The sequence below is a fragment of the Camelus dromedarius genome, chromosome 14 (assembly GCF_036321535.1).
Source record: "Camelus dromedarius isolate mCamDro1 chromosome 14, mCamDro1.pat, whole genome shotgun sequence".
NCBI lineage: Eukaryota > Metazoa > Chordata > Mammalia > Artiodactyla > Camelidae > Camelus > Camelus dromedarius.
Window position 1 is genome coordinate 64,378,700 of NC_087449.1, and position 139,988 is coordinate 64,518,687.

The 139,988-nt window shown below is 40.3% G+C and overlaps 1 protein-coding gene and 3 pseudogenes across 2 annotated transcripts; 2 read left to right on the forward strand and 2 right to left on the reverse strand.

Moving 5' to 3' along the window:
• The first annotated feature begins 271 nt into the window (after nt 1-271).
• Nucleotides 272-1,622, forward strand: LOC105107094 (vacuolar fusion protein CCZ1 homolog; annotated as a pseudogene).
• Nucleotides 1,623-11,420: 9,798 nt separating this feature from the next.
• Nucleotides 11,421-119,925, reverse strand: UBE4B (ubiquitination factor E4B). 2 transcript variants are annotated; one of them, XM_011000811.3, is made up of 29 exons: nt 119,217-119,925; nt 87,960-88,146; nt 73,970-74,105; nt 67,379-67,466; nt 66,139-66,283; nt 64,199-64,427; nt 63,322-63,732; nt 62,434-62,586; nt 55,878-56,019; nt 54,767-54,867; nt 53,650-53,764; nt 50,326-50,409; nt 47,673-47,729; nt 46,987-47,103; nt 46,797-46,895; nt 46,304-46,417; nt 45,430-45,628; nt 42,771-42,909; nt 36,515-36,614; nt 35,184-35,311; nt 34,233-34,331; nt 33,251-33,486; nt 26,605-26,731; nt 24,764-24,908; nt 20,422-20,556; nt 18,542-18,733; nt 13,225-13,399; nt 12,485-12,631; nt 11,421-12,160 (listed from the first exon to the last, which is right to left on the reverse strand). In XM_011000811.3, the coding sequence occupies exons 1-29, from the start codon at nt 119,238-119,240 to the stop codon at nt 12,099-12,101; spliced, it is 4,086 nt and encodes a 1,361-aa protein (XP_010999113.2). In that variant the 5' UTR covers nt 119,241-119,925; the 3' UTR covers nt 11,421-12,098. The 2 variants fall into 2 exon arrangements, with proteins under 2 accessions (XP_010999113.2, XP_010999114.1); XM_011000812.3 differs by lacking the exons at nt 62,434-62,586; nt 63,322-63,732 and having other exon boundaries at nt 119,217-119,921.
• LOC135322848 (uncharacterized) lies at nt 103,455-107,559 on the forward strand (annotated as a pseudogene).
• Nucleotides 119,926-135,112: 15,187 nt separating the features above from the next.
• Nucleotides 135,113-135,613, reverse strand: LOC105107093 (small ribosomal subunit protein eS24-like; annotated as a pseudogene).
• Between the last annotated feature and the right edge of the window lie 4,375 nt (nt 135,614-139,988).

Sequence of the window (139,988 nt, forward strand, 5' to 3'; positions counted from 1 at the left end):
ATCCAGGTAACTTATGGTACCCAGTGGAATGTGAGCTCATGAGAAAATAACCACACAGCTAAGGAGCAAAACAGCTATAAGATAAATCAAAGGGAATAAACTGAACTGCTCATATCAGAAGAAGCAGAATGAACGGATTAGCCACGACGAAAATTTCAAATAAGCATCATAAATATCTTCAAACTTCAAAGAGATAGGCTATTGGTAATAAGTAATGGAATAAGCAGTTATCTTAAAAAAGCTAATTGGAGAGGCAGGGAGCTGGGCTGGGATGGTGGCAGCAGTGGTGACCAGGGCCGGAGCAGGAGCTGGGACAGCCCAGGAGAAGTGGTTTCCACTGATGCTGCTGAACTTCATCTACAACCCGAGCTTCGGGCCGCGCAAGGGAGAGGACCTTTTAGTCCATCAAAACCTGAAAAACCTTTACATACACAGAACAGACCGGTCCTCAGTGAAGCAGAAGAAAATTTCTGGATGGTCATGTTTATTAAACTTTGTAAGGTGTTTGGAACTCTGTAATTGAAAAGAAAGATGGAAAACAAGTTGTAGAATACCAAGAGGAGGAGTTGCTGGACGAGTTTCATAGCTCAGTGCTCCAACAGTCCTACAGCACGTTCAAGCTTTTTAATGGCACGTTTCTGAGAGCCACGGAAGCTCGTGGTGTCAAGCTCCTAAAACAAGGATGAGGGAAAGTCTTCCGTCGGTATTTGCAAGTGTCGCGATCTACTTGACATTTTTTGGTGCAATCAGCTTCCTCTCATTGGATAAAATGACTTACTTGAAAACCCAGTCCTTTATTAACAGAATAGAAGAAAGTCTGAGTATAGCCAAGTACACAGCTTTTCCCTATAACGATCAACTCACCTGGAGTGGATTAGAAAAAGACAACGTGAGAATTTTATACATGTACCTCACCATATCCCTACTTCCAAGGCATGGTGAACCTGAGCTGGCGGGAAGGGATTCTCCAATTAGGGCAGAAATGCTGGGAATTTTATCAGATTCTTGAATCTTATCGATCCAGAAAAATGCAGATTCCTCCAAATTTTGTAAATACAGACCACACTTTTGAAGCACCGCATTGAACTGTTTATAAGGCCAAGAGTGCAGCTGTGTGCTTTATGACTGATGCCTCCATACAGCCTATGCTGGAATTTTGCCAAAGCCTGGACAGCATTGTTGGGCTCCAGCTCACAGTGCTGGCATCTGACATTTGTGAGCAATTTAACATCAACGAAAGAATATCTGGGTCTGAGAAAGAAGCCCAGTTTTTGTACTTCAACCATGTGAATTTAGCAGAAGGAAAGTACAATTCATACAAGGAAAAACACCCAGTGTGTCACTTAATGTCTGTTCATCTGGATTAAATGAAGATTCTAGGTGATAGCAACAGTGATTTCACTAGAGGGGATGAAGATAAAGAAATCACCGTGAAAGCCATGAGTGTTATTGAGTGGTTGGGAAAAATTCTGGTCAGCAGGAGGTGTATTTTATTCTGAATAAAAAATGCAAGCCTAATTGAAGTAAATGAAGAGGTCAAGAAACTTTGTCCAAAGCAGTTCAATAATATATTCTTCTTGGATTGACTGATAATGGCTTGCTGAAACATCCTGTAAAAAACAACTCTGCAAGCATTTTGTTTACCATTGGAGATTATTGGTCATATTATTGACTGGACTTTAATGACAATAGTAAAGCAATATTTGCTTTGAATAATCAAATTTCTACTCAGTCTGATGATCCCCTGAGGCTTTTAGATTTTAAATATTTATGTGGAATAAATCAAGGTAGTCAGCTACATCGCTATCATTTCATTCTTTGGACATTATGTGAATATTTTACTGAAAAGTAAGACTAATAAACTGTTAAAATTTTGCAAAATTAAAAAAAAATTGGAAATATAGGGTTCAATAGGAAAATGCATACCAAGAAGGAATTAATGAATTAAGAAGATCAGACTGAGAAACTCCACCAAAAGATACCAAGAAGGGACTAGGAGGGGAAACATTAAAAAAGTATGTGTGTGTGTGTGTGTGTGCGTGTATGGGGAGAGAGAGAGACAGATAGAATTATAGGTTATAATGCTGAATTATTGAATTATGCAACATAGTCATTTTGAAAATTGGCATCTCAAATGCAGAGAAAAAGAAAGAGGGGAAGTTACTACAACCAGAAAAAGATGTCAGCAAGAAAAGAAAAACTATAAACCAATGTCCCTTATGATGAAAATATTAGATATAGAGAGATGTAAAAATTTTTAACAGAATTTTGGCAAACTGAGTCAAACAATATATAAAAAGAATAATACATGATGTCCTAGTAGGATTTCTCCCAGGATTGCAAGATTTGTTTAACATTCAAAATTAGTCAGTGTAATTCACCATATTAACAGCCTAAAATAAAAAACTATATTAACATCTCAATAGAGGCAGAAAATGCATTTGACAAAAATCCAAGATCCAAAATCCAACATCAAATGTACCCTGAAACATATTCAAGAATGTTCATAGCCACAATATTTGTAATAGTTCCAAACTGGTAACAACCCAAGCGTCCAACTGCAGTAAAATGGATAAAAAAAAATCTTGGTATATTTATACAATGAAATATTTATAGCACTGAAAACGAGTGAATCATAGGTAATGCAGAAACACTGCCTACACATTCTTCTGATGTAATGTTGATCAAGAAAAGTCAGATTTAAATATAAATATGTTAATATAAAATTTCAAAACAGATAAAATTAAACTATAGTGTTCAGGGATTTGTACCTAGGTGACAAAACCATAAAGAAAAGAAAGGAAGTGATTATCATACAAATCATGGTAACGCTTACCTTTGGACGGGGGTTGGGAGTATTGTGATTGGGAACAAGCACTAAATAGGCTTCTAGGACATTGGATGTGGTCTGTTTCTTTGAGTGGTAGTTACACAAGTATAAACATTATAATAATTCATTAAGTTGTACATCTATGTTTTATGTATTTTCTGAGTGGGTGTAGTATTTCATAATAAAAAAGTAGGGAGGAAAAACAAGGAAAAAGAAAGACGTCCTAGGCAAACTTATCAACCAAAAGAACATTGTATTAGCAGTTTTAATATTAGATAAGATAGAAATTAATCGGAAAAACTTCACAAGAGACAAAAAGATGGCAAAAGGAAAGATAATCAAGAAAATCTAATAATGAGTATCTCTTCCTTACAACATAACCTCAAAAGATATAAAGCAATTACTGATAAAACCACAGAGAGAAATAGGTAGGTCAACAATTGGAAACAGATTTTATCATACAGTTTCAGAAATAAATAGATCCACCAGGAACTAGACAAAAAGGTAAATAAAAATAGAGAAAATAAAAATAACACAATTAATAAGCTGGGGTTAATAAATGCATATAGAATTTCACACCTGATAAACAGGGAATACACACTGAAACACATGGAAGTTACAAAACTTAATCGTATACAAGGCCTCAGGGAAGCGTTGATAGACTCCCAAGAATCAGCATCATTCTGACAATTGTTTTCAGAGCCCAATGTAATCAAATGAGACATGAATTTTAAATGGATTTAAATGTAACTATGGATATGTATCTAGAAGTTTTAAAAATACTACTAAATCACACTTAAATATAAAATCACAAAAGGGATCATAAAAGAAAGGAACAATATAAACACTCCATGTCCAAACTGGCAGAATACAGGTAAAACAGTCCTGTTGGAAAATGTAAAACTTTAAATACTTTTAACAGAAAATAAGACAGAAAATATAAACAAAACTAAACCCAAAGAAAGAGAGGGAATAAAAAGGTTAAGAACAAAGAATACAGTAAACAAAATTAACCAAATCAAAAGTTAGTTTTTGTCAGTATGGTGGTTACTGTCAGGGTCTTCGGAGAGAACAGTACCTGGAAGAGAGCAGGAGGGGGTCTGGGGTCCCGGTGATGCTCATTCGTGATCAGGTGCAGAGTGCGTGGCGGTGTCCATGAAAGGTCATGAGCCGTACGATGACTTAGGCTATGTGCACTTTTCTATATGTATATCATGCTTCAAAAAGAAACACAATAGCTGGTTCTTTGAAAAAAATTAATAAACTAGAGAAACATCTGGCATGAATCATAAAGAAAAACAGAAAAGAGATAAATGAATATAATTCATAATAAAAAAGGGGAAGTAACTCAACATAAATATAACAAAAGGGAATATTATGTTCAATTCTCTGTCTACAATAAAACAAAAAAAGAAACTGAAATGTTCCTGAGATCGCTCCACTGGCCCTATTTCCCATAACAAAAAAGCGCCAGGTTTAGATTGTTTTAGGAGGGTTCCAGCAGTCTTTCAGAGTATCCATGATCCCTATCATCTAAGTTTGTTCCAGAAAATCAAAAAAGGGGAAAGATCAAATATCATCTTCTTAGTGGTCTTTCCTGTCTACCCTAAATAAAACTGAAATCCACTCACCTTCCTCTTCCCTATTTCACTTTTCTCTTTGGCATTTACTACCATCCATCATACTATATACTTTACTTACTTATCTTGATTATTTTCTGTCTGCTCTTACTGGAACATAAATTCCATGACAAAAGGATTTTTGTTTTCCAGCATCTGGAACAGTATTTGTCACATAAAGATACTCTGAAATATCTTCAAAATATTTACCCAATGAGTAAAATATCCTCAACTAACTTTTGAAGCAGGTAAATTCTTTAATTCCAAAACTGGATGAGAATGAAATGTAGAAAAGAAAAGCATGGGTTCATGTCATCTTTGCTAATGAGAGCAAAAATCCTAAATAAAATATTAATTAGCTGAAACTAATCATGCAGGAATGCAAGACTGGTTTAAGGTAAGAATGTTTAAAGGTGTAATTCTCAGCAATAATAGTCTAGGGATGAAAAAAATCACATGAATTGAAAAAGAAAATCCTTGGTAACTTTCAACATCAATTTAACATAGAAATTTTCTTAAAATAAAAAAAAAAAAATAGAAGGAAACTGCTAACTTAATAAAGGCTATCTCCCCAAAACCTACAATGGTCACATGACTAAAAAATCTTTATAATTGATGCGATATTGTAAACTGACTATACATCAATTAAAATAATAATAATAAAAAAATCTTTATATGCTTTCCCATTTAGCTCTGGAAAAAAGCAAAGATGGCTAGTATGACTTTTTCTGTTCAACAGAGTACTGAAAGCCCTTGCCAACATAATAGGAAAAATAAGTAGTACAAAAATTAGAGGAAAAGGCAAAACTGTCTTTATTTGCAGATACATTTATCTATATAGGATATCCCATCAGAATCCCACAATTAATAGAAATAATAAGATTGCTGGATAAAAGATAAATTTCAAAAAAACATATCTGCCCACCAATAATATCCAACTAGACAATATAATAGAAAAGGTAGCCTTTCCATTATAAAACTATGTGAACACTAAAGTAATTAGGAAATAACCTAATGAATGCACAAAACCATTACTGAGAAAAATTTAAACATTTAAATTTAATAAAAAATTAAAATCTTTATAGTGGAATACTTAAAACAAAATAAAAGATACTTACTAAGCTCATAGATAAAGACAATCTAGCATTTGCAAAGTATAGGAATGATTCCCAAATTCACGTCTCTAATCTGGACCTCTGCCGTGAACTCTAGGCTCAAATATCCAGTTATGTGTTTGACATAACCCTTTGCATGACTAAAGTCATCTTCAATTTAAAATGAACAGGGGGGAGGGTGGTAGAGCGCATGCATGAGATCCTGGGTTCAGTCCCCGGTACCTCCATTAACCAAAATAATAAAATAAAATAAAATGAACAAAATGAAGCAACTGAATTCTCCTATCTACAGATTGCTCTTTTATTGTCTTCACCTTGTCAGTAACCAGCAACTCTTATCTCTCAGGTTGTTTAAGGCAAACATTTAGGGCCAAATTTAACCTCCTCTTTCTCTCATTATCACATCTAGTCCATCGACAACTCCTTTTGACTCTATCTTCAAAATATTTCCCAAATCTCCACACTGTACACCTCTGTTGCCATTGCCCTGGTCTAAGTTTCCATCACTCATCACTCTTTCCTGAATTGCTGCAGTGGCCTTCCACATGGTCCCCTCATTTCCGTGTTTTTACTTCTGGCCATCCCCTCTCAAGCTGTTTCCCATAGTGAAATGAATGTTGGGTAATGTCACTCTTCTGCTCACACCTTCCAAGAGCAACCCGTCTCACTCAAGGTACAAGCACAGCTTTTACAACAGTCTGTCACATGTAGCCATTATCTTTCCACACCACTCAGTTTCCCTGACCGCATCTCCCACTACCCACAGCCTTGCTCCCTTCCCTCCAGCACACTGGCCTCCTGGCTAGTCCTTAAACATACCACGAGAACTCCAGCAGTAGCTTCTGCATTTGCTTGTTTCCACTGCCTGGACCACTCTTCCCACAGATCTTTGCAGGCCTCTCTCCATTACTTTCAAGATTTTTAAAGGATACTTTTTCAGAGGTACCTTCCCTGACCATCCCTCAGAAGATTTTCTCAAACATACTGGTGAGAATGTGAATGGCACCTCCCCAGTGGAGGACAGTTTGACAATATACAGCAAAATTAAAACTGTATAAACTCCTTGACCCTCCAATTTCATTGCTAGGAATACATCTTAACATATGTTTGCACACGTACAAGATGACTTATTTACAAAGTTGCTCACTGTAGCACTGTTTGAGGTAACCCAGACTGCAGTCAGCACAGGTGCTATCAATAGATGTCTAGGTAATAATAGAGTATTTGTGCTGTTGAAAGAAAACAAAATGGATTCCAAGGTATATTTTGTGGGAAAAAAAAGCAAGAAGCAGACAATGTAGAAATACCATTCCTGTAGAAAACTGGTAACAGGGGTGGGACCTTGGGAGGCTGGAGGACTCGGGTAGGAAGGAGGCAGTCCTTTCTCTCAAAATGCTTTGGTATTTCTTGCATTTTGAACTGTCTGCACATATTTTCTATTCAAAAGATTAAATTTTAAAAATGTAAAGCTCTGAAATCACATTTATGGTTTTGAAACTTGAGAAAGCTGGTCATTGCTCAACACTGTGAACACACTAAGTACCACTGAATTGTACATGTTAAGATGGTTAGTTGTATGTTATGTGAATTTAACCTCCAGAAACCCATAAATAAAAATATAGGTAGATGTAACAATACTAAAATTCAGAACTTCCATTCAAATAAAGGAGATAGTAACAAAACTGTCAGAGAGATAATAGATTGGGAGAAGACAGTCCCAATGTCTAAAACTGACTAGGGAGTAAGTTCTAGAACATACAAAAGAATGCCTACAAGACAGCCAGAAAAGGGGCAAGAAAACAGAGATCAGGACTGACATTTTATGAAAGGGAGAAAACTGCGTGGATGATTGCATTTTCTAAGATGGCTGCAATGAGGTCTTCCATCCACATGCTATTCTTAAAATGTGATACTGAAATTCCTCCCATTGAGAGGTGGGCTCCTCTTGAACCTGAGCAGGCCTGTGACTGCAGCAGAAGTGACAGTATATGACTTCTGAGGGCGCTAGGTCATAAAAGACCAGCCTCTGCCTGGTCCTCTTGGAGTGTTAGCTCTTAGAACCTCGTATGTGAAGCCAAAAACCCCAGAGAGGCCAAGTGTAGGTGTTTCAGCCAACAGCCCGGTGGGAATGAGGAAGCCTTTACAATGACTCCACCCTCAGCCACCATGACTGCAATGGCCATGAGTCCCTGAGTGAGAACTGCCTTGCTGAGCTCAGCCCACCCCAGAACCATGATAGATGGTAGTTAAATCTGTTGGGATGAAGCAAAAGGAACTTCATTTGTATACGTTAATCCCAAGGGCCTTTTAGTCATCTGAGGTGTCCAGTGTCTGCAGTACGGAAGAGAGGTCTGGGCTGGAGATACAAATTTGGGGGTCAACAGAGAGCGGCTGGTAATGAAATCTGTGCAACTTAAGTTACTTAACCATTTAATACGAGGGTTGATTACAATAGCCAAGACATGAAAACATCCCAAATGTCCATCAACAGAAGCCTGGACAAAGAAGATGTGGTATATGTATATATACACAATGGAATACTACTCAGCCATAAGAACAAACAAAATAATGCCATTTGCAGCAACATGGATGGACCTGGAGATCATCATTCTAAGGGAAGTGGGCCGGAAAGAGAAAGAAAAACGCCGTATAACATGTGGAATCTAAAAAAACGGGGATACAAATGACCTAATTATTTATAACTTAAGATGATTTATTTCTTGAATATAAATAAGCATATTTGACTGTCTTTTATGATTAGATTACTGTGTTCTGTTGCTTCTTATTTTGTGGCTGGCTTTATTCCTTTGACAACTATGTAAGTTTAAAAGCTAAAGCTCTAAACTGTTCTTAGAAACACTGAACAGTACATATATGTAAATTTAAAAAATACGTTCAGTATATTGTATATATGTATTTACATGCAATATATTGTACATGTGCAGTCAAATTGTAATAGTTCTACCTAATAAAACTGAAAACTGAAAAATAAAATAAAAAAATACAATACAATAAAACGAGGGCTGAGTCTAGCGCTGACCCCAAGGCCAAAGCCCCTTCTGGAATGCTGTGCTGCTTCTCCTTATCTCCTTGGCCATTCTGGAAGACAGTTGGCCCTCTGCATACGTGGGTTCTGTATCCACATATTCTACCAACCATGGTTCAAAAATATTAAATAATCAAAAATCCAGCAAGTTCCAAAAAGCAAAATTTGACTTTGTCACATGCCATCAACTATTTCCATTGTATTTACAACTATTTACATAGCATTTACATTGTATTAGGGATGATTTAAAGTATATGGGAAGGTTCTATGCAAACACTACATCATTTTATTTAAGGAATATGAGCAACTGCAGATTTTGGTATCTGCGGGGGTCCTGCAACCAACCCCCTGCGGATACTGAGGTGCCATTACGCTGCCACACAGCAGGAGTGGTGAAAGGATCAGACTCTGAAGCCCAGATGGCCTGGACTGTATGCCAGTTCCACATCCCCTTCACGGAGTTGTTGAGAGAATTAAACAAATTAATATATGAAAGAGTGCCTTGTACACATAACATACTCATGAAATGCACATTACTAATCAACCAAGGATGGCTTCCTTCTGCCCAACGCCAGCTGATCCAACATGTCAAGCTCATACAATGGATGTGTTCTTCAATCAAAAACTTACCTGGTCACAGGGGAGGGTGTAGCTCAGTGGTAGGGTGTATGCTTAGCATACGCAAAGTCCTAGGTTCAATCTCAGAACCCCCATCAAAAAACAAACAAAAACCAAAACAAAACCTCGCCCAAACAAACAAAACACTTACCTGGTCAGATAGGGCCTATTTATGTCCTCTTGGCACCCCAACAAAACACTGTGAAATTCACTATTTTATGTATCAAACCCAAAGGTTACAAAATGTGAACAAAATAATGTGCTCAGCTATTTTTTCGATATTCCATCAACTCCTTTTAAAAACCCACACAATAGTGAGTCACAAAACGTGTAACAAGTTATTTTAATCATCTTTCTTTTAAGGATCATTTCTGTTTTGCTCATCTCAATCTCAGATCCTCCTTCCTATTTGACCATCTTCCTTGTAGCCAAGACCTACTTTTAAAATATCTTGGGATTTATTTTAATATCCATAATTACAGAAGAAAGGCGATCACAAGTTTCTATAAAATAGCAACACTTCAACTATAAAAACAGAAACCCCAAACATCTTCCCCCTGGAGACAGTACAGGTAGGAGACATGCCCTACCCGGCAGAAGGTCCTTGAAACCTCCAAATTCTGAATATTCAAAATGATGAGTACATCTGGAGACAAAGCAGCATCCTATTACATTCATGAGGAACGAACCGGGCATGCAAGTAATATGACAGAACCTGAGCCTCTGAAGAGTTTGCAATCTGGATAGAGAGGAGACAAACAACATACACTGATGAGATGGATAAACAAAATTAGGCACAGAAGCCAATAAACATCAAAACAAATGTATATAAAATTGGTAAAAAGAAAATAATTACCTGCATGGTGGGATTATGGGTGATTTTCATTTTTTCTACATTGCCTAAAATTTTTGTTAACATGAATAGATTCTACTTTTGGGGGGAAAAACGTTGATTTAGTCCAAATGTGCTCAAGATAAGTCGTGGTTCAGGGCATGGGCTCTGGAGTTTGGACATCAGCTCTTTCATTTCATGAGCTGGCCAGGTGACCATGAGCAAGTTACCTAACCTCTCCACATCCCACACTCCGACCTGATGAAGAAAACCCAAAGATAATAGTGTCGTCTTCTTAGAAAATGAAACTGTAACCGTAAAGGCCTTTGCATAGCTCGGCACACAGTAAATGCTGTAAAAACACTGCTATTATTCCATGAGCTGCTAGGTAAGGTTTAGTAAACAGCAGTGCCTAAGAGAACGTTAAGGAGATGGGTTGAACTTGAGTAAGAATTTTAAATGCGAGAAAAGATATTTGTAACAGGGTAGTAACCTGAGAACCAAAGAGACCGAACGTGACAGAGCTCAGCCCCCTGGAACAAGCAAATAGTGACACGGGAACCAAATGGAGCATCAAGACTGACATGAATGCAAAAAGTTTATTTTAAAAATAGCAACTCCTAATTGACTCCAGCAAAGGTAATACGCCACACGCAAACCGTCTGGCTCTTGGTCTTTACCCACCCCTTTGTTTTCCACAAAAAGAAGAGACTCAAAGAAGATTCCTTCTGAATGTGTATCATCATTTATTGTAGTTTGCGTTAGGAATTGAACAGAGGACACTGTCTGTGGAGGGGGAAAAAAGGAAAAGAAAAAAGAAATGTTTCTGTAGACTCAATTTCTTCAAAACACTTTATGGTTTCAAATCCTTTTTTACCCCAAAGGAAATTCAAGAATTCAAGTATGGTAAGGAGGGAGCAGTAATACAAAAAGTCTTGTGTTTATGTGCGTGTGCGTGGGTGGGTGTGTTTGTCTCTGTGTGTGTGTTTTACAAGCAGACGTACTTCCACATTTCTTGCACCCCTTTTTTGCTTTGGTAAGGCCAGCCCCAAAGGACACATCATACAAATGACCCCTGCCTCGAACTCACAGACTTAAGAGTTGAGGAATTTATTTACCCTCGTAGGATAACTGTAAAGGTTTCAAACTATCACATAGCATTAAAAACACCATTTCCCCCTGGAAACCATAAGTCACGAAATTCTGATGTATTTAAACGCTTCCTTTGCTGCAGCTGTTTCTTAAGATTCCTAACAGTGGGCTTATTAAAAGGACCAGAGCAACAGGATCCTCTTCATTTTGTTTAGAATTAAAAAATTTTAAAGGGACATTTCAAAAGAAAAAAAAATAAAAACTGAAATTCAAATTCTGAAAATATCTTGCCTTTTTTATTAATCATGTCATCTAACACCAATTAAAAAAACAAATATGTGAATATGATATAAAAATACGATCCCAGGGTTAACACTTTGTTGCAGGCACAGTTATCTCACAGAATATATGTTTGGAGGGCCAGGGAAAGGAATTTATTTTTGTTTTGCTTCTCTTAAAAAAAATCCACAGCAGTGCAAGTAGGATCAGGAAGGGGCAGGGGGGCGAGGGGAGATTCTTTAGCAGCAAAATGTCCAAGGTTCTCTAATCACAATCAAAATCAACGGATATTGGGTTTAGGGGGGAAAAAAAAGATGAAGGAGATGCTGCCCAGACCCATTTGTCATCAATCACTAAAAGACTTCGCTGTAAAAGCCCCGCATTGTGACATATGAAGGACACGCTCTGTGACACAAGCAATCATAAAATGTGTCCCTCAAGCTTGTGACCATGTTTGTCACTTAAATATATATACAGCAATTGGGCTCCTCTTCCTACTCATGTCCTTTCACATCTCCACCGTTCGGTCACTCTGGGTGGGCTCTGGGTGTATTTTGCCACTTCTGGGCCTCCAACACTTGAACAGCATTTGCACCTCTGATGCTGCTGCTTCTGCTTGCTCTCCGGCCTTGGCTGCTTCCAGCAGAGGGTGGGCAAGGGGGACGGTTTAATGATCACTGTTCTGTTTCTCTCTCATCCAGGCGTGAATCTGTTCTTTCAGTTCTGGCACTGAGAAAAGAAAAGAAAAGGATTAATGTCCCAGATGGGAGGGCTCTTCCTGAGAGGTGCTGCTGGTAGTTCTGCATAAATGGAAAGAAAGGGCCATTCATTCCCTCACTGAACTGAAGACTGAAGAAGAAACAGGACATGAAAAGTAAGGACTGGAATTCTACAGTAAAACAGAGCAAAGAATGTTTTGTGTCTTTTCCACTAAGTATCAAAAACTATGTAGTGTCCAGATTTGATACATTTCCCCCTTTTGACTACTCCCTGATACATGATTTTGGCTCCCCTGCTTGGTGCAGGCGTAGGACCCACAGTGCCCTCCTCTACCTGGTTCCAGCATGCTCTCGGTCAGCGTCTGTCGGTTGAAGGGGTCCGTGGGGGAGTTCAGCAAGTGCCGCAGGATGATGGAGCGGTCCATGATGGTGCCAGAGGGCAGCCGCACGGGGTCAGTCATCAGGGTGTCCATCAGAGGGTCTACAGAGACAAAGTAGGCAAACTAATCTAACAATAGGGCCTACAACTGAAAAAGAAAACAAAACAAAGCCCCTCCTATTGGTGAAAAATATAACCACAGGAACAGCAACCAAATGGCCCCTACCAGGCCCCTGAGCTTAGAAGGAAATCAGCGTTAGATAAAGACATATACATCGCCTTTTGTAGAGGGGACAGTCCCCTTCTTTCAGCTACTGCTGGGAGGAAAGAACAGAGGAAAAAGACCGCGGGACAGACACAGTGGTGGGCCCTGCTGGGCTCTGTGGCGCACGTGGCAGGCTAGAATCAATCCTTCCTCCTAGGCCTTCTCAGAATTCTTTGAAGATGTGAATCCCCACTTGCAAAGGCAAGGCTGACCTTAGAATCTTCAGGGTTGTTACCTGGTTTGAAATCAGGCTAGGACTTTTTTTTTCCCCTTGCAATTTGCAATATGAACTAAAAGTAGGCAAATGTAATTTCAATTCAGACCAAGGTCTCAAAAAGCAACTACAGCACAGAATGCCCTCTTCTAATGTTACCTGTTTCAAGTTAACTCAAATCAAAAAAATTCAGCATGAAAAAGTGGGCCTACTCGCCTCTGAACTCATCTGGGGCGTCACTGTAGTCGATTTCTGCACGTGCATTCTTGGCCACTATCTCCTCCACCTTCTCGGCCAGGAGTTTAAACTTCTCTATCGCTATTGTGGATTTGATCCCTGCCTTCCGCATCTTTGAAATTACTTCTTCAAACAGCTCTTTGCTGTAGGATCTCTGCAAATGAGGGAAGACAATGTGAGACATAAATATATTTTCAGTGGAAAAAAGCAAGCTGCAGAAAATACCCAAAGTATGATCTGTTTTTCTAAAAAAAAGAAAAAAAAAAGCCCTAAAATTATGATGTGTGTATGTATATACAGAAATACTCTGACATGGCTATAAATACGTAAAGACTAGAATAACACACACCAAACCGTACAAGGTCATTACCTCTGGAAAGGGCTTCAGGACTGAGGCAAATGAGGGGAATCTTTAAATTTCTGAATTCTTTTTACAGTAAACATGCATTTCTCTTAAAATTTATATATTAAAAAAGAGGAGGAAATCTAGTCTATTTCAGTCCTTGCCGAGGCACTGTGCCTCAGCAGCATGTGAGAGGAGGTGGAAATCTCAGTTCTTTTTCCTAAAGGTAAACATGGTGAAATCACCCCAATACAGTTCATCATCAGTAGGTGCTTTCTACCGCTCACCGTTGATCTTTCTTTAAGATCTCTTAGCTCAACACTATTAAACGTCAGGAGAAGACAAGACACATGCCTATGAGAGAGTAGGAAGGATGGTCTGAAGGGCAAGTGCCCACCACAGACCCAGATGAACCTGGACTTCAATTCTGGCTGCACGGTCTTAGGCAAATCTCTAGTTCTCCTGAGCCCCAGTTTCCTTGGGTGTAAAATGGGGGAAGTAACATTTACCCCCCAGACTCCTAATTCATATAGATCATTGCCATTCCAAAATATCAAAGTATATCACATTTTGCATTTAAGGTAAGAACACTGGCCAGTTGTCAATTTAGTGACACTGATGTAAACAGAGGAGGGGAATGGTTAAACCTGAGACTCTGAAAGAAAGGACCATAACCTGTGACTTGTTATTTCTAAATGAGGATTCACACGGGATGAATCCATCTCAATACTTGTGTTCTCTCAGAATGCTGGGCTGAAGTCCTGTCTTTCTTCTTTCCTTTTTTAACTTCAGTTTCTAAACAAGTGCACATGCTCTCTTTCTCTCTCCACACACACCCACGCCCCTTATTAAATCCACGCAACTCAGGGAGGGGAAAAGAGAGGAAAAGACAACATGTCAGCAGGACACTTGGGCCTAGAATGTCCTAAAAGCTATCTTTTACAAGCCTGAAAAGCTCAGAGAGCCTCAATAGTTTTCTGAAACTAAATTACAACATTAATTCAACAAATTATTTTACCCAGTGCCTACTTATTATGAGCCAGGGACGCTGCAGTCCTGTCCTTTTGGGAAGAGGCACAGGGAATAAACGGCCAAAAGATTATAGTAAGATGTTGTAAGGGCAAAAACGCACAGGGAATGACAGAAGCTCGGGGTGGGTGCTGCTCTACACACTCCTGAGATGATTTACCTTAAACCTGTCTTTGTAACGAGCAGCTGTTCTTAGCCCATTTGCTCTTATCTAAAAATACCACCCACTCTATTTTTCAAAAAGATGATTGAATTTTAACCAACTGACTTGTTCTTGCTATTAAGTCAACTTCTAACACAAAGCAGTGGGGTGAGTATTATCTGAAATTAAAGGGTAGTCATGATAAGGGGACATGGCATTCAGTTTCAAAGAGCAGGGCATCACTGAATCGACCAAATACATGTTACTGAGCTGCCTCTTCAAGTTTCCTGTGGGTGGGGTCAGAGAGGAAGCAAAGATGTTGTTCTTGACCTCAAGGATCTTACAGAACGGTTACAAAATTAAACATAAAAATATCTTCAAAATGTGTAACTGATAAAGGTCTAGGATCAAGGAGATATAAAGAACTCACACAGAATACATAAAGAACAAAATAAAAAGTATCCAATTTAAAAAATGGATGAAGGACTTGAACAGACAGTTCTCCAAAAAAGACAGATAAACGGCTGACAAGCACAGGAAAAGATGCTCAATGTTTCCCATCAGGGAAATGCAAACCAAAACCACAGTGAAATTCCACTTCACTCCCAGTTGGGCGGCTATTAAAAAAAAACAAGCCAACCAGAAAATAGCGAGTGTTGGCCAGGTTGTGGAGAAATGAGAACCCTTGTATAGGGCTGGTGGGAATGTTAAACACAGAATTACCATATGACTCAGAAATCCTACTCCTAAGTATATACCCAAAAGAACTGAAAACAGGTATTCAAACAAATAGTTTGACATGAATGTTCATAGGGTACAATTTACAATAGCCAAAAGGTGCAAACGTGGATATAATCCAAATGTCCATCAATAGATGAATAAATAAACAAATCATCACATATCCATATAATTAAACATTCAGCCATAAAAAGGAATTAAGGACTGGTACACGCTGTAACATGGACGAACCTGGAGAACACTATGCAATGTGAAAGAAGCCAGACACAAAAGGTTATACACTGCGTGATTCCGTTTATATGAAATATCCAGAATAGGCAAATAGGTAAATGTAAGAATAGGTTAAATAAAGACAGAAAGTAGTTAGTGGTTGCCAGGGGCTGGGCTCAGACAAGGACTACCTAATGGGTATGGGATTTCCTTTTGGGGGTGATAAAATGTTTTGGAACTAGGTGATGGTTGTACAACACTGTGAATAAACTAAACCACTGAATTATACACTTCAACATGGTTCGTTTTATGTTATGTGAATTTACCCTGAATTTAAAAAAAAAAGGGGGGAGACTGCATGGGAGAAGTGAGATTTCAGACGGACTATTTATTTTTTACTGGGACATGATGTTAAGTGACAGTGTTCTACCAACATCAGATCTGCTGTCCATCCACAGAACTGGAGTCTATCCGTAAAGTACAGTCAGACGTGGCCGTCAACTGAGTCACCCTAAGGCCCCACTATCCGGGGCTCTCAGCTCCAGGGACGACGGTTCTGTTCCGTTCCACTCCTCCTCTGATGCGAGGCTCCCTCCTCAGACCTGTGAGTGTAAAGCTCAGGGCTCTCTGTGCTGGTGCCTTCGGTCACCTCTCTGGACACCTGCCTTCCGCTCGCTCTCAGTATACGGGGAGAGAAGTGTCTCAGCTCCTTTCCCTGCATAGCTGCTACTTTCTTCCTCGTCCTCCCAGGAAAACAGGATGTACCAGACCAAACCAAAGCAAACCAAGAGCACTGATTCCAAAGGGGAAAAGAAAATCCCACCACCTTTCCTCTAGAGCTCTCGAGCCTTCCATCCTTCTGTCCCCAGCCCCACAAAACCCTCTTCCAAAACAATCAAGTAGGCAGGCCCCTCATCAACTTATAGCCAATGTAAATGGAAGACGTCCAACAATCAAGACAAACCCCACACTGTAAAAGGAAGCAAAAAAATCCACTTAAAAAGAGCTTTCTTCTCTGTTGTGTTGCTGGCACTCGTGTGTCTGCTTCAGGGTTCTAGAAGAACGGCTATTTAGACATTTGAGAAGACCCATGTAGCACTGGGCAGAAACCAGTCTGGTCTATGACTCAAGCCATGTGCCACCACAGGCCGCCACCACAACCCACAAGCATCACCAGGCAGGGTAGACATTTTGTTGGTCACCAAGGAAAGGCAGCGGGGAGCACTTGGAAGCACTCCTTGGTCACCCGCTCGGTTTTCACTGTCTCACTGGGTGAGCCGCGTTCACGCACACTGCAAACTTTGTGCTACGTTAACCGCTTGCGACGTGGCGGCCACATTAAGACCTACCAGAAGAGGGAGCAGACTAAGCGACCCTTCCAAGTCTCTTACAGTAGAAATGGAAGAGCTCCTGGGGACTTTTCACACCCCGACCTCTGGCTGCGCTAGGGAAGCCCGGCTCCAGTCGGCCTGCTACCCCAGGCAGACAACCTGACCTCACCTGGGGAGCGTTTCCACTCCCTTTCCTTCATCAGACCACCACTTCTCTTCCAGTTCTCGCAGTGCTCAGTGCTCCGTAGTCACAGGCTAGAGAGACATTTCGGCATCTTCCCAAAATAACTGCAAACACCTAACCCACTCTTTTGTCACTACTTTTTAATGGAAAAACTGCTTTATACATATGTGGTTTTTCTCCACTGCAGGCACTTTGTCAAGACTGCCTCTCTTGCTTACATCCAAAAGTACCTATGTTTGTGAATTATGTCTCAATTAAAGCTGTTATTGAAAAAAAAAAAAAAAAAGTACCTACAATTCCCCCATTTTGACCTTTGGGTGAGATATGGGTGAAGAACCTTCCGGAATGCCTACTGATGGTTAACCTGAAATGTGAGTAATATCTGGATAACTAGTGTAAACAAAGATGGAGGGACTAAAACAAATACGGGACTCCTGGGGCATTTTAAGTGGAGAGCAGAGAGGTTGGAAATACGGGCTCGGGGGTCTGAATCCCACCTCACCCCACGCTAACCCTGGGCAGGCTGTTTAACCTCTGTGTGCCTCACTGTAAGGTGAGGCATCTAACTGAACCTATGTCACAGGATTTTGTGAGGACTACAAGTGAAACCAGGAAAAGTGGTTAAACTCGATGTGCGGTTAATAGACATGAGCTATTCTGATGCTGAAGATGATGCAGGACGGAAGAACGTGGGAGGGGAAGCCCTTTATGAGATGCTGGAAGATCAAACACCAAGGCCGGGCAGGGGGAGCCTGGACTAAGCTGGTAGCCCGGGAAACGAAAACCACAGAATGGGTTTGATTATGCTCACAGGGGGGACAAGGAAGACTGTAAGGACAGCACACAAGGCTGGGACCCTGGAGCCACAGAAATCATGGCAGCAAGGCAGTCGTTATTAAATCTTGGGGAAGAAGGTTTAGATTCCCTGAGAAAACCAGGCCCTTTCTGGGAATGTAACACGCTTGTCGAGTAAGGCCCTTAGCAAGATGAGTTAAGAACTCAGCTGGACCAAAATGAGAGCCAGACACAAATCTCCTCTTTACACCCAAAGGAAAATAACCAACTCATCTCCATTTACACCAGACAAGTTCCCCTCACCACTGGTCACTATGCCTATTTATATACTGCCAACTTCTCAAACCACATTCTTGAAAAGTGTCACCTTCCTTGATTTCAAGTGGGGAAAGTCCAGGAACAGATGGATATGTAATCGCACAGGGTCTGCCAGGATATCCACAGAGAAGCAAACTCAAGGCGCCCAGTTCAGGAGCCCGAACCCCAGACCCCCTTTGAAACGGCCTGCTCCCCTGGGCACTGACCTGGTCGTCAGCAATGGCTTTAGCGAACCGGGCACAGTCCAGCTGCAAGTAAATGTCTGTCAGTTGGTCCAACAGCTTCTTTGGTTCAAAGCCATATTTCTCAGGGTTTTCAACTTTCAGGTCACGGCACTTAGGACCACAGAGTTGCTGAAGATTAAAGTTCAGCATCGCAGCCAGTCGGGGTCCAAGTTCCTAGGAAATCACAGGATAATAGGACTGCTGTTGAGACAAGCGAGAAGGACCAAAAACTCCCACTTCAGGGGAGGAGTAGGGATTGGCAGGATTAATCTTTCAGGAATCCCTTATGTGTGCTTTATCGTAAGCTGAAGAAGGACATTTCATTCAGTAATTAACAGAATGTTGCAGGCTGATGGCATATTTATAAATACCAAAAAGGCAACCTTTTCTTTAAGTTCATGCTTTTAATCATAAAAACAAGGATTACTCCAAATTTGTTGAAACAGGTAAAAGAGGGAAAATTATTCATAATTCCATCATCGTAACACAAGCCACATTTTCTGAGTATGTTCTTTCAGCCATCATCTTATGCATTATTTTTCTATTAATTTCAAGAGTCTCTGCCAGTTCAGGTGGTATGCACCATTCTTAATTATTTATCAGATGCAAAGAGTAGAGAAATACAAAAGAGGTAGAAGATAAAATTTATGTCTTGAATAGTTTTAAACCTAGCCAGTGAGACAAAACAAGCTTAAATGAAACAAGTAGGAAATAATAATGAAACAATATGCTATAACCCCAGAAGATGACACACTACCTACCATGGGTGGGTGTACACTGCTTTAAGCAAACCTGAAATAAGGAAAATCTGGCTTAGAGAGTATTAGAGTGAATGCTGGCCATAAAAAAGGCATTGTGAAAGGTTCTCTTTAAGTAACAAGGTTTTCATTCAATTTAATGATTGGATTTGTACAGATTCAACTTAAAATTCAGCTTTTCAAGAACCTGCTTTTGCACAAAGTAAAGTACTCCTGTATTTAATTGTTGAGAAATTGTGAAGTAAAGGAGTGGTAAGAATAGGATAGAATTTTTAAAAATTACAACAACAAAAAGAATAGGATAGAACTGGCAATTTTTTGTGTGTGAAGGAGTTTCGTGTTAACCACCAAAGAGGTGAAAACAGTGCAGCAAAGGAAAAGGAAGGGGCAAAGACTGGAGGGAGGAGGGCAGAAGACGGGCAAAGAGAGAGAGAGAGAGAGAGAGAGAGAGAGAGAGAGAGAGAGAGAGAGAGAGAGGGAGGGGGAGAGAGAGAGAGAGAAAGTGCGTGCGTGCGTGCGTGTGGTGGAGGGTAAGGAGGGGAAGTGGGGGGGGGGGAGTTGAAGCAAATCAGAGATCTGCATTTACACTGCTAAGTTTTGATTTTAGAAACAGGATCCAGGTCTTATCAATCATGTCAAGGCCAAATATTTGGCCTACCTTTGATCTATCCTAAATCCTAATTATAGCCCTCATTAACCTTTTGGCTTCCTGAGGGTAACAAAGCTACACCGAACAGAATCAAAGATCTTAACACACTATCAATTATTTCTACTTAATACACTCTAATTTTCAATTGATGTTACCTTATACTTTTCCTATAAATAAAATAAAGGAGTCAATAATGATAAAAATATGCCACAGCTTCAACATTAATAACCCAATGTGCTGTCTCAGGAGAAAGTGAATTAAGTTAGCTTGGACGTGACAGCTTGCAGACTTCAGTGTATGAACAGTGTTGTGTGTATCAGTCAGCATAAGTGGGAACAAAATCAGTAACAGTTTCACCCATCAGTGGCTGTGATGCTGAAACACCCAGAATCTCAACATTTAGTTCTAAGAGACAGAATCTGAAGATGGAATCCGACAGACAAGTCTCTACTCACCGGTCTGAGGAACGGCTTCTGGACCTGCTTCGTGAGGATATGGAACATGTCCACAGTTTCCGTCGCCAGGGCGAGATATGAGCGCGAAACACGCTCGTCCTGAGCGAGCTGAGACTGGCGGGCCTGCTGCTGATCCTGGGAAACAGTGAACACAGGCCAGGCACTAGTCAGCCGCTCACCAAGCACCAAGTGTCAAGAACAACAGAGTCAGCCCACAACTGGGAAAGCGCGTGATAAAGCCAACACTCTTAGGGAATGACAGTACACCCCCGACAGCGAACTCTCCAGATTTATTACGAAGTTTATTCCTCTTGGCATCAGTTATCTTTAGAACTTTGAATACGGTGACCTTGGCACAGGATTTAACTTACATGAGACTCAGCATCTTCAAAGATAAAAGAAGTTGCCATCAACTTCCACGCAGGATCAAAGAAGTGAATCTTACGTCGTGCCTGATACACGCTGGTGCTAGTCAAGGATATTCACTGTCCTTAAGAACAACTTTCACTCGTCGTTATTTGAAAAACATGTCAGTGCTATGCTCTTACACTGAGGTCTACAGGTTCTGCCACAACACCGAGTGCCTGTGGATTGCTAAACTCTTGGATTTTGCCTTCCCACACCAGCTAGGCTGCCAACTTTTACAACTGCAGGCATGCTTGCCTCTGGCACCGTCCTCCTCCTCCAGTTCCTCCACAGGCTGGGAAACAAGGTAATAACGTGTATTTGACTCACGGGTGAAATAAGGTGGAGCCCTGAAGGCTCTGAGACGGATAAAATACAGAAGCACCAGTAAGGGCTTAAATTCTTACATCTGCTCCGGGGCCAGTTTACTTCGTGTTGGGGGAAGGGAAACAGCTAGAAGAGCCAGTGTTGCCACACGAGCGCCCCTGGGTAAGGGCTCTCTGAGTAAGTGCCCAGCGGAGACCCAGCACCAGCACTGGGTGACCACCCACCACCCACCACCCTCTGGTCAGGAATGAAAGGCTGAATCAGGGAAGACAGAGGAACAGAAAGGTGAGAACCACCTCCATGCGTGTCTGGGGGTCACAATAAATGTGATTCAGCTCCTTCCACAGGCCAGGCCTCCTTTAGGCCCTGGAGACAGAGCACAGAACATGGCCAAGAAGACTCCCTACCTCCTGGAGCTTAGACTCCAATTAGGGAGACAAGCAATATACAAACACCCACCCAAACAGATACAAAATAAGCCTGATAATGGTAAAAAATACATATAAAGCAGGGAAGGGGAGGGAAAGAGTGTGTTGGGGTTGGGGGTGCTATTCTGGAAAGGGTGCTCAGGGAAGGCTTCTCTGGGGAGGTGACATTTAAGTGGATATCTGAAGGAAGTGAGTCAGCAAAAATCAGGGGGAAGAGTGCTCCAGGGAGAGGCATGAGCAAGTGCAAAGGCCCCGCTGGTCAGGGGAGGAGCAGGAGGCGGGTGTGACTGGGGTGGAGTGAGAAGGGGAAGGTGCTGGGCCGGGCCGACACTGCAGCGCCCTCTAGGCCACTCTGACTCGGCATGTGGCTCTGAAGAATTCGGGAAGTCCAGAAGGGCTCTGAGCAGAGTGGTGATAAGGAGCCGACTGAGATCTTAACGCCATCCCTTTGGAAAGGACAAGAGCAAGGGTGGAGGCTGAGAGACCAGATGAGGGGCTACTACAGTAATCCCAGTCAGAGACAGTAGTGGAGGTAGGGGGGAAGGGGTCAGATAACGAATGTACTTGAACATAGAGCCTGGGGTGTGTGCTGGGGGGTGGGGGTGGAATCAAGGAAGACTGCACACAGTGTTGAGCCAGAGCAATCAGCAGGAGGCAGTCGTCACTTTCCAAGGCGGGGGACTCAGAGGAGATCTGGAGGACAACATCAAGGGTTCCGCTTTGGACAAGGTAAGTCTGAGATCCCATCAGACCACCGGGCAGAGGCAGGTCCACAGCTGGTTATGTAAGTATAGAGTCAGGAGAGAGCTGAGCTGGGGGGGCACATTCTGGAGTCTTCAGAATATCGACAGTTGAAGCCTTGGAACAGATGAGATCAGCTAGCAGAGATTTTCAAGTAGGGGCATCCAGCCACGGGTGGGAGTGTTTCTGGTTGCCTGATGACTCGGGGCATTAAATGGAAATAAACCAGAGATGCCAAAGGTCCTGCAGTGTATGGGACTGTCTCTCATAATAAAGAATTATTCTTTTTTTTTTTTTAGGGGAGGAGGTAATTAGGTTTATTTATTTACTTATTAAAAATTTTAATGGAGGTGCTGTGGATTGAACCCAGGACCCTGTGCATGCTAGGCAGGCACTCTACCACTGAGCTATCCCTTCCCCAAGAATTATTCTTATATCAAAACTCCAGTACGCTCACTGAGAAGCACGTGACCTAGGGAGCAAGGGTGGAAAGGCAGGAGAAGCCTGAGGGCTGAGCACCTGGGAGGAGCAGGCGGGAGGCAGGAAGTGGCTCCAAAGTCAAATAGAACTGATTTCTGAAATAGCATTTGTTAGGGATTATTGACGCCCTTCCCATCCATTAACATAGAAAAATCAATAGTCTCTGCTCAGTCGCCTCATGGACAAATGCTACCACGAGCACGGACCCCGGGGGCGACGATGTGCTACACACCCGCGTCCCAGCATTGGCAGTGCAGCCGGTCCAGCAACAGCACGGCGCGTGGCGTAAAGTGGGCGTCACACAAGTGGAGAGGAAGGTGAGACTCTGCAGCTACACTGCTGGGGCAAGGCCAACCACGAGGGAGTATTTGGACAAGACCTTACTCAAAGAATGGGTAGGATTTTCATACGTAAGAGTGGAAAGCAGAGCATTTTGGACAGAGGGAGGGTCTCAAGGCAAATAACACAATAGGAGCTACACATCCCGAACACCTTCTCTGGGCCGTAAGGTGTTCTTGGCCATCTCCCGTCTTTCCTTACAGCTTTCCTGCAAGACAGGAATTCTCTCTGATTTACAGGCAAGGAAACAGAGATAAAAGAACCTTTAACGTGTGGCAGTGTCAGCTCTGAAATCCAGGATCCCCGAGCCCCAAAGCTGGGGATCTTTCAACTAGGGTTCATCTGTTGCAGAACGTTCTGCAAGGGCCCAGGGACTGGCCTGGATCTGAACCAACAGACTGCAACATGGGGTAAGCTTGGAAGGATGTCTCAGAGCTGCCCTGGGGAGGCATGGAGCCCCGGGCCCGGGGCTGACTGTGCCCTGTGGAAAGGGAGAACTACCGGAAGAAGGTTTTGGAGGCACAGCAGCAGAACAGCTCAAAGTGTGTTTAGAAGTGAAAATGCGGGTAGTGGATGGGATGAACTCTTATCTACACGGTGCCAGGACAGTGCTGAAGGAAAACAAAGAGGACGGCTTCATTATCTCAAGAATACAATTAGAGGGGAAGAAGGACTGTGGTAGTGTAGACACAGGAGAAATCCAACATTCACGGATTCTAGGCAAAGCTCCTCCAAATATTTACGTTTGTAGTGTAAGCATGTTGGCTAGAGTAAGGTGTAAAATTCTCATCAAAGCTGCAGGGATACTTGGAATGAAAACTTCCCCTAAATGGGCTTCAATATTTTACATTTTAGATACTTTTGACCCCAAAGTTTTAGAAACTCAGCAATATTTTCATTTCAAGAATGCCACTGCAGGTAAAGAAAAAGTAGTTCTTCCCACTTCCTGGAAAGCAGTTTTGATTCTGAGTCTAACAAAACCAGGAGCAAAACTAACCAATATACGAAGTCACCAGTAGCTGTCAAGGGCCCGTAACTGACCAGGGACCCATCTAACTAGCTGCAATAAATGTCAGGAGAGAGGGCAGAATGCTGTCACTGGCACAGTATGAATTTCTCGTGGAACCTGGCAAAGCAGGTCTTTTTTCTATTAATGACTAAATATAAAAACCAAGATCAACTGAAAGGAAAAAAACTCCATTAGCAATCTCCTGAATTATTCACATATTTGTCAAAGAAAACCATATGAACAAGTCAGACTCTTATCTAGCAGACAGAATTCTAGAGATTGATTTTCCTAGTTACTTTCCTAAACCTTAATCAACATATGCAAACAATAAAAGCTCTTCTCCAAAATAAGTGCTTTAAACTTAAAAAGGCAGAGAAAGTTTTCAGGATACATTCTGAATTCATTTCTTAGCTTTAGATCAAGTGTTTAAGTGTTACCCCAAACCTGGGCTCTTAACTTCCCAGGAGCCGGCAGGTGGGAGATAACAAGTACTGACAGGTCAGTCAGACCTAAGTCTTCAGACCCACAGATGCAGCCCCCAGAACAGAGCTCTGCCCGCGGCCAAAGGCTGCTTCCCTGCGAAGTAGCCCCAGCACCAGGACCGCATCCTCACCCTGGGCAGCTGGTCCCACTGTTCCTTGTTCTTCATCTCTTCTTGGACTTCATGGATCCGCTTCAGAGACTCCAGACTTTCATCGAGCAAAAACGTCGTGTCATTTATCAGCATGTTTATGTAGCGAACAAACTGCTTTCCAGAACTAAAAAGGCAATTACACAGTACACAATCATACATTTCCCTCAAGCAAACGCTGCAGCAGATCCCGGAGAAAATGGGCCACCCAAAGCACCACCCATCTCGCCCCACAGGACCGCCTGCCTGGGCACAGCTCAAGTGCTGTGACCGCCACAGCTCTCCTTACATTCTATTATTCTTTTATATTAATTGTGATACACTGATTCCGGTGATGTGCTGGAGCCACCCTGCATGGCTTACGAGAGCCAATTGCTAATATTCTAGGATTTTGTGAGCAGATTCCCTTGGCAACTTAAATCTGGCAACCGCGGAAGTATTTACACCCCGGAAAACCAGCAACTGTTGATTTTTTTTTCTCCAAAGAGTGGGTTTACCAGCACGTTCCTGGCTCATTCCCTTGATAATTTTAAGTAAAGAAAGCATTCTTCCAGATGAGAAAAGAAAACATGCCAAAATTCACCAAGATATAAGGAAAGCAGAAATAACTACTCACATATAAGAGACAAGAGAAATACTGATACTATTATTCTTTATCATAAGGAAAGACATATTGAAGAAAAATTGGAAGCTGCAATGCTGATAAAGTAGGATATTAATGTACTTTATAGAAACAGAAGCTTCCAGTCTCTGGAACTGTCCTGCACGTCCCACTAGAACGGAGGCACCTGCTGGTGAACTGAGACGGCTCACCCACCTGCTAGATTCCATCTATAACTGTCAGATTAGTGGAGAAAGGAGGAGCTACAGTTCAGGATCTACGGCTGGGTAATCAGAGGGCAGTAAGCCTATGCCTGGGGAAGGGATGCTCCTGTGAACAGGGCAGGATACGTACTCCTCATCAGCTCCATGCAGATCAAGCTCTGGGCCTGCCTGGTCTCCTAAGCTTCTGTCAAGCTTTAGTTGGAATGTAATTCTGACTGTGGGAGCAGTTCATGGAAATAAAGAAGCAACTTAGACTTGACTTGGTGGAAAGATCTCTAATCTAGCAAATGGCTACTCCACGGGTAATACTTATATTGTTGACCAGTAACTAAGTTAACAAGGGACAGCCAGACTTGATCAAAGAGGGAACACGGGCTGCAGAAGATCCAAGGAAATGGGATAAAATTTCTTCTGAAGAGTAATTCAAGAGTTCAACATTTTCATCTACCTCTCTTTTTAAAGCAGCTTGCTTTCTTAAGTAACTTAGATGGAATTATTAATGTCCAGGTTTAAGCAGTCAGTGAAATTTCAGGTAGGTAATGAAAAGTCCTTAATCAAGGTCTAGGGCCTCACTACAAAAAAACGTCACTTCAAATGACAGCCTTACCCTAGCTGCTTCTGAATCCTAACATTTCTAACTCTAAAGCTTGATATCATGTTCAAGAGCACTATAAAATCTTACGTCAGTCATTCTGAAAATTGATTTAATACTGTAATCAAGAAACACCAAAAAACACATCATCTCAGAATATTTATAGATTCTTTCTTGTGTATATCATGCCGAAGTATCTTGATAAATCTAATGTTCAGCAATATCTGGCAAGAACAGGTTATTTAGACAACCCTGCTCACATTAAGCAGTACCATCTGGAAAACTTCAAGGAGGCTGAGACCAAGCAAACAGTCAACAAGAACCCAGCTGTGAAAGCATTTAAGCAGCCACTCCACCTGAGATTTGCAGGAGAGCAGGCTGTGACATTAGGGGCCCAAATACTCACTTGAACTCCTCCATAAAGGTGCCATGGTGAGCTATGTTTTGCCAAAGGCTTTTAAAAATGGTGCTAATGTGATAGCGAATGGTGAACTTGTCATAGAACTCGCTGGTGGCTCCGGTGTGCTCGACATCTAAAGAAGAAAGACAAGAAACTGAAGAAGCTGTACTTTCTTACCTTTCTAAAAGCAGTTTCTGCTGCTGCAGTGTTACTGAGTGAATCATACAAATCTGCAAAATCCGAGAAGTGATCAAGTTTCATCTGTATCTCACATGTAAGGCAGGAGAAGAACTATGAGGTGGTTTTGAAGACAAAAGTTTCACCATGAGGGTCTGGCAGTGACATAATAACAAAATGAACCGGACTGGAAAAATCTCTTGGCATCACTGGGATAGCGACACCAATGACCAGAAGCTGAATTATCACACCTCCCCCAATTCTGTTCCTGATTTATAGAAATTCCACAGCACTTTATTATTTTATTTCATTTTAATATTTTTTCCCACAGCAGTTTAAATGAGTATCCCTGAGTAGGAAAAAAAAAAGGGTTAAATTTTATGAAGGGCCACATACCTATTAAATGTGACTATTATTTTAACTATTTTTATATAACTGGCATTTTAAAACATGTACCAAAGTAGAGAAAAACACAGTAAATCTCTATGTACTCATCACTTGTTTACCAATTACCAATATCCATGTATCCACTATAATGGAACAAAGATCAAACAAACTTAGCTATCCAAAAGACAAGTATCTTTAGCAAGAGAAATCCCTGAACTCATGACAAATTTTACAAAGAAGGAAGACTGTTAGGTAAAGACTCAAGGAAAAGATAAAAAGATATATTAAAATAAGATACCATTTTCCACTTATCAACTTGACAGATATTACGAAAATGACAATACGGAGTGTAGGGGAGGACTGGGGAAACAGGCCCACTATAAACGCTGGTGGGAATGAACAGTGAGGCAACCTCTTCAAGACAATTTGACAAAATGTTTCACAAGCCATCAATATGCCCATCTCTGTGACTCACCAATTCTACTCAACAAAACACATATTCAAAGACTGATGATCTCCAAGGACACTCATTTAATTACTATTCATATTAAAGGAAAACATAAATAATCTGAATGCCCAACAGAGAACACACAAAAAATTTGTGATATGTTAAGTGAAAACCACAGGCAACCAAATAAAATACACAATTTGAGTCCAACCATATTAAACAAACACACAGCATACACACACACACTCACGCACGCTACACAACTGGAAAGCTATGGAGCAAAATGTTAATGTTAGAGATTCTCTCTGAGTGCAGAGATTATCGATGATTTTTATTTTCCTCTTGGTATTTTCTATATTCCCCAATGGGACTGAAAAAGAAAATAGTTAATTAAAGATAAGAGAAATAAGATTACACCTATGGTACAAAGATCCGAAAGCACTTATGCAAATTCATTAAGTCAACCTTTCTTTAAGCTGAATTACGAGTCATTTTATTAATTGTATAAAAGTGCGAACTAAAGCGTGGAGAGATGGTTTAGCAGAGTCTACAGGAGAAAGATGCAGGAGGCTGACACAACCTCTTCTGTGCTCCAAACTGCCCATAACACCTGTACTGTATCCTGAACACTCAGAGGCTAAGGCATGACTGTTAACTTACTACTCATTAACATGTGTCTCTCCCAACATCAAAATTAATTGGTAACTTTCCCTCAAAACGTGTCAGCCCAACAGAAACAATCTAAATGTTCATCGACAGATGACTGGATAATGAAGTTGTGGTGTATTTATACAATGGAATACTATTCAGCCATAAAAAGAATAAAATAATGACATCTGCAGCAACATGGATGGACTTGGAGGTTGCCATTCTAAGTGAAATAAGCCAGAAAGAGAAAGAAAAACACCATATGATATCACTCATATGTGGAATCTTAAAAAAGAAAAAAGACAAATGAACTTATTTGCAAAACAGAAACAGACTCTCAGAGGACAAACTTGTGGTACCAGGACAGGAGGGGGATGGGAGGGGATAAATTGAGAGTTAGAGATTTGCAGATACTAACTGATCTATATAGAATAGATAAACAAGTTCATGCTGTATAGTGCAGGGAACTATATTCAATATCTTATAGTAACTTACGGTGAAAAAGAATATGAAAATGAATATACGTATGTTCATGTATGACTGAAGCACTGTGCTGTACACCAGAAATTGACACATTGTAAACTGACTATACTTCAATAAAAACATATATATTAAAAAAAAATATATATATATATACACCAAAAAATTCCCCCAAACAAACAGAAGTGTCAGCCCAAGTTCTAATTCCCAAGTCTCAGTTCTAAGAGGCCTGAAATGAACTAGCTCCCTGTTGGTCACTCCCCCTCGCTCACCATGCTCCCACCTCACAAGTTTTCTTGCTTGATATCCTGCCTGGGCCCCAGGGCCTTTACACTTGCTGTCCTCACTGCCTGTCATACACTGGCCAAGATCTTCTTATGGTCCACTCTTCTGTCTCATTTTCCACATTACTCCAAAGTCACCTCCTCAGAGACTTTCCCTGACTACTCTTCTTAAAGCAGCACCATGCCCTCCTCCCACACTCACTATCTGGAATTATCTTATTTATCTGTGTCTGTCTCCCACCTAGGATGCCTGACTGATGATGGCAGGGATTTTGACATCCTCACCACCAGGCCCTAGCAGCAAAACCAGGGCTGACACATAGTAGGAGTTCCATAAATATTTGCTGCATTAGTGATCAGACTATTTGGGCGAATGCCAGCTTTACCGATTCAGATCAGCTTGGGGAAGAGAAATTTCTTGAAGGAAGTCTTGGTTATCAGTGTTCTCCCAGGTTCTGAGTAGCCAAGTTTTTAGAGCTGGTCCTTAAGACACTGACTGCTGTGGTACAAATAAAGGACTCTTACTTTGAAACTCAGTTTTATTTTTGGAACAAAAATTCGATCTTAAGTGTTTTCTAAGCTTAGAATATCCTCTCTGCGGTGTAAAAGAGGAGCCTGTTCCAGAGATCAATCTCTAATTCACGTCTGAGAGTCAGCGGGACTTAACGTGGATTTGGCAGACACGCTGGGGAGAGTCCGCGATGCCCGCTGCAGGGCTCTCTCGGCGCCAGGCCTGCGGTAACTGCTGGAGGACCAGCGCAGCAGTCAGGAGCACCTGTCCAACTGCTGAGGCTGCTGCCCCTCGCTAGCTGTTGACCTTCAGCAAGCTTCTTAACCTTTCTAAGCTTTGGTTTCCTCATTTGTAAAATGAAGATATTTATAGCACCCATCTGAGGACTGCTGTGTGGATTAAGTGAAAGGATTAGTAAATATTCAATAAGCAGTGGCTATTATTAGCATGGGATCATCTATCCAGAAGTGGTCCAGGGCCAGAGGGCACCCTGCTTGGTGGCAAAGGGGAGAGGAGAAACAATACCCACCACCCACCAGCTCCTGGAGTCTTGCTGGTGGGGCCCCCCAGCCCCAGCACTGGTCTCACAGGGAAGAGGCCCAGCCCCATCCTTTATCCTGAAGACAAAGGGACAGGCCCAGGGCACTGAATACAAAATACATTTAAATCAATATTTTTTCTGTTTTTATTACTAACAATACATGTTTACTGTAGAATAATTAAGATGTTGAGATAAATTTTTTAAAAAGAAAAAAAAAAACTACCCACAATTCTACCATTCAAAAATAACTCACTGTTAATATTTTGGCATATGTTCTATATTTTTTTCTGTAATATATATGTGTACCAAAATGTGGTCATACTTTACATACTGTTTCATCACATGGCATTTTATTTAGCTTTTATTACTTAACCACTTAATGTAAATAACACATTATTTTTCAAGGCTCATATGGATCCACTGTATGGATAAATTATCATTTACTTAACTGATCCACAATTGGCAGGAATTTAGGTTGTTTTTAATACATACTACACCACATTACAAACACTAATACAGCAAATGTTGTTATAAACATTAACATACATTTATAATTATTCCCACAGGACAGATTACTAGAATGAAGTTTACGTGTAAGAGGGTGTGCTGGTTATTGAGCTGCTGTCTCTCAGCCCCAGATCCACCCTATGTGGGCTTTGTGATGCTGGGACTGGGACTCTCTAAGTTCCCCTTTGCCAGGGGTCCTCTGTTAGGTTGGCCAACAGGGGGTGCTGCAGGGGAACTGGAAAACCTGACAGCAATGACTCCATAGCAGCAGTAGCAGCGGGCTCCAGTTACCAGTTTTGATTCATTCTCAGAGGACCAGCAACCTTGCACGCCCTCAGAGACACCAGCACCAGCTGGCCAATGTCCTTCCTCAGGCCTGGGTCCCCGTTCTGTCCAAGTCCTCATTTTAGTTACTAGAATCCAACAGCCCCAGCCTTTCCCCTTGGTTCCCCCACCCCCTAGGGACAGACCATGGCTGCTTCCTTCTCTGATCACGTGTGTTATCCCGATGTTCCTTGTTTGCCTTTTCTGTCTTCCAAAACCTATTTGACCAGTTTCTTATATTAAATTCTCTCTATTAAAATAACTGTTTCTGTTTTCCTGACTGGACCTTGAGTGATAGAGAAGACATAAACATTTTTAAGGCTTTGGGTATGGACTGCCAATTTGCATTCAAGAAAGGCTTTACCAACTTACATTCTCAGAGAGTCTCACGGCACTAATTCTCCACACTAGCTAGAGAGGAGATGAAATAGGCTTTTGCAGGTTAGTTTATTTCCCTATGACTGTATTAGCACTAGGTATTCTCACCTAAAAAATAAATTTGATAGGTGAAAAGAGGTACCTCATCGTTATTTTAAGAAATGCAGAATTATCTCTAATTCAGCTAAGCCTGACAGGTGCAAGGTCCCATACAAGGTCCATCCTATACATGAGTGATGCATCACCTGTACCTGAATAGCCCACAGTCCTCTCTTGCCAGGGCCAAGAGATAGGAGGAGGATGGGAAAGCTGAGGGGGGAACTTGTACCCAGGAGTGTTCCCTGTTGTTGCCAAGTGAGAATGTTAACAATACTTTGAAGGGCCTGTGTACTTGCTTTAGGTTTAAGAGGATATAGGTAGGCTCAGGGAAGGAAACTCCTAGTAGACGACACAAAATAATAGGGACAAAAGGGAAAGGAGGCAGACAGATTCTTGAGCCCTCAGAAGCAAAGAGAGAGATGTCAGCACCAGCCCAAAATGAACAAGAGCAGGTCTTGGTTGACCAAGAGGGGTGACTGGCACTGAACACAGGGGAACCCTACAACTGCTGTTGCCATTGTAAACAGCAAGCAACTGGGCTCCGGGAGGCCAGTGTTTCTTCCAAGAATGTGGTGAGTACATGCCAAAGACACTGAATGCCCAGAACGTGCTAGGTTCAACAGAAGAAACAGATAAGGCACTTTCTTTCCTGAGAAATATACAAACTGGAGGGAAAATGTTGTTAGTACAATCTTGTGCCTTTGGTAGAGGACAGGTGAATGGGTCCTATAGGTAACTGGCTTTTTGAAAACACATTTGCAGTTCAAAAGACAAACTAAAAATGAAAATTTGGTAGGCAAGACATGGAAACAACCTAAATGTCTGAAGACAGATGACTGGATAAAGAAGTTGTGGCATATTTATACAATGAAATACTACTCAGCCATTAAAAAGAATAAAACAATGCCATTTGCAACAACATGGATGGACCTGGAGAATGTCATTCTAAGTGAAGTAAGCCAGAAAGAGAAAGAAAAATACCATGTGATATCACTCATATATGGAATCTAAAAAAAAAAAAAAAAAAAAAAAAAAAAGACAAATGAACTTATTTACAAAACTGAAATAGACTTACAGACATGGAAAACAAACTCAGGTTTACAGGGTAGGGGAAAGGGATAAATTGGGAATTTGAGATTTGCAGATACTAACTACTATATATAAAATAGATAAACAACAAGTTTATACTGTACAGCACAGGGAACTATATTCAATACCTTGTAGTAACCTATAACAAGATATGAAAATCAATATATGTATGTATATGTATGACTGAACTATTATGCTGTACACCAGAAATTCACACAACATTGTAAACTGACTATATTTCAATTAAAAAAAACAAAAATGAAAATTTGGAATATTATTCTCAGTCTTGTTCACTGGTGTCAACTAGCACCTAGAACAGTGACTGGCAAACAGTAGGCATTTGATAAATGTACAGAATTAGTGAGTGAGTGAAAACTCTCAAGAGATCCTGACTCCACTGGTTTGAGTGGGATCCCCAAGAATAAGCATGTTTAACGAGCTGTTTTACCCAGTTTTGAAACTGTGGATTATAGGACCATGTTGCAAAACTAACAATGTAAGTTAAAAGCTAAAATGTATCAGGCAATTTCAGATAAAAATACCAACTTGATCTCATTGTTACCCATTTGATTTTCAGTGGATCCTGCTGAATCATTAGGGGCTAGTAGGTAGAATGGTCAGCATAATATTTCCACAACTCAGGGGAAAAACAACCAACGGTTTATGTGCTGCTGGAAGGGGGTTAGTAGGATAATACTTAGGAGTGATGTCAGATATTAGGTAACAGGTTTAGAGTAACTGCATCCACAGGTGCGTACCTGTATACATCAGGAACCCACCTGTATAAAACTTCATCAGGGAAGGGACCAACAACTTGGTGGAGAGAGGATGGTTCTCAATCATTTCAAAAAACTTCTGGGTTCGTGGCTGAACAGCAGGGTTGGTCATAAACATGACTTCTACCAGTTTGGCCACCAGATACGGATTTCGGATGTAGTTCTGGTTGCACAACATCACAACGAGGAACATCACAATATCCTGAGTACAGGGCTCATAAAGCACCTGAGGAGAGTATCTGAAGACAGGTGAGAAGAGCAAGGAGTAAAGCTCTGAGAAACTCAACTCGGGTGGATGGATGCTGGTGTCATCAGGGGAGAAAGGGGACGAGTAAGTCTAGGAGCCAGGATACTGAATTCCCTTTCACTGGCTGAGTTTAAAGGGACTATTTACATTATAACTAGATTGATTTAAAACCCACTGCATCTACTGGCCGCAGCATTTAACTTACTATGTTTTAGAAAATAAACCAAAGCTATGATTAAATCATAACATGAGCTGCACAGAGATCTGCACGACCTAAAACACTTTAAAAAACATTTTGATGGAGTTGTTTTCATTTTTTAAAATTTCAAACATTGTTTATAAACTTGGCCCATTTCTTTGCAAGCCTTCTCCAATTCTCCAATTGAGAAAAGTTTGGGTACAAAATGTAGATGTGGATATTTCTGGGTTTTGAATGTTCACTCAGATATTTATAAACTGTTTTTTTCCTTCTGTTTCTCAGAAACACACACTCAATTATTAAAAATTCAACGCAGTTTTCACAGAGTACATTATTACCAGCATTGTTAATCCTCCTTCTGTCTTGAGATACTATTGAAATTGGCTTAGTGCCACAGCTGGATTTATTTTTCCAGTCTCCAGGCAGCATTCAGTTAGAGCAGTGGCATAAAATGGAGGTTCGCAATATAGTTCACAATATAATGCCTGCACTAAATATAAAAACATATTAGAACTGTGTAATATGTGAATGGGACTTACTGTACAATAAAAAATAAAAATTCAGCAACATCTTCTACATAAAACTCAGGCAATGCTGCAAATACCTTGGGGACATCTGAATTTAAAGGCAGTGTTACACTGTCAAAGAGAAAAAAGTACTGGTTACAAAATGAAATGCACATCAAACTGTAAGGAATATTACACTACCACGACAAGTAAGTATTTTACTTGGAAAAAGCTCTCATTCTATACTACAACTATGTGAAAAGTACACTGGCAACGAAACCACCACCAGAAATGAACAGGGGATGATGAAGACGGGGATATGCTAGGGTGGGCGTGAAAGGTTTTCCCTTTTCTTGATTTCCTGTTAAGGCTAATGCAATAAATAAAATGTGAAGGAAGTAAAAGGCTCATGTTTGGTCATTTCATGCGACTCGTACTGTCGGAGACAACAGAGCTATACATGTACTTCAGTACTTTCCACTCTTCAGAGGGCTTGGGCCAACTTCACCAAAACTGGTGATCCAGAGATTTCACAGTAACAATAAACTAATAATAAATAAAATAAAAATCACTGCCGAGAGGCGATGTCCAGTTGATCAACGATGTTCTCAGCTCATTCTCTGAACTGGGTACAGATTTGCCGGGACCCAGTGCTTAGGGAATATCCTGTATCCTAATATCCTGTTAATGCCAGCTTTCAGCTTCCCAGTGTATAGATTCCCTTTTCTATCGATCAAGATTTTACAGCCAATTTTTAAAAAGCACTATATCAAAATTAATATAATAGGTACTGACAGTCCCTTATTTAAACTGTAACTAATTACAGCAAAAATACTGATTAATATTACAACTTTCATGGTCTATATAAGCACAATCTGGAAACTGAAAAAAGAATTCTTGATAACGTAAGGGTGCTGGTTTTAGGTATCGACTCAGAAGAGCAAGAAAGAGTAGAGAAGAGGAAGGAGGAAAGAGCACACTCACTCGGGGTAGGCAGGGTCCAGGATGCGGAGCAGCAGCTGAATGAGAAGGCCGTAAAAATTCAGACATCTTCTCAGGAAGCTCTCGTCAAGTAAACCAGCGTCAGCACAGGCCTTGCATCGTACCAGTTTCTGTGGAAGCAGGGACGGTCCCACCCACAGGTTAGTTGGTAGCTGAGAACCCACAGTGCGACTGGGCGGGGAATGGGCCAGGGGATGAAACCTAGGTGCCAGGGCTTCGAGAGTTTCATCACTAACTCACTATAAGATGCTGGTTGTGGCTCCAGAGCTTTCTCTGCTCTAAGAAAAAGAAAAGGTGTGCCAGGTGAACCACCAGGCACAAAACATAACGCAGAGTTAGTGCTGAAAAAGGTAGGTCATCACTGTCATATTCAAATAGCTTGACGGGGGAGGCCCTTTGGAAGTCAGGGATGGTTACTGGGAAGGAGCCAGACAAATCTGCATCTAAATTTCAGAGGATCAGAAGACCGCTGTGAGTTTAAACAAACACGTGTGCACACGTTGACATGTAAATGTAAACAATTTGTAGACCTCTTGAAATGCATCTCTGGAGTGTTTGGTGGGGGGGAGTCTACAGACCCCAGAAAAGAGCCCCTGGTTAATTTTGCTTCTCAGAAAGGTCTACTTATCAGTGAATCAAAATGAAATCTTAACTTGTACCAGAAATCTAAGTCAGGTAAAATTTCACCGTATCATCCTACTAATCAACAGAAAACATGACCAGGTAACATTCAGCTTCATAATTTGAACATAAACATATGAAAAATGCGTAAACTCGCTATTTGTGCTTCCTGTGTACAACTTAAGTTAGCATTTATTGTTAGCTACATCTCATAAGCAGAAACCTTCCACCTATAGTAAGGTTCTGTGCTATGCATCATTTTCAATTAAATGAAGAATGAGGGGCAAAGAGAAGAGGTCTTGCCGCTACCACAAATCCACTCTGCCAAACGTCATGAAAAGGTGTGGCTGGACATACTGGAGTGTGTGGGTTTTAGGTCAGCGGTTAGCAGATGGGGAGCTCTTGCACAAGGTAAGGACAGGGAGGTGATATTCAGCCGACGATAATAAAACCCATTAAGAATTCATATTGTCATTGGCATAAGCATATGCATTTTCTGTCCTGAGATTTAAATATTATACATAGATACACAGAAACCATCAACAAGTTTTTAAATGCACCATTTTATCTTGGGGGAAAAGAATAATGAAGAAAAAATAAGGACATTAAACTGCTCATTCAAGGCACATGTTCTGGTGGGGAAATTACTATTATGAGGCTGGTCTATAATTATTCCAATTAACTATACAAACCTTAAGCTGAGTTTTGCAGCGCTTCAGCATTTCCCGGTGTCTAGTTGCCAGTGGGGAATCTTTCCATTGACTTTCATTATTTTTCAAATCTTCCACAGTTCTGAAATTAAAGACTAACAGTCAAATGAAAGAAAACATACAGATCCATCATCCATTTTATCTATTCATTTCCACCATTTCATTGACTCTTGGACACACATTCCCACATCCCTCCCCCATCCCAATGGCAAGTTATGGTTAAATCGGCAGCCATTTTTCTTTCTTACTGGTTCAAACGTAATGAAGTCTTAAACTTGATGGCATTTCAGATTTGATGAAATACAGTAACCATTACTTTTGGAATGAAATGCATTGTTCCCTGTTTTTCTGGGACAGAAAATTCAAGGTTACTATTTCTTTTCTTTCACAATCGTTCCCTGCTCTCTGAGATTACTTTTGCGACTTGCTCCTTCACTCCCTTCAGGCATCCCCTCAAATACCAAGTCAGTGAGGGAATGCCTTTCTTGATCATGTAATATGCTCTGTATTTCAAAAGCTGGCTCATTTAACACTATTTCAACCCTTTCTATCAAAACATTGTGTAGAAAACCAGAGGTTGAACAAGTTTTAAGAACTACATTTCCCAGACTCCCTTGCTGCCAGCATTTCTGTAGGAGACTTGGCTTCCACCAAGAGGTGAACCTCACAGAAGCAGAAGTGACAGCCGCATGGCTCTTTGAGAAGCACCGTGTGGAGAGATTTTGCCTGAAGCAGCTTCCTGCCAGGCCAGATTCAAAGGAGAGCTCTGGGAGTCCTCTTTTCCAGGCATTCCAATGATTCAATAAACCGAACAGTGACCTTTAATAATCCTTTCTGCTTATTCCAGATAAATTGGATTCTGTGGTCTACAACTAGAACATGAGTACGGTACACAGACTAATGCTCCGCCCCTCTGCCTCCACCCCGAGAAGATGTCACAGCTTCATTCCCAGAACCTGTGAACACGTGTTACTTTACAAAAGGAACCTTGCAGAGGTGATTAAGGGTATGGCCTTTGAGATGGGGAGACTATCCTGGATTGTCTGCATGGGCCCAATGTCATCACAGGGTCCTTCTGAGAGAAAGAGGGAGTCAGAGTAAGAGAAAATGTGACAAGTGAAACAGAGGTCAGAGAGAGGGAGCTGAAGATGCTGTGCTGTTGAGTTTGAAAAAGGAGGAAGGGTAGCCATAAACCAAGGAATGTAGGGGGGTCTCTAGCAGGTGGAAAAGGCCAAGAAAGAGATTCTTTCCTAGACCTTCCAGAAGGAATGCAGCCTTGAGTTTAGGACTTCTAACCTCCAGAACTCTAAGACAATCATTGATGTTATTTTAAGTCATGAAGGTCATGGTAATCTGTTGCAGCAGCAAAAGGAAACTAAAATAATGACCTAATGTTTGTTGGCAAGAGGTTACAGGTAATAGGCCCTCAAGAAAAATGGGCCTCTGGGATGAGCTCTCTGGGCTGGTTTGTAAGTGGTGACGATTCAGTTAGCATGTGAGGGCATAACACTGGTAGCCCAAGGCTCTCAGTGAAAAAACAGCTGCAGAAATAATCACCAGCGATCTCCTGGAATGAAGGGAATCCTGGAGTGGCTACTTCTAACTATGCTGAGAGCTTACAGAATAAAATTACAGGCTCAAGATTTTAAAATCTCGCCTCAAGGAAAAGTCAATGAATCAGGGAGTTTCTAAAGATGACCACTGAGAAGCAGTCTGGCCCTACAAATCACCAAATGAAAATATAGACTGAATCCATAACCTCACTGGAACTCTTATCTGAATGTCAGAGCAATGACTGGGACTCTAAGAATTCAAAGGGAGGACCTTGGGAGAATTTAGGTACTCCAAGTACCCAAGTCCCTAAATCCCCCGAGCCTCACTTGACAGCAGAAGCAGCTCCGGCAGTGACTGTACACACTGCAGGTAGTCACACTGCAGGTCGATGCCAATTTCCCTTCAGTTTCAACCCATCATACTTTATTGCTTCCTGAACCGCAACTGGAGTGAGATCAATGACTGTCCTTATGGGCCAATGACAAAAGTCACATGCAGGAAAAGCCACATTTGAAGGGGAAAAAAAAAAGCAAGATTTGCTAATATACTATATTAGCTTCCTACTGCTGCTGTCACAAATTATCACAAACTTTAGTGGCTTAATACAACACAATTATATTCTTAGAGTTCCAGAGGTCAGAAATCTAAAATGCGTCAGCAGGGATATATTCTTCCTGGAGGCTCTAGGGGAGAGTGTTTCCAGCTTTCAAAGGCAGAAGCACTCCTTGGCTTGTGAACCCACATCACTCTGACGTCTGCTTCCGTCATCACATTTCCTTCTCTCACTCTGACCCTCCTGCCTCCTTCTAAAAAGGACCCTTCTGATATACTGGGTCCACTCAGATAACCCAGGAAAATCTTCCCACCGCAAAGTCCTGAAATTAATCACATCTGCAAAGTCTCTTTTGCCATGTAAGCTAAGACATTCACAGGTTCTGGGGACAGGGATGTGAATATCTTTGGGACACCACTGTTTCACCTACAGTATTACATTACTCCATTCCACAGTAGCGTCGAAGGGCTTCTGAAAATGCTAGATCAGCAAGACAGGAACATACTAGCATTCTTCTAAGTATGGATGAATCTACTGACATGAACATAACTACCAGAGAGTCTGGACTTGACCTTATCCTGGATAGCTGGGAGGGCCTCTAACTGTGTGCCCAGCTGGTTGACTGAAACTTGGAATTGACAGTGGCCTATGCTAAATGAAGTTGAGTTGTCAGGAATTCCTTAATATAATTCACAGGAAGGAACCCAAAGTGTAAGAAGCTGGGAATATTAATGTAGATTTACCATATATGACTAGGTCAGATAATTGTCCTCTCAAAACACACACATACTCCAACTATGTCCTGGAAGATATTTCTTGTATCACAGCACTGAAAACTACAGAGGTGAGGGGACACCAGCAACTCTGAGGAGCACCAACTCTCACTGTAGGCTGGGAGTGGAGGTGGCAGGTGGTGCCACTGAAGTGTATCCTCCAGAGTCAGTGGGAGTGATGAGATCCCAGGATGGCATCCATTCCAGGATGGAGGAGCAGACAGATCATAGTCTGACGTCTGTATATGCCTCTCTCAATAACTGATACTATAAGCTGATAAAATCAGCAAACGTTAAGAAAAATTCAAATAAAAAATGAACTTGACTTAATTGACATGTATGAAATGCTGCAATAAACAACAGAGAAAGCACATTCTTCCCAGGCCTCTATGGAATACTTACTAATGTAAACGTTGGCTACAAAGCAAATCTCAATAAAGTTTAAAGAAGACAAATCAGAATGCACAAATCAGAATTCTGATCACAAGGGAATTTAGCTAAGAACTGGTAACAAAAGATAAATGAACAAATCCCCCAAGAATCTGGAATTTAAACAATGTATCTTTATATGACCCACAAATCAAGTAAGAAGTAATAAAAATTAGAAAATATTTTGAACAATAAAATATGACATACCAACAGGTGCTCAACATCACTGATTATCAGGGAAATGCAAATCAAAACCACACTGAGATATCACCTCACACTTGTTAGACTACCAAAGAGATCCGAAATAAGTGATGTTGCGAATGTAGAGAAAAGAGAACCCTCCTACACTGTTGGTGGGAATGCAAACTGGTGCAGCCACTATGGAAAAAGATCAGAAATAAGTATTGTCAAGAATGTAGAGAAAAGAGAACCCTCCTACACTGTTGGTGGGAATGCAAATTGGTGTAGCCACTATGGAAAACAGTATGAAGTTTCCTCAAAAAATTAAAAATAGAACTACCACATGATCCAGCAATTCCACTTCTGGGTATATATATATGAAGGAAATGAAATCACAATCTCAAATGTTCACTGAAGCATTACTTAAAATAGCCTAGATAAGGAAATAAGCTAAGTGTCCACCAACAGATGAATGAATAAAGAAATGTGATACACACACACACACACACACAAAAACACAGAGGAGTATTACTCAGCCATAAAAAATAATGAAATCTTGCCATTTGTATCAACATGGATGGACCTTGAGGGCATTATGTTAAGTGAAATAGACAGAGAAAAGACAAATACTGCATAACCTCACTTATATGTGGAATCTTTAAAAAAACACAAAAAACCAAGCTCATAGATACAAAGATACAGAGAACAAGACTGGTGGCTGCCTGTCAGGAGGAGTAGGATGGACAAATTGGGTGAAGGGGGTCAAAAGGTACAAATCACTAGTTATAAACTAAGTAAGTCATGAGTATGTACTTATACAGCATGGTGACTATAGTTAATCATACTGTATTGCATATGTGAAAGTTGCTGAGAGTAGATTTTAAAAGTTCTCATCGCAAGAAAAAAAATCTGTAACTATGTATGGTGATAGATGTTAACGAGACTTGCTGTGGTGATCGTTTTGCAATATATACAAACATCAAACCATTACATTGTACACCTGCAACTAATATAATATGTCAGTTATACCTCAATTTAAAAAAATGACATGATAAAAATGAGGATGCAGCCAAGGCATGCTTAGAAGGAAATTCAACACATATGAAAGGGCTGAAAATGAATGATTTAAGTATCAACCTCAAGAAGCAATAGAAACATCAACAAAAAGCAAATTAAACTAAAAGACAGGAGGAGGAAGTAATAAAGATCCTATAGACATAAAAATGATAAAAAGATATTATGAACAATTTTGTACCTAAAAGTTTTAAAACTTTAAGTATCATGGGGAAAACTGACACAAGATGAAATAAAAATCTAAATAGTTCTACTTCTATTAACAATAAAACACATAATTTAAAAAACTTCCCACATAGAAGCCCAGACAGCTTCATTGATGTTTCCAAACATTTAAGAAAGAAATAAAATAATTCTTACACAATAAACTCTTCCCAAAAATATAAAAAGAGGGAACACTCCCCAACTCATACCATGTGGCAAGCATCATGCTGATAACAAAATTTGAGAAGGCCTTAAAAAGAAATAAAAATTATGGTCAATCTTTCTTTTGAATATAGACTAAAAAATCCTAAACAGAATATTAGCAAATAGAATATCCAATGAGATCTAAAAGTGATAATATATAAGCTGAGCTTATTCCAAGAATTTAAGATTAGCTTGATGTCAGAAAGCAAAGTGATGTTATTTCAACCCTATTAATAGAATAAAGGGAAAAAAATCTGATCTCCTCAACAGAGATGGAAAAACAATTTAATAAAATTGAACTCCTGTTAAAAATTAAAAAAACTTTAGAAAATCAGAAACAAAAGGGAATTTCCTTAATCTTAGAGGATATTCAAAAGGCTTTCCCCGATTAATTGGGATGAGAGAGAAATTTCAAGAAGGTTATTTCTACTCCAGATTGTAGTAAAAATTATAGCCAGGGCATGAAGTCATGGAAAAGAAAATTATGAGAAAGAAAACTGTCATCATTTACAGACAACATTATTATGTGCAGAAAAAAAATATTAAGAAATCTACTGGGTAACTATTAGAATTAATAAGTGATTAATTCTATTTTAAATCAAGGCAGATATTGGTATGACATACTTTCTCAGTATGACATACATTATACTCAGACTATCCCAGTCCTGGAACAAACTGTGGAAATGGCTACTCCATTTTTATTCCAGATGACCTGTTCAAAAAAAATATCTGCCTCCTATTCCTTTGACTTTTGTTTGTTTGGAGGTGCTGGTACTTGGGGAGTAATGTTTAGATTAAGAAAAACAACAACGGTGCTAATGACTAGGATAATGACTGGCCACTTTGGACTTCTTATGTCACGGGACAACATGCAAAAAACTGAATTACATGTTGTCAGGAGTTAATGATCTTGTTTATTAAGGGAAACCAGAGTTACTGTTTCATAGTCCAAGGAGAAAGGATGACTGGAACCCAAGAGATCCTTTAAAAAGTGCCTCCTGATAATCCGGTGCCCAGTGGAAAAAGTTAATGGAAGTCTATGGTAACCACATACCAAGGGTAGAGAACTGTAAGAAATCAAAGTTTGGGTCACATCACCATGTAAAGGACTCTGGCCAACAAAGAAACATGGATGTGGTAGCAGAGGCAGATAATGTACTGTAACACAGGTACCCTCACATTCATGTTTACTGGTCACAATGGAACTGCCTGCTTCTGAGAACAAGTAGTGAATCAAGCAGCTCAGGACATGGCATCACGCACGTACCTATTCAGCTCCCGGATGGCCCGGAGTCTACGGATATAGCGACGGCAACTCGGCAGAATAGAGAGGTGGTGGGCGTGCAGGGTAAGAAAGAAGCATTCCGTAGGGAACTTCGGCTCAGAAAACGGAGGCTGATCTCCATCTACGAAAAAGAACATCATCCCCTAAATAAAACTTATTGTGTGACTATTCAGAAGAAAAGCACAATTAAGAAGACAAAATTAACTTGCATTTTCAAGAAGTTTAAGGACACTTTTAAAAAATTACAGACTTTAGTAGTGTTATAAAAAAAACAGGTTTCCTGTGACTCGGTTTAATGATCAGATATTCTGCCTCATCTGATTAAATGTTTACATATTTTACCAGCAAACTTTTGTGATGTCTTCCTGATGTATTTTATATAACCACTTGTATTATTTAAACATCCTTATTAAACCTCAAAATGGTATTAGATTATGTTTATAAGCTGTAGATTCCATAGCCATTTCCCTACTGTTAGGACATATTTGTTTTTTCTAATTATTCCCTATTAGAAATAGTGCTGGCAAACAGATGGAAAGATATGCCATGTTTTTGGATTGGAAAAGTCAATACTGCTAAAATGACCTTACTACCTAAGGCAATCTATAGATTCAATGCAATCCCTATCAAATTACCAACGGCATTTTTCACAGAACTGAAACAAAAATTTTTTTAATAAGCATGGAAACACAAAGACCCCCAAAGAGAAAAAAACAACACTGAGAAAGAAGAATGGAGCTGGAGGAATCATGCTCCCCGGCTTCAAACTATACTACAAAGCTACAGTAATCAAAACAGTATGGTACTGGCACAAACACAAACACATAGATCAACAGAACAGGATAGAAAGCCCAGAAATAAACCCACCCACTTATGGTCAATTAATCTATGACAAAGGAGGCAAGAATATACAATGGAGAAAAGAAAGTCTCTTCAATAAGTGGTACTGGGAAATCTGGACAACTACATGTAAAAGAATGAAATTTGAACATTCTCTAACAACATACACAAAAATATCTTATCTGTCACAGGCATCCATAACTTCTCTTTGCCTGTGTCTTTCCTTCTCTTGTCTACTCTGTCTCTACTTCTCTGCATTCTCTCCCTCTGTCCCCCTGGACCTCTCTGGGTTACGACTGCATTTAGTCAGGAAAACAGTTGTGGTCAATCAGGGAAGGTTCTCTTCTTTCTTCCCCTTTCACAGAAAGGGTCTTCCTTGGCTCCAGCCTTCCTCTGGGCAGCCAGATCTCTAGAGAACCCCCTTTGATCTTCTCCACAATCCTGACTTCCCTGGCCCTGACCCAGGAGCCCAGATCCTAATTCTGGAGTTTGCTTGGCTTATTGGAATCAAGTCTTCTGAATCAAACAGAAATTTCTTACAGAATTAGACTGCTTCCCTCGCTATTAACAAGTATGAGAAACTGCAACCGAACTAAACATCCCGAAGGATGAACTCAGGTCAGGGCGTGTGGCAGAGTAGAGCCCTGGACTCCGCTCAGCAGACCTGAGCAGTAGCTGCGACTTGCTGAATGACAAGCTGGGTGAGCTTGGCACCTTCTGGAGCCTTGGTCTCCTCATATTTAACTAGAAGACAGCAGAGCTGCTATTAAGATATTTATTAAAGTTCTTTTCCTGATAATCCCATAAGCCTACAAATAGGAACCTTCCTGTAGTATGTAAGGGAAGGGCAAATGGAAGGCACACTAAAATCTTTATAGATTACATTGCTGCGTTATGTTTTGTTTCAAATGTACCATGACTCAGAAACAGCTTTGTACTGGCCAGTAAAGTCTGGCCATGAAAAAGTTACGACTTTCAGACAGAGAAAGATAAATGCTGTAAGATACCACTTACATGTGGAATCAAAAAAAATACAACAAACTAGAGAATATAACAGAAAAGAAATAGAATCACAGAGTAGAGACGTAATTAGTGGTTACCAGTGGGGAGAGGGAAGGGAGGAGGGCAAGATGGAGACAGAGGATTCAGAGGTACAAACCATGACGTATAGAAGAAGCTACAAGGATATGTTGTACAACATGGGGAATATAGCCAATATCTTTTAATAACCATAAATGGAGTATAACCTTTAAAAACTGTGAATTGCTGTATTGTATACCTGTAACATACAATACTGCACATCAACTATATTTCAATTTTAAAAATATGTAAAATAAATACATAAAGTTAAAAAAAACTAATGACTTTACACCAGAAACTAACACAACATTGTAAATCAACATTTCAACTAAAAAAAAGTGATGACTTGTATATAACAGTAATGTTAACTCCCAGAACAAGACAAGCAATCAAGACCTTACACACACTCCGTCCACCACCACAGCCCTTAGAGGGAACCCGAAAAATGTAAGGAAACTCTGATATAGCAGCTTTAGGGGAAGAGGAGTCAGTGAACACAGGCAGTGATGACTGAGGACAGCAGCAAGGGCAAGAGAGAGCTGGGGGCAGCGAGGTGACAGACAGGGACGCTGCAGCTGGTGTCAAACTGTGCCAGGACGCTCTGAGTTCACCTGGACCTTCTGATACAGGATGTGTATCTATTCTACCGTTTTACTTTAAAAAACAAAACAAAACCAGAAGGGCAGTGTTTTAACGACCTAATGATGGACATGTGACTCACAAAGTTCAGTCAGCCAGTCGTTCACATCCTCCATCGTCGCGTTCACTCTGGTCTCATCGTTGGGAAGAGTGATCCGACACCTCGGGTGGAATATATATGTGGGATCCACCGTCTCTAACTTGATCTTGGTGCTGAGCTGCTGCAGCACCCAAAGGAAATTCAGCATAAATCCGTCTGTAGATACCAACCTATCATCAGTCTGGGAGATATAAAAGTATTCAAAATCATAATCTGAGTAGAAATTTTGGCACAACTTTACCTTAGCCCACCTTAGCCAATCCTTAGCCACCTTAGCCCACACTCCACCCAGCACATTTGGTGATTTCCTTCCTGAAAACCCTCCCGTGGCTCCCATCACAGTTCTTACCATGTCCGCCCTGCCTGATGGAGATTCTGCCCACTCCTCCAGCCCATGACCTGCCTGTTTCTCTGCTGTTCACCATCCTCCAACCACAAAAGCCTGCACGTGGGGCTTGTGCCAAAACTCCTTCATTCCCACCTCTGGCCTTATACGTATCTAGAAGGCTCTTTTCTCAGCCTTGCTATGACCGGCTCTTTCTTATCAGTCAGGTCTCTGATCAAACATCTCCACCTTGGACACTGCCTTGCCTTCCTTCTGGTACCTCCATGGTTACTTTCAAGTCCTCAGCCTCGCTTTATTTGCTTCATAGATTCTATGACTGTCTGAAATAATATATTTACACATCTACTCATTTACCCTACAGAACATAATAAGCCCCACAAATGTAGGAAGTTTGTCTATCTTGTTCAACAATGTATCTCCATTTCCTAGAACAAGATCTGGTAGGCACTGAACATGAGTTGGATAAATGACTTTAGCAAACAAATAACAGCAGTTCTTGGGGAAACCTACTTGCATCTGTGCCTTCTTCATGTTGGCATTGACAACAGCTGCCATGTAACCAAGGGCAGCCTCCCGGGTTTCACCATTTAACAAAATACTATGCAGGATCTTGAAAAGCTCTTGCTGAAATTTATTTCATAAGGAAAGGGAAAAAAAAAAAAAGAAAACTTTGTTTTAAAAATGATTCCTTTTGACTTCAAGAAAAGCTAAACTCCTTCCCACTTTTTCTCCTCTTCCACATCCACTCATCTTAGAAGAGCCTGACTACAGGAGAAGAAGAGTCCACATTTAACTGTGTCAAGATAATCGGCATGAAAGCAGAATGTGGGCTGGAGCACGGAAGCAGTTACAGGTTTAATAAAATAGACTGAGCTATTGACTTCCTTTCCAGGGTAAGACCAGACTACCTTCATTATGCTATAATTAGCCTATAATTTTGCTGCTTTTAACTTTCAGAACTGAAGACATATTCATCCTTTGGATTCATTTTCTGAACACCTACCCTTCCCAGCTCCAAGTAATGCTGTAGTGACTGGCTAACCACGCGAGTGTTTTCCAGGGTAATGGCGGGCCCTGAGAAATACTTCTCAGCCACTTTAGCCTGGAAGGAGAAAGCAGAAATTCCATCAACACATAATGTGCATTTGGGGAGGAATCTGAACATAAGGGCAGCAAGGTGCAAATGTACTTACATCATCTTCTGCAAAGACTGAGAAGCTAAAGAAAGCCCCCAGATAAGAGAGCCTCTGCAGCTCCCGCCCAGAGCCAGGGCTTAAGGATTTGGGCAACCACAACGGCAAAGCAGCAACCTGGGCCAAAAAAGCAGAAGAGGCAAACGAAGCTGCTCAGTCAGCAAGGGAGGTAAAAATGAGACAGTGTTCGCAGAAGCCTACCTGGTCGGTTGGCCCTTAGCCACCAGCACAACGGCTGACACTTCACATCCAAAAACACGAGGGTCACAAATGTGTTAGGATCTCTGTCAGTGTTTCCTCATTTTAGATGAAGGAAAACCCTCCAATTCCTCTTTATTTTTACAAGATATCCTTTTAATTTTTATATTTCAAGATACTCTTTGATACAGCTGAAATGGACTATTCCTATCCTCAAAGGACTCGAGGAATTGTTTCCTGTAGGACCTGTTATTCTAGCTGTACTATACTTGTCCCCCCGAATCACAAAAGAGAGTGAGTAACGTCAGCCCAGGAAATGATGAATACGAAATGATGAATACGACAACAACGTAACATTTGAGAGGTACCCACATGTGTTAGTCGTATCTCCATCTAAATGTCCTCCAAGGAGTGTTTTCCAGATAATGTTACTTAAAAATATCTTCTGTGTTATACATTCACTGAATGTGCAGGCCCATTGCACTTACCAAATTGCACACAGGGTGTGTCTTTCCAAACTTGGTTTCACAGAGCTCACCTAAAGCCTAGAAACAAGATCAGAAAGTGTCATTCAAATGTATTTCATTCTAAATTGACTGCCATGTGTCATATCAAGACAGAGCTTTAATGTTGCTACAAACACATCTGCATTCCCAACAAAATGCTAATCACTCCACTGCTTTTCTGGTGAATAAAACATGCACATTGCAAAAAACTTCAGATGAAACAGAAATATAAAATGAAACTAAAAACCACTCATAAACTTTACTCTCAGAGATAACCTGTTTTGATATTTGGGCCAACAGCTTTCCAGACATATTTTTGTACATATACACACAGAGATAAATAAGCATATTTTTATAGTAAACGACTTTTTCATTTAACATCTTTCTATATCAAAAAGCTATGCTTCTGTGAGGAGGGGAGGATACAGCTCAGTAGTAGAGCACATGCTTAGCATGCATGAGATCCTGGGTTTAATCTCCATTCCTTCCATTAAAAAAAAAAAAAGATATGCTTCATAAACTTCAGATGGCTAGTCTTGCCAGCATTAAACAGGATTATAAATAATTAAAACTTAATAAGCTACCAAATTCAGAATATATTTAAAAGTACTACTTGGTTTCAAGATCCCTGGTTTTGTGAGAACTCCAACATTTTTCTTTGGAGTTCCAATTGTTCTGTTATTAGAGAATCAGGAAAAATATCTTTTAGGCATATAAACACAGTTTAACATAGCCATGGTAGTACAAAGAAATACTACTTTAATAGTAATTTTCTCTGTGATCTGGACATTGCTATAAAAGCCTCTAAACCAGCTGGTGGAAGCTTTTGAGTTGATGCACGTGGGCACTGACATGTCTCTGAGAAGCCACTGAGAAGGGAAGGTTCTCACTGCCCAGCACCTGGGTCCCAAACTTGGCTGCGCATTAGCAGAACCTGGGAAGCCTCTGAAATGCCCAATGCCAAGCCACACCCTTGCCACACCCCCAACGAATTAAATCACAGCGTTGGAGAGCCAGGCATAGGTGTTTTTTTAAAGATCCCCAAGTGACTCCAAGGTATGGCAAAGTTGGGACCTACTGATCTAGAGGATAACACAATTCTTTCTGATTTCAGCTCCAATGGTCTCCCTCTTCCTGCCTCAAAGTACTGTCCTTTCTCTCACAGCACTCATCGCTGTACAAGCATCACTAATGGTACAAAACAAGCTATTGTCTGTCATAAGGGAGGCCTTTGTCTTCTGCCCAGGAAGAACATTTTGTTGATATCTGACACTAAAAGCTCCTTACTGAAACATCAAGCTAATTCAAACCATTATAGAAAAGCCAACAATTCCATGAGGGAATATTTACATAATACAGTCATAATTAATGTGCACTAAAATAATTCATCACTGAACTCAAAACAATCAGATTACTTCACTTCCTTTTATGTGCCACAAGACAGAACAATGCGTAAGGATTAACAGAATTTCATTAGGAACCTGAGTAACACTTCTACTGGGAAGAACCCTGACATAACATCTATTGAAAATTATTTTTAAAAGTCAGACTTCCCACTTCACCTTCTAACTTCCCAGCTTTGTGACATTTAGCCTTTTAGCTTACCTTTGACTTTCTGAAATAGATAAATGCCCCCTTTGTGTATACCTCGGTATTAGCACTGATCATGGTGCCATTATCTGACTGTGTGGCTGCGGTCTTGATTTTTGCAGTAGATTATGAGCACCGTGCAGAAAGGCACCTTGTCTCGTTAGTTCCTGTGTCCCCGGTGTGTGACACTGTAGAGGTCCTTGGGAAGCAGTGAATTAACTGCAGCAAACATACCAGTTTAACTCAAGCCTCCCTTTACACAAGGTTGTATTTATACAGAGTTAACTGATTTCGTGTTTTGATATTTTTCCTTGTAATCCTAGAATGAAAAATACTCAGTAACACCTCAAAGGATTTGTCTCCCAAGTTTAAAGCAGCAAATTCAGAAGAGAAAAGAGCCTCTTTTTTTCTTTCTGGTTCCAGTGTCTTCACAACAGGCAAGACCCTTGATGAGAAGCCAGCTGAAAGTCCTGTTCACAGTTCACGCTTGCTCTAAGTGTCTGGGGGAACTAAGCAGATTTCTGTTCTCCAAGTAAAGCCTGAAGTGAAGTGTACAGCCTCAGGAAAGAGGAACGATGAACAAGAGAATCACTCTGTGATTTTCTGCAGAAAGTTACTACAGAAAGATAAAATTGTGTTCCTTTTCTTGCTATAACTCTACCTTTTAATTTGCACTTGTAATAGTTTTCTTTTTAAATAACAAAATTTCATCCCAAATACAGTATGCTCGTTTGTAGGAGAATCAGAAGGACACCACCAATATTTATCGTTTTCATATGCTATAGAGTAAGGCGAAGTACATTTTAATGACTGCACCCCTGACTCCTGTCTAGGACTCGGATGGGTGGACTAGGCACCGTGCTGCTAACTGTCTTCTCCGATGCATCGCACTGCACACCAAACACTCTGCATGGCCAACACAGTGATTTCATGTTTTAAATCTGAAAACAAGGCTGATCACGGACCTGAAAGAAGAGTGTATGTTAAAATAATCTGGAAGAAAAGCATTTACTGAATGGGTGACAAGAAAAAGAATAAGTTTTACCATGAGGGGGTACTTAAAGTAGTCACTGTCAAGCGAGCACTCTTTGGCAGCGAGAGCCAGGCCTTGTAAAATGGGGATAAAGATCTACAATAAAAAAAAAAATCAGAAATATAAGTTTAAGAGAACTGAAGAACGGAGGCATATCAAGTCAAGTGCTGAATCTGAAAGTCCTGGCATACCTCCCCCCAAGAAAAGGCTATTTTTGTTTGTTTATTTGTTTGTTTAATTGAAGTATAGTCAGTTACACTGTGTCGATTTCTGGTGTACAGCACAGTGTCCAGTCATGCATATACATACATATATTCGTTTTCATATTCTTAAGAAAAGGCTGTTTTGCAATAAAGGAGCCTAGACTCCAGCCACAGAGTATTGTTCTGTCCTTTCACAGGCTAACCGCAAAGTAGCAGAGCTGAGTTCTTCAGAAGTAATGGGACTCAGTGAACCCTGAAACTCTGACAAGACTCCCCATGATTCAAGAGAACCTCACAAATGTGGAGCCAGCTGTAGGACCCTCCAGGGCTCTTTGTGCTGATCAACTAAATTCTGCACATCTCAGCAAAGCGTGTGTTTCTGATTACCAAGCACCTATAATCTGTAAAGAAACTGGACTAAATGTTCCAATATTTTTTCAACTCTATCAACATTTTAAGAAATTTTGTGTTGCCACCCCCACACCTATATCTAATTCTTTCCATCTTTCCTTGTTTATTTTGAAGAGAACAAGAAAAACAAACCAATAATGAGTATTATTATTATTACATTAACTTAAATTATGTGGAACAAAGAGACAGCCGACAAATGTTGAAACTGAAAAAGAAAACCTTATTAGAATGCCTTACCCCCATATATGGTGTGATGAATACAATAACCTGATTTTGGAGCTTACGGGCACTCAAATTTACTTTTACAAGTTCACCATTAATACCAGGAACACTCTGCAAAATGTGCTCAGCACAGCTCATCTTTAAATTTCACAATGCATTCACTGAGCAGCACATTCAGGGAGTTGGCTGGGATTCAAGGCTAATAACATGAAGGAGAAAATGTTGTAAACAACAGCTGACAGTCTGCATGCCAAGTTGAAAAAAGGAGTGTTCTCTAAAGCCACTAGAAAACCTGAAAAATTCCCTTTCCTAATTTCATACAACTGTATGGAGCACCTTTGTCATTTGAGGAGCACTGTATAAAAAAAAAGGTGCCTTGAATTACAAAGTGCCTTGAGATATCAACACAGCTCTGGATGAAATCATTCCAGTTCTCGCCACTCAATCAGGGCAGAAATAATGTGCTTTCGTAAGCTAGCTAAAAATGGAGAGGTGATGCTTAGGTGTGGGGATGGGAAAGGCCAAAACCACCATCAAGGTGAAAAACAAACAGTAGTTCCAGAACCACCAAAAACACATTTCATAATTGATCATTTAGAAACATCTCTAAGCATTTTCTTCAAGGATGCTATAAAGTAAAACTTCTTTATCTTTCTAGTAGAGTTTTCCTCTTTTGCAAGTAGGGTTTAATTTATAATAAGCAGACAAAATATTACTAAGCATAGTATTTTTCAAATAGTCAAGCATTATACAATTTGCCTGACTTACATATTTTAAATAATTTCATTTTCAAATAAATATTTCCCAGCACTGATTAAAAAAAGCTCCAAATGTTCCTCTCCTAAATCCTAAATTCTAGCTGCTATTTATTTCTGCTTATTTATCTATGAACATCTGAAACATTAAAGGGAGACTGCAATTTCAGTCAAAAGATTTAATAATTCAAATCCGCCACACTCTTAAGACAAAAACGTAAAATGCTGTTTTTCAGTTCAGCAACTGCCTTTTACTCATCATTTCTCTCTAGGAAAGACACATGCTGATATATAACAAAGGAGAGTTCAAGACTGAGTGGCAGAATTCTGTAATTAAAAGTAAACTGGTCTGCAGTGGTTGCACAATATTGTGAATGTACTAAATGCCACTGATTTGGATACTTCAAAATGATTTACTTTATACTATGTGAATTTCACCTCAATTTTTAAAAAAACAAAGAGGTCATTTCACAGCTTCTATATAAGTTTCTTTATGAATAAAATAGGCATAACATACCTCTTTTAGCTCATCACTGAGCTTTTATACAGTTAAATCTACTCTGTGTTCCTCAAATGATGTCTTTTTAATAAAGTATTCTAGCTCATGCATATTACACATATAATACAGTGCATCACTTAAATCCCCCGAGACATTTATTTCCATTAGAGCTGACATAACTTTCTAAGGAAGAAAAGCTCACTATGATGCCTGAAATACTCCTATAAGTCAACAAGACCATGATTCAAGATGAGCAGTTGATAAATTCCAAATACAGAGTCCACAACACTAAATGGGATTTTTACTCCTGGATTCTTCTTTTACTGATATCTTGAAAACTACCGAAAACATACTTTCTGAGATTTCAAAGTCCTTAATATGAATAGTTGCAAAAAATGTTTGGTATAAAAATAGATTAAAAGGAATCATATCATTTATAGCTATCACCTCTGTTACACTTTCTGGAACCAAAAAAGGAAATCATCATATAACAACTTGTTAGAAAATGTCATAAAAATCCTTTTATCAAGGGAAACAGCTGTGTGATAGTTGCTGTGGCAAAGTGCTTACTTTACAACACAGGTTATAAAACAGTAATCAAAATTAATGCCAAAGTTTCACCTTGGAAGAAACCTTCAAGACTAAGTTTATTAGTTATTACTATTATTAAGCTTTCTTATTAAATGTTGCATATCTGCATTTTCACTTGACTTTACACAATGGGATATCAACAATGTATGAATATTTAATGAATGAAGTGATCAGTAAGGTATGAGACACCATTCCCAGCTTAGTGGTGAGAAGACAATGATTTTATGAGACGTGCAGACTGCTGCTGAGCTAATTTGGTCTTTAATTTATTAATCTCCTTTTTGTAAACTCAGAGAACTGCTTTTCAACACTACTTTTCTGGCAAATGCACATCATGTCTTATGTATTGTGCTAAAAGCTTCTTGAAATCAGACAGGGTCTTATATTTCTAACCTCCCAAAGCACTTAGCACAGACCAAGTTTAAAATACTTGATGTTTGACTTACTAGCTGAAATGGGCACTTGATTTGAACAATGTAGCTGTCAGTCTGATTTCCTCAAGACAGGAACCTCAGGTAGCTTTCTCTGGGCAAATAACACATGCATATTCAAATTCAGGAACCGATGTTTTCAAAGTATGGTATATTTAGAAGTCTGCCTTTGCAGAGAAGCCTCCTAAGTGAAAAGTTTCAGTAGCAAGCTCACAAAACTTTACCTGCTTGAACACTTCTTCATCCTGGTGAGTGGTTCTCACCAGTTCTTGAATGAAGCCGTAGGGGAGATTCCTACACAGCATGTACGGCACCAGGAAGGACGGCTGTTGCATGGACCTGCAGACCCACCAAAGTCAAGGGCTGTGATGAGTCAGCTCGTTACCATGTAACATACAGAAGGTCACGTCAGCAGTAACTGTCCAATCACAGCTCCACATCTCCCAAACAGTCTACGCAACTGTCAATAGTTTTAGGCAAAAGATCACCCTTCTTAATGTTAAGACAATCACTTTTTGGGCTTTTCAAGAAGAAACTATAGAAAGTTTCAAAGAATCCATCTTTTCCTCCATACAGCCCTTTACAAATAAAGCATTAAAAAACCTGGAGTATTATATGCCTCTTTTACTTATTTATTGATGCCTCATTCAATGGGGAAAAAAATGATTAGCAGTGGCTGAGGACTTTTTAAAACTCTTACTAATTTTAACCATGGAACACATAAAGTTTTAGTACATGTGTATCATTTTACTTTTTTTTTTTTGGACAAGTTTCCAAAATGGTTACCGTACAGAAAATAATGTAAGATCATCAAGAATGAATAAACTTTGTAACTGACATTTTTCCTTTAGATATTTTTCATAAGAGAAATGAAATCTAGAAATGATTTTTTTTAAATTTGAAACCTTTCTGGGACTCTCTGAACAAAAATTAATAATGTAGTACACTTTGGGTGATTCCCAAATTACCTATTCTATCACTGTAAGTTATTACTGAACAAAAGAAATTAACTGAATGATACATGGAAAGTGATGATCTGCACATTTTTTTCAAGTATCTCCACTGATTTCAAGCAGCTGCTTTTAAACTCAATTACTAATTTCACGCCCTGATGTCAATATATTTCAACAACAGTCTATCTCAATAGAATACACAGAGAGTGTTTTAATTTCATAGTGTTGTACAGAAAGAAAGGGACCTCAGAGGCCATCGAGTCAGCCACTCATTTCACAGGTGAGGAAGTAAGTTATCCAATGTGGTGCAAAATGGCTGGCAGCCTATGTCCACTGATGGAGAGGGTCCTCTCCCTGCTAACATCAAGCACACGTTGGTTCTTCATACCTTGGTTGCGTGAGGGAACCCTGTAGTACTAATGCAGTATGGGATATGCACTGTGAGCGGATGTTGCTCAGAAGCTGGCTGACGGCTGGCTGGCTGCACATCTGAAAAGAGAGATGGAGGTTAGGACTACAAGACAAACAAAATAATCCCACACAGCTGAAAACTGATGAGAGTCAGAAGAAACTGATCTCCAGGAAATGGCATCCTTTTCTCTCCCTTTACTGATAATGAAAAAACTAGACTAACTGTTTCATCCAAATATACTGACTCCACTGAAACCTAAGGTTAGAGAAGAAAGCAGCAGAAGCTTGAGGTGACCACGTGGGGATTTTAGAGATATGCCCACTCTCTACGCTTCAAAAGATTAAGTGCCACAAACTTCAAGAGGCCCTTCACAAATATGAAACTAACAGGTAGACAACCAGACTCATTTCTAATGGAAAATCAGAACTAGAAAATGAAACAGGAATGAAATGAGATAATAACTGAGCATGAAATAGCAGAAAAAGTGTAGCTTGCTGAGTTTAAACACAGCTTGCAATTTATTACTTATGTGAGCCTGGACAATTACAGGTATCCCCTGCTTTTTGAAAGTTCACTTTACTCCACTTCCCTTTTAGGAAAGACCTACATAGGAGATGTACTTAATCTCTTTGAAGTTCACTTGCTTATTAATACAATGGGAAAAGTAATACACTACACTGGATTACACCGGACTAACTGAACAACTGTGAGAATTTGAGCTCATGTAGATCTAGCAAAGTGCTCAGCAGTCTACAGGCACTCCAAAAATGTTGGTTATTATGGCTATGACAGGCTATGAGAAATTATCAAGTCCATGTGAGTCACTGGTGACAATGGCAATCGGCTCTGTCACTTTTTCCTTCCTCTAGGATGTGAGTTTCGTGAGGGCTAGGATCTTGGTCTGCTTTGTTCACTGATACACCCCAAGCTTCTGGTACAGTCTGACCTACAGCAGCCCAATAACCACTTTACTGATTGAATAAATGAATAAATGCTCCTTAGGGGGTTAAAAAATGATTTGTTTTCAAATAAATAACCAGGTTTTTCTGTTTTGTTTTGTTTTTTTAATGAATCTATTTCATATTACCTTTGGTGCTTTTTTTTCCTCTATTCCAACTCGGTCAAAACACTCGATGAGGTAGTTCAGCATATCTGTCTCCTTGCACGTCTCAATGGTGAAATGGTCACTGTAGGAATCCCAAGTACTTGCCCCACCAGAGGCTCCCAAACTTTGGAGAAAAGAAAACAGATTATTTTTATCTCTTCTCAACAACTTATGTTTGATAGAGTTTGCATTTCTGCAGCAGAAAGCCTGTTAGGGTCCCCGCACCCAGAACAAAGCACAGACACCCATGCAGCCACGGCCAGAACTGACTGCTTGTTTCACTTGCTCCAAGTCCAACAACAGCAATGTTTAGTAAATATTTTATTGACCTAAGAAGGCAGTCTGACCAGAAACCCAACATCTCATCTTCTTGGGAACGGCACCTTACAAAACCAGGAGGACCAAGAACTGCTGCCGAGCGCCAGGCACTTGAAGGGATGTCACACACATGTAAATCAAACCGGCCCAGCCAAACCAAACTCGGGCAGGCCTGGAGGTCAAAGCCAGCCTCTACTATTGCTAGAACTGAAGTCTTTAGGAGTCAAGTTATAAGGGACTAACACAGTAACCTTCCTTCTAACTTCTAGCACAGATCTCAAAGACCTTCATCCAGCATTTGGCAATAGGACCAGAGCTTAGGAAAACTGTCCAGTTAGAAGGTGACATAAAAATAGCTGTTATCAACAAAAAACGCTTAGCAAAAGGATAAAGTAGATAGTGAAAACAATACAAACAAAAATCTTGCACGAGGAATATCCAAACTAGCGATCTATGCCCAGCCCTCCTGCTTGTTACCTGAACCCAGAACTTCATCTCATCTGCTGTGGGGGTTCAATGAAGTCATGTGGGGGTGCTTTGTAAAACAGAAGCAGGACACAACGTGAGGCACTGTTATTATTAGTAATAACTATTCTCTGAGACTAAAGCGAAACATTATCACAAGGGGTAGGTGCGAGGAAATTAAAGTTTAGATCATCCATCAATAGGCCATATACCAAAGTAGATGTAGAAACTCACAAAGTGATTGGATAAACATGAAAGATACAAAAAGAGGAATCATGGCATAGGAGGAGGCCAGGAATTTTGAAATGAAGAGGAATGCAAAAAACATAAACTTTGCAAAAAGAAGTACATGTGAAAGATGGTAAAGGATAGGAGGAGTATAAGGAACTCGAGAACCCGCCCCTACTTCAGCCTGGGGAAGACAAAGGCTAGAAACTAAAAGAACTGAGATACTAATGATACGTTACGTGGATAGCTACACAGATATACACACAACGAATTATGGAACATAAACGTAACTGACCTTAGAATTTTAGGAAAATCATCAACCTTGAAATCAAAGTATGATATTAGAGTATTTCAATAAAAAAGTTGAAAATGATGTCACAGCTTTAAATCTAAGGCTCTCAGCCCAGAGTCTAGTAAACCTCTGAATTCTTACAACTTAATACATAGGTCTGATAGAAGGGAAAGGAAGAGACAAGACTGAGAAGCAGTGAAAAGCACAAGGCAGCCAATGCCCTCCTCACTGGGTAGATAATCCAGCCACCCACAGAGTGCCCTACCAGAGGCAAAGATGGGCAGGCAGGTGAGAAAACTGAAAAACCCCAAAACAACTAATTCTTGTGTCTTCAATCAGTTAAATTTTGGGGTACACATCACGAATCAATGGTAAAGATCGTATATCTGTTCATTGGCCTGGCAACCAAAAGATGAGTATCATAATAAAGCAAATGGAAAAAAATATAAGAACAAGACAGAAAAACCCACCATAAATATCAGAAGTGTGGTAAACCCTCAAAAGGAGAAAGGGGAAAAAGATATTTGTCTTTCTCTGCAGTAATCTCGGATGCAAGCTATCTGCTCTCCCTCCCTCTTCCATTTGACCTTGGTGACTCAGTGACCACACTCACTGCACTTCCTGAGATGAACTTTGCTCAAACAGGCTTATAACTACACACAGGTACAGTTAATTTTCCTTTGAGAAGCTCTCACAGGTGACAATGAAAATAGATCTTCCTCATGTTTCAAATGAAAAATGTAAACTACGTATTTCCTTGGTAAGAAGCCCCATATTTCTCACATTTTTACATTTCTGCAGTGAAAGTATCTTATATTTGATGTCATTGGGTCCTTGCCAGTTACTAGGAGTCAGTCTGCTGCCATGCCCAAAGCCAGCATGTGGACATTTGTGGGACGTCAGCACGCTTAGATGGTGGCTGCTCATGCACTGAAACGGGGTTCCATTCTTAGCCAACACAACCTGGTTCATTTGAACTTGGATTTAAACACCTTAACTTCAACTGAAACACCTTCACAAACATTTCACGAAGACATGAAAAGTGGCAATGTGTGTAGAAGACTGCCAGGCAATGTAGTGAAAGACATTCAATGTATTAAGAGAATTTTCACAGCTAAAAGAGGTTGATGTGTGTTGGTGATCATCTGTCAGGCACCAAACAACACTTCAGGTGACTTTCAAGAGAAGAGAAAGAAGTAAAAAAAAAGTTTAACCAAATAGAGAACGTAGAGTAAACCCCAGTACTCACCAATATATTTCAGAGCTGTAAGATCAGTCCTAACAGTGGAGTGGATCATGATCACAAGTGTGAAAAGTGGCCAGTCTCATCAATGCTATGAATAATTGTCAGTGGCAAAAACTGGTTTACAAGGATCTTTAGATTAGAACTCAAATATCAAATGTGATACTGAAGGAGAAAGGGGTGTATAGTTTCTATGCATTAAATCTATGCCATCAATAGATATTTTTAAATGTTTTAAAATAGTATTTCATTTTTTTCCTAAAAAAAGTTGTTATAAAATTCATGATGCTTTTACAACTGTGACATATGGAATATGACATTGGAAATATGTCATATTTAAGTCCTAAGAGTATCTAAAAAATTATACCTCTCTCTGGGAGAACATGTGAATCATTTCCTGATAACTACATCAACAGTCCAATTTAATAATGTAATTACTTCACATAATGGAAATATAGCTGAATCCTTCTGAAAACACAATGAAAATATTCCTGGGGTTTTATAGATGTCAGATCTGTGCAAACTGAGTCCCATTTTAAATGTACCAAGAAAATTCATTTCTTTTCTTTCTTTTTTTTTTTTTTTTGGCAGGGGGGAGGAGGTAATTAACTTCATTTATTTATATTTTAGAGGAGGTACTGGGGATCGAACCCAGGACCTTGTGCGTGCTCACCATGTGCTCTACCACTTGAGCTATACCCTCCCCCGAAAATTTGTTTCTTAAAAGGATTCTGTTGCAGTTTCTTGTCTTCTTTGTTGAGAATAATCACCCTCCTATTTTCTTATTTTTTTTAGATGCAAACTTTGGAACACTGTGTTTTCTCAATGCAAGGCAAAGTTAGAGCTGTGCAAGGTTAAGCAGTACAAATTCCCTGAACAAATGATCACAGCGTGTCTTCTGTACTCCAGGCACTGCTGAAGGTCCTTGGGGCAGCACACTGAATCGAACAGATCAATTGAGACCTCGCTCATATGGCAATTACATGATAGAGGAGAGAAGATTAAAAATAATTAATATAGAAGTGCTGTGACGAAAAAGAGGAGCAGAATATGGGTGACAGAGAGGGGCAAGAAGTGTGGGGGTCACTGGGGGGTGTTTAATACAACAGGGGCAGGGAACATCCTCTCATAAGGTGGTATTTACACATAGACCTGCGGGCATCAGGGAGCCACACAGCCTACCCGGGGCCAGCTGTCCAAAGAGAGGAAACAAGTGCCTAGGGCAGGAGGGAAGATGCTGAGTGAGTCCAAGAACAGGATCCAGTGTATGAGCAAGAGGATGTAGGCCAGTGGAGGAAGGTAAGGTTAGAGGTGGAGCGTGTGTGTGTGTGTGTGTGTGTGTACGTGAGATGCAGGTTATAGGCCATCAGACGTAGGGTGAGAGGCTTTGGGTTTTACTCTGCGTAGGAAGGGACGTCACTGGAGGGTTTTGGGGACAGACATGGTGGAAAGAGTTCTTTTCCACTACTGCCATGTTTTATCTCCAAGGAGTGATGACCAGCAGAAATAAGAGAGTAAATGTAAATTTTTTCACTCCTTGCTGATTTTCTTTTTCTTTATTCACACAGGCTCATAGCTTTCAAGATCTGATCTCCTTCACTGAAATATCTAAGTAGAAGAAAAACAAAAACAAAACCCTGAATAAACAAAAGAAAAATTTCCTTCTAGTCATCAACTTCCTAAGAAACAAATGGAAAGTTTCCTCAGAATAATTCCTCGGCTCCCTTTATTACAAGGTAATTCTCACTTTACTCATTTTCATTCCGGCAGGAAGTAGTTCCTTATAATTCACATAGCTTTTTTCATAGAGGACTACAAAACATGATAGAAGGAATGCTTTTACCTTTCTTAAATTCATCCTTATCATCACCACTATAAATAAGTAACATATGAATGTAGGTCCCAACTACCTCCCAAAAGATGCACAACCCAACAACTCCACTGGGCGGGCAGAAAGGGAGACAAGCCCTTGATTGCTTCTTTTATGACATTGATCTCACCAGGCAAGAAATGAGTGTTAAAATTGCTTACTTCAAACTAAATAAAATTCTGAGAAGATCGATTAGACGAGGGGAAAGAAAACAATTATTTGCTGATAGCTCAAATTAACAAGGTTGTTTTGCTCCCCCATCCTGGTTCCGACCCTGTGTGCTTTTGCAAGCTCCTCTCTCTCTCTCTGTGAACAGTTCCATTTGAATATTCCCTGTCCTTCTACATTCTCTTTGCTGTCTATTCCAAATCTGTAATCTGCCAAAATCTGGACAGATCAGATTTCACTTTAACAGCCAGCACAGGACCTGCCAACTGACTGGAATGGGATTTTGTGATTAGGGAGAAAAATGCTGGCACTTCCTTGCCAAAGAACAGAGTAGATGCAGAAACTCTGGGCAGCGAAGTAACTAGCTAAGGAATGAGAACCACACAAGTCCTCTTGGGCAAAAATGGAGAAGCCGGAGGCAGCACGTCTGGTGGGAGGTCCATGAGTCCTGGGCTTGGGCTCCGCCACGTACTAGTTATGCGACTAACCTCCCTGTACCCCGTCGCCTTGCAGTAACCAGGAGCACTGCTGTGGGGAGTAAAGGGTAATGTGTGCTGAGGGCTGACAGTACCTGGAGCGTGATGCTCAGTCAGCATTTGCACTTATTAGGACACAATCAGTAAGTTTTATCTCTCCCTGTAGGTACAGAATCTATATCTGAGACATGGTTGGGATGTTAGAAGTCTAGACAGGAGTTAGTAAAAGTCTCACACAATCTGCTATCTTTGTTAGAGAAAGTCAGAACTAAACAGGCCAGGGAGAAGGAGCATTTCTTCCACAATTTACAGTAAAACAGATAATAAAGTGCTTTTATCATGTATAGAAACTGATTCCTAACAAGGATACTGGCTGTATTACTATAATTGTGGAATAGGATTTTATCTACACGGAAAAGACACTTCCACCTTTGGGAAATTTACTTAAGAAATAGTGATCCAACATTCAACCTACTACAAATATCAACCTGCCTGAATCAATATTCAACGTTGCACCAACATTCCTCTCTCTACATATATACTCACTAATGACTCTTCTGAACACTGTCAAGTTTAATGAAGTGTACCTAACTCCTACTGCTGTCTCTATTTATAGCTGGAGTTATTTCTGAATAGTGCTGGGCACAAATACCAACTCAGTCCAGAGGAAACTTCAATTTAAGAGCAAAATCGTAAGACAATGAGTCAGAGGGTTAGAAAGAAGGTGCTGTTGTATTTTCTTGCTCAAAGTCACCTAGAAAACCAAAGCTGTCTTTTTTACTCAGTTTCTAGCAGTGAACGTTCAGCCACATTAGGAACTATATTTTCACCTCTGCTATCAATCCCCAGGCTGTCTAAACAAATAGGGTTCAGCTTCACCGGGGCCAAGGAGGTGATCAGCAAAATTTAGGATTAGAAGCGAAAGCAGAATGACAGTTACACTGGACAATATGACCCCACGTGCTCTTCAGTGGACTGCCCAGACTAGCTGGAGAGGGACACACACTCACAAAAGCCCCAGCCCTTTTGCCATTCCCAAATAGCAGCAATCCATGCAACTGTATGTGAGAAAACCTGCCTCTCACAGAGAACACGCTGTTCACATCTGGCAGCTCCCAAGAACACTCTGGCGATAGATAAACGAAGGGTCTCTCAGTCTAAGTCTTAGATCAGGTGAGCTGAATGATGATTGATCTGCTGTGCAATCTGTTGTTCATGTTTCTGACAAACAATTATACACAGGTGTTCCTCCAAACTTACTGGGCAACAATGATGAAAGTATTTCTAGGTGCCACTTCACCCCATGAGAAGGTCCTAATGCTTTAGGACATGCAAGTTTCTAACACCTGGACTCTCCAGGCCACCTCACTTGACCCTACCCCTGTTTGGATTAAGGACACACCTCCAATTCAGGCTTATAAAAGTTAGTTCCTAAGCACCTATGCACATGCAGGGGTAAGACTCCATTCCTCTGATACCTGGACCCAAACTGGACACAAGAAAACTCATCACCACCACCACCACCTTCATCATCACCACCACCATCATCATCATCATCATCTTCTTCATCTTCATCACTACTGTCCCCAGAGAGTGCGAGGAAGAGGAAGGAGAAAGGACTGTCGTACAAACTACCTCAATAAAAGCAAAAAAGGTCATCAGGGAACAGAGGAAAAACAAGAAGAAGAAAGCTTTTACAACTGCTGGCCTTTTAATTAAATCTTATGCTAAAAGTTGTCTGTACTGACATGCAGAAAAATAATTTACCTAAATTATACAGCATAGGAACTTTTGGGGGGAGGGAGGCACTGGAATTAATTAGTGGAATTCTAATTAATTCTAATTTCTAAGGGGCTGAAAATAAAGTGTCAAGGCATAACCACTGGCTCAGCCCCAGCGACCAGAGGTGAGGGATTTGCTCCCATGACCCCTTGGTCTGACTATATCTCAACTACGATTGGCAACAGTACAAAAAGTAGGCAAGTGGTCCTGTGAGCGCCAGCTCGCAAATACAAACTGTCCGCAGTCTCTGAAATTCATTTGTAATGAGAAACGACACATGAACCAGATTTTAAAAACTAAGTTACTTCTTTTTATTTTGTACAGGAAGGAGGAAGAGTGAGAGGAAAGAAGGGAAGAAAGGAATTAACTTGGAGCAACCCGCACTTTGTGCTGTTATCCAAGCCTGGCAGAAGCACGGACCCGGGGCACGAGCCTACCAAGCTAGTTAGACACGCGCGTTAATAACCCCAAACAGAAAAACACAGGTAACTGAAGTCAGTGTCACACAACAGTTCTTCCAAACCATGTTAATCTCCTTTCCCTGCACTTCAAACACGCACCCAGCTCTCCTGCTGCATAAATACCTAGGAGAAATCCTTAGGGAGGAGGGACGTCTGCTCACGGCGCTGGGTGAGGCGGGCAGGAAAGGTGGCCCCGAGCTGGTGGGTCTGTGTCTGGAAGAGCTGGCAGGTACTGCTTGAGGGCTACTAGCGGGGACAGGGAGGCTTGGTGTGCTAGACAGGACGGAGCTGCCCGAGGATCGCGGGCTAGGAGAAGACGAAGCCCCCCAGGGGTGGGTGACAGTGTAGGGGCGGTACCGCGGAGATGAGGGCTGGCTCCCCGCGGCCGTCCTGGAGGCCGAACCATGCGGGCTCAGGGCCATGGAAGGCGCAGCCGCCTGGCTGGCGGCCTGGGAAGGGGAGGCAAAAGACGGACTCATCAGTGGCCCCGAGCTCCAGAAACTCGTCCTGGGAGCTGGACTAGTTTCATAGAGGCTAAATTAGTCGAGAGAGAGGAAAGAAGAGAAAATTGAAGAAAACCTTGAGAGAGAGAACTAAAATGGAAAATACCAAGATTTTAAAGAAGAGTATAATTGCACTTCATATCTCTAAGCATTCGAGTCTATAAATCTTTTAGATACTCATCTAAATAATTATAATCTAATTGCTGTACCGACCTACAGGCTATACTTAAAATCTGAGAAAGCCTTCTCTCCCAAGACTAATGTACTATATACAGCCTTTTGTTTCTAAAATTTAATTTACCAGTAGCCTAACCATGGAAAGCCAAAGAGACCAAACTGGAAAAGACGGTACCTCCTGCGATGAGTAAGTCTGTCCCCCCAGACATGATACATGCCATAACCTGCATGACACAGGCCCATGAGTGAACACTGCCTTCTCTCCCATACTTCATGGCTATTTCACTTCCAATTAGACACGCAGAAAGAATCACACTGACCTAGACAAAGAGCTGGCACCGAAGGAACCCAAACTGCAGAACATGGGGCTTGTTCCTGGATTGGAGCCAGTATTTAGCATGAGATTTCTGTCTGGTGACCGAGCTGCCGCTGCAATTGGCTGGGATGTGGCTGTCAGACTGGCAAACGGGTTTTCATCTCTAGTCTGAGTGGACATCATTAGCACTTCCATTAAAATCTGGCCAATTAAGTCCTTAAAATCGGAGAACACTGTTGGAAAGGCAGAATAAAGAAGAGGTTACACATGGTTCTTCATACACATGGTCCCTGAATGAGCCAAAGTGAATCCAAGAAGCTCAATGTGGTATTTTGGACTGGATTCTGGAACAAGAAAAGAACAATAAATAGTAGAAAACCTGTTTCACCAGAAAGCCTGGTGAAATCCAAACAAGGTCTAAAGTTTAGTTAATAGTCACATCTTGGTTCTGACAAATATACTATGGTTATGTAAGATGCTAACATCAGGACAAACCGAGTGAAGTGCATTGAAGAACTCCCTGCATTATCTCTAGAACTTTTCTGTAAATCTAAAGTTATTCCAGAATAGTTAAAAAAAAAAAAAAAAAAAGTTGGCGCCCAGTCGATGAGAGTCACTGCTGATACGTATTAACTGTAAAAAGAAGCTACTTCCAGCTACGAGGTTAGTTTATCAGGCTAGAAGTGCGACTGGGTTATGTCCTCATCTATGTACATTTCACATACAGTGAAAGTATTAAGTACAAACTTCAAAGTATTTTATGAAGGGTCTAATATTTAGTCACCATCTGGCTTTTCGGAGCAGATTCTGTTTTCTAGCTTCCTTCTTATTCTTGGCAGCTCCCAGTTGCTTTACTGTAGGTCTTTAGATAATATTTTAAACATTAATAATAAAATGTCTAATCCCTGTAAATCTTATCTGATTAGTTATTAAAAATTACCACTTAAATGTTTACAAGACAGACTTGAGAATCTTAAGATTTCCAATAAGAATAATAACAAGTGGCAGGGGTTTTAAACTCATTTTTGCTAAGCTCATCTGTATAACCAGAGGTAATAATAAGATCCCAGGGAAATCAGAAGTAAATTATCCATCCGCCAGGAACACAGGTTCTTTTTTTTTTTTTTTTTTTTTTTTGCCACGGAAGACAGGCAGCAGAGGAAAAGAAACGCAGTCACTTCCACGTTCACACACTCATTTAACATCTACCTACTAAGGGGTTATTAAGTGCAGGCACTGGGAATACCTCAGTGAGCAAAACAGACAGAAATCCGGGCCATCGGGGAGGCTGTATTCCAGTGATACGCCAAAGAACACTCCAGAGCACCTCCCCGACCTCGTCTGCATTCCAAATGACTGCTCTAGAGAAAAGTGACAGTGCCCTGTAAGGCTGGTGACTTGCTAAGAGTTTTATTACTTTGTTGTAAGTGTGGTTTAGTGTAGCCTCTTAAAATAGAATCCTGTAACCACAGCAAATATCAATGTGTTCTATCTTGCTAAGCAATTTAATCAAGGAGATTTACCCCACTGTCTACACATGACCCGACAGGCACTTAAAGCAGGCAGGGGTCAGACAGAGAGCCTCTCCCAGCATCCCTGGAGGCTGCTCAGCACACTCCTACCCAGAGGGTAAGAGGCACTAATGCTCTCTCTGAGCACCTGCTTATCACAAAGGAAGAAACTTCAACCTTGAGACAATGGAGACCACTAATTTATTTATACAGCTTTCTTTTAGAGAAATCATAAAAGCGGAAAAACAGAAAAGTCATTTATCAATAATGTCAGTGGACAGTGGCCAAACAGCAGTGTCCTCATCAAGAAGGATCCCTGTAATCAAAAGCCCCAAAGCAAGACAGAATGCATGTGGATAGAAGAGAAAGACAAAAGACTTTACATTCTGGTTTTTTATTAAGGACTCTTAAGACAACGGAGCTTGATTCCTACCTTCTTTTGGGTTCTGCTTAAATTGTGCAGAAAGAGAAGAAAGAAAGATGACATCTCTGTCCCGATCCTTCCAGGAGACACGAAAGATCTTACAGACCAGCTGTAAGGCCTGTTCTTCAGACACTTCAGAACCTGATGAAGGCTCCTTGTAAGGAATAAGATTTGGAGGTTAATTTCAAGTAGTAGGAGGTATGAATTAGACTTTAATAGAAATACCTAATCCTGATTTAATTCACTTATTAATGAGTCTATTTTAGAAACACATAGAACTATTCACCCATTGATTTAGGGAAACATAAACTTGTTACTATGACTTCAGAGTTACAACACGTAGGTCTCATGAGCCTACAACACAGCCTACCGGGGTTTGACTATAAAACAGCAAGATTGCTAACAGGAACTGCCAAGGAAGAAAGATGGTGAAGGACGAACATTTACCCCATTTATTTATTTCTCTGAATGTTGAAGGACTAGGTTAACGTTCTAGGTACACAATCATTTTTCTCCAGAAAGTTTCCCAGAATTTAACATTTCTCACTACTTTCCATCACAGATAAAATATCATATATGAAAGAATTTTGTAAACATTAAAAAAAAACCAAACTATACAAAATAAAGCATTGCACCACTAGGAGGCTACAGTCCAACTTCTAATAACCATCCAAATATGGTGCTGAACACTAATAATTGATTGAACATAAAGTGATGCAATTACCTAAACCAGTTGTACACATGACACACATACAAAAACCCTCCAAAAGACCTTTTTCTAAATATAGGGAATTAAAAGCTCAGATGATAAGAAAATGTAAAAACCCCATGTTTTTAAGAAGCTTCTACCTGCTACTAAGCTTCACATTTTCTTGCTTCAATTCCCACTCATTTTCCTCAGAACACTACCAAAGATATGATGGCTTACTTGCTTAAGTAATTAAAGACCAACAGAAAAAAAAATCCAATTAGCTTTAAATTAACTGCTATAATTTACTGATGAAAAACGTGGACCTGGAACAGAGATAACGGAAGGATTTTATCAGATAAAAGGACTGAGTTATACGTCCATTAATAAGAGCAATCCAGGCTATTTTTCCTTAAAAGAAAAAAAAAATCACCTACATAGGGTCTGCTGGTTTGGGGTGGCCTTCCCTAATAGACTTTACAGATACAAGGCCCGAAGCAGTGTTTACTACTTATATTACCTGGACTAAACACAGAAGCAAGGGCTTCATCTCTTACCAACCTTATCGCTGAGGCTCCTTTTTTCTCTTCGATCATTTTCATCAACCTCCATGTTTTCAATTCCTGAATCCACATCTACCTGGGACATGCTTTAAGTAGAAAAGACATATCAGTCTCTCACCTTCTATAAATCCACCCAATGTCATAGCTGCTGGTTGAGGAAAAGTTTTAAAATGTCGATCAAAATCAGTCAGGAAAGCAAAACAATAAAGGGTCATCTTCTTCCTCATTAATTTTTAAGAGCTCTTCGTATATTAGGATATAAACATTCTGTCTGTCATACTTGTTGAAAATATTTTCCCCAGGTTGTCATTTTCTTAGGCTCACTTTCAAAAACAAAAATTAGAGCAGTTTTTCTATATATACTGTTTTTAAATGATATACAATCAGCCAGAGCCTGATTACAAAATTTGGTTAAGTACAAATATTCTTTTTCCACACATTAAATAAATAATTGTTTCAGCACCATTTATTGAAAAGACCATCCGATCATTCTTTTCACACTAATGTGAAATCACCTAGGTCACACATCCAGTTGTCACATATGCGTATGTCTCTTTCTGGATACTCATTTCTGTTCCATTAGACCATCTGTCCGTCCCTGAGACAACTCCACTCTACCATACTTCCTAAAACCTCCTAAGTTTTGGTATTGCTAGCTCAATGCCTCTACCCTGTTCTTCTACTTCAAGAGACTCTTGGCCATTCTTGGCCCTCTACTCTTCCACACATACTTAAGAATCAGCCTGACAGGTTCCTTAAAAATCCTATTGGGATTTTGACTAGAATTTCACTGACTCTAGAGATCAGATTGGGGAGGAATGACATCATTATGTTATTGGTCTATCCATCGACAAGGTATCTCTCTCCAAGTATTTAAAGTTTTTCTATAAAACTTCATAATTTTCTCCATAAGTCTTTCACTTCTTTTGATAAATTTATCCCTTGGTACCAGATATTTTTCAATAAAATTAAGAATGGTACCTTTTTAAAAATTAAGTTTTCTAATTTTTTGTTGCTAGTACACAGCAGTGTACCTGATTTTAGATATAGACCTCTTATAAGCAACTTGTGTCTTTATACCTTGGGTTTACTGAGTAGATAACTATTTCATCTTCAAATAATAACTGATTTGTTTCTTCCACTCCAGTCCTAACTTGTTTTACTGCACATGTTGAATAGAAGCAGAAACAGCAGTCATCCTTGTTCTTATTTTGAATTTTAAAAAGAATGTTTCTAATTTCTCACCACTAAGTATAAGAGTTGCTACAGTTTTTTGGTAGATGTCTTTTACATTAGTCAGAATAAGAGGCTATGCTGTGGTAACACATACACTCTGCAATCTTAGAGGCTTAACACTATAAGGGTTTATTTCTTGCTTACGCAAAGTCTGGTGAGAGTGAAGCATCCTTACTCCATCCTTAATCTATGCCATCTGCAATACACAGCCTCCAAGGTCACTGGAGCAAGAGAAGAGAGGGATGGAGGAGGAACATCGGCTCAACTGCCTTCACCTAAAAGTGACACATGTCACTTCCACTCCCAAGTCTACTGGACAGAACTAGTTACTTGGTCCCCATCTAATTGCAAAGGAGACTGGAAATGCAGGGGAGCATATAGAATGTTTGGTGAACTCTGTCTCTGCCTTAATATCAATTTAAGTTTTGGTCTCCTGTTTCCTGTTTGCTAAGATTTTTATCATGAATCAACATTGAATTTTATCAAACCTTTGCAACCACCAGGATTATATGGCCTTTCTCTTTCATATAAAATGAATAATATAAATATTATTCAAATATTTATAGATTTTCTAATGTTAAAGTGCCCTTGCATTCCTGGGATAAACTTACATTAGTCATGTTATGCTATATTCCTTTTTAAATGAGACTTTTCATTGAAATATGTATACGGTATTGTGCATAGAGGATATATGTTTGGCTGAATAGTTTCACAAAGTAAATGTGCTGATGTAATCAACCAGCGCCCAGATCAAGAAATAGAACATTACCAGCTCCCGGAATCCCCCTTATGACCCTTCCAATCACTACTGCCCTACCCACAGTAACCACTATCCTGGCATCTAGCCCCATAGATATTTTGTCTGTTTTTTATGTGCTACAGTATTTGATTTGTCAATACCTTAAGGTTTTTGCAAATATGTTCATGAATATGATTACCATGTAATTAATTTTCCTCTTTTACATTATTCTTATCTGGTTTTGTATATTAAGGTCTTACTAGCCTCGTAAACTGAGTTGGTAAGTTTAAAAATTATCTGGAACAATGTGTGTAAAGTTGGAATGGTAAAATTACCTACAAAATCATACAAGCAAGGTGCTTTCTTTGGAAAATTTTAAATACCAATTCAATTTAACTCACACTTTTTTGATTATTCAGTTCTCCCTTTCTTCTTGAGTCAATTTTGGGAGAAATACATTTTTCTAGAAATTTGATTTTCATCCAAATTTTCAACTGCACATGCATCTTGCATATTCACATTTTTCAAGAATTCTCTTTTTCAATAACAATTATTACTGTGAGTGCCCATTCTATGCAGGCATTGTTCCAGGTGTCTGAGATGACAGCAAACAAAAGAGACAAAAAAATATCTCTGTGTAACAGAGCTTCCATTCTAGTTAGAAAGAGGAAGATGATAAATAATAAACATAATAAATAAAGATATAGTATAGCAATAAATGCTACAGAAAAGTTAAAGAAAAAAGAGCAGGGAAAAGGCATGTGAGAGGGTAGGGCTTTTCCTTTTAAATGGGGTGAGCCTCACTGAAATGCTATTTAAGCAAATACGAAGGAGGTTAGCCACGCACATATCCAGGGGCAAAGTATTCTAAGAGGTTTTATTCCCAATACTTATATTCTCTTTTTCCTTTTTTCATTAAAAAACAAAATTTTTTTATGCGGGGAAGTAACTAGGTTTATTTATTTATTTAATTTTTAGAGGAGGTCCTAGGGATTGAACCCAGGATCTCCTGCATGCTAAGCATGCACTCTATCACTTGAACCATCCCCTCCTCTTCTTTTTTTCATTTTTAGTTATGTATGGCTTTATATTCTAAAGATCATTTTACCTGCAACACACAAATGATGATATGTAATATCTGTTATTGTTCAGTTCTAGATACTTTCAAACTTCCATTATGATTTTTTCTTTGACCCATATTTAGAAGCATGATCTGTTATTAAAATTTCCAAACTTATAATGGGTTTTTAAGTTTGTTTCCCTATATTATCTAACCTAATGACAGAAAACGTGATTTGTATGATTCTGATTCCTGAAACTTTTGTCAACAGGTATTAGAAAAGAATGTGTATTCTCAGCGGTGAGGGTATAGCTCAGTGGTAGAGTGCGTGCTTAGCATGCACCAGATCCTGGGCTCAATCCCCAGTACCTCCATGAAGGAAGGAAGGAAGAAAGAAAGAAAAAAATCTCTCACTTCAAAAAAACAAAAAAAGAAAGAAAGAATATGTATTCTCTAACTATAGAGTGCAAAGCTCTGTATGTTTATATCTTTCAATTAGATCAAGCTTGTTAGCTGTGTTTAATTTGTCCATATGCCTGATATTTATTCTCTTTGTTCTACTGATGGCTGAACGAGACTTGTTAAGTCCCCCATTATGATTATGTATATGTCAATTTCCTCTACTTCTATCAATATTTGCTTTATTACATGTTGCTTTTATATTACTTAGAGGACATACTTTGGAAACTGTTATATACCCTATTGGTAAACTAAACATTTACCATTATGCAGTGCTTGTTTCTAGTAACATTTTGTGACAAAGTCTAATTTCTTAATATATTTATCCCGATATTCTTTTGTTTAGTATTTTCCTGGCATATTTTTTCCCTTCCTTTTCCTTTCAATCTTTCTCTAATGTTTCAGGTATGCCTTCTGTAAACAAGAATAAAGCTGGGTTCTATTTTGTTTTTAATCCAATCTATGCCTTTTCACTGTGAACTACTATCATTACTAACATATTTCCATTTCTTTGACCATCTTATTTTGTGCTATTTGTCTCTTTTTTTAAATTTTGTGTTTCTTTCTTCCCTTTCTTTGAATTGTTCCATATTTTCCCTTTACTAGTTTCAAAAATATACTCTTTCTGTTCTTTTAGTGGTTACCCTTGATATCTTATCAAGCATTCTTAACTCAAAATCTAAAAGCTGGTCAGTATCTTTACCCCTCTCCCAAGTATACAAGAACCTTACAGCTTAGCTTGCTCTAATCACTTCCCTTCTGGCTAATCTGCTGTTGCTATTTGGTCTGTTAGGTCTATCTGATTTTTTCACTTCTCTCCCCCAATATTATTTTATACATTGTTATTGCTGTTACATACTATCAGTGTTTGTTCAGATTTATACGTATTTATTATCTTCTTGACTCATTTTTCCTTCTTGCATCTCAGACATTAGTCCTGAGATCATTTTCCTTCTTCTCAAACTGCATCTGTTAAACGTTGGGGGTTTTCTGGTAGCAGGTTAATTTTTTGTTTGTTTTTTAAATCTATAGGTATCTTTATTTCACCCCTGCTCTTAAAAGATAGTTTCACAATGGCACATAATTCCCAGTTGGCAGTTATTTTCTCTCAGCATCTTCCACCATCCTCTGGCTTCCATCATTCAGATATCCAAAGTTGCTTTAAACATCTTTGTCTTTGGTGTTCTGCAATTTTACTATAAAATGTCTAGATGAGGGAAGGGTAGAGCTCAGTGGTAGACTGCATGCTTAGCATATGGATGAGGTCCCAGGTTTGATGCCCAGTAACTCCAATCAATCAATCAATACATACATACATACAAATAAATAAATAAAGTACAAATAAATAAATAAAAATAAACATAATTGCCTCCTTCCTCACCTCCTAAAATTAAAAAAAAAAATTTTTTTAATGTCTAGATATGAATCTCTTTGTTTAATCTGCTTTCCAGTTGTTGGGCTTCCTGAATGAGGATTCGTATCATTTATTAACTCTAGAAAAATTCTCAGCCATTTCTCTTTCTGATAATGGTTTCCAAACCAGCAGAGAAAAAAACCATTGACTAACGAGAGGGGTGGGGCGTCTCCTGGTCTGCCTATTCTCTCCCTTTGGTATTTCCAGATATATATTGGGTCTGTGTCCTCTCTATTTCTAAATATCCATCGTATTTCTCACTCTTTTTCTCTTTGTGGTGCACTTTGGGTAAATTCTTCAGCTCTTTCCTTTCATTTGTTCATTTCTCTTTAGCTATTTTAAACCTATTGTTCATTATATCTTTCCATTTGTAGAAACTCTGTTTGGTTCTTTTTCAAATCAGTTTGGTTGTTTTTACAGTTGTTTGCCCCTTAATCATGTTTTCAATGCTCTTTTAATTGATTAAAATATATAAATTCTACAACCTGTATTTGATAATTCCCAAACCCAGAAGTCTCTAGGTGAGTAATTCTGTTGTAGCTGATTCTGCTGATTCTTACTCATGGTGGCTTTTTTCTAGGGTTTTGATTTTTGACCATGAGCTCATATTTCTTGGAAATTTTTCTAGGGAAATTCTCTGAAGACGTGGATTACATGTTTGTTTCTCACAGATGGCTAAAGGCACTAAAGGGTCCACTGTACATGACAGTTCTCAGTCTGTGGTTTTTCAGACTACAACATCAGTGTAACTTTAGGTGCTAAACCCATGTGAAAGTTACCCACTGGCCATGAAACTGCAGAGCTGACTTGATTTTTTTAAAAATTTGTCCATTCAGAGCACAGGTAATAAGAACACAATTGTTTCTGTTGGCTTTTTTTTTTTTTTAATAGAGCTATGGGGGATTGAACCCAGGAACTTGTGCATGCCAAGCACACACTCTACCACTGAGCTATACGTCTCTCCCCTCAGGAACACAACTGTTTTTACTCTGACGTTGAGTTTTTTCTACATGATCTTTCTTCTGAGAGTGTAGTCCTTTCTGAATTCTTGCCTAACATGGGATGATCCCTGACCTGGCTCCTCACTCCAACCCACCCAAGTGCATAACACCTCACACACAAAGAAAATGGTATCTATCTGGCCCACTGATGTAAACAGAGGGGCTGCCTGAGGCAGAAGAGGTGGGTCCTGGGGGGTCTGGTTTGCCCAAAGGAGTAAAGGAATCAATCCCCTCAGTCACTCCGTCATCCACTTGTGGCACATCTGCCACCCAGGAAGGCTTGGCTCTAGGATACTCTGATCCTTATATGGAACTCCCAAAATATTTGGCTGACCTGCCTGTACCCTTCCAAACATTTTTAATTTCACCAATTAGTAAATCTTTGAAGAAATTTTTAGGGGCTGACATATGCTTGCCAACTTTGTATTTACAAAACAAGGACATTTTTTAAAAAAACATTTTTTAACACCTATACTATTATCTCATAAAAGACATTCCAACACCAAAAACATAAAAAGGTATAAAGGACATTCCAGAATAACACAAAGACTTTTACATTTAATAAATTTAGCTCTAATTTTCTAAAGATGGGCATGGATCTCTGGGCTGACATTCTAGATCTTCCGGATCTTTCTCTTTCCATAAATAAAACCTCTTATTGGAAAACTGACTTACTTTACCTTTTCTCACAAGAGACACCATCGATATCCATGCTCTGGGAGCGCGAGAGAGACTGAGATTGTGTTTCAAGGCTATTGGAGGGCGAGCTGCTGAGAGAACTGACTCCTTCACTGCTCTGGCTTCGATGGGCTACTCCTGACCGGAAGAGACAAAAAAGATTAAGTCTCACGTGAAGTAGCATTAAAGCTATTTGTAACGGCAACCATAAACATACACAGTCAGCATTCAGACCATCATGACAGTTGGCAATTGAGGAATTTCTATCAGAAGATTACGAGAAAGGTCAAAGTAACATTAAAATCATAGGAACATGCATAAGAAATCATAATTTATCAATATACATCATATGAGGTCAGTCACAGGGCTGTATCTGATACCTAAAACTAATTCATCATCACCTTCTCTTTAAATAAGTCAAACTATGGTCCCTAAGTACAAATTAGCTTCCACGATAGTCCAGAAAAATCCTCGAGATGCCAAAAACAAATACATTAACAAATGGATAGAGCGATATAAAGATGGAGAGATGTGTGATAAAAGAAATAGAGTGAGATGCTAATGGTAGAATCTAGGTGATGGTTATATAGCTGTTCACTGCAAAATTCTATCCACTTTGCTCTATGCTTAAAATGTTCATAATAAAATGTTGAAAATATACAAATAGATGCATCTAAACCATGTCCTTAAATAAAGATCAATCCATTTATTGACTGAACATCTTATTTCTGACAGTTTGGGGAATATTTTAAAACCGACATCATCCTTGCCCCGACAGAGCTTACAGTGTGGTGAATGCAGCCACACGCACAGGGACAGAGTGTTTCTCTCGGTGTCTTCAAAACCACATTTTTCATAGAATTTTAAAAATTCCTTTAACTCTATGAATATCTTCCTACAAAAAAAAAAAGTTTACGCAGGCATTTTCAAGTACTTAAAATAATATACACCTATGTTGCTGAAAGGCAAATGACTCGCACGTTTTAAAAAACAAAAAACAACTTGAGTTATCACTTGCAGCTGAAATAACTACCAAGTGGATAAAACTTTAACCCTCCCAGCGTTCCAAGAAAGTCAGCCTGATACCCTTTCATGTTTCTCTTCATTGAAGACTATCACAAAACACTTACCCATTCCTGACAGCAGGTTTTAACATGTACCTGTTTATTAAAACTTCTGCAGGACTCATGAAGAAAAAGAGAAACTAAATTTTCACTATTCAAAGGTAGATTTAAGTAAAATACAAAAAGTAGCTGATGTAGTGATAATTCCGAAATTAACGCACAGAAGATAGTAAAACTTAGTCATTAATTCAAGTGTAATTCAAAGTAAGTTCTCAATGAATATTCATTGAAGGAATAAATAAATGCTAGAGTAATATGGATTATAACCCAAAGTAAAAAGTAAATATACATGAGTTCATACTGATATCACAAAGGATTAAGTAAATAACCAGACACATGTCCTTTATAGAAGAATTCAAAATATACGCAGATCCTCGTCCCTCTAGGAGGTAAGGCTGAACTCCCACTGCTGGAATGATCTGGACTCAGGAACTTGATTCCAAAGAACTGAGTCTGGAAAAGGAAAAATCCTGACTTTCCACCGCAGAGACCTGGTGAACACCACCGGAACCAGGTGGTGAAGATGAACATCACTAGGGGTGCCGTGTGTTGAGTATGCATCCCAGAAATGATGTGAGAAGTGCAGTCTTCCTCCTAAGCCCCAAGCCGAGGTCTAATCACAAGGAAAACACCAGATAAAGCCAAATTAAGGGACACTCTACAAAGCACTCTCCAAAACTTAAGATAATGAAAAACAAAGAAATACTGAAAAACTGTCACAGACCAAATGAGACTAAGGAGACTCACGTGTAGTTTAGTTGATAATAATATATCACGGATAATTTTAGTTTTGATAAATGTATCAGGTAGTAACATTAGGGGAAAAGAGGTGAAGGGTATAAGGGAATTCTCTAGTCTGTGCAACTTTAATAAAAAAAATCTAAAAAATAATTTTATAATAATAATTTTTGGAATAACCAATATAAACGTTTATTTTACAAAAAGTTTAGGACTGGAACCCTGATGTCATGATTTCTAGTTATGTGACCTTGATATTTACTTGAACATTTCACTTGTAAACTGATAATGTTGGTATCTGCACAGCCGACATCATAGTCCTATTGTGAAGAGCCAATGAAATAACAAATGTGAAAGTGTTTATAAACTATACAGACATACTCACATGCATCAGGAAAGAATGGAATGAGAAATAAGAGTAAACTCCCAAATTTTTGGTGGAGTCTTTAGGGTTTTCTATACATAATGTCAGGTTATTTGCAAATAGTGAGTTTTACCTCTTCCTTTTCATTTGAGATGTGTTTTATTTCTTTTTCTTGCCTAACTGCTCTGGTTAAGACTTCCAAAACTATGTTGAATAACAATGGCAACAGTCAGCCTCCTTGACTTGTTCCTGATCTGAGAGGAAAAGTTTTCTGCTTCTTACCAATGAATGTGATGCTAGCTGTGGACTGACATTATACGGCCTTTATTATGTCGAGCTACATTCCCTCTATACCCTCTCTGATGAGAGTTTTTATAAGCGGAGGTTGAATTTTGTCAAACGCTTTTTCTGCATCTACTAGGGTGTTCATAGGACTGGTACCCTTCATTCTGTTAACGTGGTGTATCACGCTGATTGATCTGTGGATGCTGAACCGTCCTTGCTTCCCTGGATTATGATCCAATTGATTATGGTGTACGATCTTTTTAATGTACTGTTGATTTGGCCTGCTAATACTTTATTGAGGATTTATTGCTCTTATATTCATCAGAGGCATTGGCCTGTAATTTTCTTTTCTTCTGGTGTCCTTGTCTGGTTTTGATATCAGGGTAATGCTGGCCTCATAAAATGGTATGGAAGTGTTCCCTCCTCATCTATTTTTGGAAGAGTTTGAGAAGGGTTGGTATCCTCTTTGAGTACTGGTAGAATTCACCAGTGAAGCTGTCTGGTCCTGGACTTTTGTTTGTTGGGAGGTTTCTGATTACTGATTCAATCACCTTACTAGTAATTGGTCTACTCATAAATTCTATTTCTTCATGATTCAGTCATGGAAGGTTTATGTTAAAATCTTGGTTTTTCTTAAACACACTCTCTTAGAGAGTCTAGCTGAGAGACTGGAGAGAGATGGTGAGAAAAATGGCTATCATATTCATAAATCAAAAGCAGAACTACTTCCTGGATGCCTACTATGAAGTCAATAGATAAGAAGGAAATAAAAGATAATTTTATTTAGAGTGTTCAATCTAGTTAGGAAAATAAGATAAATGCTCTCAAAACTAAGAATGGTTTGTGTGCCACAGTCTCTAAGGATTATACTTACTGGGGTAAGTATAATGATGACTGGAATAGGAACAGAGATGCTCTGAAAATCAGGATATGAAGTTAAATACAGCATGACCCTAGGAATAATGCTATATAATAGACCCTATTATAATAAAAACATATATAAAAATCTCTCACTTTGATGGCCAAAATACATACAAAATATACCCACCTTGGGTGGCCAAAAGGCCAATCCAGTGAGATTAAATAACCAAGATGGCAAAAGATGCACCTTTTACAACTCAGAATACTGAAATGTACAAGCTAAAAACCACAATTAGGAGCCTATCAAGTCCAGAAGCCTTTTAGGGGTCCCACTGCAGCCCTCTGGCCTTGGGGCTTCTGTCTGAGCCTCTGCCTCTAACCAGCTTCTTAATCACCCTCCAACCTTTTCCCACTCCCTCTCCCAAGCTGCAAACCAAATGGAAATAGGGCATCTTTCTAAAGAAGGAGGGAAGAAAAGGATCTTAACACAGGATTAACAATCAACAATAGAACAAAAGGTTATAATTGTACTGTCATTTCTGATAGCATTCTCAGCCAAAGATAATTTACCATAAAAGAATGATTTTGATTTTGTTGAAATTCCTACAAATGTACTATTATATGACAACGATGTTCATTATCAAGAGTGGAGAAGGAGGGGGAAGGTATAGCTCAGTGGTAGTGTGCCTGCTTAGCATGCATGAGGTCCTGGGTTCAATCCCCAGTATCTCCATTAAATAAATACATAAATAAACCTAATTACCTTTCCCCTCCAAAAAAAAAAAAAAAAAAGAAAGAAAGAAAAAAAAAAAGAAAGAAAAAAAAGAAAAAAAGAAAGGAAAAACAAACAAAAAAAAGAGTGGAGAAGGAAATTGAAGGGAAATTGAAGATGGCTGCTATAGCTCAGGCCTTGCAAAATCATCACCAAGCTCGTTTTTGCCCCAGGACCTTCACATCCATTGTTCCTTCTGTCTGGAAAGACTGCCCCAAAGATAACCCACTTGGTTTGCTCCCTAGCTTCATTCAGGCCTCTGCTAAAATGTCGCCTTCTTAATGACAACTACAGTTGACTAACTTAAGATAACCATGAGTTCCTCCCTGCAGGCAGTAATACTCCACCTCAGTTCTCTATTTTTCTCCGTAACAATTATCACCACCTGATAGATTTAAGGTTATTTAAAAATAATTCTCTCTCAATTAAGAAAACAATCTCATTCACAATCATATTAAAAAGAGTAAAATACCTGGGAATAAATCTCATTAACGAGGTAAAAGACCTACACTCAGAAAACTGTAAGACACTGATGAAGGAAACTGAAGATGACACAAACAGATGGAAAGGTATTCTGTGCTCATAGATTGGAAGAATTAGTATTGTTAAAATGACCATAGTACCCAAGGCAATCTACAGATTCAATGCAATCCCTATCAAAATACCAATGACATTTTTCACAGAACTAGAATAACTCCAAAATTTTATGGAAATGCAAAAGGCCCTGAATAGCCAAAACCATCTTAAGGAAGAAGAACAAAACAGGAGGTATCACGCTCCCTGATTTCAAACTATACTACAAAGCTACAGTGACCCACACAGTATAGTGCTGGCACTAATACAAGACACGCAGGTCAATGGAACAGAACAGAGAGCTCAGAAATGAACCCCTACTTACATGGACAACAAAGGAGGCAAGAATATACACTGAGGAAAAGAAGACAGTCTCTTCAATAAATGGTGGTGGTTAAACTGGACAGCTCCATGCAAAGGAATCAGAAGGGATTCTTTCTCACACTATATTAAAAAATTAACTCAAAATGGATTAAAGGTTTAAACATAAGACCTGAAACCATAAAATTTCTAGAGAAACACTGGTAGTATGCTCTTTGACATCTGCCATAGCAGTATGTTTGAGGATATGTCTCCTCAGGCAAGGGAAGGAAAAGTAAAAAATATACAAATGGGACTACAAACTAAAAAACTTCTGTACAATGAAGGAAACTATCAATAAAATGAAAAGGCTGCCTATGAATGGGAGAAGATATTTGCAAATGGTTTATCCAAAGGGGTTGATATCCAAAACACACAAAGAATTCATACAATTTGACATCAAAAAAACAAACAACCTGATTTAAGAAATGGACAGAGAATCTGAATAGACATTTTTTCAAAGAAGATATACAGACGGTTAACAGGCACGTAAAAGATGTTCAACATCAGTAATCATCAGGGAACTGCAAGTCAAAACCATAATCAGATATCACGTCACATTTATCAGAATGGCTATTATCAAAAAGATAACAAATAACAAGTAGTGGCAAGGATATAGAGAAAAGAGAACCCTTGTGCTCTGCTGGTGGGAATGTAAATTGGTGTAGCCACTGTGGAAATTGAGGTTCCTCAAAAAACTAAAAATAGAACAACCATTGTGATCCATCAATTCCACTTCTGGGTATTTATCCAAAGAATGAAAACACTAATTCAAAAAGATACATGCATCCCAATGTTCACTGCAGCATTACTTACAATAGCCAAGAAATGAAAGCAATCTAAGTGCCCATCAATGGACAAACAGATGAAGAAGAGGTGGTATATATCCACAGTGGAATATTACTCAGCCATAAAAAGAATGAAATACTGCCACCTGCAAGACCATGGATGGGCCTAGAGGGTATTATGCAAAGTGAAGTAAGTCAGACAGAGAAAGAGAAATGCTGTACGATTTCACCCATATGTGGAAACTAAAAAACAAAACAGAGTGAAAGATACAGAGAAAAAACTGATTGTTATAGGAGAGGGAGGGGGGAGGAAGAGAGAGATAGGTGAGGGAGATTAAGAAGTACAAACTTTCAGTTATGAAATAAATGAGCCACAGGTATGAAATGTACAGTGTGAGGAATGTAGTTAATAATTATGTCATATCTTTGTCTGGTGACAGATGACATGACTTATCATGGTGATCATTTTGAAGTGCATAGAAATATCAAATCACCTGGCTCCATAGTCACTCCAATGAGTGGCAGAGCCAAGATGTAACCCAGTATCCCAAGACCAAAACGTAAAGTCTTGACCACAATGCAGGCTGCGTCTTTTAAGTAGATATATTAAAAAATTCAAACATTCAGATATTATGTAACCCCCACATTAATAATTTATTCTAGGAAGAGCCATAATTGGATTTGTTTATAAAGTGTCATGTTAATCTTTTAATAAGATTTCTTTTTTAAGTGCTTAAGCAATGCATGTTTATTATAGGACAGTCAGAAAATATGGATAAGCAAAAAACCAACCACCCCAAATTCCATACACCCAGAGACAGCCAAAATTAAGCACCTGGTGTACATTCTTCCAAATCTGTGGATATAATTGTGATCTTTTGAAAAAAATTTGTTTATACCAAAAAAAAAGAAAAGAAAAGAAATATCGAAATCACGATGTTATATACCAGGAACTAACAAACTGCTGTAGGTCAATTAATAAAAATAAACAAACAAACAAACAAAAAAATTCACAGGAAAAAAAAGATCAGATTTGTGGCTACCAGAGGTAGAAGTGGAGGGCTGGGGGAGGGGAAATTAGATGACGGTAGTAAAAAGGTACAAACTTCCAGGTATAAGATAAATAAGTACTAAGGATGTAATGCACATGATACAGATAATTAACGCTGCTATACATGAGCAATGAGAGTTGTTGAGACAATAAATCTCAAGAGTTCTCATCACAAGGAAAAACACTGGTTTTCAATTTCTTTTACGTTGTATCTACATGAGATGATAGATGTTCACTAAATTTACCATGATAATCATTTCATAATGTGTGTAAGTCAAATCATTATGCTGTACAGCTTAAATTTACAGTGCTGTTTATCTATCACATCTCAATAAAACTGGAAAAAAACTATTTTCTCTCACTAGACTATAAGCAATGTGGCCTAAAACAGAACCTAACAAACACATGGGAAGATTTAAATAAATATACATTAAATGAAGGCTGCATGAATTTATAGTGTGCAGGAGATCCCTGGTAACAAATATACACTAAAATGTGAAACAGATAATAAAACACATCAAGCAAATTTGGAGGGATGAGAGTAACAACTGTAATGGGATATGGAAGGATGCTCCCTACTTTCAAAAGTAATAATCCTGGGTGGTTTTTTTTTTTTAAGGCAGAATTTTCAATCAGATAAATACCTGTGAAAATTCTCCAAAAAAAAAAAATCACAGCCATGAGCCTGAGGCAGTGACTGTCGCGGCCTGTCGCGTCAGGTCCAGAGTTCTGGAACGGAGGACTCTTCACAAGTCCATCTCCCTCCACTAGACAGCGAGCCCTTCGAAGCCCCTGAACTAAGACTTGCCCATCTTTGCCTCTCTGGCTCCCAGTCGTGCCTGGCAAAGAGAAGGCATTAAACACGTGTTCAAATGCACGAATGGAAGCAGGACAAAGGCCATTTGTAGAAATAATGTTAAAAAAGATTTTAGGTTAAATTATTATCAAGTATATTAAAGACTAGCAGTCAGATAGGAAATGGATTCGGTGTTTCTAGCCCAAATCCCAGAACTAGCCCAGAGGCCATCCATCATTTGACTTCTTACTTGTTCCAAACAGGCCCTGTGGTTCATTTCTGCTCCCAGAGCAGAGGTTCTTTACCACAGATGGAGACAGAACTTAGGGGGTCAAAATTATAGTAGCTATTTGACTAGTTGCTAGATCTTTCATTTAAAGCGTTTAATAAAGGAGCACATAAACACTCAATCACAATCTTTAAAAATATTTTGATAACTATATTTCAATATAACTGGTTTCCTTTGTCATCCTTTAGGTTTTATTATATGCATTTAAAAATACTTTTTGAGAAGCCAGTGAAAGTCTTCCCCAGTTTGCCAAAGGAGAATGGAATGACAACACTTAAAGAACCCAGGTCTAGAGGGCAGAAAAGGCAACTTGTTCCACTATACCTAATAATTCTGTCAGGATGAAACTGGTTGAGAAAGGATTCATTGGAGGTCTCTTGAGCAAGAATGACCACATCTTCAAAGAGGTCATGACAGCCAGGAAGGGTAAGGCTTTCTGGATCTATTTAAGATGTCCAATGGGTAAACATCAAAGGGAACAGAGGGGAGACAAATACAATTCCAAACAAGGCTGTAAAATAAAAATCATCCCAGAGGCTTAAGGATTTCTGAAGACTGGCCAATCATAAAACAATCTAAAGATGGGGGAAGGAACTGAGAAAGGCTTTGTCATCCCAGGAATTTAATAAGTACAGACTTTTAAAAGGAAATACAAGAACACTCTCTCCCCTGCTGGACTATAAGCTCTTCCAGGAAAGAAACTGAGTTTCACTCACTTTTACACGTCCACAACCCAGCACTGTGTCTGACCTGCAGTAAGCCCTAAGTAAACGCTGGCTGAACGGAAACGTAAAATCAACATAATCAATGATGCCTGTTAAAAAATGGACATCAAGTGTAAGAAGAATATTACCCATATTTATAAAGTTTTAAGACAGGCAAAAGCAATGTCATATTAACAATATAGTGAAAAAAAATTAAGAAATGGCTGATAAAGGTAAATGTAAAATTCAGAAGAGCAGGGATCTGCTGGTGAGGGGTGTGAAGAGTCAGAGACTTCATCAGCACATCCACAGGCATGTTACCATGCATGTCCAGAATATTTCAGAATAACTTTTCTGTGTAATTTTAGAAGAAACTGAATAGGCTTAGGGAAACTCTTCTCCGAGCACCAGGGACAGTAAAGCAACAGACCTGCTGGTCACAGTAAAAGAGTCATGTCAGCAAATGTTCTCTAAATAGGACTCTAGTCTTATTTTGCGTCTAACGTTTCCAACAAAAAATGTTTAAAAATTCATTTAGCCTTTGTACTATTTTTCTCAAATTTTCTGTGCATCTAAAACAGTTCAAAAATAAAGTTAACTAAAAAAATTTTTTTAAATTTCACTTGGTCAATTCACTAGTGGCATTTACAGAGCACCTAGTATGTGCTAGCATGGTTCTGGGGGCAAGGGAATGAACAACATGGATGAGGTCCCTGCCCTAAACCTATATGTGGATAGAGACAAAAAAAAACAAGTACATAATGATACTCCTACTGGCAAGTTAAGAAGAGGTCACACTGGAGTAGAGTGGTCCCTAATCCAATAACTGGTGTCCTTACAAGAAGAGGGAAGCCTGGACCCAGACACACACGGAGGGATGGCCAAGAGAAGACGGAGGTAGAGACTGGAGAGATGCTGCCACAAGCCAAGAGGAGTCAAGGACTGCCAGCAACCAACAGAAGCTGAAAGAGCCAAGGGCTATTCCTTAGAGCCTTCGGAGGGCGCACCACCCTGCTGACACCTAGACTTCAGACTTCTAGCCTCCAGAACCGGAGAGAATAAATTTCTGCTGCTGTGTGCCATCAAATGTGTGATCCTTTGTAATGGTAGCCCTAGGAAGCTAACACAGAGGTAGACAGCACGGCAAGAAGCCGGGACAAGATGCGAGAAGCAATTTGGACGAATCACTACAGCTTCCCAAACCCTTGCTTTAGTTACTTGCACTGAAAGCATCTCAACTAAGAAGGCTGCCAAGTGCCTGCCAAGTTACTCCTGGATGAGGAACTCCTTACCACGGGTGGCTGCCCACCCAGTATTTGTCTCTGTTTAGAAAGCACCTTATTCTGGAACATAAGTCTGCCCTTCACATCCAGTGGATAATAAATCTACCACTGGTCCTAAGTTTACCATCCAGGAACATAAGCAAGCATAAGCCATCATTTTCCTCCTTTTGACTTTTTTTAATGGAAAGTATCACATCCTCCTGAGATTTCTTTTGTTTAAACCACACATGCCTATACTGTTTTGGTCATTTTCTCTTGTGATTCATTTATTAATTCAACAGATCTCTATTCGGTGCCTACCACGTGCCAGGTACTGTTAAGGCACTGGACAAATAGCAGTGAATAAAACGGACAGGAGTTCCCGCCCCTCTGGAGCTTAACACTCTAGCACAGGAAGCAGAGAAAGCAGGATATACAAGGAATATATACGCTATGTCAGCTATGACAAGAGCTCGAAGAAAAAGTATCTGTGTCACATAGAGGGGGTACTTTTAGACAAGGCAGCCAATGAAGGTCTCATTGAGAAATTGACACCTGAATAAACATCTGAAGAGTTGAACGAAAAAGCCATGTCGATTTTAGGGTATGAGTATTCTGGGTAAAGAAACAGCAAATACAAAAGCCCCCGTAGTAACCTACAATGAAAAAGAATACGAAAACGAATTTATGTATGTCCATGCATGACTGAAACATGCTGTACACCAGAAATGGATGCATTGTAACTTGACCATACTTAAATAAAAAAAAAAAAAGCCCTCAATTGGTATCATGCCTGGAAGATTTCAGGAACAGCAGGGAAGACCGTGTGGCTGGGGAAGGGGGAGACAAGATGGGGGAAATATCAGGAACTCGATTTCAGAGACGTGTATTAGACAACGAGACGTGTATTAGATGATGTCTGAGTCTGAGGTTCAAGGAACAGGTCTGAGCTGGAGGTATAAACTTAGGAACCATCAGATTAGAGATAGTAATTAAACCCAGGAAACTGGATAAAATCAGTAAGAGAATAAGCCTAGGCAGAGAGGACAGGTGGTTAAATATTAAGCCCCGGAATACTGACGTTTAGAAGCCAGGGAATGAAAAAGAGTCATACAAAGAGCTAGGAAGGAACAGAGGGAGACACAGTGGAAACCAGGAGTGTGGTCCTCAGGAAGCCTAAAGAAGAAGGTACTTTAAGAAGGTGGCCGAAGCCACGTCATATGAGGCTGACAGGTCAGATCAGACGGTGACTCAGAGCAGACCATGGGAGGCCTCATGTGACCGGATACAACTCAGCAGAGGGTGCAAGGACAGAAGAAGGAGACTGAGCACAGGCAACTCATTCCAGAAGTTTTGCTGTGAAGGGGCGAAGAGATGTGGGATGGAAGCTCGCAGGGGAAATGAGATCAAGAGGGCTCCTTTTTATTTACTCCCACGATGGGAACAGGAACAGCATGTACAACGGCTGTTAAAAAATAATAAAATAAAAGACTTCCACTTGAGATGGAAAACCGGATGGAGCAGGAGAGTCAGGAACTGCTGGAGAAATGGCTCTGGGAAGGCGAGAGGAGACGGGATGTCGGGTGCGGGCTTCAGGAAGGGCAGGGACAGTTCACGCGGAACACAACTGGCCGCACAGATGGATGGTAGGTGGATGCATGACAGAAGCTTAAGGAGGTTAAGTTCCCTTCTGCTTGCATCCGTTTCTCCATGAAATAGGAAGGCTGAGCCTGTACGTGGAGAATGAGGTGTTACAGACTGGAGGAGAAGGTACGAAATGGACTCTCACTGTGGGAGAGTGAACCAGGAAATATGGTATAATTCCTGCTGCTATTAAGGGTCCACTTGAGTTTGTGACCATGAATCTAAAAGGAGACAGTACGGTTTCTGTCCAGCAGGAGACCGAGACTATGCAGCGAATAGGATTTAAAACTAGGATCATGGTTTAGCCAAGGGATGAAGACAAAGTGAGAGAGAGACAAGAGAGGGAGGAACAATAGTGACTGACTGGAATTTCAACAGGGTAAGGAGGGGACAGAGGATACGGGAGACGGAAGTGAAGAAAGTGAAAAAGTGAAGGAATCAACGGACTGTATCCCCCAGGGAACCCACAGGACTTGGGCACAGAGAGGTGAGTTAGAAAGCTGAAGGCGGTGGCTGACACTGAAAGATCTAGAGACTGACCTTGGCAGTGAGTGGCTGGAGTCAGATGGAAGAGAAGGTCACTGAAGGGGAGGAGCTCAGAAGGCGGAGAGGGCGGGGTGCTAGACGGGTCAGCTCTGCAGCTGCTGAAATCACCATGAATTAAGACAAATAGTGTCAGAGAGAAAGACAGTGGCCAGGACGGGCCCTGTGGGTGAGAGGGCCAGAGGACAGCCCCAACAAGGATGGGGAGTGGGGAATACGGTCTGATGACCCAAGAGTCAAATCGGTGTGTTTTTACAGTGGAGGAACGGTCTAGAAGGAGAAATGAGAAAGCAACAGAGGAAGAGAACAAATTCAGTGAGGACACTGAGGGGAAGGGATGTTCATAGAGCAGGGTTTTGCTGGTGACCGACCACGAGGATTTGAGAACTTAGAGTGGGGGCAGGGGGAGGTGGGGTCAGAGAGGTATATGTAACAAGCCAGGTAAGGACTGGAGACTAGGAGATAAGGGATGAGGCCATGGGAGATTTGGTGGCTGACACAGGCAGGGAGGAGGGGCAGGCTGAGATTATTCCTGGTGGTCCCAAATGTGCTGTGACTGGAGTGTTGAGGAGCCTGCCACGAGCAGGCGGAGTTCTGGGACTCCGGCCTGACATTTGCTGATGCAGTGAGATTTCAGGCCCCTTCTCGTCCCACAGCTCTTCCCTGCACCATTTCCAGCATTCCAGGTGGGGGCTGATCGCAGTAAGACCAGCAGCACTGCTGGCAGCACAGTTTCCAAGGAAAAGGTGAAAACACAACTGGAATCCTGAACCCTTCCCCTATTAAAAGACCATCACAGCTTCTCAAAGAAGGGGTGCAGAGGCAACATTTCAGGCAAAGGCATTGTTTATTACTAGCTGATGTTTTGGCCTGAACCCCTCTCATTTTTATAATGAATGGATTTATGTAGAAGCATCTATATTTACATGGGGAAGACTCTACAATGATGCCCAACAAGAGTTACAGTAACAAAGACTCTGCAAATACTTTTTAATTGACAAGTTATCCTAGATCAAGAAGACAGATTTTAGAGGTGACTAAGGGAGAGTGCATTAAATGACTGCAGAACTGACAATCATGTATTAAATTATTAGATGATATGATGATCAATGCAGGTCTCTTAGCACCTACTTTTTCCTAAACAGAATCTTAATTAAAATCATAACTATCATGGTAATAATTACTACGTTTGATAGAAAAGTTCACTGAGAGAAAGGACAGATATTTTCAAATACACAGTATGAGTCAATATCAGCGTTTCCCAACAAAGACAGTCCTGAATATCAACCATGAGCTCAGCGGTTATACAGAAATAAATCTTTATGACAGTTAAACAATGGTCAATGAGAGAGTTATAAAACATCACATCAGGTGAGCTTTTTATACCCTGAAAATTTAGAGAAAGAGTTCTACGACAATGAAGAATGAAGACAAGTAAATCTGTAATTAGAGGCTTGTTATTTTGACCATTATTTCAATTTTGCATTTTTCAGATTATTTTATCTGAAAAGAAAAGCATCAACCAAACTCATAAAATCAGCAGAACCAAATTTAGTCTTAATCCCTTGGCCATCAGAGATAAGAGCTGACCCTGTTTGAAAAAAAGGATGACAGTGATAGAAAGGAAAACAATTAGTTTTAACAGATCACAATCAAAATGAATAGACATTCACAAAACACATTGTAATGATCTCAATCTTTAAACTACTGCTTGAAAGATTTTAAAAAGCTGCTGTTCAATTCATTATATCCTGCTGTGTAAAGATCACAATTGTAAGCTTAACAGAAAGCCATGACTGGACCTATAAATGTGTCCCAGGTAGGAAGGTAAGACTTACCTGATGCACCTATTGGGGAGGTAGCTGGGGTCATGTTGTGGACGTTAAGACCAAGACTCTGGGAGGGGCCTGGGGCTGACGCTGCTATAGGAGGCCCCGGAGGGTTCTCCCTCTGCGGAGAGGTGAGTGGGGTGCTTGGCTGGGAGGTCTGTCCACCAGCAAGTCGTGCAAGGCGCCTCCGTCGGATCTACAGCATGAGGGGGAGAAGGGCATTCTATAAACAGCAGAAACACAGTTTGGCCCGTGAATACCAGCAACGTTATCAATAACTGTGCTAGAGCTTAACAACTAAACATGCCTTGAGACAAGTAATAACTGTACCAGAATTTGATAAGCTACCACCTCACTTTTAAAAACTGCATTTCAATCGCCTTACCATCTCTGCTTACCAAACCTTCTTGAGTGACACTGAATTTATAATAAGCAGACTACACTTTTAAACACACTAGAGCTTGTTGCTACTGTAATAAAAACTATATAACTTGGTCTTTTTAAATAGGTAGGCTTTAAAATAAATACTCAATATAACTCACTAAAACAATGAGAGAAAGTCACAAAAGTTACACTCAGACACATTTTACTCTCACTTTCAAGAACAAAATGATTAGGTTTTCCTTACTTAACTTCAATAAAAATACCATCTACCACTTCTTTATAATTATGTCCCAGAGTTACCAAGTGATTACAAATATGTACCACAAAATCCCACTGGATCACAGAAGTGTTTTCCCCACGTTTTTGATAGTCATTAATTTACCACCAGACAATACTCTTATTGAGCACCTGCCCTCCCTGGCAGTGGGCTGCGTAGCAATTACAATAAGGCTTCTGGTATGCAATAGCCAAGACATGGAAGCAACCTAAATGTCCATTGACAGATGACTGGGTAAAAAAGTTGTGGTATATTTATACAATGGAATACTACTCAGCCATAAAAAAGAATAAAATAATGCCATTTGCAGCAACATGGATGGACATGGAGATTGTCATTCTCAGTGAAGTAAGCCAGAAAGAGAAAGAAAAATGCTATATATCACTCATACATGGAATCTAAAAAAAGAAAAGAAAAGAAAAAAGAGGACAAATGAACTCATCTACAAAGTAGAATAAGACTTGCAAACATAGTAAACAATCTTATGGATACCGGGGGAAAAGGGGTGGGAAGGAATAAATTTGGGAGTTTGAGATTTGCAAATGTTAGCCACTATATATAAAAATAGATTTTAAAAAATTTCTTCTGTATGGCATAGGGAACTATATCCAACATCTTGTAATAACCTTTAATGAAAAGGAATGTGAAAATGAATATTTGTATGTATATGCATGACTGGGACATTGTGCTGTACACCAGAAACTGACATATTATAACTGACCACACTTCAATTTAAAAAAAAAACCAATAAGGCTTCTGGCTCTGAGCAGGTATCAAAGAAGCAAACTAGGCTGCTCACACACTTTCCTTTACGAATAAGGAAGATGAAAAAATTAAACTATGACATATGCTAACTGGGATGGACCTCATCAGAACTGAAAATCTGCCTGTCATTCTAACCTTATTGGAAATCTGCTCCTTTGATTGTTCAAACAACAAGAACATTCTGATTCCTGATCCCAAAGTTCAAAGCCCCTCCTTGTACCCCTGCTGTAAATACATCTACCAATGAGTTTATGCAAAATACTGATTTGGTTGTTCATCCACCTCTTTAACCAGATTAAATCCCTTGAAGGAAAGAATTAGTCTTATTTATTTAATAAACACTGATGTGGCCCTTCTAGCAATGTTCTAGCACTTCACACTATTTACTAACTTATTTAATCCTCATCATCACCTGCTGAGACAGGTACTTATATTATGTCCATTTTACATAAGAGCAAACTGAAGGGCAGAGAGGCTGGATATGTTGTCTAATGACATTAAGTGGCAGAGCTAGAATCTGAACTCACATCCTCGGGCTTTACTGTTTGCGCTCTCACCACTAAACCAACAGTCTGGGGGTCTCTGGGCGCCTCCAAAACCCTTTCAGAGGGTCTCTGAGGCCAAAACTACGTTGGTAACAACACTAAGATTTTCTCCTTCTTCACTTTCATTCTCTCACAAGTGTCTAGTGGGGTCGCAGCAGATTAAACAAAGAAGTTCATATGAGAATCCAACTGTCTTCTATTAAGTTAGACACTAAAAAGATTTGCAAAAGTGAACACAATGTCACTCTTCTCACTAAATTTGTTTGTTCTGGAAAATGAAGTGCTTTCACTAAAAACGTGTTACTGATATTAATATAACGGTTTTTATTATCTTGTAAAGAATCAATGTTTAAGTTTCTCCAATCTTCATTCCTAATATGGTAAATATCAATGGATATAATCCACCTCAACAAAAGCTCTTAGGGAGCCTCAATATTTTTATGAGTATAAATGAGTCCTGAGATCAAAACCTTTGACAATCGCTGCCCTCCCCTAGGTTGCCTCCCTCTTCCTCATTGTTATCTCCCTAAAGTCGAGCTCAGCACCTGGTTTGTACAGGTGCTCACTGCTCACTGACCAGAACTGACAAGGGAAGGAAAAGTAAAAGCTGTCACCAATGCTCTGAGGCGACTGGAACTGTGACGAAAAACTCAGAGAAGTTAAGGAAGTAGTTCTCTCCTGGACACTTTGCCAGGGTGGAGGGTGGGCAAGTGGACCAGAAACTCCTGCCCCCAACCTGTTCCCAACCCAGGCAGCAAGTCAGAGACCCCGAGTCTGTGTTCACAGCTTCCCTGCTTCCCTCCATCTCCTCAAACACCTTCATCTCCTCTACCACCAAGTCCTGTTCCTTCCACCCGAGTCCACCCTCTCCTCTTAGCTCCTCTGCCACCACTCCTTCCAAGCCTCCACCCTCTCCTACCCGGACCTCTGCAAAAGCTTCCTAACAGATCTACCTGTGTTCACTCTGGCCTAGGAAACGCAGAGGCCTCATAAGCCGTTTTCAAACACTTTCAAAGCTTTAGATTTCTGAAGTACAAGTCAAAAGCACAATAACACTTCACACCGATTAGGATGGCTACTGTCAACCCCATTCCCCCATAAAACCCTATAAAATAACAACTATTAGCAAGGGTGTGGAGAAATTGGAATCCTTGCGCACTGTTGGTACAAATGTAAAATGGTGCAGCCACTATGGAAAACAGGATGGCAGTTCTTCAAAAAATTAAAAGTGGAATTACCATATAGCCAGTAATTCCACTCCTAGGTACATACCCAAAAGAACTGAAAGCAGGGGCTTAAACAGGTGTTTGTTCACCCACTTTCACAGTAGCCTTATTTCCAAGAGCTAAAAGGTGGAAGCAACCCAGGTGTCTATCAACAGATAAATGGATAAATAAACTGTGCTTTTAAACATAAGTGGAATATGATTCAGCCTTAAAAATGAAGGAAATTCTGATATTTGCCGCAACATGAATGAACCCCAAGGACACTATGCTTAGCGGAATAAGCCAGTCACAAAAAGACAAATACTGTATGATTCCACTTATATGAGGCACCTAGACTAGTCAAATTCATAGAGACAGAAACTAGAATGGTGGCGGCCAAGATCTGGGGAGATATTTTTTTAAATCTAAGTATAGAATAAAATTCTAAGTGATAAAAAAGCATGTACCATAGTTTCCTCTACAACCCATTTTCCACACAGCAATCACAGTAATTCTTTAAAAACACAAATCACTCTCCTCTGTTTAAGCCCTTCAGTGGCTTCCCATGGCTCTTGGAATAAAACCCAAATCCTCACTGCGTTCTACAGAGCCCCTGGTGGCCTCTCTCGGCTCATGGTGTCCCATGCCAGGCGGCAGCCACTATGGCCCTCTGAGAGTTCACAGAATATCTTAGATCTTACCTTTGGCCACTTGCAATTCCTTTGGCCTGCGAGCACCTTCTCTAATTCTTGGCATAGTTGCTTCTGTCTCTTCCTTCCAGTCTCACCTTAAATGTCACCTCCTGGAGGACTTCCTTGACCGTCGGATCGGCACAGCCCATCTCACCACATTCGTTTGATGTCATAGCCCTCCATTCACATCCTTCAAGAACTCTTCATGGTCTGTGACTATCTTATCTATTTGTCACTCACTGTCTTACTCTCTGTTTCCCTGGTAGAACAGAAGCTCCAGGAGAAAATCACGTCTATCATGTTCACTGCTGTTTCCCAGCACTGAGCAGAGTGCCAGGCACGTAACCGCTCTGTACATACAGAACGATGGGAGAAATTGACGTATAGAGTCGAGGGAGTAGTGAAGCCACACACAAGAATGTCTGACTGAATATTCAGAGCCCAGACAGTGTCTCAGTCCTCTAAAATCGGCTCCTCTTTACATCCTCACTCATCCAACAACAGTCATCATGGACCAGAGTGAACTCAACAGCTCCTGCTCTCCTGGAGCTCAGATTCTAGCAGAGGCCAAAAGGACAACAGCCGAATGAACAGAAACGATACCGGGTGGTTATGAGCACCGTTAGAGAAAAACAAGTAGGAGAGGGATAGTAGGGCGTGCTGGAGAGAGGGCACCCCAATTTTTATATAAGGTGGGTTGAAAACCCTCTCTGGTAAAGGGCGCATGTGAAAACGCCTGCAGGAAGAGAGGAGGCGAGCTCTGTGGGGACCTGGGGAGTGTGGTGGGCTTGTGCTTGGCAAGTCCAAGGTCAGCAAGGGCAGCGTGGCCAGAGCAGAATGAGCAAGGGGGACAACAGCAGCAGACGGGGTCGGAGGTAAGAAGGGGCTTTGAGGGCCATTGTAAGAGGGCTGGCCCTGGGAAGCCACCAGGGTGTTCTGATCAGAAAAGTAAAATGACTTGACCTACATTTAAAAATTATTTTGGCTGCTATGGAGAAGAAATTGTAGGAAAGAAAGAAAGCAGGCAGAGAGACTCCTTAGGAGGCCACTGTAATAATCTACGGGGAAATGGATGATAACTTGAACTAGAGAGGGTAGCTGTGAAAACGGCGGTGAGTGGACAATTTGCGGGTCAATTTTGAAAACACACTTCAAGTTCACGGGACGTGCTGATTAGACGTGATAGATTATACATACCAACTGATAGGAGAAAAGATGGGGTACATACTGTTGACAGAGTATTATTTTACCTTTGAAAAAGCACACACACTGTTTTTGGAAACAGTAAGAAGCTATTTTAAATCTGGGTGAAGGGTAGGGTAAAGAGGAGGCAAAGAAGACACCGAAGTTCTGGGTCTAAGCCATTTATCAGATCAGCTTAAGAGGTGGAGACAGTAAGAAGAATGGAAGTGGGGAGAGAAAAAATTCTTTAAGACACATGATCGTTAAACAGGCAGATGGAGGTGTCAAGTAGATACATAATCTGATGTGCAGGACAAAGGGCAGGTTAGGATGACAATTTGAGAGCTGTCAACCTCTAGATGGCATATAAAGCCATGAGACAGAGCAAGACCACCTCGGCAGGGACTGTACACAGATGATGAAGTCCTACAACACAGCCACAATAGAAGTTGGGGAGATGAGGTAAGGCCAATAAAGGAGACTAAGAAAGTGGTAGCAAGAAACCTCTAGGGCTAGCTCTCCAAGAGAACTGAGACTGGCTTCCTAGAAACCAATCAGAGCATTTCAAGAAAGAGTGATCATTCTTTCGGCAATGAGGTGGTAGTTGAGGCCCTTGTCAAGAACTATTCTGGGGGGAGGGTATAGCTCAAGTGGTAGAGCGCATGCTAAGCATGCATGAGGTCCTGGGTTCAATCCCCAGTACCTCCTCTAAGAATAAATAAATAAGCTTAATTACCTCCCCACACACACAAAAAAAGGAACTATTCTGATGTAACACTGGTGATGAAAGCTTGATTGGTGGGTCGAAGGAATGAGAAGGAAAAAAAGTGGAGACAGAAAGCACAGACTTCTGAGAATTTTTACTACAAAAAGAAAGAGTAGATAAATGGGGGGATGGGAGGGAGCAGGTGATGAAAGTAGGGTCAAGAGAGGGTTCTGCTTGTTTGTTTTCAAAGATGGCAGCGAGTACCGCTTGACTGTACGCAGACAGGGGAATATGGTGATGCCGAAGAGAGGGGACAGCACCAGATGTGACGGGGGAGCTTGCAGAAGCCTTCCTCTGATGGCCTTTATTTTCTCAGTGAAAGGGGAAACAAGGTCATCGGTTGAGAGGAGAGTGTAGAAGGAGGAGTTAGGGGTTTAAAGAGAGAAAAGAAGGTATAAAGTAGTCATCAAGAAGAGAGAGAATGAATGAACTAAGGAAATACAGTAGACTTGCTGGGTAGCACTAAGCAAGCTCAAGACAGCTTGAGACTGACAATCACGAATTCAAAATAAACCCAGTGAGGAAGGGGAGGGTATAGCCTAAGTAGTAGAGCACATGCTTAGCATGCATGAGGTCCTGGGTTCAATCCCCAGCACCTCCTCTAAGAATAAACAAATAAACCAAATTACCTCGCCTCACCAATAAAATAAAATAAAATAAACCCAATGAGACCATTCCAGATGGTGGGATTCTTGTCTCCAGCTACAAACAGCTTCATAGGTGCCAAGTAGGCAGAAAGTTTGATGTAACCCGAGGTGAGGTTTTAGAGGGAGAGAGGAACGAGGGAACTGAGGGAGTATGCAAAGGAGTGATTACAATGAAGGTCCAGAGTCCACCCTGATGAAGAAGAAAAGTAAGCGTGGACATGTGTGGAGTGAAGACAGATGGACTGTAGATCCCAGTGGGGTTGCCTTTAAGACACGATAAGAAATCTGGTTTAGCAGAGGGAGATGAACCTAGGACTGGTCAGAAAACCTGCACGCTGGTGCCCCACAGATTGGCCGTGCTTGTTGTGATGCTGGGAAATACACTTAACTCCTTTAGAGTAACCGTTTCCTCAGCTAGAAAATAGGGATAATAAACTGATAAACTCAGCCCTAACGACCTTTCACAGGTAGTTGTTACAATTAAATGCGAAGACACAGGTAAAGGTGCTTTAAGAACTACACGTGAAGATCATTTAATCATGTTCTGTTACTACACTGACATCTATAGAGCAATCAAATGAATGAACCTGTGCTCTCTGCAACCACACAAACAATATCGGGCAAAAAAGGCCAGAAATGAAAAAGCAGAGATTGCATGATTCCATCTGGATAAAGCTTGACAAGAAAAACTAAACTAGAACATTATTCAGGATCGTGGTCACCTTTGGTGGGAGGGGTGGAGGCACAGGGAAGATGACAGCTTCTCTGGTGCTAGTGATGCTTTGTTTTTTTTAAACGAGATGCTAGTTTTACAGGTGTCCACTTTGGGAAAACTGGGTTGTATATTTACAGCTACGGGTAGTTGAGTTCATGAGTGTACATCCTATTAGTCTCCATAACTTGTATGTTAAATACAATCTTCTGCATGTTTCAAATAGGATCAACTGTTTAAAAATAAATCCTACTTATTCTTCAAGGCCCCTGGAAATGCTACATTCTTTACAAGGATTCTACGATCTTAAAATTTTAACACAAATTAAAATACCTTAGGCAAACACTGTACTTACCACCTGATACTGAAATTAAACCAGCATTTTCATTTTTAAATGTGTTTGTGTATACACACCAATACAAGAGAACACGTGGTGAAGAGACCTTAAGTTTTCACAGAAACCAGTATCTGGGAATTTGCTAGAGGTCAAGTTTTGTTACTTTGCAGGCAGTTAAACCTAAGAGTCCATGCTTGATTTCAAATTCAAATTCAACCTTTAGTCCCCACTACCTAGGCAGGCTCAAGATAGGCCACCTAACCTCTCTGTGCTTCCATTTTCGCATCTGCCCAATGGGGATAAATAATACCTTCCTCAGAGAGTTGTGAGAAAACCCCCACCATGCCCTTCTTTTTATTTTCATGGCGCTTACCTGGCCTAATACATAGGTGATGTTTGCGTATTGCCTGTTCACCGCCCCACCCCCCACTCTAAGTCTCTTAAAGCAAGGTCTTTTCTAAGTTTTTTCTCTGTCTCATCACTGCCTATAAGAGTGCCTGGCAGATAGTAGGTGCTCTTTAAATATTTGTTAAATGAATGAAAGAATAAATGAAAAATAGAAGAAAATGAAAAAAAACCCACTAGAAAATGCAATCCACGTAAAATTCACTGTTTATGGAATAGTACTATTACCTTTGAAAAAGTACACACACTGCTTTTGGAAAAAATCTGAAGCCACTTTCAACCCGGGTGCCAAGTTCAGCCTGAGATGGTAAAACTCATGTTCTCGATGATGTAAACACAGAATAAACGTCCTGACTCACCGCAATACGGACCTGAAGGAAGTTTTCCAAGAAGAAAGATTTCACTGTGCTGGTAATTATTCCTCAACCCCTCCCACCACCACTCCACAAACACAGGTTGAAAAAAAAAAAAAAATGAAGAATCAAGACTTTGTGAAATGTACTGTGGACTGTTAAGGGAGACGGAGGAGGGGGTTAAGGGACAGAGGCAGGTCCACGTACGTACGCCGTGAGCTGGAAGGAGGTGATTGCCAGAACCTGGCCTGATCCTCAGCTTAAAGACCTACTGGGAAGGGAAGAAACAGCCGTGAATGGGGCAGCGCTCTGGGTGGCCCCACGGCAATGCTCTCAGTAGAAGGCAATGCCCATCGGTGGACTGACACTTTATACCACGGTGGTGGCTTTGAACTAGTTTAGCAAGCTGAGGACTCTGGGAATATCTGGACAGGAGCCTCCCAAAAGAGTGGCTTTGAGCAATCGCAGGTATAAAGGACTACCTAATTAATTTGACTCTTAAGAGATGTGACCTCACTTTTATCACAAGCAGAACATATGAGACACAAGCTAAAAATAGTCCCAACACACCAAAACATTATTAAACTTTTTTCTCTTGGCTTATTCTACTTTATACCTAAGCACATAGGATCAGTATAATCTCTTTTAAGCAAAAGGCCTTTCTCAAAGAATTTCATCTTCCCAGATGTCACAGAGAGAAAACACCAAAAGCATAAAAAGGAACTTCCAGTTCCTCGACCTCGGTCCTAAACCACAACTCAAACGCAAACGTACTGATCATGAAATTTCATTCCTGGAGTCTGTCTTGACTGTTTCAGTTCTGATTTCACAAATGACATTAAAAGAGGGGTTTCCCTGGAATTGTTCAGTCTTGATGCAGCACTTCCTCCCCTCACGTTTCTGACGAACTAAAAATAGATTCAAAACAGCTAGGGCCACTGTAGTGGCAGGAGGCAGAAGCTAAGACTGGACAGGCCAAACTGTTCCTCCTATTTTTAGCAGTTTGTGGAGGGAAAAAATAAACCCAAAAAGCATTGTTTTCAACGTAGTCAACAGTCATTCTACGAAAGCATCTTGCTTCCCTACCCAAAAATAATAAATTCTAACACAAAAACATTTTCAGATATTTACTCTTTGGTATGGTGTCCTTCTGGAGATATTTCCTATTCTGATTATAATTTTGTTGGTTTTATTTTCTTTTCGAATAGCTGATCGTATCTAAAACTTATAAAAAGCTATGACAATTTCACAATGTCTATTTCTAAGCCCAACAATATAGTTCAAAATAAATACATTCAAATCTGAAGACCACAGTTCTGTGATCCAAAATTCACAAGTTTCCTTTTTGAAATTCACAATTTTAATTTTCACTTAAAAGCTCCAAAAGTCTTGTCACTTAAATCCCCCTATTTTAAAGAATATATTAAACTCAGTCTACCACTGTCACCCTATATAGATGAAGCCAAAAATATGAAAAAAAAAAAACAACTTTTTCCTTAAATCTTTAACATTACAGCAAGAAGTGACAAATTCTCCTTCAAAGACTTCAATTGGACACAAGTTAATCCCTCCTTACTTCTCAAAGAGAACGTGAATACAGAATTTTCAGATAATAAAGTTTTCTAGGTTAGTCACTGACAATTACTTTGGGAGGCTATTGCAAACTCTAAGACAAAATAATAATATTAATATGATTAACATTTACTAAGCCTTTATGTGCCAGATGCTGGTTCTAAGGGCTTCACATATATAAATTTAATTAATAATCCAGAGAGATAGGTACATTTATTTTCCCATTTTACAGATGAGGAAACTGAACTCAGAAAGGTTAAGTGACTTGCTCAAGGTCACACAGTTAGAAAGCAAAAGAGTAGACAGTCTAACTCTGGAGGGCACAATCTCACCCACACCCCACTAATCTTTACAGAACAAAATGCCTTCTGAAGCTGCAGTGACTTGCAGATGGAGGCAGCCTTACTCCCCTGATGACACAGTGCTTGTCTATTATTAGCTATGAATAAATGAATTTATGTATAGTATGTTGGTGTTTCAGATGTTGTATTTATATTCTAACAACACCAGAACAGTGGTAACTCCCTCTTTGATGAGTGTGTATTTTGAAATAAAGGATATTTCCATTTTCTGGTTTAAAGTAGACAGAGTACCAATAAATCAAACAGGAAAAAAAAAATGACACTTTATGAACACAATCGTGCCCAAAAATTTCAGTCAAAGGATTGGACTGGTTGGTTTATTAACTGCCTACTTTGCACCAGCAACAGTAGCAGGTACTAAAGATAAGACATACTCAAGTCATAATCTCCACCCTCAAAGATTTCTAGATCCACTGGGGAAAGATGTATTCGAAAATCAACAATTATGATACAGCAAAATAAGGTCTGCACGAGATATAATGAGTAGAAAAGACGTGAAGTAGACTGCAACTCAGTCTGGGGCATCTGTTACTGCTTCATAGAGAGGTCACACACACATATACACACACAAATGTGTAATACATACACACGGAGCTTAGTCATGCTGTATCTTTAAAAGAAAATGTGTTTCCTAGTCAGTTCAGTATTTCCTCTTAAAAGGAGGTATATTTTTGTTACACGTATTTTACCACAATATTTTTAATTGAGTTGAAAAAGCAGGCTGCAAAGGGGCACACATTGTGATTCCATTTGGGTATGTTTACATTAATAGAAATTATTATTCATGTAAATTACATGTAAATGAAAATGGCAATGACATATAATAAATTTTTTTCCCATCTTTCTTCTCCTTTAACACAATTTCTGGGGAAGAGAATGAAGTTATTATTTTCTACTATGTCTATAAACTCTGAAAACTTTCAGACTAAAGTGTAGCTCTACTCCAACTCACCCTCCCTCCAAGGACCCAGGATGACAAAGTAGCCTCCACAGGGACCCCACCTGCTAGTCAAGGCAAAGGAAGAGAGGCATGCCCACCATCCCAGGAGTGACCCATTCATTTCTGCTCACATTTCACTGGCCACAAGAAGTCACATGGCCACGCTACAGCCAATGAACGCTGCTGAGGCTCTTGTCTTCAGCACACACCTGGACATTGGCAGTCACTGTACTGTGGCCTCTTTCTTCCCAGCACGCTCCTCTTTCCTCCTTGAGGTCTTTGGGCAAATGTTACCTTCTCAGTGATGCCTTCTCTTACCACCTCTGTTCTCCCCATCTCTGCTTTACGGTTCCCTGTACTTTCAAACAGTTCAGCCAAAACCAACATATATGTGTGTGTATGGATAGATGGATGTCTACACGTACACACACATACACACATGCACACTTATATACTGAGAAGTGAATATGGCAAAAAGGCAATGCCAACAAATGATGAATCTAGGTGACTCAATCAAACTTTCTGCAGATTCAAACCTTTTCAGAATAAAAAGTTAGAGAAAAATCAGACCCACCAGCCCAGCTTGGGTTTTCTCTAGCCTGTTCAGCTGCATGCAGTAGGCATGAAGCCAGAGTAGCCAGGTTGCCAAATGAGCCCGAGGTGGTGAGAAGGGCAAGGAAGTGCACAATGTGTGCAAGGGCTGATCGTGGTGGAGCAGAAACCCAAAACAAAGGAAGCCCTGGTGGCATTCGGACGACAGGTTCCAGTCCCTTCCCAGGACCCAACTACATTTCTGTCCCTGGGTTCAGAAGAAGAACCCCTGTATCCTTAAAATAAATTCCATTTTTTGCTTAAGCAAGCAAAAAATAAGTCAAGTTTTTCTGTTTCTTATTGTATGCATGTTTATAAATATTCAATTCCCCAGACACGAGCAGCAGTTTAATTGCACAAAGAGCATCACCTGGCTTTTTTCACTATGAGATTTTCAGAACTCAAATGCACTTCTGCTAACTATAGTAATGTCATTTCAGAATCATCCCAGAGAGTAATTTTGAAAATCAAGCAACAATACGAATTCTTACGCTGTACATATTACCTGATGAAAGTTTCTTCCTCGGGACAGGTAGGACCAGAGGCAAAAGGCCAGAGGAGCATCGGCAAAGGTGGGGAGGCTGTGTGAGAACACACGGTGTTCAGGGAATTCATGGCTGTCTGATAAGGGTGAGTGTGTGGGGCCACGGGAAGAAACGGGCAGGAAAGACAGGCTGGGGCAAGCTCATGATGAGCTGTGAATACCACCCAAAGACTGGACTTTTTCATGAAGGCAAGGAAGAGATTTTGAAGGAGTAACTGGGTCAGATTTATCTTTCAAAACACACCACTCTAGTCACTCTGTGGAGGTAGACTGAGGTGGGACAAAACAAGCCTGGGCCACGGGGACGTGGAAGGGACAGTTCCAGGGATATTTAATGTGTATAATCAACAGAACACGGTCATTGTTTTGGAAGTGAGAAGTGAGGAGCGGAGAGTCTAGATTTCAGGCCAGGATAACTAAGTAGATGGTAAAGTTTCAAAACTGAGAATACAGAGAGAGGAGTTTTTAAAAAGAGAAGATGATGGTGGTGGTTTCATGGGTGCATACAGCTATCAAAATTCATCAAAGTGTACATCTGAAATACGTGCAGTTTACAGTACAGGAACCACACCATAATGAAGGTGTTTAAAAACTTTAAAAATTAAAATAAAATAAAATAAAATAAAATAAAATAAAATAAAATAAAATAAAATAAAATAAAATAATAAAATAAAAAGAGAAGATGAGTTATGATTAGACTACTGGGTACAGTGTGCCTGGAAGAATACCCAAATGGAAATGGCTGAGGAGGGAGGGTATAGCTCAGTGGTATAGGGCGTGCTTAGCAGGCACAAGGTCCTGGGTTCAATCCCCAGTACCTCCACTAAAAATAAATAAATAAATAAACAAACCTAATTACTGCCCCCCAACCAAAAAAAAATTTAAAAAAAGAAAAGAAAAGAAAAGAAATGGCTGACAGGCAGCTGACATTTATTTATGCTTACCACTTCTTTATTCTAGCAAGGATTGAAAGTGAGTAACAAAAAACACTTTTATTTAACTTAATTAAACTAAGTTAAAATCAAAGAGATAAAGAAACTAGGACAGAAATAAAATGATGATAGAAAAAATAAGACAAAACCCGAAGGGAGATTAGTGCACAGTACACGTGAAGTTTGTTAACACAGTATGGGACCGCCAGCACATATCACATAGTCAATATCAGCAGATGCTAATGCCAAAATGTGATTCAGAGAAAGCAATTTTAGAGTGGCCCAGATAAAGAAGGAGATCCTTGCACCACCTTTGTGGTGTGGCTTGATTTTAGGATAGATTTTAGAGCACTAAGGGCAGGGATTTAAACCTGAGGGTCATGAGGGTATCTGGTTTTCAATAAGATTTATAAAGAGGTTTCTGACTCAAGAAAGATTAAAAATCACTCTTAGGAAATGGATAAGCTGCATATGCTTCACTCAATCCCCCATAAAAATATGCTCTGAACAGAAATCCTGATTAAGCCCTGAGCTGCAGCAAGTTTCACTGGCCCCGCAGTGACACCCCCAAAGCAGAGCTACGTGTAGCAACAGCAGGCACGAGACAGACTCACAGACACAGAGAACAAACTTATGGTCACCAGGGAGCAAAGAGGGTGGGAAGAGATAAATTGGGAGTTTGAAATCTGCACCTCTTGGGGAGTGACAGAAATGTTCGGTATCTTGACTTTGATGGTGGTTTCATAGGTGTACACATCTATCAAAATCCATCAAATTGTACATCTGAAATCTGTAGTTTACTGTACAGACATTATACCACAATAAAGTTTTGTTTTTTTTTTTTAAAAAGAAAAGAAAAGAAGTACCGCAGGCTGAGGAAGCAGGTGCCCTCACTGTCTGTCAGGCTGGGGAAGCAGGTGCCCTCACCGTCTCTCAGGCTGGGGCAGCTGGAGATTGGGGTCCTGATCTCAGGCAGGAGATAGTACTTGAAAGGGGACTGAAGAGTCATCAGCACCAATATTTACATAGTAGAGAACTTTAGGTACCAAGAGGGCAGAACTTTGTTATCTAGTTCACATCCATCTCCTGAGTACTTTAGAACTGAGATGGACCACAGGGGCACTAAGTCAAGTATCTGAAGAATAAATAAGTGAGTGCCCAATAACAGGGTATTCATTCATGCATGTACGTATGCGTGCATGCATTCATTCATTCATTCAAAAAATGAATGGGAATCAGAGATCTACCCTTCTAAGAGTCTAGTCTGCGAAAGTGGAGCGAAGGGATAAAGTGACAGCATAAGGGGAGTGTAGGACCAATGGTAGCATCCTATTGTTTTTACAATCAGAGTGAAACAGAGATTTCTGGAATCAAAACCTGTGATGCTCAGGATTGAGCAGAGGTGCAAAGGTACGAAACGGTAGAGGGATAGGAGGAAGAAACAGCAAGCAGAGCGCGTCAAGGATGTACACACAGAGAAAGGCAATCCACCAAAAATTAACACTGCTTATCTCTGAAGACCTATAATCCTTACAGGTAATTCTTGTTTTTTCCTTCTTCAACAATGAATCATGCAGAATTCAGTGAGTCTATACTACTGAATTTATAATCAGAAAAAAAATTTTTTTAAATGAAGAGGGAGGGTAGGCTAGGAAAATTTCTAAAATCTTTTCAAGTTCCAAAAATCTGTGAGTCTAGGGAGACAAAAAAAAAAAAAATCCTACGTTAGAAGATTTAGTTGGGGAGAAAAAAACCCCAAAAACCTCACCTAGAGAAAAATAGTGGAAGGAAGTACATACCCCAAATGTTAACTAAGGGGATACTTGGATGGTGCGATTCTGAACAAAGCATTTTGTTTCTACCTTCTGTTTCCTATTTTTATTTTTGCCTCATAATACAATGAACCTAAAGTACATTTAATTGTAGGATTTACAGTACTCTACCCTTCCTTCAATAGCAAGGCATAAAAGGGAGGTATCAGAAGAAAGGAACAACCAGTCCCATTCCTGGGACCGCACCATGTTGTAACACATGAACTTCACAGCTCAGTAAGCCCAGATCCCCTACCCACACTACAAAGAGGACCAAGCCCTCCAATCAGCTGAAAACTGTCCCAGGACACACAAAGCACAGCAGAAAGAGACAAGAGCAGAACAGCACTGTCCCCTCCGCCATCTCCGCTTTCCAATCACATTCTGCTCCACTTTTCAGATTTACCCACCTGACTCAAAAAATGTTTACTCAAAGTTACAAGAACCTGCTTTCTCTACCACATTTCTTCTCCAAAGGAAATATGACCATGTTCAGGACTGACTCTCAAATCAAAACCTTAAAGCATCATCAGTGCTTTGATCCAAATGCTCCTCCCCAACCCAAACGTGCCACCGACAGCAGGGGGATCGAGCATCCCGGCTCCCAACGTGAACTCCAGCTGCTCCTATCTAATTTTAAGAGCCCCTTTCGCTCTGGGGGGAGTCCTGGTTTGGACACAGCAGTTTCACGGTCGGCTTCTGTCCACCTGGCAGTCCTCCTTCAGCCCCTGTGCCGGTGCTCCCTCGGCCCTAGAGCCCCCTCTCTGCCTGCACACTCCGCGTTGTCTGCCACACCTCCCTTCCCTGTGGAAGCAATGCAGGACAAGGTGAGTTCCCCACTGCCTCCACGTGTACTCTTCTACTTGAATAAATCTCTCAAAAATAAAGCGCAAAATTCTTACAAAGGCCAAGTTCTAACACTTACTGGCAAAATACACCATTTTCAAACTGTCTTGTGAACTCTGCTCTCTGGGCTGCTTTACCATAGGACACACACCTTCATGACTCGCCTAACCACCAAGCTGGCATTCTGGTTCCTGACAAAGAAATGGTTTTATTGTCATTAGAAACAGACTGTAAACTTTTTTCTTAGAGAGAAAAAAAGGTTGTGATCCTTAATAACTCTCCAACATCCAAGCAGTGATTACATGTTTTTCCATTACAAAGAGTTCTATAAATTGCAACAAGAATGATCAATGTCAATACTTTCTGCACCTGATCAACAGCATGGAGAACGTTAGGTATCCCTAACCACATTCTGCCAGCTGGCGAGGGCTAAAAACCAAAGGCTTAACCTGCCTAATTATCAAAAGTACTTTCTTGAGTCACTCTGTAACACTGAAAATGAACATTATTACTTCAAATTAAAATAATAAATAGCTCATAATAATAAAGACTTAGTCTAGACTCTTCATCAACATCTGCTATTAGGGCAATTTTTTGAAAAAAGCATGCCACTCAACAGTGAAACAAGGGACCAAGTGCAATCGGTGAGTGATCGCTGCTCCACACACCATCTGCACAGTCTTCTACACATGATGAGCTCGCGAGGGGCATCCAGTCCTGGGCCAGAATCCCAGCTGGACCCCACTTCTAGCTGTGTTACCTCTCTGGGACTTGGTTTCCCCATTTAGAAGAAGGTGATGATACAAATATCACTTATCTTGCAAGACAGTCATCAGAGATAAAGGTAATGTAACACATTGCCTGAACAGGTATTCAAATATGGGTGTATGAGCTATGTCTCCCCACGCACAACACAAAGAGAGCAGGGACTTGGTCTATCATCTTCACAGCCATAGCCCCGACAACTGTAACAATGCCTAAAGCGGAGAATAAGTATTTGTTGAACAAATGAAGTGCCCACCTGACCCACAGTAAACAGTCATTATTTTTTTATAACTCCAACCTCCAGGTTTTCTCCATCCTTTTGCTCTGTCCATCTTCCTTTTAGGCTCAAACACTGTTTTCCTTCTGCTTAGGGCTCTGTTTCACCCAAACAATATGGATAAGTAGTGCAGCCACATCAGATCTGTTAAAAGCATCAGATCTGTTAGCTGATTGTGAAATTAGCAGAAGAAATCACTAGAATCAAGAGCGTAGCATCACACAGCAGAGAAAAACATCCTAAGAGAAGGATCGTTTTAATTGGATCTGATTTTTTTTTTAAGTGATTCTTGCAGCTGCAATTTTATGTCCTCACCAAAAACATCCCACGTCATAGAGAAGGCGTGGTCCCCACTCTCATCTTCAACCCCACTTAGTCAAACAGACAAGGTGAACCTAGAGACCAAGCAGCAGCTACCTCTGACGCTATTCCACACAATGGATTCCGGACACTTAAAAAGTGACCACATGAAATAGACAATGTTAAACATTTGTAAAGAATTTTTCAAAGCCCAGCTATGTGGAAAGAGTTTTTCAAATTGACTCACAAAATAATTCTTGCTGAAACAAAAGTGTACGTAAATTCTTCTGGGACAGGGCCCATGTGTTTTCTCTAATCTCTGCCGAAGTTCTACATTCACACCAACTCTAACTACTCCAAAGCCCGTTTTCTAGCAGGTCTATGCAGCAGGGTTAGGGAAAGGGGGCTCTTTCAGGGGGAGGAAATACTGAGACCTGGCCACCTCGTGTCCATCACACCCTTGGTATGAATAAAGGTTTCCTTCCTAACACAGATCATTAAGGTTTAAGTTCCTCCTACAGGTCGCATCACCCCAGTGCCACTCAGTCCTTTTTAAAACCAGAAAATGCGACTATCTCGTTCAAGTACGTGTCAATGTGTCTTATTACCTGTCCACATTAACATCAAAAAAGACAAAGAGCTGCCCAGTGGGACACTTTCACAAGCATTTTATCCACTTGGCATTCATGAGAAGTTTCACAAGCCATTCTAATCATAACATCTCAAGGCAAAGGACTGCTTTATCCACACTTCCCTAGACCAGAAATCATCTAACTATTTGAGCATGAGGACATTTGCACAAAGTAAAAAGGAATGAAAACACAAAAGCCCTTTTAGATGACTGCTGCATCTGCCCCAAGTTGTCCTTGAAAGAAGAAGAAAAAAAAAAAATTGGGCACTTCTTTGACGAAATTCCACAGAAATGACGCCTGGTGTGTATTTATCTTAAATGAAAGATTAACTAACATAAAAGTTAAAGGCCAATTAATTAATTAACATTCAGCAAACACAAATATATATATGCTGTCATACTGTAGGCGTCTAAAACAAAAATGCCATAAACGACACTCTAAACATTTACTCTGCATAACTGATGTTCAAAGCACAAGGGTTATACATTTTTTTCTCTGTGTAGATTGTTAACATTTTTTAACTGACTCACAAAATAATTACTGCTGAACCCAAAGTGTAAATTCCTCTGGCAGATCTGTATACAGTAAGGAAAAAGGGTTTTTTGGTTTTTAGCATTTAAAATTTTTCCTTCATCTTGCCTGAAAAAAATTTTACTGCCCGCTTTTTTCTAGATGTTCATTTCTCTCAATACCCTAAACATGACACTTTTATGTAAATCAAATCACACATAAGATGCTCTACTGAGATTATAAAGGTTGTTAGACAATTTTTAATTTCCCACTACTTTTCATTTTCCTATCAGAAAGAAGTTTCCCCCACAAGGACATCCATATACACAGAATTTTTCCATCTCTAACATTAAATGTACATTATTGTTTTTGAAACTGAGTAATCTGTATACGATTATTTTGGGTCAATCATAACACCTGATCGGCCAGACAAATAAGTACACAAATACAGCACAAAAGTATTTACAGGTGAACACTAACGCTATAGAAAACTAGCCATTGGATAGTATTTTTATGTTTTATTTATTATTGTATTATTTAATTATTTTATTTTGGTGGGGAGAGGTAACTAGGTTTATTTATTTTTAGATGAGCTACTGGAGATAGAACCCAGGACCTCATGCATGCTAAGCAAGCGCTCTACCACTTGAGCTATACCCTCCCCATGGATAGCATTTTTAAATTATAAAAAACCCTGAAATTTAAAACATGTTATAGTTTTTAATATAACCATTCATAATTCACTAAAAGTGTTTATACTGTAAAAATATGACCGATACATCTGATAAAATACAAAAGTTTTATTGAGATCAGAGAAATAAGATACACAATATGAAAAAGATAATACGGGCAGCAAAAATCTTGACTGAGGGTCCCTCCGAGGAAGCTGAGGCTGTGCTGGAGTGAGGCCGTCACTTCATCCAGAGACCACCTAGAACATTCCTGCACTCTGGCCTCCATCTCCGAGCTTGCCTGCATCTACTTGGCTCTCATCCTGCACAATGAGGTGAGGGTCACGGAGGATAAGACCACCGCCCTCGTGGAAGAAGCCAGCGTAAATGCTGACCCTTTCAGGCCAGGCTTGTTTGCAAAAGCTCTGCAGGTCAAGGTCGACATCCAGAGCCTCATCTGTAACAGCGGGGCTGGTAGACCTGCCCCCTCCATCACCTCTGCCCCACTGAGGAGGAGAAAGTGGAAGCATGGAAAGAAGAATCTGAGGAGTCTGATGATGACATGGGCTTTGGTCTTTTTGACTAAACCTCTGTAGTAATAACACATTCAATACAAAGCTGAGCTCTTTTTTCATGTTCTTTTTGGGGGGGGGGGTAATTAGATTTATTTCAGTTTATTTATTTACTTATTTTTATTACCATTTTTTTTTAATGGATGGATGTACTGGAGCTGGAACTCAGGATCTTGTACATCCTAGGCAGGCACTCTACCACTGAGCTATATTCTCCCCGAGAAGCTGAGCTCTTAAAAAAAAGAAAAAAATCTTGATTAAAACATAAAAGTGAATCTATTTGATGAAGTTAAATGAGTTATCCAAAGATTCAATATTGTGGATAAGCAGAAATTTGTTAAAAATTTCAAGAAATTCTATTAATGACACAGCATTATAGTCAGACATGTACCAATATTTTCTCCATTAAAACAGGAACATCTCTCTTTGGTGAGCTTTCATATGGTTTTCCATAACCTTGGGAATCTAGCCAGACTCTCCCCAGACGTATATGCGCCCATACAGGAAAAGTCAGTGATAAAGCAGGACCAGCTGCAGAATGCGTAGGGCCTGGTGCCAAATGAAAATGCAGGGCCTCTTGCTCAAATGTACTAAAAATTTCCAGACAGCAACAGCAGAGCATTCATCCAAGCATGGGGCACTTCTGACGCAGGTCACATGCCCACGAAGTCAGACCCAGTGATAAGTATAGATAACAAGTCTGACCAAAGACCCTGACCTGATGTGATCCTAGAAGAGTGCGTGGCAATGACAGGTGTGCATTATGATTTGTTTTGAAATCCTAGGAGTTCAGCTCCCAAAAAGACCCAGTAAAACAAGGTGCTAGCTCATCTAGGCAGAAAAGTTAATTAACTAAATTACTATTACACATCTAGAATCTATACCATACACTGACAGGGAACAAAGAAACAATGTGGATTGAATACATGTCACAATGTTTAATTAGAAAGCTAATTAAGTCAAGGCCGGACATTCTCAATACGAGGACCCAAAAGGTACCTCTTTGCCCAGCCTGACTACTGTCTTCAAATGATGCTAAAGATACAGCAGCTGGTAAGCAGTTCACACAATGACATCCCATTCAGAGATTCCCCTTCCTCAGCCCTGCGGGAGCGGACTGGCCCTTCAGAAGACAAAACAAGTCATCTGATTTGAACAGGCTGAGTCATCTCGGGTTTGTCTTATGGTCCTGAGGTCCAGCATGTGTCTCCTGGGACTACTCAGCTCTCCTGTCTGCACAGTTTCCTTCCTTACAGACCTCCTTGCCCCTCCTTCACCCTCACCCTCTTGGTACATTCAGGCCACCTGATCACTCCAGATTTCTGAAAAAGGGAGGAGGAGGTATGACAAGTGATATAACAGTGTGGCTTCATACAAAAGATGCCTCTGGGTGAGAAAAGACTTTAGGAAGTTGAAGGGGTGGGGGAGAGGACTCTAACCCAACCTTTCACACAAGCCTCAGCCAATTCACTGCCTTAACCACGAAGAGACCTTTTATGCTCTTGGTATTAGTACACGCAAAGGGCTCGTTAGATGTTATATGGGCACCAACTAAAATTCTAATTATGTACAATTCAATCTGGAAAAGAGAGCTACTATGTCCCAGGAACTTTGCCAGAGCACTGCGCTAGGCACTTTACATATCAGTGCAATTCACATGAAGAACAATGCCATGGGCAGGTATGCAGACCCCCATTTTACAGGTCAGGAAACTGAGACTCAGAAAGTATTTTGCCCTAGGTCATCCAAATGGTTAGTCCACCTAAAACCCAGGTACATCCGACTCTGAATTACAACCCTGATAATCAGGTTTCTTTCAAGTGCTTATCTTAAGCCCACTAATGCAACGTAATTTAGCAACAACAACAAAAACTATTGCAACACAAGAATCTGGGAGTCACAGAAAGACATCTTGTATTCAGTTCATGCACTCAACAAATATTTGTTGTGGGGCACTCTGTGCCAAGCCCTGAGCTAAGAGTTGAATAAAAAACAGTGAACAAGAATAGCTGGGTGCTTCCCTTGAAGTCGGAGATACACCAAGCAAATAGACGGTCCAGTGCAGCGTGATTAACATCAGGATAGGAGAAGTAATTTTAATGAAACACCTTTTCCCATTCTTCCTATTTCTCTTCAAATCCTCCTCCTTCCGCCTCTGCTGACTCTTCTCTGTGGTTGAGGAGCATTTGGGGTTACACATTTGGCTGTGCCTGATAATTGCATTGCAAAACTTTTCAGATCAACAAACACTCACCAGTATCAGAGATTTTTCACCATCTTCAATTTTTCTTCAATGGTTCTAATATTTTTACAATCGATTTCAAAAGAGTGAATGTAACAAGAGCTTTCCCACGGTAAGAAATAATTGAAATATTTATCCTCACCCCAGATTTCTCTAAATGTCAAAAATTCTGATCTTCTTTAAGGACAGACTCAAATCCTCCACAAGCCCTTCCTAGATTTCCTCAGTCAGAACTGACGGCTCCATCAACTGTATTCCTTTATTTTAGCACTTAAACTCTAGCTGGCTGTGTTCCTGTCTCCCCCTCACCGAGTATAAGCTCACTGAAGGTCAAGACCAGGTCTTATTCATGTTCGAGATGATATGCCTGTAGACCATGTGTACCACTCAATACCTAGCAGACAGTAAACATCCCACGTATATTTGTTGCAACTAAACAAACAGAGCTAACATTTTACCATGTATATATCTGTTACATGTTCTTAAATGTTTTAAAAATTAAACCGTAATATGATCCAGTGTTCCCCAGATTATGGTTCAAAATTTACACATGGAAGGTGTCAGGCCCAAAAACACCCTGCTAGGATAATATACAAATCTCCCTCCATCCCTTTACCTCCTACCTTGGGGAAAGAAAGGAGAGTGAATAAATAAATTCACTAAATGAATAAAGGAATTAGTGATCACGACAGGAAATGGTAAAAGATTTAAAAGAATATGTTTACCAAATATTTTCTTCCCACTTCTTAACCCCATGGCTCCCACAGTCTGCAGATGCTCCCCATTATATCCCTGGGGCCGATGCCTCACTCCCGAGCTATGTATTCTCTCCTCCCATCCTGTCCTGAATCTATTCCAGTCAGCAATGAAATTAGTCTTGTCAAGGTCGCTAATGACCGCGTTGCCAAACCCCATCAGCAAGTCTTGGTCTTCTACTTTACTGACGTTCAACAGAGTTGAACACTCCCTTCCATCATGAACACGTTCTTCTCTTGGATGCCAGGACTCCACTCTCTCTTGTCCTTCCTTTGACCTCAGGGGCTGTCCCTTATCAGTACTCTTCTGGGTCCTCTTTATCCCCCCATCTCTAAATGCCAGAGTGGCTCAAGGTTCAGATCTCTGTCCTCCTCTCTTCTCTATTTACGCTCACTCCCTAGGTCATCTGTCCATGCTTGTGATTATAAATATACTGACAACTTCCTGACTGGTATCCCCAACTCCAACCTCCTTCCTGAACTGCAAGCCCAACATATATCCAACAACCTACTTAATATCTCCAAATGGATAAATAATAAGCCATATAGCCAGAATATGATCAAAACAGACAATTTAATTTCTCCCTCTAATTTTCTTTCAATTTTCCCCACCACAGTATACCACAACTCCATTTTTCAAGCTGTGTAGGCTAGAACTCTTGGTATCACTGTGGTTGAGGTAGCTAGTTGCCCCCTAATATACATTTAGCCACCCTTGTGTTTGCTTGTGACCATGTGACTAAGCTCTGACCAAAAAGATGTAAGCAATGATGTGACACCTTTTGCTCATGCCCTCAGTGGACAGGGACACGCCCTTCCTCCTTCCCTTTAGTCCCTCCCTGAGGTCTGGAATGTAGACATATGCGTAGGTGCTGGAGCAGCCATCTTGGACTACAAGCTAGATGCCTTATACTGAGGATAACAGAGCACTACATAGAATGTGTCTGGCTCCCTAGTAGTCATGGAATTACTAAACCAGCTCTCAACCACATACCCAGATTTTTACTGAAGAAAAATTAGTGGGGAAGATATGGCTCAAGTGTGTGCTTAGCATGTATAAGTTCCTGGGTTCAATCCCCAGTACCTCATCCAAAAGTAAACAAATAAATAAACCTAATTACCCGCCCCCCAAAAAGAAAGAAAAATTAGCTTCCATCTTGTTTGAGCCATTATTAGTTTGGATCTCTTTGCTGCAGCAACCAAACCAATATCCTAACAAACATACAGAATTTGGAATCTGGAAGTAATCAACCTAAATAGAACATAAATACGTGGTGGTGGCTTAGGGGTCAGCACGGGCAGACATTGCAGGATGGCAGGCTGGCAATCCTTGCTAGGCAACAATAAAAAATCTAGTGAAACCTGTGACCTTAGAAAATACCCTGCATGCCTACACAGCCTGTAATTCTAGGGGAACTGGTTGAACAATTCAGAATTTGGGTGCTTACTGGCTTCCTGCCACTTGAAGCAAGAAGTCCCACAAGAATGAGACAGACTCAAGCTACAGCTTGCCGATTTGCATGCAGAGATAAAAGGGAACATAGGTCTGCCTAAGGCGTGTCCACAGTATACAGTCTAAGTTTACTCAGAGTCTCGTAAAACTTGGGGACCAAGTAGGGCTGAAAACGTCAACTCCTTCAGGCTCCCGAAGGAAACAAGCTGGAGACACTTTAGTCCTGGGAAGAGGAAAACAGACACTGAAAAACTGCCACAGAAAGGGCCCGGGGTAGGGGGGTGGGGGTTCCCCCAAGAAAGCACAAACAAGGGCTGCTAAACGGACTGAGGTAGGAACTCCCACCACTGCTGAGGCAGGAAGCCCCCCTAACGCAGCCTGGCAGGAGCTGACGACGGCCATGGACCAGTGAGGGATCTGTATTCCCCACTCTTCCCTTTTCCAAATGGCAGTTCTTATTTCCAAGATTCCATCCCACTCCATCACAGCTCGTGGGGCAGGGCCGGGGGTCGAGGGAGCAGCAGATAACTTGTACTTTAATCTAAAGGTTCCTGAATGGTATCTCACCAGGAGATTCTGGACTCTGAAGGTGATTGAGGGCTGCCTCCTTAGAAGGAGTGTTTTAGATTTCGGAAGAAGGGTTTGGACAGAAAGGCCTAGACTATTCACCCTCCTAACATGAGAGAACTGTCAGCTGAGCATATGGCTACCCAGCAAGAATGGTGTTTCTCAGCTTCCAAGCAAGGAGCTGTGGCCACGTGACTTAGGTCCTGGCCAATGGGAGGCGAGCAGAAGGGATCCATGCAACTTCCAAGCTATGCCATTAACGAGGAACATGACTTCTCCTTCTCCTCTCCTCTCTTCCCTCTGGCTAGAATGCAGATGTCCATGGACCAAAAGATGGAAGCCATATGTTAGGAAAGTTGGTACAATAGGACAGAAGGCATCTGGGCCCCTAATGAGTACAGGGCTGCCACAGCAGCCCCAGCCTCCTATCCAGACTTCTGTTCAGAGAGAAAAAAACAACTACCTGGTTTAAGCAGCTGCTATTCCATGTCGCTCTGTTACAGCGGCCCACCCGATGACATCCCAACTCACACGGCCATTCCTGACTCCACGTTTTCATAGCCCACGTCCACCCCATCACCCAGTCCTATCAGCTCCACCTACAAAGTATCTGACCTTCCACTATCTGACCTCTGCTCACTTTCTCCACCACTAACCTTGGTCCTAGGACTCCTATACTGGCCTCCTATCCTTTCCACTTTCACTCTTCCCCCCTTTATGTATTCTCTTCACAGCAGCCACGATGATTCTTTTAAAACATAAGTCAGAATGTCGGCCCCATGAAGGCAGGGATTTCTGCCTGTATTGTTCACTGGTGTACCCTCATAATCTAGAACGATGCTGGGCATATACCGTATGTCATCAAGTACAAGATGTCACTGACTATAAGCTGCACCATTATTTTTTGCACCACCAAGGGAAAAAAAAATACTGCCCCTTAAACCACAACAACATGCTTAACGATAGATCAGAACAGAGCAGTAATCAGTTACACAAGCGTCTCGTTGCTTTGAAATTTCTTTCTGAGAATGTGGAGCGTCGCTGACCTGCACTTGCATTTGCCTGGGTGTAAAAGGCAACCCTTCTAGTCGTATTCAATTTCAAAATGTGACACAGCTTCGTAGAGTTACAGATTTCTGCCTTTCTACAACTCCCTAATGTACTTGGTTGTCGCTTTGCAGTAAAACATGAAATTGTGGTCATTCTTTTAATATTTTCTTCTCTAATATCAAATTAAGACCTCACTGCCGTTTCCATGTACCATACAAACTAACATCTGCTTTCATTGCTGATTAAAGTGTAATTTTTTAAGGCATTTAAAACGACAACTAAATTTACCAAGCACAGCACTCAACTGAAGGTACAACAATATGACAAGATATAACCAGGTTTGCACATAGACAGAAAATGACAACTATGTCACAATTGCCACCTGGCCAACTGTGATTACACCAAGAAGCATCCCCATTTCAAAAATGGTAAAATGTGAAGGGAAAAAAAGGCAGAGGAAACACCTCAGAATTGACTGAAACCCAGTTATAAGAACTCGGTAAATTTTTGCTGAATGAATGAATGACTTCATCTCCTGCCACTGTACCCGGCGTGGCAGGCTCCAACAACACTTGGCCTCCTCGCTGTTCCTGGAGCAGGCCAGGTATGTGCCCCAACCCTGCTGTTCCCTGTTCCTGGGTACACTCTTCCCCACAGACGGCCCTCTGCCATCCTTTAAATTTACTTTTTTTTAATTTTGGGGGGGAGGTAATCAGGTTTTTATTTACTTATCTTTAATGGAGGTACTGGGGATTGAACTCAGGACCTCATACATGCTAGGCATGCACTCTGCCACTGAGCCATACTCTTCCCCTACCCTGCCATCTTTTAAATCTCTTTCTAAAAGCCACCTCCTAAAATTGCACACACTCCTCAAACCCCCATTGCTCTCCATCCCTTTATAGCCTATTTTACTTTCTTCATGGTTCTTATCACCAAATCACATCTTATGTGTGTATATTTGTTTACCATGTCTCCTCCCACGAGAACAGAGCGCCATGCAAGCAAGGCTCACATGATGTCTGCCACGCAGCAATAAACACTATCACTGAATGAGCTGCTACAGGAGGACATCTCCGCCTAGACACACTGCAAGTACTTCGTGAGGAAAACCACCCTACACCAAGCAACGGCCTGAAGAGCCAAGGGCCCCTCGTCAGAAGTCTTTCTGTCCTGTTCCCCAGAAAGAGCAGAGGGCTCTTTGATGAGCCCCTCTCTTATAACCAGGGCCTCCACTTCCCATCTCAAAAGGAACAATGAAAATGCTGTAACTATTCCAACTTGCTCAGATTATTCTTATTTTGGAGATAGTTTAGGAAAGGGATGAAGAATTCTGGAATCAGACTCTGGATTAGAATCCAGGTCCTACCACTTTCTTGTTGTGTACCTTTTGGCAACGTTATCTAATTTCTATTAGCCTCAATTTTCTTATCTGTAAAATGGAGACATTAACACCAACCTTGCTGAGCAAGTTAAGTGCTTAACATATATTAAGAGCTTAATAAATACCAGCTAACATCATTACCATTCTCTGTTTCTTGGCTAAAATTAACAAAAAGGAGGGGAGATGGAGCCTGGGAGGCAACATCCCACTCTCCTACCAGGCTTGCTCAAGTTAGAAGACTCCTAGTTAGAAAGTGAGTGGTAGCAATTATTTACTGGGAAAAAAGTGAGCTTAGGTCCTGATGTCTGTTACAAAGAAAGAAAAGATCAAAGAGATGGAGATGTTAGAGAAGAAAGGCCAGGGATGGGGGCCTGTATGTTGGCTCATCTTTCAGTGGTCCAAACGAACTTACTCTGTTTTCTCTAAAATCTGCTCCTTGTCTGGAACTCCTTCTCTCTCCTCCAATCCATCCTTCCAAACTAGAAACCAAGGAGTCATCTTTTTCTTTCTTCCTCCCCTGCCTCCACCTCCTTCACATCAAACTGATGATGAGAAGCAGGTTAAGTTAGATCCTCAATATTTCTGGTGTCTGCCCTCCTCCATTCCCACTGCCAATGCCTTAATTCGGACGCCAATGCCTTAATTCGGACGCCACTGCCTTGCTCCGGACACAAACAGTAGTCTCCTAACTTGTCTCCAGGCCTGCAGCCACCTTCTTCCAATCCACCTTCCACACCCTTGCCAGTCATCTTTCTAATCCCCTAAAATCCCTCAAAGGCTTCTTACAGTCTTACTGAGAAAGTTCAAACCCAGAAGCAATTTCTGAAAACCCTGAGATCTGGTGCCTGCCTACCTGCAGCCACTCCCCCAGGCAAATCCTGTCTCCTGTCCCACTACTTCTTAGGGTTCCCTGACCTCCCCACTTTCAGTCTGTCCCAGGAGCCTGACAACCACAGCTCAGCAGAAGCGTCACTTTTCTTGAAAGCCTTCACTAAGACACTACTCCACCAGGGGTTCCTTCTTGTTCTTCTTAATGTCTTGTGCTCACCTCTACAATAGCACTTAGCACCCCATGTTGTAACTTAGCACCCCATGTTGATACTTAGCTATTTCTACCTCTACCCATCCCCCAATCCCAGTTAAATAATTTCTTTAAGAAAAAGGACTTTGTTTCTCCTAACCTACCTAACACATTGCTGAGGATACACAGCATCTTTTAAAAAAAAAAAAAAGTTTGTTGAGTGAATGATTTTGGAGGGCTGGATAAGAGCAGCACCAAAGACTATAATCTTGATCACATCATGAATGAATTCATGAAAACACAACACTTCTACAGAAAAACTATGCAGATCAAGCATGTTGGTAGGATATTTAGATAGAAGCTGTGGTGAATTTATTGCCAGTTGTTAAACAGTAAAATGTAGTAAAAAAAAGGGCTTTTAGATCAGGAACCCTGGGTTTGAATTCCAATTTGGCCATTTCTAAGCCAGGTCACTAAGGTTAAGTTAATTAACCTAAATCTCCGTTGCTTTACCTATAAAACAAAATTTAAGAACCTGCTTGACTGCACTGTTCTATCAAATGAGACCATGGTTGTAAAGTGCCGGCACAGAGCAGGCTTCTAAGGCTGTTAATTAATGTCTGTCACTTTCCATTGAAAGAACCTGCTAAAAAGTCCAAGGTCACGTAGTCTGTATTTGGGAAGGAAGACAACATTCTTCTACAACCCTTATCACACCCTGCATCCCAGTCAGCCCTTCTGAAGATGAATTAGGTCATCCAGAAGATTTTGAGGGGAAAAACGAGAGAAAAGGGGAAAAGCAAATAATTTCAATGCAAATGCATCACCACCACAGTTGAAAACCGGTTTAAAATACCTGCCCTACTCACAGCATCATTTTGGTATATAAAAAAACAGCACATAAGCAGGGCACAGAATGAATGTAATGTAAATAATGATGCCTTGGAATGTAGGTTCCCTAAGAGAATTAACTTAGTCATGGATCTGCTCTGTAGAGCAAACAACTTACTGTAATGTGCTATATAAACAGCAATGAAGTTAAGGAGTTAATCTACTTAGAAAGCACAAGAGAGGAAAAGGATTCAAGGTGATCTTTCAGAGGGACCAAAAAGGACCCATAATGTAAAATTTTCTAAAGCTACTAGTCTGGTTATAGCAACCTCTATTTTTCATGCACTGTGTTCTCGCATGTTTTCATTTTGCAAAAATATAAAATTCTGCCTTAATTAGTTTCCTAATCTAGATTGAAAGATCACTATCTTGACTGTTTTCACCCTGAGATGTATGTCTGAATTTTCAGTAATATAAATGTATTATTTTCTAACCAAATGAATGTCACCTGCTGTATCTGTGACACAAGTTTCCACCAACAGAGTAACAATATGTAGGCAAAAGCTTTGGAAATGTCTCTGTAGAGAATTGCTCACTTAATCCCAGGATTAAAGGAAATAAATTTTTTTTTAAAGATCCTTAAGGAGATTTTTTCGAAAAAAGATTTGTTCTAGATTCTTCTGAGAGTAAAATTACTAGTTACGGAACTGTCCCTTTGTGTTCAGGCCAACTAATTCGTTGAACATAATTTTATATTCATCTTATATTAGGGTATTTTCACATTTATTTTAATATTCTGTTGATCCCCCCAAATGTCTATCTCCTCCACAATGATTACAATTGTTCCTTATATGGTTAAAAAAGTGAAAATCTTCCTCAAGGACTGGGTAAAGCGAAGAGCCACAGTTCAAATTACACAGATCTTTAACTGGTCTGTATGCTTTAACAGTTTGAAAAACATTTTTTTGGTGAAAACTCAAGTATGTAAAAACTTCTAAGCCAGGAACAATTTAAAGAATGTCAAGGAAAAAAGTCCTGGAGCTAAAGGAGTACTAAAAAAGTCCTTGTTGTAAGAGAAATGATTGATTAGAATTAATATTAAAGAAAAAAGGGGGTACACTTTTAAAAACTACATGAAACAAAGTGCCTCTAAGGGGATCCCTTGATAGTTCCAATCTGAATGAAACTGTTCAATATTCTTCTAATCTAAGATTACATTACTGATGTATTTAGAAGACAAAGTCAGTAACACAGAATGGGCAATCCCGACTTTCCAAACAGCCAGGTATCAAAACCAACAAAATTATCTGCTTCCTTTCCTAGTTACCCTTAACCTACCACTTGCCTGCCTCATCCCCGGAGAATTTTACTCCCTAGGTAAACATACTGACTACTCTGTACCTAAAATTGAAGCACTGAAGTGTTACAGTACAACCAACCTGATAGACGACTACTTTCACAATTCTGTAGGGGAAGTTTTACATACATCAGAAGGTAGGCTGAAGAGAGTGAGGCCAGCAGGGGTCCTAAAGCTAAGCTCCCAATTTGTAAAAAGGGAAAAGCCAACAGATTCACAGGAAATTCCTTGTACCTTAAATCCCACTGTTTCATGATTATTATTAAATAACTTGAAAACATCAAAAAGGGGCTCTGTAAGATTCCTTTCAAAAATGATAACAGGGGAGTTTACAAAGTCATTTGCTTCCATTTGCTTCCTGTTTAATGTCTGCTACAGCAAAACACAAGTTTGAAAGAGACAAAGACTAGAAAAACGCAGAATGAAAGGGAAGTATGCCAGAAGTCATTAGTGGTCTGCTAAATTTCTAGAATTTACCTGTAGTTCACTAAGCTATTGGGAAGATACAGATTTTGTTAAATATCAAAGAACCTGGCCGTAGGCCACCCCGAAGTACATACGTAATGTTTAATTAACTTATACAATGAAATGGCCACACATACTTAGGATTTCAAATCCTTTAAAAACATACACCCATATATTCTGATTCTATCCAAAATTATTCTTTAAATCGCTGCAGTAAGTCGCGCGCACGCGCACACACAACTCGATGTAAATCTAGCCCTCCTTGCTTAAATACCCAGAAGAAAAGAATGAAAGCCTCAATATGCTCTCCTCTTCTTTAGACCCTAGAAGACTCTAAAAGAAACAAATGGAGTTCAGAACGAAAAAAGAAAGCAAATGAATAGAAGAGAATATAATCGGAGACCCTATAAGGGACTCATTTTATTCCTGGAACATGTCATCTCCATTCTTGCCCAAAGGCCAGGCACCACTGGCGCAATATCATCCCTATCCAAAGCGCCAAAGAGTTGCCAACTAATCTCCCAAGGTGTCCCCCAACCTCCTCACCTCATCAGCGCTCAGCTCCTCCATCGCTTTCCTCTTAATGGTGAAAGGCGTTAGGGAGAGATCCTTCTGTTCTTTGAGACCAGGGCGGGAGGAGAGTGGAAGGTGTCTATCGGGCTGTCTGGTCCCCCCGACTGGGGGCGGTTTCAGAATTGCATAGTCAGAGGTTAAAAAATAAGAACACGAGAGGCACTGAAATGCCTTGGCGTCGGTCAGTCCAATCGCCCCAGAGACTCCTACAGCTGCTTACGCGGCGAGCAGCCTCCTTTGACCGCCACTGGGTTATCTTAAGGCGCCACTTAGTACCCTCTGCTTTCCAGGTTACCCAGACTAGGGAGCTCGGTCTCCAGCTCGTCTCGTGCTCGGAGCCTGCTGTATCTTCGTGGTGGTGGCGCGGCGGCTGCGCTTCCTCCAGCAGATCCTGCTCTCCTTCCTACCCTTTGCCCCTGGCGGGAACTGTTCAACTGCAGAGTGGGTACCCCGAGGTAAGGCGACCCCAGAGCCGCCCAGGCAGAGCCCAGCACTGAGGAGGGAAGCTCCTCCCCTCCTATAGCAGGCCGGCACGCCCCGCCTTCACGCTGGAGCCCGGGCAAGGGGGTGGGGGAGGACCGGACTCGCGATGCTCTGGCTGGAAGAGTGAATCCCCCTACCCCTCCACCCCTACTCTTACCCCCTCGCCCCACCAAGTATTATTCATCAAAACAACAGGGCGGCCATCTTTGAAAGGGATCACGTGACCCCGCCAGAGAGGCGGGGCTTCTGGCCCCAGGACGAGGCAGCCAATGGGCCGCGGGCGTCGCGCCGCCGATTTCCTCTCGCCTGCGTCTCCTCTCGCCCCCGCCCCACCCTCTTCCCCGCAGCGGCGCGGGCTGGGGGAGGGGCGAGCGGGGCCGCGGACTGGCGGGCGGGCGGGCGGGCGGAGCGCGGGGGCGGGGCGGCGCGGTGCCATGGCGACGGCGCGGGGCTCGGGCGCGGCGGGCTCTGCCCAGGTAGGCGCCCGGGAAGGCGGCGCGGGCGGTGATGGCGGAGGCTGCGGGGTATAGCGCCGGCACTGACGCCGGAAAGACTGGCCAGAAGGGGACGCCCGCCCGCGGACCCTGGCTCGCAGCGCCTCCGTTGTTCCCAGGCGCCCCTTTTTAGACACTCACAAATGCCTTGACTCCAAGATGCCAACCAAATGAAATAAAAAAAAACGGAAAACGTCTCCCGTCTGAGGCGAGAATTCTCCAACATACTGCTCACGGCTCGAAAAACCTTTCTACGTATACGCTTCCACCTCCGCAAAGGAAGCCCGTTTGGAAGAAAACTCTAGTACAAGTAGAGCTTCATTTCATGTTTACTTTGTCTTTTTAGAGAGTTTCTGATTTGTTTTTGTGTGTTTCAAAGTAATGGCAAAATTTTAAAGTAAAAATGGGTGAGAGACCAAGAAAACTTTGAAGTGCATATACAAATACTGGGAAGGCTTTTGGAGCCAATGAAAAGAAACCATCCTGGGAAAGAGTACAACATTTTTAAATTGAGGTACATGTAATTAACTTAACATCTTGTTAGTTTTAGGTGTGCAGCGTAATAATCTGATGTGTATATATTGCAAAATGATTACCACCAAAAATTCAGTTAACATCCGTCACCACACATAGTTAAATTTTTTTTTCTTGTAATGAACACTTTAAAGAATTATTCTCTTAGCAACTTTCAAATATACAACACAGTATTGTAAACTGTATTCCCCATGCAGTACTTTACATCTCCAGGACTTGTATCTGGAAGTTTGTATCTTTTGACCACCCACTACCCAGCTCTGGCAACCACCAATCTGTACTATAAAGAATGCAAATATTTTATAATATACAAACGTAAACCGAGCAGTCAACATAACAGTATTTTGAAATTCCAGATTTTGCCACATACGAAGAATATGCTTTATTGGATAGTTTACTTAGTGGTAGTCTTAAAGATTGCATTCCAGAATTAAAAGTCTTTTTTTTTTTTTTTTTTTTTTTGCTACTCACTTAAAAATAGTAACCTGACAGCTAGATATGTAAGGAATTTGTAAGTAAAATTACACCATTGTTGGCTTTACATATTATCTGCTCTCCAGGGGACGAATTCTGTGGAAGCCAGAATTTAGACTCCTGGTAACATTGATGTTTACTCCTTTTTAAAACGTGTTCATTGCCATATAGTTTGTATTCCATACAATTCACCCATTTAAAGTGTACAATGATCTTAGAATATTCACAGTCATTCAGCCATCGTCACTAATTACAGAACATTTCATCACCCCAAAAAGAAACCCTATACCTATTAACAGTCATTCCCCATTCTCCCCGCTATCTCCCAGCCCCCATCCCTCTAGGCAACCATTAATCTACCTTCTGTCTCTATGGACTTACCTATTTGGGGCATTTCACATCAATGGAGCCCTACCCTATGTGATTTTTTGTGTCTAGCTGCTTTTACTTAGCATAACTTTTAAAAGTTTATCTATGCTGTAGTATAATCAGTACTTCATTTCTTTAATGCCAAATTGTATGGATATAGCACATTTTGTTTATTCATCAGTTAATGGACATTTGGGTTGTTTCCACCATTTGGCTATTATGAATAATGCTGCTGTAAACATTCATGTGTAAATGTTTGTGTGGACATGTGTTTTAATTTATTTTGGGTATATCCCTAGGAGGAGAATGGGAGGGTTGTAGGTTTAGGTATGTTATGTTTTCAAGCAGCTAACAAACTGTCCTCCCAAGCAGCTGCACCAGGAGAGTTCCAATTTCTCTAATCTTGTCAGTGTCCCTTTTTTAGTATAGTCACATTAGTAGATGTAAAGTGGTATCTCATTGAGGTTTTGTGTTTTCAAACAACGTTGAGCATCTTTTCATGTGTTTATTAGCCATTTGTATATCTTCTTTGGACAAATACCTACCACATCCTTTGTTAATTTTTTAATAGGCTTATTTGTCTTTTTATTGTTGAATTTTAAGGTTTCTTTATATACTCTAGATACTACTAGTCCCTTATCAATATGTAATTTACAAGGATCTTTCCCATTCTGTGGGTTGTCATTTCACTTTCCTGATGGTATTATTTACAGCACAGAATTTTTTATTCTGATGTACGATTTATCTGTTTTTCCTTTGGCCACTTGTGCTTTTGATGTAATACATTCATTTTTACAAGGCACATTTAATCATTTGTTATTTCTCTTAGTTTGGGCTGCTATAATAGAATACCACAGACCAGGTGGCTTATAAACAACAGAAATTTCTCAGTTCTGGGGGTCTCCAAGTCCAAGATCAGGGTACCAGCACGGTCCCATCTGGTGAATGCCCTCTTCCAGGTTGCAGACTACCAGCTTCTCCTTGTACCCTCACAAGACTGTGAACAAAACAGGCAATCAAAATAAGTTTTAAAAATTAAACAAATAAATAAAACAAAAAAGCAATCAAGCTCTCTAGAAACTCTTATAAGGGCACTGATCTCATTCATGAGTGTCCCACCCTTATAATCTCATTTAATCCTAATTACCTCCCCAAAGTAATACCATCACATTAGAGGGGGTTCAATATATGAATGTGGGTGGGACACAAACATTCCATCCATAACAATATTCAAATATTATAAGAAATATCCTTCCTATTTTGTGGTTGGAGGAAGTGAAATTGTTCATGTTAAATGGCCTGCCCCAAATCAAATGCAAAAATGATTAGGAATCTTGCTTCCCCCTGAATTCTTTCCCTACTACACAAATATCTGTCAATATATCACAGGGATGTAATATCTAGCACAAAATGAATATTCAAAAAATGTTAAGATGAAGTACTGATTGTGTGTTTGTTTTTTTCCTCAATAGTGATATTGTGTTGATGACACAGTATCTTACAATGTATTTTGTTCACCATAAATTCCATATCCTGTCTAGCTTTAACTTTTAGCAATTTATGACATTTGGATTTTCTGAATAGGGTTCACTTTTAAAGCTGTCTCACTATTTTAAGGCTGAGAAATACATAGACGTGTTTATCATTTGCAACTCCACTCCCTTTCTGTTTCTTCAGCTCCAAAGATGGCTATGTGAAGATTCCAGCCCATACCACCCTTGAACTCAAGAAATGAGAACCTGTCCTGCTCCTGGAGCCCCTAGATTAGGCATTCAGAGATTTTTATTCCCTGATAGGCAGGGTCAACACCCCTATTCAGTCCTGAAGCAGCTACAGAAGACAGACCACCAGCCCTCTGCACCCCCATAAGATTATGGGAGTATAGTCTCTGAGAGGGGAATGACGCAGGAAGGAAGGGGGCAGGACACAGCCATTAAAGGAATGACACAGCAGTTAGCACAAGATGGCGAAAAAGTCAACTCCCAATAGTCCTGGAGGCCCAGGATGGGGGAAGATTTGACCTCCAATGGACCTTGAGCTTCATTATAATGTATTAACGTGGTGAATGACACACCCACAGGTACCATGACAGGCCAAAAAGGAGACTGTGGGCCAATTCTTAGGAATCCCTGCCCCTTGCCCAAAGTAGTTGGTATAACCTTCTCACTTGTGAGCATATGAAAACTAGCAATACCACACCTCGCAGTAGCTCTCTCTCTTGCCTTTTGAGACAGCTTGCACAGTCTGTGAAATGTGTGTCTACCTTTACTTTAACCACGCCCACCCCTGTGTACATCTCTCTAAAGTCTGAGACAGGAGGGAAGGGGGCAGGGCACAACCATTCAAGGAATGACGCAGCAATAAACACCAATATGGTGGAAGATTCAACTCCCAGTAGACCCTGAGGCTCAATATGGCAGGAGATTTGACTTCCAGTAGAACTTGAGCTTCATTATATGCTCATTGTAATATATTAGAATGATAAATAACATGCTCACAGGTGCCCAGACAGTTCCAAGGCTAGCCACAAAAGGTCAAAGTAGGCAGTGATCCAATTCCTGGGAATCCCAGCCCCTTCCTCAGGGTAGTTGGAATGGCCCTCCCACTTGTTAGCATATGAAGTTAGCAAGCCCATAAAAACTGGCAACACCTCATGGCTTCTCTCACTCCCTCATCTTCAGAGATGGCCCACACTTGGTCTGTGGAGTGTATATCTGCTTTTACTTTAACCTGAGCACCCAACCCTACACCTCCTGGCCTCTCTCGCCTTTTAAAACAGTCAACTTTTTATGTAGTATGTATCTGTCTAAATAAACCTACCTTTATTCATCTGTGGCTCACTCTTGAATTCTTTCCTGTATGAAGCCAAGGACCCACACTTGGCAGATCATGTCCCAGGGGCTCAACAGAGACCTGGGACATGGCCCTTCTCACACCCCACATTTGGTTTTCCTGTATCAGCATGAAGCCAAGGATCGTCACTTGGCAGGGCATGTCCCAAGTGTGAAGGAGAGGCTGGGCTGGGCTAACAAGGTAACTCACAAGTCTAGGAATGTGAAGGAAAAGCTGGGCTAGGCTGGCAGGATAACTCACAAATCTAAGTATCGGAATATTGATCTGAATTCTGCTGGACTAACTTGTAAATCTAAGTTAATTAGTGTTGGTTTGCTGTTCATGTTTTTTTGCTAGCCAGCTGGGTTTTTAAAGAGATACATCTGGCTTTGGAATGTTGATTTGCTGCCTCCCTGCCTCCACTTTTGTGATAATGATGCTGCTAAAGCTGTTCCATGCCTATTGGCCGAATAACCCAAGCTTGTACTTTACCCTATAAAACCTCATGCGCAAGTCTTGGAGGTGCTCAGGGCTTCGGGGCAGAAGCCACTCTGAGCCGACGTAATACATCTGAGTACTCCAACCCTCCGAGTGGTGCTTGTTTCTTGGCTGGCCTGTCATTTCCATAACACAAGGACTGGCCTGGGACCTGGGACATGGCCATCCTCTCATCACCCCCCCCCAACTTTTTCCGGTATCACAAATATAATGAATTTTGTAAAATAACAAAAATTAGAAATGAAGTCTCTTTGGCCATGTACTGTACTTCCCAGGGTCTTTTACCAGATGAATCTCTCTAATATGTTTTTTAGTGCCTTTTACAGTTGTGTTTTAAATGCCTAAATGCTGGTGTTTCTACCACTTCCCTTAGAGAAAGTCCCACAAAATCATAAATAAGACTGTCTCAGAGGTATTCATGGTACTTAGCCCATGTTTTCATTGTTTTGCTCCGTTTCTCCCATCTGAGCATTACATTAGCTGCTTTGAACCATGCAAAATAATCTGTCTGTCTCCCCTGGGAACTACCAAGCATCAGGGCCTAAAATAAATTAGTTCTTGGAATTACCTAGAAGTTAGAAAAAGTGCTTTTTAATACTATAACAGATAAAGACGGCAACCATAGAACAAAGTGAACCATGAGACTGAAAATAAAGGTATACTTTGGGCAGGTTTTGTTATTTTATAAGGCGAAAGTGTTACGAACAAAAGTTCATGTGCTCGATGCACAGTGACGCCAAACAAACTGAAACATTGGAGTTTGGAGCAAAGAAAGGTTTATTGCAGGGCCAAGCAAGGACAGGTGGCTCATGCTGAAAGAACCCAAACGCCCTGATAGTTTTGGGGAAAATGCTTTTATAGGCAAAATCTGGGGTAAGGGCTGCAGGGTGTGTGACTTTCTTCTGATTTGTTGGTGGTGAGGTAACAGGGCGGTGCTCCAGAAATTTGGTGCTCAGCCTGAAGTTACCATCCTCCACCAGGGTGGAGGCCTGAGTTCCCGCAGGAGAACTCAAGGGTATTGTCATGTATATTCCTTAAGGAGGAACCAGGACCCTGGCCCTTGGCTGCACTATTATTTCTTGACTGCTCCTCCCTTGTCTCTGCACCACCTCCCTTCCCTGATTAGCAACTGTTTGAACCTGGCCTTTGGAACTCAGAGAAGGTCAAGGAGGCTGAATGAAGCCTATGTCCTACTAACAAGAAATGGGGGACACAGAAAGGATTTGTACCCTGGAGGACCCCACAGGGCCTTGCTCCATTTGAAAAGGAGTTTTTTATTTTTGGGGTTTTTTTTACTTGAATAATGAAAAGAGAAATAGCTTCCTAGTCAGTGGAAAGGCATTTGTGAAGGTGAATTCTAGAATGTTTTAGGATAGCTTTTATTCAAATGTCAGAATATAGAGAGCTCACTGGACTTCCGGATGATCTACAAAGCTAGACCTACCAAGGTTCCTGTTGGCTGTCCTTTGATTTACAACGTCTACATCTGTAAGTATATTTTGTTTTCTCTACTGTCCTCGCAGTTCAACCTCTTACCCTAAAAGAGGAAAGGAAACACGTCGGTTCTTGTCTTGCCCAAAAGAGAAAAATTCAGACAGGAGATGAAAGCATTGTGTAGCAAAAGATTTTAAAGATTTTATTAGCAGAGCAAAAGTACCCTTCCAAGAATGGGAGGTGGGCTGATGCAAGAGTCTTTGTCCCTTCACTTATACCCTCGCTTAGAGGTGGTCTCTTGATTGATGGACGACTCTTGCCCCTGGAGTGCTTAGTCATGCTCCTCCCCTTTTGCACATGTCCTTCCCATGATACACACAGAAAAACCTGTGGGAGGTGCCTAAAGAACAATGCTAATTATATTACAATGAGCACTGGGTCATGTCCAGTTAGGTCCTTGTTGCTACCAAGCAGTTGCAGCATCGGGTTCTAACTGGTTTCTTGCTGGAGCTCATTTAGAGAAGTGAAGCCTCTCTATTGCTGAAGGCGTGCATACTGCCATCTTCTGGACCATCCTCCCCCTCCTTTACCTTATCTGCCCAGTGGCCCTGCTTACCTAAGTGCCTAACAAACCCCTGCACCCAGACTCTGGATTCCTTCCCCTCCCACCTTCTGAAGGACATTGGTCCAGGATTTATCCCCTTTCTTCTGCACCATCATGTTATTCCTCCCCACTGGACACATCTCTGCTCTAGAAACACTAACTTTAAAAACTTCTACCATGACCCTACATCTCCTTTGGACTATGACTCCTTTATTTGCTTCCCTTGACAGCAACACAGTTCAAAAAATATTTTGCCTATTATTTCCACTCCTTCCCTCACTTTTCAATCCAGTCTATCCTCTGTCTGTACCATTCTGAGAAAATTCTCTTGTCAAGATCACCAGTGATCTCCAGTTGGTCAAGACCTGTTCCATTTCTGTGTCCAATATTCATCGACCTTCTCAGCAGGATTCAGGACAGTTGAGTACTTTTGAAACACTTTCCCCTGTATTGCCTTCCATAAGGCTGCACTCTCCTGGGTTTCCTCTTGCCTCACTGGAAACTCTTTCTCAGGTTCATTTGCTGCCTCCTTCACCCAGCCTTTAAATATTGTAGAGCTGCAGACTCAGTGCTGAGCCCTCTTCTCTCTGCCAACATTCTTTCCCCAAGGACCTTACCCAGTCTTATGGCTCTAAAGAGCAGATATATATACTGACTGCCAAGTATATATCTGTAGCCAGAATCTCTTCCCTGAGTTCCGAATGTGTGTGCCCAACTGCCTAATTGATATTTGTACTAGGCTGTCTAATGGACACTGTCTCCATGAATCTGCCCCCCAACCCCTCCCTCAGCAAATGTCCTCTCTAGCTATCCAGTGGCCAAGCCAAAAACCCTGGCATCAAACTTGACTCTTCCCCTCATACAGTCTATTAGCAAATTGTAGTTGGTTCTATTTAAGATAGTCATGAATTAATTATTCTCTTCTTTCCAATTCCCCTGCAGTCCTTGAATCTAAGCTACCATCATCTTTGTTGTTCTTGTTTTGTTGTTATTTTTATTTTATTTTATTATTGAATGTAGTTATTTACACTGTTAGTTTCAGGTTTACAGCAAAGTGATTCAGCTATACATATATATGCATTTATTTTTCAGATTCATAACTACAATCATCTCTAGTCTGGCTATTTCACATGTTTTACTCATGTCCCTCTTTCAATCTACTCTTCAAAAAGCAGTCAGTGTGACCCTCTTAGATCATAAATCAGATCATGTCATTCACCTGTTTAAATTCCCTCAGTGATGTCTCATCGTTTATTGAATACAACCCAAGCTCCTTATCATGACCTGTAAGATCCTACGGCATTTGGCCACCTTTGATTCTCCTGTGTCATCTTATACCACACTCCCCTTCTGTGCTTCAGCCCCACTGCCCTTCACTCTTCAGTAAGACAAGGTCTTTCCCTCCTCAAGACCTTGACAGTTGGTGTCTCCTCTGCCCAAAAAACTCTTCCCCTGGCTTTTTGCATGGCTGGTTCCTTCTTACTCTTTAGTTCTTAGCTCAGTCATCTCATTCATGCATTACCTCGTATAACAAATATTGGTTGAGCATTTTGCTTGTTGCATGTCACAAATATTTGTTGAGTATCTTTCATGGCCGTATTCCAGGTGCTGAGGATACAACATGCATGTTTGTTTGGATCCTCTGAGAAGCAGACACTCAGATAGAATCAGATATATGAGAGATTTATTTGGGGAAATGCATGTAGGGATAAAAGTTCAAGAAGAAGGTAGGGAGAGTCTTCAAACTTGATATGCATCTGCTACCAATGAAAGGGTAGGAGAAGGAAGGACATTGGGTGGAAAGAGTCTCACCCTGCAGGGCATTCTGAGGAAGTTTTTGGCCAAGCTGTTGGGTGTCCTCAAGATAGAAAAATCCCACTTCTAGTAGGAATGAGCCTGAGTTTGCATTAGTGTTGCTCCCAGCCTGTGGGGTCAGCCTGTGGGAATCGTGGTCCCTCAGAGACATTGTGACAGATCCAGAGGGGCAATGGCTGGGGTCACTAGTCTACTACACTCCCCTCAGCAGGAAATCTAAGCTTTCACACTGCCAAGCTTGTTAAGAGGAAACGCTTCCATCCTAGTCCTCTGTGTCCATGGAGGAGAGAGGGTCTGAATAACTTTACACTCTACCATCTCACTCAGTCTTCCCAAGGGTAGGAGGAATGAGTTACCAACTGTTGAATTTAGAAGTAGAACTGAATATGCTAGATGCAGTACCCTTTGACTTTTCTCTGATACCCTGCCCGTTTGCCTACTTGCAGGAGTGGAAATTCTGGCCTGCTCTCCTTGCTGAAATCAGCTAACAGGGGCCAGGCTCTGTCCCTGCGAGGAAGCCTATGGTTGTTCAACTGAGACACTGACTAACTGAATGTGTTTCTAGTGTAGGGGTGAAATATTAGCTCATTTTATTAGTAATAAAGATGATTTTTTAAAATCTCCACTTTTCTGCCTCCTAGGTCCCATTTTTCAACAAGTTCTAAACTGAGAACCCCCACCACTCACCCCTGTTCCCACCCCTACCCCAGAAGATCTTGTCATAGCACTGAACAGGATAGACAAGACATATACTTGTTGGGTTTACATGCTAATGATGAGTTAGCCCTCCTTGGACTCACTCTGGAGTCACCTCCTTTCTCCATCACTCTTTTATTATTTTTTTTCCTTTTCTTTCCTTCTTCCTCTTTTTTTGTTTTTTTTAATGGAGGTGCTGGGGATTGAACCAAAGACCTTGTGCATGCTAAGCATGGACTCTACCACTGAGCTACACCTCCCTACTCTTTTATTATACCTTCTGTTTAGTTCTTTCATGACATTTATCAAAATCTGAAATAATTTCATTTACTTGTTTACAAGGTAATGTAAACCCTTTGAGGTCAGAGACTGGTCTGTCTTGCTTATTGCTAAAACCCCAGCACCTAGAAAAGTACATGACTATTTAACAAATATTTATTGAGCACTGACTAGGTACAGAGGTGTAGCAGTGGAAAAACCAAAAATAAAAACCTTTGCCCTCATGAAGCTTACATCCTACTGGGGAGACAGATGATAACTTAAATAGTTAAATAAATGGTATAGTATATTAAAAGGTGATAAGTGCTGTAGATTAAAATAAGTCCAAGAAGGAAAATAGCCCTGGAAGTTAGTGTTTCCATTTTAAATAGAGTGGTCAGAGAAGACCTGACTCAGTAAGTAGCATTTGAAGAAAGACCTGAAGATGAAACAGGATGGAAGGGAGCAGGGCACAACCATTCAAGGAATGATACAGCAAATACACCAAAATGGTGGAAGGTTCAACTCCCAGTAGACCTTGATGCCCAAGATGGCAGATTTGACTTCCAGTAGACCTTGAGCTTCATTATATGCCCATTGTAATATATTAGCATACTAAATGGCACTCCCACAGGTGCCATGACAGTTCCAAGGCTGACCATAAAAGGTCAAAAGTGAGCAGTGGCCCAGTTCCTGGGAATCCCCACCCCTTCCCCAAAGTCGTTGGAATAATACTCCCACTTGTTAGTATACGAAATAACTGAGCTCATAAAAACTAACAATCCCACACCTCAGGGCCCTTCTCTTGCCTTTTGAGATGGCCCACACTCGATCTATGGAGTATGTATCTCTCTGAATAAATCTACCTTTATCAGCTGTGGCTCACTCTTTAAATTCTTTCCTGTGCAAAGCCAAGGACCCTCACATGGGGCACATTCCAGGGACTCACTTGGGACCTGGAACATGGCTGTCTGTGTTTAAAGTCATGAGATGGAATGAGTGATTACAACAAGAGAAGAGATTTCCAGACTGAGCCCTGGGGCCTCCAACATTAAGAAGCAAGAAATGTAGTGCAGCCATTATGGAAAACAGTTTGGAGATTCCTCAAAAAACTAAAAATAGACTTACTATATGATCCATCAATCCCACTCCTGGGCATATATCTGGAGGGGACTTTAATTTGAAAAGATACGTGCAACCCAATGTTCATAGCATATACAATAGCTGAGACATGGAAACAACCTAAATGTCCATCGACAGATTACTGGACAAAGAGGCTGTGGTACACACACACACACACACACACACACACACACACACACAATGAAATACTACTCAGGCATAAAAAAGAATAAAATAATGACATGTGCAGTAACATGGATGGATCTGGAGATCATTCAAAGTGAAGGAAGTCAGAAAGAGATAGAAAAATACTATATGATATCAGTCATATGTGGAATCTAAAAAAAGAAAAAAAGACACTAATGAACTTATCTACAAAACAGAAACAGACACAGTAAACAGTTTTATGGTTACTAGGGGAGAGGGGTGGGAAGGGATGAATTGGGAATTCGAGATTTGCAAATATTAACTACTATATATAAAATAAATAAACAACAAGTTTCTTCTGTATAGCACAGAGAACTATTCAATATGTTGTAGTAACCTATAATGAAAAAGAATATGAAAATGAATATATGTATGTATATGTATGAACAAAACATTATGCTATACACCAGAAATTGACACATTGTAAACTGACTATACTTCAATAAAAAATTAAATTTTTTTTTAAAAATGAGGAAAGAAGTGGCAAAGGAGACTGACAATGACTGACCTGGAGCTGGAGAAAAACCAGGAGGCTGTGGTATCTGTTAAGTTAAGTGAACAGAGTGTTTAAAGAAAGGAAATGATCAACTGTTTCAAACGCTGCTGCTGGTTGACGTAAGATTAAGATTGAGACTAACCACTGAATTTAGCAACAAGTAACTCTTTGCAGACCTTAAGGGAAGTTTTGGAGGATTGATGGGGCAAGAACCTGATAGGGGTGTGTTTAAGAAAGAAAGCAGGGAGGGAGGGTATAGCTCAAGTGGTAAGAGTACATGCTTAGGATGCACAAGGTCATGGGTTCAATCCCCAGTATCTCCTCTAAACATAAATAAATGAATAAATAAACCTAATTATCTCCCCACTCCAAGAAAAAATTAAAAGAAGTAAAATTTTAAAAAAAGAAAGAAAGAAATCAGGGAAAGGATAAACTCTGAGCTCAAGATTTGCAGATACTGACTGGTATATATAAAATAGATAAGCAAGTTTATACTGTATAGCACAGGGAAATATATTCAATTTCTTGTAGTAGCTCACAGTGAAAAAGAATATGAAAATGAATATATGTATATTCATGTATGACTCAAGAATTGTGCTGTACACCAGAAATTGACACAACATTGTAAACTGACAATAACTCAATAAAACAAAACCAAAACCCCCAAAAAACAAAAAGAATTAAAAAATTTTAAAAATAAAGAAATTTTAAAAATTTTTTGAAAAAGAACGTAGGGAGAAACAACTCTCTCAAGAGGTTTTGTGGCAAAAGAGAACAGAGAAATGGGATGGTAGCTGGAGAGAGAAGTGGGTAGAAGTGTTTTGTTTTTAATATTGGGAGAAATAATAGTATATCTTGTATATTAATGTGAATCAATTGGTTAAGAGGGAAAATTTTGAGTATTTATGAAAAAGTAGATTCTATATACTATTGATGTCTTTGAATCATTTACCTTCTAAGAAGTATGTTCTGACCTTACAAATTGGAGAGAAGAGGTTATAGCTCAGTGGTAGAGCACATGCTTAGCATGCACAAGGTCCTAGATTCAATCCTCAGTACCTCTATTAAATAAATAAATAAACAAAACCAATTACTAACCCCCAGATAAATAAATAGCATTTTTTTAATTGGAAAGGAAAATAATACCAATTTTTTTCTTACATAGAACCTCGAAAGACTAGATCTTGTTTGCTATTGCTGTTGATTTGATGTTAGCAATTTTCTAAATTTTTAACCTTCTTGCCTAAAATGATACAGCATGCCTGCCAAAGGATGCCTACCGCTTTATGAGACCTTGTTGATAATTACATATTGTTTCTGGCTATAATTACAGGTAATGCCTTGATTGACTTAATGTCTCTAAAAGTTAACTATTTGAAATTTGTCTGTTCTGACTCTTACTTCAGTTTAGGGTTCAGAGTTCCTCTTGCTTGGAGTAGGATTTTATTTTCGTAGGATTACATGGTTATGCTTAATGTCTGGGGTTGTTTGATACACTCAGCAGATACGGTTGCCAAAGCCAGGAAGGAAAACCAGTGCTGCTGACTCAGTCTGGCATCTTTTCGTGCATTTGGTAATCACTTACTGAAAGCCTGTGATGAGGAAAGCACTGTGCAAGATGCAGACGAACTGGTGAATGAGACATCTCCTGCCCATAAGATACTTACTGTCAAGGAGAGAGAAGAAACACATACACAACTATAATACATGGTAGAAAGCATTAAGTGCCATAAAAGAAATTCAAGGAAAGTCCTAGAGGAGCCTGAAGGAAAAAGAGATGGTCACTTCTGGTTTGGAGGACATCACTGAAGCAGGCAGGTATTCTGAAGGAAATCTACCCAACAGCCTTCCTTCCCACGGTCTCAACTAATGTCAGTGTTTTCCCCACATTTTAAAACTCATGTTTATTCATGTTATGAGAATTCATGTTTATAATCCGAAAAGCAGTGACATTTTGACCGCACTTTAATTTTACAGCCAAATGAACTGATTCCATCTGTTTTTGATAAAAAAAATTCTATTAATGTTATATGTACTTAAAATTTAATGCTAGAAGAGTTTATTTAATTTTTATTTAATTTCTTCATTGAATTTTTAAAACTAATGACCAGTTGTATTTTAAGAAAAATAAGGTTTAATATGTTTTTAATCAGATGAACTAGTCATGAACTCATTATAGTTCCTCATTATGTGAAAAGAACAGTATTATGTGGAGGAAACTACCTCTTGGCTACGTTTTCATCATAAGTCATCTACTTTTGTCTCTCTCTAGTCTTAGGGAAGAATTGATAATGTGTGAACTAGCATAAGAAAGGGACATGGTAGAAGGTAACCACCTCAAATGGGAGTCAGTCAGTCACACCAGATTCTAGGGGTTTGGGGAGAAGGGTGAAGTACATAGTATCACAAACTAAAATATACGAATTGTGTTCCTTTTCCCTCCTTCACCTCTCTTAATATTTTCAGTAGTACCCAATGTAACCTAGCTGACTTCACAGCAGATCCAAGAGAGGGAGGGAAAAAAATGTACACTGAATTAAGGAAACCATCCAAAAAGGTATAATTTGTTTTATTTTATAAGGGTAAAAGTCCGATGTGAGTAAAGAATAAGAGGAAAAGAAAGAGCACATGCCTACCTCCCCCAGCTTCCAGCAGTGTGTGTGTAAGAACAGTTGGAGAGGTAATAGAGCTGTTAAAAACGCAACGATGCAAATCGTCAAACATAAAGCATGCTTCTATTTTTATGCCACCGCATAAAAATCGCGTTTTCATTAATGTTATATCTGTGTATTAGTGATATGAAAATAACTTAGTTTATTTGAACTTTTTTTCTACTAGTATATATACACTACCTGTTTTATTATATCTCTAGCTGACATATTTAAAATGAGGTTCTAGAATGCAGCTTTAGCTTATGCAATTCTGAGATACAAGTTTCTAGATGATGTTCTAGTACATTTCCCTGCAAGTGGACTTAGTCACGGAGACTGTGTCTTTCTTTCTGAAAACTTGTGCCAAAGATAAAATAGCAGAGCAAACAATCAAAGATCTTTAACTCATCCATTTCTCTAGGGGGATCTTTTTCTCCATGTCAAAAAAAAATGTTTCATTGTAAAATATAACACACTGAAATGTGCACGAAGGTGATAATAAGGTAAACCTGTGTATTCACCACCTGGTCAAGGAATTTTGCATGACCAGACCTTAGCTGCTTCCTTTCTGCCCCCAGATCTTCCTGATCCTAACCCTGTTCCTTAGTCTAAGTGAGGTCACTATCCTGACTTTCACTGTGATCATTTCCTTGCTTTTCTTCATAACTTTACCATTTACGTGTGCATCTTAAAACAATATAGTTTATATTTTGCCTACTTTTATGAATTATACTGAGTATTTTTTGTATCTGACCCTTTTGATACTCCATATAAGATTCATCCATGTTATTGGTTTTTAGCTTGTGTAGTTTATGCATGCTCATTGCTGTAAAATATTCCATTGCATGAATATATCACAATTTATTCACCCATTTTACTCTTTTTAAGTTTTTTTCAATTAATTAATCCTGTTGGGGAGGAAACCACACAATTCCTGCTGGTAAAGTCATTGCAAATCGTTGCTCCCTCTTGCTAGCACCAACTTTGGCCTTGGCAGCTCCCCCAACTTTCTTCATTCTGTTCTAGAGCTCTTTTTTCTGTTTTCTCGAGGTCTTTTTCTTCTCTTACAGGCCATGCCTTGCAAGCCAAGGTCAGGTTCACTTACTTTTGCATAATCCAAGGAATCATAAACCATGCTGAAGCCAGCTGTCTTGCCGCCCACTAAAATGGGTTCTGAATCCAAATACAAAGATGACATCTGGAATGGCCTTGTACATTTTGGTTCTTTTTTCCTGAATTTCTGTCTTAGGTGCTGTTGCCTTCCCAGGGTAAAGGACATGGAAGACCATTTTTTTTCCGCTGAGATAGTCAGTTGGTGGTAAACTTCCTGGTCTGGATATTGTCTGTGTCACTCATGATGGTTGTCCATCCTCAGGCAGCCAGGGAGGAAGAGAACCATTTCACTCTTGACGAACAGATTTTGGCAATTATAAACAATGCTGTTATAAGTATGTGTGTATATATATATTTATATTTATATAAAATATACTGGCCTACCTAAGCATACGCATGCTTTTTATCTTTGACTTGAAAATAACAGTCTCTATTTTTTTTTCTTCACATAGTCTCTTTTATTATAATGGAATTGCCACTTTTTTTCTGGCAATTTTCAGTTTTTTTCTTTTAGTTTATTTACATTCATCTGTTTGAATGGAAAGTTTAAATTGTGCATTTAATATTAAGAATATATATTTTGTTTATTCAATCCAGTGACGCTATCCAGCATCATTCAATATACAGGAAAATAGGAACACTTACACAGGATGGGAGAGCTAATGCAGCATAGTGGTAAAAAATACGGGCTCTAGAATCAAGTAGATTGTTCAGCTTCTCCAATCTTCAGTCTTTTATTCTATAAATTTTAGGTAATAATACTTACCTTACAATGTTATTGTAAGGTCTGTCTTACAATGCAAACTAACAAGATTCAACTCAAACTGTTTTAGATACTAAAGGACTGTATTGACCCACCTGACATGAAGAAAAAGTGGGAGGTAGGGAATGGGGAATAAAGGAAGAATGAAATTTCCGCCTGCCGGCATTAAATAAAAATCCTTCACTCTGATTGGGCCAGCTGTCTTCTTATTACCTGGCCCTGAGCCAGTCACTGTGCATTTGGAAAATGCCCGCCACGATTAGACCAATCAGAGCCCATTCACAGAACTGGGGGTGTGGTCAACCCCATTCTGAGAATGTGGCTGGGATAAAATGGGAAAAGGATAAAATGGGTGTTAGGGAGGCAACCACAATGTCCACTCCATCAGATTTATAAATAACAAGAGTACAGGGCTCCGTCTATTCACTGACCCTCTGTCCGTGTTCATTGTTCTAGGGGCTGCCAGCACCCTAATCTGCCAGGTTTGTCACTCTCGGTACTAAGATAAGTATTTTTCAAAGTGATGAGGTAAATCTACACCTCCTCATAAAAAAGAGTTACCCTGTAATTTTATGGCTGGTGATTTTCATTTTCACAGAAAACATTTTCACGGAGGGAAATAGGGTTGGGAATGTATCTATTATTTTCAAAGCTTGTTTATTGTTACTGATTAGAAGACTGTTTTGCAAAGGGCCCAAAATATTGCACCCGGAAGATATAATTAAACACTAATGAGCACATCGAGTAAGTATCAAAAGCAAACCTGTCATCTGTGGAGAACTGAAGACTTCTCAAAAGAAAGGAGAGAGAGGAGAATTAGGGAAAATAGTATCCTACAAAAGATCTCAGGAAATGAAGTAGAGATTCTTGCCCTGGGCAGAAATGAAGTGAATTTAAAAAGCATTCACTATAAGCATGTCCACTGAGTTCACTGTCTGAGACTCCAAATGAGGAGGTTATAAAACAGCACTATCAGCAAACGGGATCAAGGGAACTTGTTGGAGTGATGGACATGCTCTGAAGCTGGATTGTGAGGATGTTGCACAACCATAAATGCACTAAAAATTATCAAACTGTACACTTATAATACGTGAATTTTCTGGTATTTAAATTGTAATTCAATAAAGCTGTTCAAATTAAGGAAAAAAACTAACAAGAATCACAATCTAAGAAATCACATTTTTATTACAAGTCACATAAAAATGCTATTTGTCCTCCCCTTTCCCATCCTCTTCCTCTTCTTCCTTTTTTAGTCTTTTAAGTGCATCCAGAATGTGTAGACAACAGAGGTACTCCCTTGCTAAGGACGAGACTTTCCAACTGATTATCTGAAGGGCCAATAGCCAGTGGTAATTTCATGGAAAGATCTTTGATCAGTGCTCCTGGGATCAAAACTTGAGAGATCCAGACAGAATCAAAGACTGTGAAGCTTCTCTCTGAACAGTAGAAACACCAAGCTTGTATGGAAATGAAGCAGGGTTATTTAATTTTTTCAGTTTGTTTGAGGTATAATTGACATATAATAGTGGCCTTAGTCAAGTTACTGATTTGACCCTGGCTGGTTGACAGGTCAAAACCAGAATCTGGCACATCTTGACTTGGAGGTCATGCCTTATCCTGGGAGATGATGAAGTGAAACTTCCATGTGAAGACTTGAGAAAGAACATGTAACTCATGTATCCAAAGATGGAGAGTTTTCAGCTTCCTTAGTGTTAAGTTCTTTTCTCACCTTGTTTCTATAGTTAGAAGCTGACACATCTGAATTTGAGACAAGTGACCTGGAATTGGGGATAAAACTGCTCATTGTATGGAGCCTTGGAGTGTGCAAAGTTTAACTTAATAGAAACTTAGTAAACCTGGGTTCCAAACAACCAATACAGACAAGCACAGAATAAACACACAGTGTGTCTCGAAGAAATGAAGAAATGAGTGATTGAAAGTCTTCTCCATGGAAATAGTCTCCTGGTGTTCTAGTGGCCAAGATAGCAGAAGTAAGGGGAGAAACATACTTGAGGAACAAAGGTGCAACATTTTATGAAGCAGAAGGTTGACCCAAGATGAAATGATCCGTTATGTGGAATATATCAAGTATACTCTGCAGCAGAGTATAGGATTACCAGTACAGACTCTAGTTGGGGGAGGGTATAGCTCAAGTGGTAGGACACATGCTTAGCATGCATGAGGTCCTGGGTTCAATCCCCAATACCTCCTCTAAAAGATAATAATAATAACAATAATTATAAGTAAAGCTAATTACTCTCTCCCTCACCCCAGGAAAAGAAAAGAATACAAACTCTAGAGCCAGACTACCTGGTTTTGAATTCTGACTCCCCGATTTTACCAACTCTGTGACCCTGGGCAAGTCACTTAATGTAAGTAGGACATGTAAGATAATTTGTGTCAAAATTGCCTCATCTTTAAAATGGGAATATGAATAGTAGCTATTTTATAAGTTATGAAAATTAATGAATTGATCTATGTAAACATTAGAACATTGCTTGACCCATAGTAAGGATTGTGTAAGTATTCTATATTATTATCACCTATTTTTTCAACTTCCCTATTAGTGAACTAGCATCTTTCCATCTTTCTTTGTACACTGTACCCTTCCCCACTGAGACTTGTTCTTCATTACCAAAGACAGTGTACCGAGCTAAGATGCTCACTTATGCCTGACTCTCATCCAGTCTTGTGGATCCCTGGTGCCTACAGTGGGAAGTTCTCATAATCTGCAGCAGAGGACATTAACACTGACCACCACTACAAGGACATTAAACCAAGCAAGGAGTCTCAGGTATAATGGTTACAGCCTGTGGTTCTAATCTTGCCTCTGTCACAAACCAACTTCATGACCCTCCAGGAAAGTCATTTACCCTTTCTGTAACTTGGTTTCCTCATCTGTAAAATAGGGGTAACATTGCTATAAATACTTTACTGGGTTCTGAGTCTCTTCCCATTGACACAGCATAATCGCTTAAGCCCAAAGTGTTTTTATTTACCTATGAAATATTGTAGGTAAACAAAAACATATAAAGAAAAATATAACAACACCCAAGTACCTACCAGTCTAAGAAACAAAACATGATGCACAGAATGGAAGTCCTGGCTTGACGGGTTTTATTTATTTATTTGGTCACATTTGCATTTCTCACCATATTCCTGTATTGAGAACATGTGTGTATTTTTATCATTAACAATATCTGGATAAGTAATACAAACAGAGGCAAAGAGTCCAGGAGAAATGAACATCAATTCTTGCTTATTTTTCAAAACGTGTGTACACTAATGCTTAGGAATTCCCAGGTACTTCCCTATGACTACACTGTGTTTTAGTTAGGATGCCTTCTGTTCAAGTAAAAGGAAAGCACACTTCAAATTGGTTTCAGCCATAAATGGAATTTACTGATTTACATAACTGCAAAGTCCAGAATCAGACTTTCAGGTCAGGCTTGTTCCGGAGACAGTGAATCCAAGTTCTTGGTCTTCTCGCTGCTTTCTGCAGTATCTGCTTCCTCTTCTACCTGGCTTCCTATGGGGTACACAAATGGCCCCCAGGATGGGTCACACTTCTCCATCCAAGCCTTACAAGGAAGAGAGGCTGTCTTTTCCCATCATTCCCAGCTAGACTCCTGAAATTCACTCACATTAGACCACTTGGACAATACCCAACCAAAATAAACAAACAAGCAAGCACTAATTGACTTTGGGTCACGTGTTTCACCTCTAGAGCTGGGGAGGAGTTAACTCCAGCAGAACCAAATGGATTCCCTCCAGCAAAATAAAAGTCTCATCATCTACCCCAATAGTGAGAAAGCTAAGTGACAGCTTCTCCTGAGAAATAAGTGACTAAATAAATAGTATTAAGCTGCTACTTTAGAGAGTACCAGTTCCAGAGACGGATC

Excerpts from the sequence above, each read along its gene's own strand:
- UBE4B (XM_011000811.3), bottom strand. The coding sequence starts at position 119,240 with ATGGAGGAGCTGAGCGCTGATGAG. Across the intron at positions 53,765-54,766 it reads GGTTCCCTCACGCAACCAAG|GTCCATGCAACAGCCGTCCT; the intron begins GTATGAAGAACC and ends GTGGGTCTGCAG. Across the intron at positions 18,734-20,421 it reads AGAAGCCGTTCCTCAGACCG|GAACTTGGACCCCGACTGGC; the intron begins GTGAGTAGAGAC and ends GTGATTTCCTAG.